The following is a 144,179-nucleotide window of genomic DNA, read 5'->3' as shown; positions in this document are numbered from 1 at the left end:
CCTGATACAAGGGATTGTTTACACCGCTAACAGCCAGTCATCCAAATTATATCAGAGTATTCCCTGCCCCAAAAAATGTATTAAATGCCAAATTACCAAACAATCTGTTTTTGGAAGGAACTAGAAACACTTTATAAAATGTCATTCTACTTTCCTCTTTCCTGGACAACCACTCATACAACTAGGCCAATGTGCTTTAGAATGCATTATTTACAGGGCCTCTGTAATTATGTGTACATGGAGAGAAATTATGTGGCACGGAAAACTAAATTATGTGTCAAGAAAAGACAAATTGTGTGACACATTCAGTGACATAATTTTTCCATATTGCATCACTTTAGCTCACATTGATACAAAAAGCTATGCAAAATGGAAACCTTTTAAAGACAAAGGGGTGTATTCACTTTTTTTGACACACAGCGGCGCAGCGTGGTGCTCCATATTTACAAGGACATGTAAAGCCACCCTGTGTGGCTTTTCGTGTCCTTGTAATGCGGCCTCTTAACACCCATGGATTCTACCACATTCCCAGATTTGCAACAATTCGTTAACCTAGGAATGCTTCAGAACTGTATGTCTCCCCAGGGTGGCGTAAGGAGGTGCAATGAGAAGAAATACTTTTATTTCTCCTCGTTTTTCTTCCGACAGCTGTGAGAGAATAGCTCCTAGACCCACATTAGATGCATTAGTTTGTAAGATGAAGGGTTTGTTGAAATTCGGGGAAACTAATATGGGACTGCTGGTTATTGCTCTCTTTAATTCAGTGAGCACCCTTTTGGCGTCAGGGGGGGGGGTCTTTCCAGGTCTTTGCTCTTTACCTTTTTTTTTAGAAGGTTAGTCCGGGGACCTGCTATATCAGAACATCTGGGAATGAACCTACAATAGTAGCCTAGGAGGCCTAGAAATGCTCTAATTTCCAGTTTAGTGGTAGGAAAGGGGGGGGGGGGGTGTACAATGGCTTGACTTTCTCTGCTTGAGATTCCATGACACCCTTTCCTAGGAGATAACCAAGATATTTTACTTTTTGAAAGGCCATTCGGGACTGTTCGGCATTAATGTGAAGTCCAGCCATTTCAAGAGCTTTGAGGACCTGGTGGCAGTGTAGAAGATGCTCTTCCCAAGAGGGGCTGAAAATCCCTGTGTTATCTAAGTAGAATGAGTTGTATTTTTGATGTTCATGAAGGATGGTGTTCATGAGTCTCTGGAAAGTAGTAGGAGCTCCAGCAAATCCAAACGGAAGTACTGTGAACTCATACAAACCATTAAGGGTGGCGAAGGCAGTTTTCTTCTGGTCCTCTGCCCTAAGGGGAACCTGCCAGTACCCTTTTGTTAGATCTATAGTGGCGATATACTGGGCTTCCCCTAACTTCTCGATTAGCTCATTGACTCGGGGAAGCAGGTACCAGTTGAATTTGGAAATAGAATTGACAGCCCTGAAGTCAATACAAAACCGTATCGATCCATCCGGGTTTGGGACTACGACTATTGGGGAGGACGAGTTGCTTTGGGAAGGGAGTACGACACCCATTTCCAACATTTTGTCTATCTCAAGGTAGATGGCCTTTCTTCTGGCGGCAGGTATACGGTAAGGCCGTTGTATGACGACTTTTCCCGGGTGAGTGGTTATTGTATGTTCTACAAGAGATGTTCTCCCTGGGAGCTTGGAGAATATGAGGGAGTATGCATGTAACCCCTCCTGTAGTTGGGATACCTCCTTGGCTGTCAAGTCTCCATTGATAACTAAGTGCTCCAGTGTAGAATGGTCGCTTGGGTTAGTGGGTTGAACAGGATTGGCTGTCTTCGGAAGGGGGCCTATCCATTTTTTTAAATATGTTTGTATGATATCTTTGGGTTTTTTTGGGGTGTAGTTGTACCAGATATGATGTCCGCCCTATTTTCCCTACTACTTTATAGGGAGCCTTCCACTCGGTTTTTTCTTTGTCAGGAAGGGGGAAGGTGTGTAAGAACCCAATTGCCAACTTGGAGGTGTCTCCACTTCTTCCCCTAGTTATAAAAAGCCTTTTGTCTCTAATTTAGAATAGGTCAGGTCTCAACTTTCCCAGCCTTGATCTTAGACTCTAGTGTAGTATAGAGGGTCTTGTGGCTCCTCTGGCCGTTCCCAGGTTTCTTTTGTCATCTCAAGAAGTGTTCCAGGCTGACGCTCATAGAGCAACTCAAAAGAGGAACACCCCAAGCTACTCTGTATCCGTCCTTGAATGACAAAAAGAGCGAGAGGTAGGAATAGGTCCCGCTCTTTCCCGTCGCTGGCTAGCATTTTTTTTAGTGTGTTAGAGAGTTACGTTATACCTCTGACATAGGCCATCAGTTTGTGGGTGGTAAACCAAGGTTTTAATGTGGGATATGTTTAGTGTCTAGCATACCTGTCGCATAAGGCATGACACAAAGGGGGTCCCTGGATCAGTTAGTATTTCTTTGGGAAAACCCACTCTAGAAAAGAACTCCACCAGTTATTATGCTATGTTTGTGGTAGTAGGAGCTTTTAAGTGAAACGCATTGGAAAACCTGGTGGCGTAGTCCATGACATCCAATGCATATTGATTCCCTCTCTTTGACCGAGGCAGGGGGTCTATAAGATCCATACCCACCCTCTCGTAAGCTTGCCTATTATAGTAAGGGGTTGCAAAGGGACAGCAGGTGGTTTCTAGGTGCTTTTCCTTTGACACACTTCACATTCCTGGCAATACCTAACTATGTGGGCAATGATGCCTGGCCAGTAAAAATATTTCAGGATATTCTGTCGTGTTTTCTTAGTCCCACTATGACCTACAAGTAGATGTGAGTGTGCAAAAAAAAGAACCTGGTCCTGAAAGTTCTTTGGAACCACAAACTGTGGAGTTGCGTCCTTTTTCCCTATGCGATAAAGAAGGTCATTCTGTATCTGGAAACAGGGATACAATTGGAGAGAGTTCTATTTTTTTGCCTGTTGCCATGCAAACTGGAGAGTGGGGTAATTGGTTTGAGCAAAGCTGAAGTTACAGTTGGAGGACCATGGGATTTGGGTTAGTAGGTTTGAGGAAGACGGTCCAGCAGTAAGCCGGGGAGTGAAAGGTGAAATACTTGGGTCCTTGTTCCAGTGATAATTTTTCTACACAAGACACTTTGCACATTACTGTTTTCTGTGACTATTCGCTACATAGCCGCAAACATTTTTTAGTACCTATCCTAAAGGGTAAAGGTTTTATGCAGGTAAGGCTTGCGTTAGTATATCAATTTTGGAAAGAAGGGGACCCCTACTTCTAATGCCTTCACTACTAGTAGGGAATAGATTGAACTATTTTTTGGAAGAACGAACAGTAGTGAACTTAATATTTAAGCCAAAAAGCCCAAGAGAACCAATGAACTAAATAGATGAATGTTGTGACATGAAACCAAATTAATAGAACCAAAGCATACTATATATAAAAATAATTTTTGTGGTTTATTTAAATTTTTTCTTCATTTTTCTTGAAAATTTTCATTTATAAAAATACATATGATCACTTAAAAATTCAATAACATACATATTGTGATTCCAGAGAAGTATCTACATATAATCAAAAACACGAAAAAGAAGGGGAAAACAGAAAACAGTACAAATGACTATGATGATAGGTTGGGCTAGTGGAGTAAGCAAAGCTATTGTAAGCCTTCAGTTCGACGACGCAAGACATCTCTGCCTCGGTCTGCTATTGTCCCGAGGCCTTTCATCATTAAGGAAGGACACACTTCAACTACAGAATTCCAACTATACGTGGGCGCCTCATATGTATTTTTATAAATGAAAATTTTCAAGAAAAATGAAGAAAATATTTAAATAAACCACAAAAATTATTTTTATATATAGTATGCTTTGGTTCTATTAATTTGGTTTCATGTCACAACATTCATCTATTTAGTTCATTGGTTCTCTTGGGCTTTTTGGCTTAAATATTAAGTTCACTACTGTTTGTTCTTCCAAATAATTGCGTTAGTATATCTACAAATGTTGAATAATACATGGCAACGTTTTAACATTGCTAGTTTTTTAGTTGCGGAGGTCAAGGAAAGATGATATATCTTAGCTCTTTTATAAATGTAATGAAATGATTGTTTATCGGGATGCTTTTTGTGCATAAGTTTAATTTTTAGAGGATTTGGCACAAGGTTCATTTCTCATATTATAAAGATGTGGATAATTCTCTTTTGATATGTTATGGTGTATAAGAATATCCTGAATGGATTTTGTATAAGTTTTATTGTTGTTTTTAAAAGATTTTTGTAGTATGCTTTTATGGTTTTAATTAACGGAATAAAGTGATTATGACTTACTGACTGACTATATGAAGCCAATCCCATATACCTTTCACAGCAAAATAATTTGTGAAAAACATACAAAGTTGCATACAGGGTAAAATGTGCACACTCAATGTTATAAAAGGTGTGAGTTTTTTTTCCAGTATATCCATGATATCTTTCAGATCTGGTCTTCAGTTGTGTGCAACGGTATCAAAATAGAGGGCTCTAGAAGAGTCTTTTTCCAGTAAGAAACAGCACACAGAGCATGTTCTACGTTATGTACATTAAAACATTTTCATTTCATTCAGCTAGAGGTTTCTGAAGCAGAAAGCAAGCATCCATTGTAAAGTAGCAAATTAATTTTATGTTAGGAAATGGCAACAGGCCCAGAGTGCTTTAAAATGCCACATTCATCGGTTAGCCCCTGGATGCAGAGGCGGCAAGGTTCTGGTGTTTCTTGGGACCCGGGACGGACATGGTCTGAAGCGACAGGCGCGGAGGGGTTCGGTCAGAGTCACTGGCTGCTCTCTCTTTCTGCATGTAATACCAGAGTGGCGCTGCCCCTCCCTCAATTGACTGCTTGTGCTGCCCTGGAGATCTGCATTGGGTTGTAGGGGGTCACACACATCAAAGTAGTTTCTCTCACCCCTTCGCATCGCAGTGGACTGCAGATCAAATTATGTCAAGAGATAAACAACAGGAGTCAGCTACCCAACAAAGCACTACAGGCCAATTCACAAATACTAACCCTAAACAGATGGGGCCCCTTGGACAAGACTTAACAATGTGCCGTTGCTTGCAGCTATCACTCAGTCCCGGGATGCTCTGGATGCCAAGATTGAGGCAGTTGGCTTTGATGTCGCATTATTCCGCCAATACCTCCAGAAGGCAGTGGATTGTATCACAGATACAGAGACCAGAGTCTCAGATGTTGAGGACTCAGTGACAGCCTTCCAACAAAGTGTCACTACCCTAATGGCAAGAACAAAGGAACTCACAATGCAAGGGGAAGACTTGAAGGGTTGTGCCCACCGCAACAATTTGCGGTTTGTGGGCTTCCCAGAGGGATGCGAGGGCTTCTCCAAGGACACATTTCTGGCACAATGGCTTCAATCAGTGGTACCAGGAAGCAAACTGGCTCTGTATACCCAGTTGGGTATCATGCTTCACCATAGCGCTTGCTCGTCATCAGGCCAGTGCTGCAATGCCTATGAGGGGCTCTTTGCCAGAGATCTTTTGCCTAAGCCGTTAGGTGATATGCGGGGCCTCGTAGTGTAGATGTGAACAAAGTGTGTGGTAAGATGCCTCCTCTCCCCTCCTCAACAGGAACTGCATACCTCATCCTCTCATTTCATGTACTTTGGGGCTTGTATGCTAGACCTACAAACGCCCCTTATCCCTCTTTTGTTATAGTATTCTAGTGCAGTGCACAACCGTGGGATTCTCGCTCCCAAGGAGGTCTCTTGACTCTCCTACTTCTCGGGACTAACTTGACCTTGAGCATCTTGACTCTCCCTTTTCCCTATTTTTCCCATTAGAGGGACGGGCGGAAACAGAAGCAAGGAGGCAGTCTGGATGTAATAATGGGTTCGTGGATATCACAGCGTTCGGAGGGATCCTCTACCTGGCAACTTAACAATCTCATACAAATATATCTTATGGTCAACAGTCAGACATATTAGAATCCAAATAAAAATGATGATCCATATTGAGTTGGACGCCATCATTTTAAATATTTCGGGACTATGATGTCATGGAAATAATCATTTCCATATGGAGATGGATTGTTTAAGTTTATCCTCATTCTAGGCCAGACGCAGTGACAGCTTCATAGCCCATGTTGGTTAAAGATAAAATCCGATCAGACAAACAAGAAATGTAAGAATTCAACTTTGATCCATTGTGGCTTAATTTCCTGACGAAGGCACGGCCTGGTGCCAAAACGCTCGTAGAACAAACACAACAGTTTATTATCGTTATGCCACATTGTCTTTCATTAACTGTGATTATGAACAATAGCCATTGATTATCATTGTCCTTGTTGAAAAATATTGTTAATTTTATTGTGTTGTTTGTACACTGTATGAATGAAGATATAAATGAAGACATGAATGAATCAGTATAAATGAGGATTTGTTTTAGTATTAAATGAAAATTTCAGTATCTACAGGACTATCAATAAAATATATTTTTTTACATTATATAACAATCAGATATTATGGTTCTCCGTTTGTGTATATTGTGGAAATTGTGTTTTGTTGGTATCAATTGTTGACTTACGTATTTACATTAGATAATGGGTTTTTATTACAGTCGGTTTATTCTCTGGTTATTACAAATGACATTTCCTGGTCTTTTGTTTGCAAAGTTCTTCAAAACTGTATCTGCGGGTTCCTGTTCTTTCGTTTGGGAGGATGGCAGACTGTACAGAGGGTTACTCACTTCTTCATTCGTCCAGTTACCTTCTAGGGGTTATGGAGTCCTGGTGGAAGTCCGGAGGGTCGCCTCACCAAAAAGGGGAAAGAAGGAGAGCAAAAGGGAGCTGTAAGTAAATGCGCTTAGCGTAGCACCATTTGCTTCCACCAAACTACCGTGAAGGAATTGCTAGATGGACCGTGAAGGGGAGGTAAACAAAAATAGAATAATAAAACAAATAACCAAACGCATTATATTTGGGTTTCTGCACACAGGGGTCTCAGGGGATTTTAACAGCGACCCGCCACCCGCCTTGTCCAGCCTTCCCCTCTTCCAAGTCGCGTATCACTTACTGCCACAACTCTCCAGAGTTGTGGCGGCTCTTGCACGTCCTCTGGGGTCCACCAGTCCTCCCAACACACCTCTGGGGCATCCTTGTCCCTGGCGTTGTCTTCACTGGTGTTCCCCTCCACGACGTCTTCTCTGGCGTTCACCACCACCACGTCTTCTCCGGAACACCTTCAAGACTCTTCCTCAAATCTGCTTCCGATGTCGACCTCTTCAGACTCTGTGTCTCCTGTTTATATTGTCCTTTCCTCGATTTCTCCTCTGGGCTCTGATTGGGTCGTTAGAAACTCGGCTCTGCCTCTCCCTGGGCTGATAGGTTCCTTGGCTGTATTTTCATTCTCTGCAGAGGAACGAAAGTCCTTTTTTACTGTCTGTGTCCCTTTCCAGTTCTCAATGTCGTCATCTGGACCCCGGAAGTAAGGAACACCAGGCCGAGGTACGGGGAGCAGATCGAGGCTGCAGGTAGGATTTTGGGGCACTTCTTTACATCCCCCCCCTTCCAACACGGAAGACAATCAAGGACTAAGCTTCGAAGAAGATATGTTGGCAGAGATCCTTAGGACTCCGTCACTACTAGGAGCCGATAGCAGGACTTTAACAGGCATGCAGGCAGGCGATTGATTATGACTAAGAAGAAAGAATGGGTATAGGTCACTCTCCACGGAGCAATCATGACCGAATATCTAAGGGCTAAACATTGCACAGAACAGTCTTATAGTGTCCAACTTCCCAAGACTGTTTCCAGAGAATGCTACGTTCAAAAAGAAATGGTCCCTGATAGTATGGAAATGCACAAGGGACTGGCTGATCCTGATAATAAATACCGCCAAACGCTTGGCAGACGCTCCATTAGTTAAGATCCAGATTGCTGAGGGAGCCCTAAAAAGAGGTATTTTGATTACGGCCTATAAAAACAAACTGTCCGAAATCAATAGTGACTAATCTAAGCACAAGGAATATCTGATGAAACAGAAAATTACAAAATTGCAAAAAGACAAAGAAGTTTGATAAAGAGAAGGTTTACCCCTACCTTAAGGATGACTACATACCTGCAGGGTGTGATATTTCATCAGATGTGAGCCAAACATCTCGGAGGAGGAACTTCTCCAACAACAACTCCAGTACTGATAGCTGGGGTAGCGGCGGAAGTAGGCCCGGTCAACATCCCTAGTTCTTTGGTTATGAAGGACCCCAACTCCAAGGCCACCCATTTTAGCATTCCCCATGTTCCCACATGGACCCCAACAATTCTACCCCCATTCCTCAACACCCCCTCCTTTTTTAGACAGAGCATAGGGCAGAGGAAGACGACGCAGCAGAGGAAGGAAGCGGGTGCAGTGGCAGGTCCCACCACAACAACCAGTACAGACCCAGAGTCAGACGGGCAAGAACAACTAATAGTAAACCTGTCCCACAGACCCCTTACTGACAGGGAGACAAAGGTTCTCAAAAAGGGCCTAAGGTTTGTCCCCACTCCCAGGCAGGACAACTGTTGGGAATCTCGTAAACTACACAACTTCTTCAGGAAAATCTGCCTGAAGGCATTTTTCCAAGATAAACCTGAAATACCACATAACGACTGAGGCCAACATACCCATCAATATTCACCCCCCATGCTGGCCAAGTACCTAATGAGATTCTCAAATTTGAACAGGCTGTCCTTCAGGAGGTAACCAAGGTTGACACCAGACGGCACTTCCATAACCATCAAACCAGCGGACAAAGGGGTGCCATCCTATTTTTGTCTACCGATGATTATGACAAAGAATGCCACAGCAACTGGTGAATCGCCAATATTACACTCTGATTGACCAGGACCCCACAGGTGTTTTGACAACCCGCATCACTTCCATTGTGCTTACTGCTGAAACGGAGGGTTGGATAAGCCAAAAGGAGGCTGACTTTTTTGGTCAAGAAGGAACCAAGGACTCCTTACTTTTATATCCTTCCCAAGAGCCACAAAAACCAGACCCCCCACCCAGACGCCCCATTGTCTACGGGATAGATGCACTACTTGAACCATGATCACGTTTCTGCGACTACTTCCTCCAACCAACTGTCCAGAAGACACCCTCCTTCCTACAGGACACCAGGGACGTACTTCGCCTGATCAATATTCTTGACACTGCCCCTGGAATGGATTGTTAGAGATACTTGATGTGGAAGCCCTCTACACTTACATCCCAAAAGCACCCACCTTAGAGGCAGCACTCCAGTCAGACGACTGGGCTTCTTTTACACCAATCAACTTCATTATGGAATGTGCTACTCTGGCCCTAACTGAGAACTTTTTCCAGTTTAAGAAGAAACTCTACCACCAGACCCAGGGTACATCTATGTGGAGCACTTTCACCCGAGCCTGGCATGCCTCTATATGCCAGTGTTCAAGGCCAGGTGCATTTTTGACACTTCTAACCCCTACTCTAGGAACATACTCCTGTGGCGCAGGAACATTGATGATATCCTGGGACAACATGTGAGGAGGTTTGTAGGTGGGTCAACACTCTCAACCCATACTTGCGTTTTACACACACCATTTCTGACACACACATCCCCTTACTAGACCTAAAGATAAGTTTGACAGAGGGGAGACTTTACAACAAGTATTCACAAAAAAGCTACAGACTATAACAGTTTGCTACTTTAAAGCAGCCATCACCCCAAAGCTTTGAGGGACAATCTTCCCTTTGGGCAGTTCCTACAACTGAGACGGAGCGGCAGCACTGTCCAGGACTTCAATGAGATGCCGGAACAACTAGCACACAACCTCAGGCAACGCGACTACCCCACTAACAGTCATAACACAACCAAGAAACTGGCTCGCAATAATTACAGGGAAGCCCTACTCAAACAGAACCCAAAGCACGACAATGACGTCCTGACTTGTGTGACCACATTTTCCCCACATTCAAACAGAATCAAGAAGATAATCAAAAAACACTGGGACATCCTACAGACAGGGGGTCTTACATGGCCACCTCCCAGATTTGCATTTAAACGCACTAGCAATCTCAAGGACCTCCTCATCCCCACTAGACCATCACCTGACATTCACAAAAACCATCCTTCCTTGCGGGGCCTCCCTCCAGTCACAGGCCATTCCCTTGTGGGTCATGCTTGGTGTGGCCATTAACTAGAACAACAAAGGAGATCCAACTACCACCCACCTTCAAATGAGTTCAGAGGAGGCACACCAACTGCATCACAGGGATCTTTATTTACACCATTACCTGCCCTTGCAACTTGCTTTATGTAGGCATGACCACAAGAGTAGCTAAGACTAGGATTATGGAACACTGCAGTAACATCCACTGCCACAAACTCCAGACCAAACTCTGTCAACACTTTGCGGAAAAAGGTCACTCTCCAGAGAGTCTAAGATGGACCATCAAAGAGGCACACCCACACCTGAATAAGCAGGTACTGTTTAGGAAGGAACAACGTTGGATTTTTCGCCTGTCATGTGACAGGAACGGACTCCACGAAGACATCACATTGAGTGAAGCCAACAGATGACTTAGACTTCACCCTCACTCAGCCCTATTGACATCCTTATGGCCAAGCCACAGATTACTGGGAACTCCCCATGATATGGAGCACCTCAGGTCAGGCGCAGTACCTTTGGTCAGCTACTCCCCCTCTGGACACCCACTGTGATACATGGTCATGCTGGCCAGATCACTCCAGCCTACTCATTGGTTCCAAGTAACTTGTCCAGTGATTTGCCACACACCGTGAGGGCGTAGGTTTGATTTGTTTTTGTCAATGACCCCCATGCTATGGATGTCGAAATATGTGATTTTTGTCTTTACATGCCTGCATTATCCGCCCACCGCCCAGCCCACTACTACGATGGACGGCCACTAGGACACGCATTCAAATATTCCTTAGTGTCTACCCAGTTCTTTACATCAATAAGGTGGCCATAGGTGGGGGGTGTGGTCTCTCCGAGCTGCAAGATGGCCTATTGCTGAAGGGGCTCTGCCGGAGGAGCCCAATTATACTAAACAATCTGCATCCTGCGGAGGTAATCGTACAAAACGGGATAGCTGTCTTGCACCAGAGAAAACGGAAGAAGCCTGCATACAGAAACAGCGATGATGGGCCTTGCGCACTGTGAATGATAGGCCGCAGCGGCACTATGACCTGCCCTGTGCAAATCGCAACCTGCTACGAGATCCCACACGACACCGGAGGCTGAGTAACGGCGCACACTGCACAGCCCCAGAGAAGTGGTTCAGGCATTATAGAGCCGCTACTGACACACAACTGAGCCCTGTATCAGCACATATACCAGAGTCCCTGCCTGGGCTGGAGTAGGCCCGGGCTTGCTTGGGCGAACTATGTCTGGCAGAGAAAGAACGCCATCAGCGCTGAGCAGAACCTGTTCATGCGGCTGGAACCTGAAGAAAGCGTGGAGGTGTCCGGACTGCCCTACCCCTGATGTGAAGCGGTGGATCCCAAACGTGGACCGCGTGAGTACACTGGTGTGTCCGAGGGGCTATCAGCGCCGGTGGAGCTGCAGCGTGGTCGCTTGGCCCCCTGGGGTGCTGGCATTGCAAGCGCTTCCATGGGTTGCTGGGTGATCAGGCTGTATGTCCTGTGCGGGCTGCCTGGTACTCTGTCACATCCCACTAAAGTGAGTAACGTGTGAAGGGGCCAAGGAGGCGCTCGGATCCACGCTTAAAATCGCAAAGATTGCCTGCGCACAGTTAGACCTTATACAGGGAGACGCCTCTTTCCCCCCCACTGTGCACCAGATAAGTAGTTCCAATTGACTTTGGGTACTCCAGACAGTTGTTACCTCCCACGCACTGTTCAGCAAGAGGCACCTGACCATACTGGTCCCAAAGACACTTCACCTCAATCTAACATTGGGAAAAACAACCCCAAGCAGTCAAAATTACTGTTTGAAAACAAACGCTTAACTCGCACCACAGATGCCTGCTCTGAAACTGAAACAGAGTTGAATTCCAGAGACTGTGGGGAAAAACAGGATGAGGACCTACGCACCGTAATGCTGGAAGTCCACTCCAGCATAAAAACTATAGACAATAAAATTGATGTACTCACCTCAAGACTTGACAAGGTTAAAAAGCAGGTCAATTCCCATGAGACTCGCCTGGACACTCTGGAACCCTACATTGGGACACTTCTTCGTTACCTGTTTGGGTCTGTCTTATCCCCCGTGCTGATTGGTGAGCATGCGCATCACTCACTGGGGCCTAGACCACCTGTGGGAGCAGCGCCGAGGCCCATAATAGCAAGGTTAATAAATTACCGGTACCGGGACGCAGTGCTAAAGGCGGCCAGAGACCAAGGCCCCATTAACCACCAGGGAAACAATCTCTCCTTCTTTCTGGACTATACACCGCTGGTAAATGGCAGTCTGCAAAGAGTTCCAGCCGACCAATCGCATCCTACAGAGGGCTGTAATACAGTGCGCCATGCTTTACCCAGCAAAGTTAAAAATAACGCACAACGGGCTATCTCAGTTTTTTACTGGCACCAAAGCGGCATTAAAATTCGCCAAACACATAAGCGTGAAGAAACAGTGCCCTCGCTCTTCTCAGCAAGCCGGTTCTGAACATGGTCTCAGCGATAACGATTAAAGACACTAAACAGGAAAAATGATAGCTTCTTCCAGAGTCACTAAGTACTACAAGTAGCTATACCTAGTCAGTGGACTTCATGAACATATGCATGATAATCGATAGGGGGAGAAAATATTACATATACAGCTAAACCACATAAATGGTCACATGTTTAGAGACTCCTCAAACTAATACTACTACCCGGCCACCCTGACACATGGTAGGGCTGTATGCTGGTGACACAGGCCCTCACTGGGAGAACTCCCATGGTTCAAGATGTTTGTTTGTTTGGGGTAAATAAAGGGCGGGGGTAGGGTAGGGTATTACAACCTAGTTGGTGTGGGAGGTGGGTGAGAATGGGGAGTTATTACGTTTGGGGGGGGAAGGAGACAACTTCGCCACAATTTGATGTGATAGACAGCAAATTTGAGAGCATAGGCAATATACACAGTTTGAACCATAGTTTGCATTGTAGTGTAGTTCCTATTTTCCCAATAGGCTCTGCGCATTGGAATAACATAAACAGCAGTGTAGACCTAGGACTGAGTTCATCTAGGTCTCTACTGACTATGTTAGACTTAATTTAGGTTTGCGCCAGCTAGCTCAGAGGTCACTAGAAACTTTCTTGAATGAATAGGGAGGGATGAACTTCCCTGATTCAGACGAGAAGGGATTCAGTTTCTGACAACCGCATACACATGACAACTTTGCTCCCTCAGAATAAGAGTGTATCTCTAGAGTCGTGTGAAAACAATAGGCAGCTATTTCACTCAGTCAACCGTGCATACTTAGTTTGACCAGAGTGCAGAGAAATAGAGAGACGGGCGTTTTCAATAAAAGGTGTTATTTATTGAGCAGTCTTCTTTCTCATGCAAGAGAAATGAATTGCCACAATTGCAATACTTATCATAAAGTAAAGTGCGTACAGTCAAAGTAGTATTATGAAATAATACTGTAAAAGCATTGATATGGTTTCTTAGCCATATGATACTTTAAAATGGATAAAATATATACATACATAAAAACATTGACTAACGTACTCAACTGGTGCTTCTAACTACGCCTACCCCAGTGTACCTGACCTAAGCCTAATACTTGGGAAGGAGTAAGTAAGTAGCAGTTTAAGTTAAGTTGGTTAAGATTGTTTTGCCAAGAATCTCCATCAAGAATTCTCTCAAGGGTTTTAGTCAGCTCCGTACCTAGGTAATAGAATGTGGGAGGTCTGGTATCTCTTTCTTCAGGACTCGATCTCCCAGCAACCCGCAAGGGTAGGCTGGAAACACCGGAGCTGGATTTTCTCGGCTGGAGAAAAAGACAGCGTTTCAGTGCGTCAAACGGGAGGGGCGGCTTCCATGGGCTCTCGCATCAGCTGGGCTCTCGGGCAAGTAGATAGCCGCTCTGCTCCAAACCACCGTGTGTTTGCTTAAGGCAACTGTTGGTATATTTATACCTGAAAGGTGCCGAGTTTGACGTAAGGTTGGACATAAGACGTCACTAAGAACTAACAGTTCTTTCTGGACTCCAGGAGTTCTTGTTCAAATCAAAACAAAAGCAGGGGGATTTCCCGGGCTGCTGGAGGCTTGGTTTGTTTAAAGAACGCGTTGTGCTTTCTAGGAGCCGATGGGAGTAGCCGTGCTGTGCTTTGGACTGCATGGGCTATTACTGAATATGGATATGATTCTTATGCCTTTATAAGGATATTATTAATTATAACCACATAAGGGCATGAATCGGGAATATCGTATTCGGGTCCTAGATAGAAATACAACACCCACTCCACGGATTAATGTCCATCATTACTAAAAAACTAAGCAATAGTAAACATATAACGATGCATGTGTGTTTTCCAACCCACCCCAAAATACATATTTTGCTTTTGAAATGGTATATGGTAAATACACGAAAATGAGTGTTGGTACTGTACGCTTTTCAAGCAGTGTCATCATTCAGTTAAATGCATATATATATCAGCTGAATGAATTGTGAAAATTACACATGAAATGGATCTGAATACAGAAAAGAAGGTCGAGACCATTTCATCACATATTTATACAAAATGCTGTATATGTGCTAGAGGCTGAGGTAAAATATTGTCTCTAGTATCCTAAAAATAGAAGCTCTGTTCTCTAAGAATAGTTCTACTTTAAGCAGAGTACCATGTGCCAAAAAAAGGTAAATATTTTGGAAAATGTAAAAAAATAATTTCGCTTTCAGGGGAAAAAATAGTTCCAAATATTTTCGGTAGCTTTGTTTATCAAAACTGAAGGCTGAATTCAGAGTTCAGGGAACGCTGTGTGCTTGTTAAAATATTTTCATTCTCGTTGCTCAGTTCTCTGCGTGATTGCTATCATTGATGTTAGGATCAGCAATGCTCACAGAAGGTTGTACCTGTTTGGTGCTGCTTTCCTCTCGTACCTCACCACCACCTACTCGTAGTGGTGAAGTCTCAACGAATGCCCTCATCAGAATCGGTAGCCGCTTCTGTAGCCACAGAATCGGTAGCCGCTGGGGACAACACGATGCATGAGTCGTTACAGGACCTAGCAAAGTATCGATATCCATTGGTACTGCTGATGGTAGTGTAAGACAGACGTCCAACACGCATTCTTCTCTGCATAGCAGACATCGAAGCACGGGTAAGATGCAATCTTGCCAGATCGGTCTAAATGAAAGAAACCAGGTTGTATTCAGATCTCTTAGCCGGGCCACTCCAAGGACCTTAGTGATACGGTCTCGGTATCGTATTGCTAGTATCGTTTCTTCCATCATTGCTGGAGTCTTGTCTGTGGATTGGCTTGCCATATCGAAGCAGAAGGAACAAAAATAAAATTCCTGCCACGAGTCCCAAGATTAAGGGTAGGCTGCCAAAGACAGAATGGACAAAATTCGGGAAGATGCCCAGAACTGTTTCAAAGGGTGCTAACAGTCCCGAAAAAACTGTCTTAAATACATGTGCGATGCCACTGGTATCAGACATGTTTAAGATTTGGGTCAATATTTCTACGAAATGCACGGGACAATTTGTCGATAAAAGGGAATGTATCTCTGCCGATGTCCCTGCCACTTGCAGATCATACATTTCTTTGGATGACGTTAAAGGCACAGTTGTCTGTAAAAGAATAGACTTCATTCTGCTTAAAGTATCAATTCGAATAGAAGAGATATTCAAGGAAGGCCATAACGCAGCCCCCATATCTGGATTGTTGTGTGGATACAATACTTGCATACAGCAAACGGCCCTGGAAGTTACGGTTGTCAGATAGGCTTTTCCTGGCAGCATGCCACAACAGCTGTGGTCACTTATTAAAACGTAACTGCTGTTAGAAAGCTGTTTAAAAAATGGCTCTATCTGTTTTGCAGGCGTGCCCTGCAGGTGACATGAAAGGTTATTTGAAGACCCTTCGCAGGCTCCATGCAAATTAATACCTTGACACAGAAGTGTACCGCTTAGTGATTTTTTACAATTGTTACCACTAAGGAATACCTCCTTTTTCCCTTCACTATAACATCTGTGTGTATAAGGTAAATCCCAGGTTGATTTGATGTATTCTTTACCCAACCTTTCATACTGGCCCGCATGTATATACTTTTGGCAGTATTTAAACTGGAAACTTGTTATTTGAATTGTAATTGTTCCGTGTATTATCCATTCAATGACAGGTCTCTCTGACATTGTCAATGGTAATCTCTCGAGTTTTTCAATGCTCAGAATCGTATAGTCTGCTCCTCTTTGTGCCAAACTGATTTGTTTATCAGTAAGGTTAAAGATACCAAATAATGACGTTGTGTTGATTAAACGCCATGGTACGTAGCGTGAACGCAGATTTTGCAACGTCAAACCAAGCTGTACAGTAGAACGTAATTAAGACTGACCATGTTGTAACATTAGTAAGTCCTGCTCTATTATATCAAAAGCAGATGATACAATGCTGTCCAGCGAATATATTCTGGAGGACAGAGTCGTTAACCCATTGTCCACTACAGAAAGTGATTTTTCCAAATTTATACGATCAATTTCTCGTATTTTTTCTGTTTCAATTTGCATTCCTTATAAGCTTCATTGTACGCAGCGTATATACTGGCCGCTATGAAACGTTTTTGACGCTGTTTGCGTGGTCCTAGTATGAAATCACGCAAGTCAGCACCGTCTTTAAGTAAGGTCAAGTGTTGCTTAATTTCAGCCAGTGTGGATTTCTCTAGCCATTCAAGGCATAGTTTCCCTACACTGTATGTTGTAACTATCCCTGGATGTTGTCTCTGGGAGTATCTTGGGTCTGGCCTTGTCATTTTGAACCCCTGTGTTTTGTTCAGGAATCTATCTTGACAGTTATTTGTGTCTGTTGGCCAGATCAACCACTTTTTCCAATCAGGATGTGTTCTGTTTTGGTGTAAAATATGGGATACGTCTATCCCCACATCTGTAGTGCTGTCACTATCAGTTATGGGTTTCGGAATAGACGGTGTATGTAAGTCTTTCATCTTAGCTAGGCCAAGACAAGTAGTTTGTTGAATTGTGTCATTCAAGAATATCATTTGTTCCGGGATCATGCAGGCCCTAAATAATGCTTCTAGGCCTTGTACTTGCCAATCTTTGGTACCCCAGATCGTTTTTGTTTCAATTGTGTTTTTCCTAAATTCGAAACCAAATGTAGACATTTTGTCACAAAATTTTTCAGAAGAAATCAATTTAGTATTTGTCAACATTGTTTTCATTCCTGTCCTAGTTAACATTTTAAAATAAAACGTTTCTGGATCACTGTTAAACCCAGAGAAGTACTGGAATTTCTCATAAAATGTTTTCGAGCTGCCTTTTGGCGGAGTTGGACAGTGTTCACATTGGTTATACGATAAAACATTTCTAGGTTGAGCAGTTTTATGCAAATAGTGATCCCTAAAATAATTATTACAGTAAAACTCTTCATAATTCGATGAACTCTGTAAGTAATCATGGTCTGTAAATTTGGCTGACATTACTAAATCTGACATCATATTATTAATGTTTTCAAAGTCCCAATCATCAGAGAAGGTACTTGGTGTCACAAAGTCACTTAATGAAACCTTGAACTGGTGTGGATATTTCAAGACCTCAACCGGGTCGAAAATGTCATAATCAGTTCTGTCCCATGCTACCCCACCGGGTATTGGATTGGCTGAGATGTTTACTAATGACAGTTCTCTTTTCTCGATGTGGGAGGATGTGTGAGGCTTTAGGACCAAGTTGATGTTCTGACTTGCTGTGTCCATTGTACTATATTTTCCATCTATGAATTTTCCCAAACATAGAATCATGATGAGCCAAAGCAGGAGACTAAGTACACCTAACACAATCCAAAATTCAATCCATGGTGAAATCAGATATGTTTCTTTTAGTAGGTGAAAAAGTTCAATTACTTTGTCTTTGAAAGTTTTTGTTGCAGGCGTTTCTTCATGCTCGCTTTGATCTTCAGAAAAGTTGTTGAAGTAGCCAGATGCAGTTCCGTCAATTGTTGGAATTATTTCTGGATTTTCATTTGCTTTTCCATTCTTCTTTGTTTCACTAGCATAGTCAGAGGCTACATCATTGTAGACTGGTGTTTTTTGACGAACTGTTGCAATTTGGGTTTCAAGAGGCACAAGTTGTAGGAAGGTGGATATCTGACTATGGTTACCCCCAAACTGTTTGCCTGGTGCTTAGATGGTTTTTGACTTAGTTGGCCTGGGATCCTGCTATTCAGGGCCCCAGGCTAATTGCTCTCTCCTTAAAATGGACTCCATGTACCTTAGGTGCATACACAATTGGAACTGGTTCACCTTACAGGCCTCTGTAACAGTGTACCCCAGGTACCCAGGGCATAGGTGTATCCAAGGCCTACCAGGGGCTGCAGCATGTATTATGCCACCCCTGGCCTGGCCTCCATATTTGACACAACTGGCTGATCAATCAGCTGGGGTAAGTTGGTGTAATCACCTCTTACTTAGATATAGTATACCTATATCTAACATATCTGGACACATGTTAACCTATAAGCCACTCCTATGGAAGGCCTCGACAATCCTGGAGGCAGAGTGCTTGGTTTCATGTGAGATGGTGCTCTGGCACGAGCTGAGCCCATCTGAAGCTGTCGGGAACAACTCCCTTAGCTGTTCCGGGATATTGCCATACCAAATACTCTTAAGTGCATTATAATCCTTGCGGTTACTTGCTAACTTTGGTTTGGCTTTATCAAAACATGTCGAGTAAGGTGTCATACGAATTGGGATACTACCGCCTCGCCAATTCTAGCGACGGGGGTAGCATTCCACCCTTCTAGAGGGACACGACATGTACCTAACCTGAACCCCGGTTAAAGTTAACTCGAGCCTCAGCATCACAAAATGGATGCTGCCACCACAGACACAAGTCTGACCTCCTGCTGCTGGGAGTCTTTCCAGTGAGGGAGGCTTGGACAAAGGGTTTCCTGCCTGGGGAGGTGCGAGCACCACCCCAGACAGGATTTTGTGTATTGGGTAGGACAGGGCTGAATAGAATGAGACATGCCTGGGGCACACAAGGTGTCCCCGTGCATAAGCCAGTCCAAACCGGTGCCTGGGCTTTCCAGCCCCAGTCCTGGCGCGGAGCTGGACAAAGGAAAGGGGGTGTAACCACCCCCCTTCCTGATCCCACCCAGAGGAGGGACCTAGCAGGTGATCCGGCCCCTAGATTTGGAATAAGAGTAGGAGCTGTGTCCCAAGACTTCAGATCATCCTGAACTCGACTTGAAACTAAGAAGAAAACTGGACTTCGACATTCTGCTGCACAGAAGACTGAAGAGCATCTCCCTTGTGGCAAAGGAGTGACCACCCTGTGAATACAGGCACCATCCAGCAACTCGACGTCTGCTTTGCCGCCGCCTCTCGCCGGAGCCCGAGCCCGGAGCCCGACAAGACCCAGATTCCAGACATCTCAGAGCCCGATCCACAGTCCCTGAAAAGAAGAGACCCGTGGAGGCACCGAGAGACGTGGGACTGGCCATCTTGGAAGATTCACAAGAAGCTGACTGCGCAGCACCCGAGGCACCCTCGACGCTGTGCTTTGGGGTTTGAGAAGCCCCACAACCGAGCAACATCTGCACTGAAGATCAGCCCCCCAGCATCTCCACAATCTGCGTGGGGCCCTTTTGCATTTTGCCACTCGACGCGTCATCCCGGTTACTGGCCCGTTGGCTAGTGGCCATCTTGGCGACGAAATCCGAAATCAACACCACTGGTCTGGTTGTTCCAGACTGGCCCTCGCTCCTGTAAAAAGGAGCGGCCCCTCATCGTTTCCTGCGTGGCTTGCATTAGCCAAGGCCTGTTTGCTCCAATCAAGAACTGACACCGCCATCAGCTAGAGCCTTCGTGAGACAGCTCGTGATCGACGCCTGGACGTCCTCGACCTCTTCGTGTCCACGTGGCTGCAGAGACAGTCTTCACTTCTTCGCCTGTTTGCACCCGACATCGCCTGGTTCCATCATGGTTCCACGGTAGTCACTGGCTAGTGACTTTGAACATTGTCCCCTCTGCTTTCAGGTCTTCACCTCTTCAGATCCATCCTTGGATCCACCGGAACTCTCCTCGACGACCCGCCTGCAGCATCTTCATCTACAGGCTCCATAGACCAGCGCGACGAAACCCGACACACTTTGAGACATATGCACCCGCTTCCTGTGGGTGAGGTAACCCTGGCACTCCGGTGCTCCTGTGTAGCAATACACCTCTAGTGTCTATGTTCCAAGTTGCTAGGTCATCGGAAGGTTCCCTTTTCAGTAACTTTGTAACTTTTACGCACCATTGACTTTGCATTGGTGCATGCGTTTGCTTTAAGCGCTGCACCCGAGTCCCGCGGGCCTTTCCCGACTTAGTCACTGCTAGTCCCGAACAGCTCCAGCGATTCCCAAGGCACTAGGCCTACTTCCTTTTCGATTGGTGGTACTTATACCACTATTTTAGTATGTGGTTTAGGTGGCCCCTAGGGCTCATCCATATTGTGCAGCTTTTGTATATTTAAACAGTGTTTTGTTTTAACGCATTTGCTTCTGTGCTCATAAAGAGAATAGGGGATATTTGTAGTAAATAAATATATATATATATTTTCAATATATATCTGTGTGGTGTACTTTCATTTGGTATTCAAGGGGAATGTGTATGGTAAAACAGCTTGCTTCACATGGTGCCTTTACAGAGTTTAGCCTAAGACTGCTTTGTCCACGCTACCTCTAGGATAGCTGGTCTATAAGGTTGACTTACAACCACTCATCATAAGGGTTGCTTGGCATAGTACAAGGTGATCACTAAAACTAGTGAGCATCATATACTAGGCCAACTTCTCACACAAGTTCCATGGCATTATTGCATAGTCCTTTTTTATTCATTGCAGGTTTATCAAATGCGATTAGTCTCTCAGTATGAGCCTCTTTGATTGTAGCAAATTTCGGTATTCTGCTATTTCTTGGGAGTCCACTGGGCCTACTACTTATTATTGGCCACATGATTGTGGTTTTACCAGGTCGATGGATACAACTCTGTTCTCCTTTTTACCAGCAAGAGGCGGTAGTACAACTGATCTTGTTCCGCTGACTGCTAAGACAGGTACTGCTTTTCTGTAAGAAGGCCCAAATTCCTTCTTCACGCGATCTTCTCTCTGACCAGATCCCCAATCTTTGGAATCCAGACAGGTCTTGCTGGGACAGGTGGCTGTCGGCTGTTGTTTCAACTTTATGTTACTCAGGTTTTTTCTTGTTTCATTTAAATCCTGTAAAACAGCTAAACGGTCTTTGATATCAAAGGATTTTTCTTCTACCACTGAAGTGTGACAATCAAGATCCTGAATGTGCATTCTAGTGCCGAACGATAGTTCGTATGGAGTGAGACCTTTTAGAGAATTTCTTGGCAGATTATTAAGACTACATTGGATACTTGTTAAGTGTTTGACCCACCCATCACCCGAACCTAATACCCTCGCCGTTATAGATTGCTTTATGTCCCGGTTTTTTCTTTCCACTACCGCATTTCCCTCAGGATGGAAGGGAGAAGAGTACCGCAATTCAATGCCCATGCTGTTCATGGCCTCTTTGTAAGCTCGAGAGCCAAACGCAGGACCCTGATCAGAATGTAGCATGCCAATTGCGTATGTGCCGATAAAGACTCGCAAATCTTTTATAACAGTTCTGGCGTCAGCCGAGCGCTGCTGGTCTATATTTTTAAGTGAATTCAATCTTAATAATTATGGGGACGCATGTCTCCGGCTGAATTTCTGCGCTGTAGAAAGCCTGATGCTCTCTAATAGTGGAATCTGGGCTGTTGTCTTGTCCGGTTCACATCTGCGATCTCTGTTGCAGTCTTCACAATTTCTTGCAAAATAGTAGATATCTACGCTCATTCCCGGCCACCAGTACTTTGATTGTAATTCTGTCAAAGATTTTAAGGTCTCTTGGTGCCTCAGACCCAATCCCCTGTGTGCGTCTTCAATCAAGAAAACTCTCCGGTTCATGTTTGGAATTACTCTGTCCCCCACTCCAGGGATTTGAGCAAAAAGAACAGAGTTTGCATCAATTATGTATGTATTACTGAGTGGATAGTTGAGAGGTAATGCGGCATAACCCCCTTTTAATGAGGCTTTTACCGCCAGCATGGTTTCCCTATCCATTTGTTTTTCTGAACGCTTTTTTGTGGCTACGGAAGCCGGTTGAACCGCTGCCGCTGTGGCTGTGTTAGCCGATGAATTCCCTGCAACGTGAACACCATCACTTTGATGACTCACTGTGTGTCTATCACGTGAGTCTATTGTAGTTCTTTCTTTAAAAGAACTACTTGTTCCCAAAGCGTTTTATGCTTTATTGTGGCACCTGTGTCATCTTTATAACCGTTTTTACTCCATGTCTGCATGTCACTGTTGTATGACTTGACGCAGAAATATGAATCACACACTAATTCTCGATCCGCATTTTCAAGCGCCATCTTTAAAGATCGTATTTCAGCTCACTGAGCTGAACAGTTTCTGAGTGATTCAGTTTTGGTGAACATCGGTTTGAATTTACCAGAGCGCCAGCGACCTTTAACAATCGCGCACGCTGCATTGTAGGATTTTTTATCTACATCGTAGTGTTGTGCGAATCTGTCCATATAGAATACGCAGGTATATTGTTTCAGAGGCAGAATTTCGATTGGCAGAGGATATTCTTGTTCATATTCTAGATCTTCTAGTTTCTTTAGTTTTGGGTCAAAATAGTATTTCACTTCTTCTGTAGCAAGAGAATTTTCCCATTGTATCCATTTTGGATCTAATGCCACTGTATTCAGATTTCCTGGACTTGTTAGTGCCTCAAGGGCTGATTCTCCTGAAAAAACAGCTATCTTTTTCAGCTAACAGGATGTCATAGCCTTTAAAAAGTTTTTCCAAAAAATTACCTTTTATTTACCTAGTTCTATCTCCCTCTATACGTAATGTTATTTCATATAGTTTATTAGGCACACTAACTCATGTGTCTGCAGTTTCCACCTGAATGTATTCATTCGTGTCCACTGTCTCCAGAAGATTCATCAGGATCTTGCGAGCTATGGTCACTTCTGCTGCGCTGTCTAGCATTGTCTGTGCCCACTCTCCGTTTTTCAGTTGTGTCCTCAGAATTCTCGGCATGTTTAATCTTAATACTTGCTACCTTCTTTCTGGGATATTGTAATTTTTTACTTTGATGAGCACGTTCCTTGTCTTTGGACTTGACGTGCTCTTCTCTGTGTTCTGACCGTCCTCTTCTTTCCGATTTCTGTGAGGAAGTCTGAAAAGATCAAGAGGGACGTGTATCAACATCTTGATATCTATCAGGTTTTTTCAAATTATCCCTATTTCTAAGGTTGTATCTTTTCTCAGAGGGCTCCCTTTGGGGAGACTTGTTTCCTCGTTCTGGAGATTTTTCTCTCCGTTGAGGAGACCTTCCTCTGGACTGGAATCGTTTTTCCCTGTGAGTGGACTGTTTATTACCATCCCAACTCCTTTTTGGAGTATTTAAATTATTTTGAATAAATGTTTTTTCAGGATTTTCAGTTAGTTGGGGTTTTACCGGTTTCCCACCCAAACTATCTCTTCCTAGTTCTTCATAGGATTTTTCTATGATTCTGGCAAGTTCAAATGGTTGGTCTGCTATGTCTGTTGCCTTCAATTTCTGGAGGTACTTTATAGCGTCCCTTGCCAATTGAACTAATTCTCTATATGCCTTTGTTAATTATTTTAGTTTTACTAGGAGTTCTTCGCTTGACATTGTTTCAATGTCTGGGTGTGTTGCGTAGCTGGCTAGAACCGGCCCGTTGCTCCAGGTCTACCTAGTGGACCGTGCCTGGTGATGTGATTTTGATGTTTAAGGGCGCCTTTAAACCAGAGCTGGTGCTCTTGGTAATTTAGTGGGATTTCAACGTCCTCGAAAGAAGTGTATTCATCCGGAGGTTCCTCTATTTTGTAATAGTGGAAGTCTTTTGTCACAGCGTGTGCTGCTGGAAAATGTATCCATGAATAGAATACCTCTGTCTGCCGATATTCATGTGCCTCTACCACGAATATGACCGTACCACCTCTTGGTGATAGTCCATTTTCTATAAGTTTAAGAGTTATAGTTCTTCTTATATTGACCGGAATGAGTATAGCATTCGGATCATTTTCTTGGATGGTTGTGTCATCCGCTATGAGCTGTGCTGTTATTCTAGCTTGCTCCCTTTCGTCTTCACTTTCTCCCATTCTACTGACAGAAAGTTTTGTTGCAGATCAAGTTTTTAAGGAAACAAAGATTAGGTGCACAATATTTTGGAACACTGTATCCTTCAACGTTGACTAAACCAAAAACTAATACATAGGATTCTCATCCTACTAAGTTCTGGCGTATATTAACCTTTCACCCATTCCAGACGTCTTTTGGAGTTTTTACGGGAAAAAGAGTTCTGTGTGAAAAAGCACGACTGAGTTACTCTAGTGTCTTGCGTTAGATTATCGCCTTACCAAACGTTGGGTGCCATTTAGTGTAGTTCCTATTTTCCCAAAAGGCTCTGCGCATTGGAATAACATAAACAGCAGTGTAGACGTAGGACTGAGGTCATCTAGGTCTCTACTGACTATGTTAGACTTAATTTAGGTTTGCGCCAGCTAGCTTAGAGGTAACTAGAAACTTTCTTGAATGAATAGGGATGGATGAACTTCCCTGATTCAGACGAGAAGGGATTCAGTTTCTGACAACCGCATAAACATGACAACTTTGCTCCCTCAGAATAAGAGTGTATCTCTAGAGTCGTGTGAAAACAATAGGCAGCTATTTCGCACAGTCAACCGTGCATACTTAGTTTCACCAGAGTGCAGAGAAATAGAGAGACGGGCGTTTTCAATAAAAGGTGTTATTTATTGAGCAGTCTTCTTTCTCATGCAAGAGAAATGAATTGCCACAATTGCAATACTTATCATAAAGTTAAGTGCGTACAGTAAAAGTAGTATTATGAAATAATACTGTAAAAGCATTGATATGGTTTCTTAGCCATATGATACTTTAAAATGGATAAAATATATACATACATAAAAACATTGACTAACGTACTCAACTGGTGCTTCTAACTACGCCTACCCCAGTGTACCTGACCTAAGCCTAATACTTGGGAAGGAGTAAGTAAGTAGCAGTTTAAGTTAAGTTGGTTAAGATTGTTTTGCCAAGAATCTGCATCAAGAATTCTCTCAAGGGTTTTAGTCAGCTCCGTACCTTGGTAATAGAATGTGGGAGGTCTGGTATCTCTTTCTTCAGGACTCGATCTCCCAGGCGGGTTGCAAGTGTAGGCTGGAAACAGCGGAGCTGGATTTTCTCGGCTGGAGAAAAAGACAGCGTCTCTCTCAGTGCGTCAAACGGGAGGGGCGGCTTCCGTGGGCTCTCGCAAAAGCTGGGCTCTCGGGCAAGTAGATAGCCACTCTGCTCCAAACCACCGTGTGTTTGCTTAAGGCAACTGTTGGTATATTTATACCTGAAAGGTGCCGAGTTTGACGTAAGGTTGGACATAATATGTCACTAAGAACTAACAGTTCTTTCTGGACTCCAGGAGTTCTTTTTCAAATCAAAACAAAAGCAGGGGGGATTTCCCGGGCTGCTGGAGGCTTGGTTTGTTTAAAGAACGCGTTGTGCTTTCTAGGAGCCGATGGAAGTAGCCGTGCTGTGCTTTGGACTGCATGGGCTATTACTGAATATGGATATGATTCTTATGCCTTTATAAGGATATTATTAATTATAACCACATAAGGGCATGAATCGTGAATATCGAATTAGGGTCCTAGATAGAAATACAACAGCATTATTGTGATTGTGCATTTTAGGAGATCAACCACCCAACTCATTGTGTAAGGCAATACACAGCGCATATATCCACATAACACGGCAATAGACACATGGTGGAGGTAAAGTTCTTCACTTGGAACGTAAGAGGTCTGAATGATTACAGAAAGGCTAGACTAGTTCATTCATATCTAATCAGGCAAAAATTGATATTTGCTTCTTGCAGGAAACACACCTGAGGATTGGGGCGGACCCAAAACTGCACAACAGATACTGGGATGAGGTACACTCAGCCTCATATTCCAACTATGCTAAAGGGGCGACAATATTGATGAGGCGGGGTTCCGGTTGGACAACCTCTATAGATCCAGAGGGGTGTTGTGTCATTCTAAGAGGTACGCTGATAACAACCCAGGTGACGGTCGCAATCTATGGCCCTAACATAGACGACCCAAACTTTTTCGCCACTGTGTGATCTAAAATCGTTTTTCTTGGCTGCGACACAGTGCTATGGGTGGGTGATTTTAATACCATAATGTACGACACCCTGGACAGAGTGGGCTGCGCCCACCAACTGCATCCTTGAGCCAACCAAAAAATTCTCTCCATTACGCAAGATAATGGACATATGGCGCCGTTGGCATCCGGACATTAGAGAGGGCACCTGTATCTCATCGCACCATAACGCCTGGTCCAGACTAGATTATTGGCTGGTTTCTGGCGATATTGCGGCCTGGACTACTGACACTTGACAAAAGCTGTGCACGCGCTCCAATCATGCCCCAACACTGCTAAGTTGGAGTGTACCACATACTTTGCCCCGTGCATTCAGCTGGCGTCTCCCACAGCATGCCCTGCTGTGGTATGGCCTAAGGCCTGCTTTGTGTGCATGTTATGTTACCATGGCTTATTAGAAGTTTAAACGCTATTTTACCTTTTGCAGCTTTTGCACACAACACTGCATACCTGTTTTTGTAAGTTAGCCTTCACAAAGGTCTACACATGAGAAAAGGTTTGTTTTTGACATCTCTAGACTTACATCGTGCCACTAGTCTGCACAGTGAGTGCTAAAGCCTCCAAGGTTATCAAAACATGTTAGTTGTTTTTCGACATGTTCGGGTAACGTTTTCTAGACACAACATTTTGGCAGCTGTGAGCCAAGTAAGTTTCTGGCGTCCTTATTATCACACACTAGCCATGATTTCAGACACTTGGAAGATTTTCCATTTCCAGGGATGCAGAGTCTCTATGCTGATCCAGATGTAATTTACTCTTACTGAGCAGAAAGGTAATAGGGTCCCCAAAACAAGCCTACAAGACCTTCTATAGTTTATAATACATATTTCCAATATAGGTAGGGTGTTAAAACTAGGCGCTATAGGACCTGTTTTCACCATCATTGTAATATGATTCTTCCTTTTGTATTTTATGGAATTGTAACCATGCTGACCATATTATTTTTAATCATATGTCTGCTTATGTTGGCTAAAATACTGCACAAGAGAACACGTCGTTAAAATAAATATTTTAACCTTACTGTGCCTCTTCTTTACTCCTGTTGTGGACTGGTATGGGAGTATAACAAAAGAGTGTTCTCACTTCCCACCATTCCTGAGATGGTTTTAAGTCGCATGTTCTAGGTTGTCTAATCATTGGTTACTTTGCTATAGGACAAAGAGCTAATGTGACACTGATGCTAGCTGGTAGGGGTTTTTCTAGGTACGGAGGTGAGTTTCTGGTACACCACAATTCACTGAAGTCCTGGGTCTCTGTGCACAGTTCTGTGTATGAGCAGGATCCTTGCAACACTGCAAGACACAGCCTTCAGAGAGGACATATTTAGGGAACTTGTTCAATTTGTTTCCATAAACGAAGGTTCGGTGGACTCCCCATCAATGCTGTGGGAAGCCTCTAAGACAGTAATAAGGGGAGCGTGCATAGCAAGCAATACGGGGTCCTAAAATCAATCAGACAGACACTAGTAGGTTTGGAGAAGAACATACGAGATACTGAATTCCTATATTACCAAACAGGTGAGCCTGCACATCTTGCAACCCTGAGAGGGAAAATCTCGGAGCTTGGAGAAGAGGCAGGGAGGGAAATGCATTTCCTGGGTAAAGACGTTAGGGTCCGGTGCTACGGGGATGGGGAAAGACCAGGTAGGGCTTTGGCAAATACACTTAGGCAACCATCAACCTCAGCTTACGTAACGTAACTTCTAGATAGTGATTCCATGCTACACAGAGGACAGACAGCCACGCTTATCCACCTAGTCAACTTTTATTCCTCCCTTTACAGAGCCACAGAGGACAGAGCTCACCCTGAGCTACAAAACTACCTGGATTCCATTGAGCTAGTTTGGCTTAGTGATGCCCACCGGGCCTATCTAGATGAACCCTTTTCTACAGAGGATATCATCCAGGCCATAAATAGTATGCCTGGAGTAAAGGCCCCGGGACTCGATAGAATGACGACTTCCTTTTGTAAGTCCTATGCGGTCCAGCTTGCTTCCCACCTCCTACCAGTCTATCAGGAATCTTTAGACCGAGGATCCTTGCTACCAACAAGGAGGGAAGCCGTGATAATCTCACGCCTGAAGCCAGACAAGCCAGACCATTTATGCGACTCATATCGCCCTCTCTTGCTTATCAATATTGACGCCGAAATTCTTGCTAAATTTTTCTGTTCTGCACCAAATAGATCCAGAATTACCGACCCTTCCAGCCTTTCTAGACACAACAAAAGCGTTCAATTCACTGGAATGGCCATACCTGTTCACTATATTACCCAGGATGGGATTCAGTCCTACCTTTATCAATTTGATCCGACTGCTCTATACTGAGCCCACTGCGAGACTAAAAGCAAATGGGCTGCGGTCTAACCCCTTCCCAATAACACGTGGAACCAGGCAGGGATGCCCTCTCTCGCCGCTGCTGTTTGCGGTGGCCATGGAGCCACTAGCGGCCAGAGTGCGACAGCACCATACAGCAAGGGAGTTAGGGTTTACGGATAGAGGCTTAATAATATCAATGCACGCTAATGGCATTACTCTATATATCTGTGCGCCAGATGAGAATTTAAACCCGGTTTTGATAACCCCCGCACTCTGCCCCATTCCCACATGTATACCACCTTCGCCCATACTGTATTCCTTACACGGACAAGAAAAGCCAACGTACACATTTGTCACATAGTGGTCATTTGTTGGCCGCAGTTTATTAGGAATACAAAGAAACATGTATATACTTTGCATATTTTGCATGTTATGTCTTGACAAAACTTCCTTGTTATTGTCTCTTGGCCCTTCTGGGTCGTTCTCCTTGATAGGTTGTTTTTTTCGCTCACTTTGCGCGGGGAGTGGGTAGCTTCTGTCCCGGAGTTAGGCCCCCTCGCTACCTTGTCCGACTCTTGTTGTGCCCTGCCTTCAGGCAGGGGCTGGGCTGCGAGCGCCGTCTCCGTTTGCTACCCCCCCATCGTTGGTAGGCCAACTTCCTTCCCAGCCGTGAGGCATCCCAGAGTGAGTGGTCCTACACACCTGTCCTTAGGCCAACTCACCCAGCCGTGAGGCATCTGAAGGTGAGTGGACCTATTCTGGCACACCGCCCTCCGGTGTGCCTCCGTACCAACCGATATCAGCGTAGTTCTTCGCCACGCTTTGCCTGTTCCTCAGCCCTGCGACATAGCTGTTCCTTAGGTGTGGGTGGGTGGGACAAGAATCTGTGCTCCGCCGCCGGTGCTGCTCCCCCGCTCCGATAAGATAGGAGCTTGCCTGGGGAAGCAGCGTTTATATTCCTCCCCCATTCGCCTTCCAGGCCAGGTAGGCCCCATGCCCATTGGCAAGTTCGTAGCCCGCCTGGGCCTCCATTGGCCGGGGGTGTCGGCGCCTCTTCGGTGGCCGTCGCTGGGGGAGGGGCCGGCATTTCCTTAGCTCCTGGTCACTTTGCGCGCCAAGAACCGGCCCCCACTAGTTTGTTTGTGTCCAGGGGCGCAGCGCTGGTTATGGCGCCGGCTCTCGAGCCCCCTTCGGGAGCAGCCTCTGCGATAACCCCCGCACTCTGCCCCATTCCCACATGTATACCACCTTCGCCCATACTGTATTCCTTACACGGACAAGAAAAGCCAACGTACACATTTGTCACATAGTGGTCATTTGTTGGCCGCAGTTTATTAGGAATACAAAGAAACATGTATATACTTTGCATATTTTGCATGTTATGTCTTGACAAAACTTCCTTGTTATTGTCTCTTGGCCCTTCTGGGTCGTTCTCCTTGATAGGTTGGTTTTTTCGCTCACTTTGCGCGGGGAGTGGGTAGCTTCTGTCCCGGAGTTAGGCCCCCTCGCTACCTTGTCCGACTCTTGTTGTGCCCTGCCTTCAGGCAGGGGCTGGGCTGCGAGCGCCGTCTCCGTTTGCTACCCCCCCATCGTTGGTAGGCCAACTTCCTTCCCAGCCGTGAGGCATCCCAGAGTGAGTGGTCCTACACACCTGTCCTTAGGCCAACTCACCCAGCCGTGAGGCATCTGAAGGTGAGTGGACCTATTCTGGCACACCGCCCTCCGGTGTGCCTCCGTACCAACCGATATCAGCGTAGTTCTTCGCCACGCCGTCTGGGAGGCTTCCGTCTCCCCGCGGCTCCCCCCAACTACGTCCTGATTTTCCTTGTTTGCACCCTGCCAAGACAATCGCCCCCCACAGGTTGGCCCGACTTGAGCATCCACCCTGTCTATTCCTCACGAGGCTGCCTTTTTCCGTTTTTTCCCTCTGTGCCCCTTGTGAGGCTTCCCGGGGGGCCTGCAGGAGCATTGCCTCTACTTTTTCCAAGGTGGTAGGCCGCCCTTGTCTTTTCTCCTTCCCGTCTGAGCCTGTATAGTGGGCGTAATTACATCTAATGTTGAGACCACCCCAGCTCGCATTCTTACCCTTGTCCCCGGGGACCAGGACACTACCAGCAGGCTGTCTGGGCCGGTTCTATTGAGGTGCAGCGATCACTCCAATTCGGTCAACGCTGCGTTGGTAAACATTTGCTCAATTTTGTAGCCGCCTACTCCATTGTAATCTTGTCCAAAGATTTATTTTGTTATTTAACGCTTTTGAATTGCCTTTGCTTATTCTAGTATCCAGTATACGCCCTCGATCGCGCCTTTCCTTGTGGAATTTCCATATGGGACCTTGTTTCATACCTGCCACCCCGCTCATCCACTGTACCCATGTTTCACTGGAGAGATGGAAGCATGGGTTGGCCCCCCCTCGGGTGGCAGAAAACCTACTATCTGTAAAGCTCATGATGCCACAGGATATATTTGCGCCGGATAACAGATGTTATAATGTTACCCCACCACTCACTGGTACTGATGTTATTGACCTTGAATACATGTCAAGGCACTTGGCTTTGTGCCACTTGTTGCCGTCTTGCGTTTCCTCGGTGGGAGTGGGAGTTACTAACCCTCTTTCGGACTTCGGCACCCCTCCGCCCCAGCTGACATTTAATTAAAAACTGGGCACACTTCAGGCCCCAGCCTACATCCATCTTATCCTCTAGTACACATACTGCCTGCCATTTCCACGGTTGGTTTAGCCAAAGGAGATAGCTGTGATGGGGGCAGTTGGCGCTAGGGGGGGGGCCTGTTGTGCCTCCTCTGCTTCCCCTTCCACCCATACTGCAGAGCTGCTGTATGTTTTTGACACAAACTTATTTTCTTTTATATATATATATATATATATATATATATATATTTTTTTTTTTTTTTTTTTTTTAAGCTCTACGCCAGCTCCTAGCTAACTGTATACTGTTACCCCCAAAAAGGCCTCCCCTTTGTGATCTGCGTTGTTCAAGTTCCTTGCAGCAGGGGGGGGGGGGGGAGTCGGCAGCCTGGCTCTTAATCAGAATTAAACTAGCATCCGCGCTGTACTGCTATCTACTGCCCAGACAGCGGGTCTGCCGTACCCTGAGGCCACAAAGCCTTAACATAAATCAAACCCTGTTAACTGGCCATGCTTTTCATCTGATGAGGCTCCCCCAGGTACCTGCTGCAGGATAGCAGGCCGGCGACCTACCTTGGGCCAGCTGGTTTTTGCCCTGCTTGCTCAACTGTGTCTCGCATCGTCCTCCTACCACAGGTTTTTGTGTCTGGCTGTTCCGTTCGGGCCGCATGCTTCAACCCCTTTGGCCCTCTTGGTGGACAGTAGAAATCCGGACTCCTACCAGACCTGTGGAGCTCCCTACCAATTGCACGCCAATATGGTCATTCTGTGTATTACCGTGCCCCCTGGCGACCATTTATGGCTTTGCCCTACTAAAGGATCGTGGCTATCGGGAAGCAACTTTTGACTGAAACTTATACTCAGCATAGTGCAAACGATTACACTTCTGCCGATTCTGAGTGCTCTAACAGCGAACACTGTGGCCACCCTAGTTATGGTCCTGGGCACACTGATTTGTGGATGTCCTATTCTGACTTCTGACCCCCCGGCGTATTCCTTGTCAGTGGGTGACTGAGGTCACTGAGGCGTGGTCCCATCATTCCTTGAATTGCTTTTCGCTGAGGGACTCTTTTTTTTTTTTTTTTTTTTTTTTTGGGTTTAGGCACTGCCACTATTTAACTTTCTTGATAGCAAACGACAAGAGGCGGGGTAAGTAGAATATCAGAATCACTTTAGCTTTCTCTAAATTCCCGTCCCTAGAAATTGTCTTCCGTGCGTACTTGCAGACAATAATATTTTTCCACATATTGATTCTTAGTGATAGGAACCGAAGGCCCTGATTATACATTGAAGACAAAGCTCTACATTAAAAACAAAGCTTTGGACTCCAACCTTTCCAACTGCGAGGCAATAATTCTCCCCAAGTGCTCCCATGCCTGGCGTGTCATGCAGCTTGGTGTTTACTTCATGTTAGAGAACAGTGAATGTTTCCGCACCTAGGCTACTGTGTTGCATAGTTAAATATGTACACGGTCCCAAAGGTGAGACCAATTGCCTTAGAATTGCTTGCTTTTCTCGTCATTGCAAGTCACTGAGAATAAAGGATGGGGATTTTGACATCAACGCCTTACTATAGATCAATTGAATGCTTCGCCTAACGATTCTCGCTCCAGGGATAGAAACGTCTGCACTGTAGTATTTCTTTGCAGTTTCAGCAAGTAGCCCCTTTTAAGAGTGCCGAAAATCTGCCGAAGCCTGTTTTATTTCAAACTGAACGCATCGCAGCTTAGAGACAACACACATTTGTTCCTCCATACATGGCACGGATCGCAAAGTTGCACCGATGCAGAGACTGCTCAGCGTATGCGCCATGAGCACGCCATATTTTGAAAAACATCACTCCGAATCAAAAAACGCTGCTTAGACGCGCGCGAATGTTTTTGCCGTTTTAAACAGTCACTGACCTGAAGGTATTGGAGTGCTTTACCCGGGCACCTTGTGTATGTTACGCGTTCTGGCGCCGTGGGATTAAGAGGTTTGTTTGTGGGCGAAACCAGGTACCAAAAGGCTTGGTGATGGTGTAGCTGCCCCCCCGGCGAGGGGGGACTTTGCCGTCATCGGTCAGCGGTAACCCTTTACCGGGCAGCGAATTAGAAGCGGGTGCCTGGAATGTACTTGTGCTGATCACGTATCCTAGCAGTAGTAGTTATAAGCCTATCCGACATTCGTAACCCTGAATTTACAAAGGAAATGTAACCCTTGACTTAGAGCAACGGGAGATCTTACATATTATACCATTCTTTCCCAATATGTAACAAGGTGTTTTCTATTCCTGTGTCATATGTATCCTCGATTCGATGTACTTTAATGTTTCCTAGCATGTTGATGGTACACTGTGTATGAAAACGAAAACATTTCAATTTACAATGCAGCTGCTTACTTTCATCTCTCCGTACTTGCTCTCCCTTTTTTTTTTTTTTTGCTAGGTGTACACCTTCAGAGTCATGGCCCGAAAGAAACCCACAACGTAACGGACGCATTCCTCTCTCTGCTTAGCTGTCGAACTTTTAAGGCTGGCCCAGAAACTGTAAACATTTGCGCTGTACAGTGTGGATACCTTTGCAGCTATTGGGACCGCGGTTTGTGTGGGAGGGGGCCTTCGGGCCGAGAGTGTTCGAAGGGAGACTAATACCTCCCCAGCCGGGCCCCACCAGAAAGCGATCCATCCTCGCATTTATTTATCTATTTATTATTATTATTATTTTTTTATTTTTTATTTATTTATTTATTTATTTTACTCTCTTTGAGCCTTATTGATTCTTAAGCATTTTGCGCACTGTTGATTCTTGAGCATTTCTCGCACTATTGATTCTTGGGCATTTCACGCACTATTGACTCTTGAGCATTTCGCGCACTATTGATTCTTGGGCATTTCCCGAACTATTGACTCTTGAGCATTCCGCGCACTATTGATTCTTGAGCATTTCGCACCTTTCTATACAGCGGCAAATTTGCTCCCTTTCTTTTCAATCGTGTGTGTCCTCTACTACGAGGGCCCCGTATGGAGACAAATGTATTTCCTCCCTTTCCGCTTGTGTGTGTCCTCTACTACGAGGGCCCCATGACTTATTTTAAACCTGGCAACGCTCTCCCTGCCATTCTACCCTCGGGCCGATTTGCTAGGGTTTCCGCCGTGTCCATCATTCCGCCTTCTATGGCGCCATTCCTACTATGCGATAAGGTGAGTCTATCTTGCCTCAAACTCGGACGCTATTGGTGCGTTTTTGGATCACTGCAGACCATGGCAGCTTTTCGTCGCGGCTATGTTGCGCCCGCTCTGCTGAGCTCGCTTCCGTGACGATGCTGCCCACACGGCCTGGTAAGAGTCCAATTGCCCTTTCTCGTGCGTTCTCATCCTCCTAACGACGGGGCTGGCAAGTGACTACCCTAATCCTCCATTACTCTATTGCAGGTTCCCTTTATACGGAGCCCCTTCCTGCCTAACGAGAGAGCTAGCCTGTTGCTTTGCCCCGAACGCAATCTAGTATGCAGTGGCCGTTTTAAGCTATGCTGCCCCCCCCCCGATCTGCTGAGCTTACCTCTATTACCACGCTTCGGGGGCACCGCCGCCCGCACCGACCTGCCTCCTTTCCTGCGCACTGCCGTTCAGGCTGTCGGTGCTGGAAGTTGTGACTTCCTGGGCCTTTCTCAACTCCTGCCCCAAGACGTCCTCACTGACGATCTTCACCGCAGATGTCTCACTTTCGTCCCCCCTCTGCGGCTTGCTGGGAAGGCGGGAGGCATGGCAGGCAGCCGGGGCCATCAAGGTGGGTCTCTTAAGTGCTTCAGGCTCCCCGACCATTGCCGCCCCTCACGCTGCTTTGATCCCGCTGTTTCCTGTGTTTCCTTTGCTCCAGTCTGTGCTTGTTCCTTGCCATGGGAGAGGGTGAAGGGGTTCCCAGCCCTGCCCCCGTTCTTCCGCTCCTGCCACGAGGAAAAAGGCAATATGATACCTGGGTCAGCTCTGTGGCGGAGGATCCAATCATGCTGTCCGCGCCATTCGGACTTTGCCCCTCGTGCTTATGTTATGTTCTAGCCCGTGTTCAGGGCCGAAGATCGGCTGCGGGGCTCGGGTCCAACCTGCTTGCTGCAGTCTACCGTAATTCCGCCCGTGCCCCAACGCCCCTGATACTTGCAGCAGGGTTCGCCTGGCGGCGTGCGATAACCAGTAAGTTCACTGGCGCCGCTGGCCTCGGGTCTCCGGTTCTCAGTTTGCTCTGCCCCTGGCGGACCCTGCTCTGCTCCGGGCGGGGTGAATGTTCTCAGCGACGGCGGTTGCTCCTGCTGGCCCTTTCGTGCAGGGGTTCATCTTGACTCGACAAGAATCTGTGCTCCGCCGCCGGTGCTGCTCCCCCGCTCCGATAAGATAGGAGCTTGCCTGGGGAAGCAGCGTTTATATTCCTCCCCCATTCGCCTTCCAGGCCAGGTAGGCCCCATGCCCATTGGCAAGTTCGTAGCCCGCCTGGGCCTCCATTGGCCGGGGGTGTCGGCGCCTCTTCGGTGGCCGTCGCTGGGGGAGGGGCCGGCATTTCCTTAGCTCCTGGTCACTTTGCGCGCCAAGAACCGGCCCCCACTAGTTTGTTTGTGTCCAGGGGCGCAGCGCTGGTTATGGCGCCGGCTCTCGAGCCCCCTTCGGGAGCAGCCTCTGCGAGGAAGGTTCTCCAGTTTGGAGGCATGTCTGGAGTAAATGTGAAGTGGGCCAAATCTACGCTATTACCCCTGACTGATGCCCCACTTAGACAGAACTAGACTTCCACTGAACTGGGCAAATCGATCAGTGAAATATCTGGGTATATGGCTCAGTAAAGACTTACAGGAGATATGGCATATGAACTATGGTCAACTGATGGAGTGACTGGAGAGCAAGAAAGCCACCTGGTCTGCGCTACCATTGTCTCTGGCAGGTAGAATAGCCAGGGGTCCCCCAGGACCCCTAGCCTATTTTTCCCTACAATTGGTTAAACTACTAGCCCTGTTTGTGTACACGTGCAATAACTTACTACTCCTAGGAGATTTCAAAATCCATAGTGAATGTCTCTCCAACCTAGATGAACAGACTCTTTTGGCTGATCTATCCCAGTTAGGCCTATCCCAGCTCAATGAAGGGCCGACCCATATAGCTGGTCAGACTCTAGATATTATTTTTTCAAACTCTTCTATGATTCAGTGCGAACCCCCATAACAACTCACTTGGTCTGACCATTCAGTAATTGAATTTTTTATTCAGGACCCTATAGATCTAAAAATACCTAAATTAGCTACATTTCATACTCGCAGGCAGTGGCAGAAAGTCTCTGCGGAAAACTTAAAAACTTTTTTTGAGAAGCCTCAAAATCTTGCAGCAGACAATATTGAGGAAGCACTGTCAAAATATAACTCGGCGGTCTCAATGGCCATTGATCATATTGCGCCTCTGAAATCTTTCCGGAGTCATCCTAACCGACCACAGGCAGTCCGGTTCTCGACTCAACTGCGAGTTCAAAAACAACTTTGCAGGAAGTTGAAGAGAATCTGGCGACTCTCTCATAATGAGATGGACAGAGATCAGTTTCATTCCATGCTGTCCAGCTATCCTAAAAATATAAAAATAGCACGGAAAACCTACATAACATCTCAGTTAGCCCAGGCCGGCAATTCCTCTAAAACCCTTCACCAAATTCTCCAATCCTCACCAAGGCGTGCAAAAGCTTAGAGGCCCACTTCCAACTATGTAATGATATTGCTCTCTATTTTGCACAAAAGATAGAGCTTATCTATGAAAAAATTATCGCAGCTGGAAGCCTGCAGCAGACCCCTATGGCTTTGGACCAGTTACATGCAACAGATCCTCAGTGCTAGAGAACTTCCCGCAATTACATTAGCAGAGGTTGAATCACTGATCTATACGATAAAATCTGGTTCCCTCGCTGACCATATTCCAACTAAAATCATTCCGTCTTTAGCTAAAAGTTTGTCCCCCTCTATGCAATTTCTCATTGATCTCTCCCTAACGGATGGCCATGTACCGCTGGAGTGGGAAGTTGCTCAGGTTAGACCAATTTGCAAGAGCACTAAAATCCCATGGACGGGTCTCTCCAACCTCCGTCCTATTTCACTCCTTCCGTTCCTGAGCAAACGAATGGAAAAACATGTAAATACCCACCTCTCCAACTTTGTCGAACGGATAGGATGTTTAGATCCCTTCCAGTCCGGTTTTAGGCCCAAATACAGCACCGAATCAGCATTACTAGCGGTCATAAATAACATCAGGATGACCCTAGATAAGGTCCACTCTATGATTCTGGTGCTGTTGCACCTATCCATAGCGTTCAACAAGGTCTCCCACAATATCCTGATTAAAAGACTGGAAGCGGTCGGGCTAAGAATAGCAGCCTTGCAATGGATGAGGAGCTTTCTATCTGATCGTTACCAGATTGTCAACCTAGGCCCGTAACGTCGGCCGCCATAGAACTGTCCAAGGGACTACCTCAATTCTCATGTCTGAGCCCTAAATTATTTAACATCTATATTGCTCCCTTGGCCAATCTCCTGAGGACACATGAGTTCATCCCCATATCAGAAGCCGATGATACTCAGTTACTGTTTCCATTCAATAAATTCACCTCGGCGGTACGGCTGGCCTTCTCCAATGGGATGAGAGCCATATCACACTGGATAAAGAATAATTTCCTCCAGTGTATTGTGGGAAAAACAGAGATCATGCTCTTTGGAGAGGCCCCCCCCCCTCCTATGGACAGCAGACTGGTGGCCGACCGACCTAGGTCCCCATCCTGCTTCCAAGTTGACAGTCAAAAACCTGGGTACCCGTCTGGATCAAACACTCATTCAGATGGAGCATGCTGCTCAGACAGTTGGTTCAAGTTTCCATGTAATAGGCCTGCTCCTCCGAGTTTTCCCTCTGCTCCCTGATTCTTCCTGGAAAACTCTAGTCCAGGCGCTGGTATTAAGTCGTCTGGATTACTGTAACGGCCTTTTGGTCTCTGCCAATGATGCCTCACTCAGCAGACTGCAAGTAGTTCAGAACACGGCGGCACGGTTGGTCCTGAATGCTCCCCCTAGGACTCCCTCTTCTTATGAAGTTGCACTGGCTCCCCAACCCACAATGGATCAAGTTTAAAATCTGTTGTACTATTCATAAGGCATTGCTTAACTTGGGTCCTTCTTATCTCTCCGAGAGATTCATGCCCTATGTTCCATCAAGATCCCTCCGCTCGAGTGCCAAACACCTGTTGGTGGTGCCTCGAGTAAGAAAAGCAAGACTAGGAGGAAGAGCTCTTTCCCATCTCTGCCCCCGCTACTGGAACGAGCTTCCCCTGTCCTTAAGACAGTGTTTAGATCACCTGCAATTTAGAAAGCTGCTTAAAACCACTCTTTTATGCGCCTGTTAACCTTGCTGGAGCTGCCTCACACCCTCACGATCTGTTTTAAGCGCAGAGATACTCCTTCAGGGGTCGATTCAAGCGCTATATAAACAAATCCATAAATAGATAACCAAAATGATAATTCTATCCAAACTCCTATACTTATTCACAAACATACCGATCCTTCTCACACAAGCATTCTTCAAGAAGCTTCGCTCCATGATGGCTACCCTCGTTTAGGCCGGTCAACAGCCGCGCGCAAATTGGGAACTCTTGACACTGCCACTTTCGCAGGGAGGGTTGGGTGCGCCAGACTTTGAACTATATGCACTGTGCGCACAAGCTCAGTATCTCCACTATTGGGTGCACACAATCCAGTTTCAGCATCATGTAGCAGTGGAGAAGGACCTGGCCGAACCCACCCCTCGGCAGGTAGCCCTATATCAATCACATCAAAGAACAAATGGTGAGGTGAACACCGTAGTGACATTGAGATGGGCGTGGGAGGGACTAAGGAAGCGCACATGGATCCTGTCACTCTATGCGCCCTCCATCCCACCAGCATACCATCCACTCATTCCCCCTTTAAAGGACAAAGGAGCTATAAAGCATGCCCGCAACATGAGCCTAAACATTTATAGCCAAATGGTTAATTTTTTTAAGGTCGGCCCAGCAGTACAGTAGATGCCTCAACACCCACTCTGGAGCTACTCTAATACTACCAACTCAGGGCTGTATGCAAAAAATGACATGGTTCGTTCCCAGAGGAGCCTGCCACCCTGTCAACATTAGAAAATGTATTAACATTTTCATCATCTGGGAAGCTAATCACAAGGCGCTATAATTCTACACAAACTACTGCACTGCTCACCACAGCTTGAGCGCTCGAGCACTGGTGCACAGAACTAGGCCCGCCCCCCACAGACGTCATATGGAGCTATTGCTGCTCCCAGCTCAAACACCTCTCACCAAACTGCAAGCTGAGACGGATTCATTTTAAATGTCTTCACAGACTGAACCGTACACCTTTGCAGTTGCACAAAATGGGGTTGAGACCCAACGCAGACAGTTGGAGATGTGAACAAGAACAAACAACATTTCTAAATCTAGCATGGTCCTGCCCACCCATATCCCGGTACTGGAAGAGAATATATGAAACCATACACGAAGTTACAGAGTTCAGACTGGCAATGCACACCACTAGTTGCTATATTGGGTCACGTCTGGGAGGTCCCCCCTGGAATATGCTGGCTCACAGCTATTATGATACTGCTCGCCAAACGTAGAATAGCAATGCACTGGGGAGTCGATACGGTCCGTCAAATAGACACCAGGATCTATCACATCAACTACCGTGAAGAAAAGCCGGCAGCCTTCTGGGACCTAATGCCATTAGCATCTCGGCCGAAAAACATTTGGGCGCCATTCATGGCATGGGCCAGGGGAAGTAATATGACATCGACAGACATCCCCCAAGGCGCAACAAGAACATAGCCACCTGCGCTTATGCGCTGGATACCTAAACCATACAAAAAATAGAAGCCTTTTGCAAGTTGATAAATTTACACTTGTCTGCAACCCACCTAAGCACAACACTGAATTAGCACATGCTCAATGCACTGACTGGCAATACTGTTAGTTGACTAAATGCAATCTGGATATACTGTTTGCAGTTATTATAGATATACACACTAAGGCGATATCTTTGGGTTATATGCCAATTCCCCTATACTGGGTATGTTGTGTACACATGCTCGGGCTGTTTCCGGCACTGGCACGGAATTCAGTTGCTTCCTGGATACTTAAACCGGACCTGCACATGCCCCACTCACTCTTCCAAGCAGGCGGAGTGAGGGGTAGGTTCCCGGCACCGGTTCCCAGCAGAAGTGTAAGTACGACCACTCACTTTGGGGCACTACTCTATGCCCACACAGTGTACGCCCATTTTGTTGACAATAGCTATTGCTCTCCTTAACCGTGGCAATATTTTAATTTGATTTTGACAGGCAGGACGTTAACTTTGGTAACGTACATCCTCTACCTGCCACTTGGTGGAGCCTGACCGTACCCTGATTTGGGTGAGTCTTTGCCTGCAATCATTTAACGGTGGTTGGTTACTACCACCTTCACCTTAGCATCATGATGTTTCACATTTGTCACATTTTGCCTCTTTTAATGCTATCCGGCTACACACCTTTGAGTTGCTCTAAGCACCCTTACATGTGATTTAGCATGCTTTTTACTTTGGAGGCTGCTTTGTAAATTCTTTTATTATGATTTCTGGTATTGTGTTATCTTGTTTTTATTTGTATAGGTCGGTCCATTCTAGACATATTAAAAGGGACCTCATTGTTAGGTTGCAGATTGCTTTGTTCATCTGGAGTAACCAACTACTGTGTAGATAGTATAGTATTTTTGGTCCTGAAGAATTGCCACGTGATTTCCTACACATTAAGCGAGAAACATGTTTAGCCACCTCTGACCATTATATCAGCGGTGACACCATCCATTGATGTTTTTAATTGAGACCAGTGGGCTTGCCAATTAAATTTGTTTTGGAGCACCACTGTGCCTCATTTTATCCCTCAACACATCATCTCACCACACACTTAGTTCAGATCTCACTACGAGGCCCCATACCCACACTTCACCTAACGACTTTGGGAAAAAGATCTCCAACAAAGAGCCCCTCAGGCATTGCTGCGCCAGCCTGACGAGGAGCAATCCCTATGATGAAGCATCACACCCAACCAGGTGTGTGAGGACTCCACTTCCAAATTGGGAGACACCACGTCTCCACCTTAGGGTGGGGGTGTTGACCGACCAAACCTCCTTACCCCTCTTCAACAGGAACTGCATACCTCATCCTCTCATTTCTGTATATACTATGCCAAAGTAAGGTATAGTGTGCACAGAGCCCAGTGGATCCCCAGAGGTATTGCAGAGGCTAAATTAGATCATCACTAACAGCTCTGTGTATGGTAATGTGGTCGAGCAGTTACCCTTATCAGAGGATGTGTTAAGCATTTATTGTATTCACTCCGACAAGAACGGATGGATACACTCAGACTGAATGCAGACCAATTAGGTAAATATAACAAAGGTACACTCAAGCTTTATTTCTAGAACCAAGCAGAACTTGGCACAGGTAGGTAAAATATACTTTTAAATGCAAGGCTGCTGTACACTGAAATGCAATTATAGATGAAATTGGTATTGTTACAGGGCTTTAAAAACAGTTCAGAGTACTTTGAAATTACTTTGAATCACTTGTGAGTTACTTTTTAGTTACATCGACTCGGGTGATATGTCTAGAAATCACATGGTGGATCCTACCATATAAAGGTAAGTAAGACAATTTAGTTTTTAAAGCACAGTTACTTTTGTTCCATAGAAAAAGCAGATTGACACTTCAAACATTTTCAGAGGAAAAACCCCCCAAGGATTCATACTGGGAAAAAGAATGTTATCGGTTTGCGGGTAAGTAAGTGACTTACACAGCTGAGTGTTTGGGGATAGAATCAAGGTTCAAGGAGGCATTCGAGTTGCACCACCAGCGGCACTAGGGCGGCTGGGTGCAAAGTGCAGAGGCCCAATGTTAGCCTAGGGGGCCTTTGGTCAGGGTTTGCTCATGAGCAGGCCACTGAGGTTGACATCAGCACTGCAAGGGAGAACAATCAGCAAACGAGCTGTACCACCAGCCTTGTGGTTTCCAATGGAGATCTCAGGTTCGGACGAAATAATGCAGGCTCAGTCAAGGAGGTTACCTGAGGGCGACCACCGGCAAGAGAGGCAAGTAGGATTGGTGAGGTATGCCTGGACACCATCGATTGGGCCACCCAAAGCCTTACTGTGTCGGTTTTTGGCAGTTGAGTTTTTATACCAGCTCCGGTTGCATTCGGGGCACCCCTCAGGTTGAGGCTTCAGGTGCCCTGTAGAAGATCGAGGTAGGTTGGGGATCACTAAGGAGAACTTCTCATGGTGTTGTGCTACTCAAACTAGGGCAGTGGGCATCGGGTGTAAAACCGCAGAGCTGGTTGGCCCTGGGGTCTCTGTTGGAGAACTTGGTTGAGCAAATCGGGTGCTCTTGGGAGATGGAGTCTTTTTGGTGAAGGCAGGACAGGTCCTCCGGGTTCTGGATGGCTGCTGGATATGCCAGGGTTTTGCTAGGTGCAGGTCGAAGCTGGGACAGGCTGGTAGGGCTGGGGCCAAAGTAGTTGTCCTCCTCATCTTCTTCATACAGCACAGCTTATCGGTCCTTCTTCTCGAATATGAGGACGCTGGGTTCAGTGTTGCCCTAAATACTAGATTTAGGGGTGTGCAGATTAGGACCAATATGTCCCTTCCTTAGGGTGAGTACCCCTCCTATTATGCCACCCTCCAGTGGGAGGGGGCATGAGCCTCTCTCTGATTGGCTGGCTCCCCTCATTCTCAAGATGGAGGGGACTGAGGTGTGTGCTTCACCTCGCCTCACCCACCTGAGGGCTGGGGTTGGCAAAGGTAAGCACACTACTCTAAGTGGGGGTCAGAACCGGTGGGAGACAGTTGCTGGGGGCAGCAAAAGGAAGGGTCAGCTAACAAAGGTGGCAGGTCTTTGAAGATTCCTCTTTGTAGACCCAGCCCATCCTAGGAGAGGAGGCATGACACCTCTGCCTAGGATGGGCTATGTTTCTGGACCCAGAGAGCAGAGGCCTTCTATCCAGGGGTCCAGAAACCTGTGAGGTGGTGGCAAATAGCAGGTAGCCATTCAGGAACCACAGCAGGGCTGGTTATTTTTTTGGGGGGCATCACTAAGATGCCCTCTGATTGCATTTTACATTCAATCCCACACTGCCATCAGTGTGGGTTTAATGTGATGAAACTTTTGTTACCAAACTAACCAGGTTTCAGTAAAGCCATTATGGAGCTGTGGAGTTTGTAATGACCAACTCCCAGACCATATACTCTTGTATGGCTTTACTGCACTTACAATGTCTACGAATGGACCTAGACACTGTGGGGGTACAGCGCTCATGCAACTGTACCCTCACTTGTGTTATAGTGCACCCTGTAGAGGGGTGATTTACCTAGGCCACTTGCAGGGGGTTGCAGGCATGGCACATAGATATGTGTAAACACAAGGAAATGACTTTTCAGACACTCAACCCCAGTCACAGATCTGGGTTGAATCCATCTTCATAGGGATGTGCGCCATATAGACTCTGCACCAAAACATGCAGCCTGCAATGCAGTGTGTGGGTGTTAGAGTGCAGGGTCTCTAAGGGTGGCACAATGGGTTCTGCAGCCCTTAGAGGCCTTCCCTTGTCACAGTGCCCTTGGTATTCATGGGACCTTTAACAAGAGGCATACCTGTGGATCATCAACATCTCCTTCAAACAGCGACATTCCCGGAAAGCTGGAAGCACGCCGAAATCAACGCCCTCCTCAAAAAGCCCAAGGAGGACTCCAAGGACCTCAAGAACTTCAGGCCCATCTCCCTGCTCCCGTTCCCGGCGAAGGTCATCGAGAAAATCGTCAACATGCAACTGACCCGCCACCTCGAAGACAACAACATCCCGTCCCAATCCGGTTTCAGACGAAATCACAGCACCGAGACAGCCCTCATCGCCGCCACAGACGACATCAGGCGCCAATTAGACAACGGCGAAACATCTGCCCTCATCCTCCTGGACCTCTCGGCCGCCTTCGACACGGTCTGCCATCGCACTCTAAAAACACACCTCCAAGAAGCCGGTATCCAAGAGAAGGGCCTCGACTGGACCACATCCTTCCTCTCCGACAGATCCCAGAGCGTCCGCCTCCCACCTTTTCCGATCCGAAGCCACCGACATCATCTGCGGCGCCCCCCAGGGCTCCTCCCTCAGCCCGACGCTGTTCAACATCTACATGGCCCCCCTCGCACAAGTGGCCCGCCACCACAACCTCAACATCATCTCCTACGCTGACGACAATCAGCTCATCCTCTCCCTCACCAAGGACCCACGATCCGCCAAAACCAACATCCACGACGGAATGAAGGCCATCGCCGACTGGATGAGGAGCAGCCGTCTGAAACTGAACTCGGACAAGATGGAGGTCCTCATCCTCGGACCCAACCCCTCAGCCTGGGACGATTCCTGCTGGCCAACCACTCTGGGGACAGCACCGACACCCACCGACCACGCACGCAATCTTGGATTCATCATCGACTCCTCCCTCTCCATGTCCAAACAGGTCGACGCCGTCTCCTCCTCCTGCTACAACACCCTCCACATGCTCTGCAGGATCTACAAGTGGATCCCGACAGAAACAAGAAGAACAGTGACACAGGCCCGCGTCAGCAGCAGGCTGGACTATGGCAATGCACTCTACGCCGGAATCCCAGCCAAACACCTACGACGACTACAGCGCATCCAAAATGCCTCCGCCCAACTGATCATCAACGTCCCCCGCCGCAGCCACATCACCCCCCACCTGAGAAACCTACACTGGCTCCCCGTCGACAAGAGGATCACCTTCAAATTCCACACCCACGCACACAAAGCACTCCACAACGCCGGACCAGCCTACCTGAACAGCAGACTCAGCTTCCACACCCCTCACCGCCAGCTCCATTCTACCCACCTACGGCAGACCGAAGACCTACTCGCCTTCAGAAGACTCCTCAAGACCTGGCTCTTCGAACAGTAGCGAAGCTTTCACCCCCCCTCAGTGCCTTGAGACCCTCACGGGTAAATACCGTGCTCTACAAATAGATTGATTGATTGATTTGATTGATTGCCAATTTTTTGGGGAAAGAACACAGATGCTGGGGCCTAGTTGGCAGGAACCCAGCACACACTCAGTCAAGCTGGCATCAGGTATCTTGCAAAATGTTAGGGGATAACCATGCAAAAAGGGGCACTTTCCTACATACCAGCAGAGAGCCTATTGTCTTGCCTTGTAGTGGAGAGGGCTCACAGAGCCTTGGTGAAGAAACCCTCACCGGGAGCAAGGTCTCAGCCCGTCATTGTGAAAATTCTTAATTATTCAGGGAGTGCCGTATCCGGCACGCCCGGAGTCAGGACAAACTCATGTTTGAATTGGCTTCCATTATGATATTCCCAGACTATACAAAGATGGTTCAGTAGCACTGTCAATTCTTTCTGGCAGCAAAATAAAAACTACGCGACCTTAAGATTCACTTCATGTTACTGTATCCCGCACTGTTGCAAATTGTTTACAACTCTGGCACATTATTCTTTGATACCCCAGAGAAAGTATTGCAGTGGACAGGAGACTTTGTTTCGGTCAAGCCACCTACAACCCCACAAATGGACTTAGATTTGTCCCTAAGTGACAGATGCAATCTCCCTAAGACGTCCACTTCCAAACTCTGAAATAGGTCTCATTCTTCTTGGAGGAAACCACACAACAAAGAAGAACATTGAAATTGGTTTCACAATTTCACTTGCATTCAGATATATTGTGGGGTATTGTTATTGCATTCTCTTTCCTTCTTTTGCAGGCTCCTGTATATTAGACACTGGATACTATCTCAACTGATACTGCGTCCACCTGGGTGTTTTATAACTGTGCTACTTTCACGTGTTACACTGGCTTCAATATTGTAGTATAGGCTCCTGTAATATGTGTGCCAAGATGTCGACTGCATCTCTGGAGAGATGTGGTTGAGAGTCTCCCTAGAGTTTATGATTTATGGTATACGGGATCCATTGGCAATGTCCTCTCCCGACTACCCCATTGGGGGCAGCGATGACACCTTCCGGGACAGGTACTTCTTGTTTACTGAAGTATGGGGGAGGAGGGTTGCAGAGCTTGCCAGACTAAGATGGCCGCGAGCTAAGGGTGACAGCAGAGCTGTCAAGGCTCTTGTGGCCTGTAACTGACCTATGTGCATGGAGGAGGAGTGTGCATGGTGCGCGGCATTAGCGGAGGCCGCAGATCCGGAGCGGGTTTGGCTGCGTCGCTGCCCGGATTTGGGGCACTGGACCCGAGGGCCTTTCAGGTGGACTAGTGACAGCTGAGTTGCGGAGAGAGCCTGGTGCTGAAGTGTGTCTTTGAGGCGCTGCACTTGTGGGCTCAATCTTATCCGCACGGTTGCAACTGGGAGTCTGCACAGAGGGCTCGTGATCATCCGCTCTGGGGGAAGAGTCCCAGTGAAGTCGGTCCCGTGCCTAAGCTTGGCCTAAGGGATGGTCCCTCTTTCCACTCTGGATATTGCCTGCTTGAAGCTACTGCAGAGGCTGGCAGCCTGAACTGGAGAGCCAATATTGACAACGGCTGCAACATAGACATATGTAGATGTTGGTGGATACCTTCCTAATCAGAAGGGTAGTGCAGATATTGCCTGTAGTGGTGCGACTAGAGCAGTCCGTTTACCCCAGATGCAGTATTGCCTACAATCTGAGAAAACTTAGATCCGCAGCTCAGGGCGGTTGCTGTTTTGCTTGACTCTGTAGAGTGGGAATTCATGTTGGTGGTTCCTGAGCTACATTGGAGTGGGAGAGGTGTTCCTGAGACTGATCCAAGTGCTATGCACTGGACTCACTGCCCGGATCCCGGTGGGTGGGGGTGTGACGACTCCAACTGAAATCACTAGGGGCACCCAATAGGGCTGCCCTGTATCACCCCCGCTATGTGCACTGGTGGCATAACACCTGGCGTGCGCACTACGTGAATATCACGGACATAGAGAGTTGAGATTTCCTGGTTACAACATCATTATCTCAGCATCTGCTTGAGACACACTGCGCTATATTCACAGACCTGAGTGCAATCTTGCACCCATTGTTCGCGAAGTGGTCAATTTGGTGGATTTTCAAGATTACGTATCAATTGGGATAAGTCACTTGAATTCCCGCTTACCCCAGCGATGATACCAACAGCAATGGATTACCTGTTGCAGTACACAATTGAATCCGTATGCTATATGGGTATCCAAGTACATACTGATCCAGCGGTGGTGCTAGCTGACAAGCTACAGGAGAGCAATACAAAAGCTCACATATGATGGAGAGCACTGACTGAAATTACCTCTTTAATTGATAGGGCGAATAGTTAGTATGAATATGACAATACTCCCTAGATTTCTTTACCTATTTCAACATTTTCCGATGCTTCTCCCACGCACTGTGTTTTATGGATTGCGTTCCTTTATGAAAAGATTGGCCTGGGCGGGGAAACAACCAAGAGTGAAGTGGGCGGATCTTAGCCTGCCGATTGATATGGGCGGCCTGGGGGCACTAGATTTCGAGAAGTACTATAGAGCGGCAAAAGGTATGTTCGCACACTACTGGATCCATGGGACGCATGATTTGCCACATCCACATATTGAGAGATATGCTGCAGACCCATGCTCACTCCCACAGATACTATTTTAGAACCCATCCCGTCACCACAGTGTTTTTGACTCCCTTAGTGTAACAGTGCAGCCTGGAGAAGTGTGTAGCTGGGATGTGGTCCAGGAGAGAGTGGACAAGACGGAGGCTCTTACTTAATTTTACTACTATAGAGCCACTTTGAAAGGTTTACTAAACTTTGAACCAGCAGCACACCACCCCGGTCTCTTTAATGACATTTTGCATCTTCCCTCAATTTCCAATCTTGGCTATCAGAGACAACACTCTTATGGGAAAGAAATGTGCTTACCCATGAAGGTTCTAACAAAGTATCAGGTTGTCTCCCACGAAATCGAAAAAATAGAGATTTACCTGTATTGGTGTGAACAGAAAATTGATATGCCTCATTTTATTTTTAAAGTTCTTCTTTCCAGTTAAGACCATTGTTCTTGGCTAACGATATGGTCTCCTCAGGACATGATTAAATCTCTCTACAGTACCATTGTTCTCTGGAAGATAAAGGGCACATTTATGGGGAACAATACTACACCCCAAGAGAAATTCCTCCATCTCATTGGAGATGAGTTGTACTCCATTATCAGTCAGAAGAGTCTCCGGCAGTCCTTCCCTGCTAAATAAAACCTTTAGAACATTGAGAACAGCTTTGGTGTCAACAAATTTCAGAGAAACTGATCTCTGGCCACCTTGAGAAAAGATCCATTGCGACAATGACATAGGTATCTACTCCATCACTCTGTACAGGGTTCAATATATCCAATGCAATGTCCTTCCAAGGACCACTTGGACGAGTGCAAACAATCATGGGTTGTGTCCTTGTTTTCATACTTTTTGCACTAAGGGAACATTGTACAGCATCTCTGACCTTGCGCTCAACCTAAAGATCCATTCCAGGCCACCAATAAGAAGATCGTAAATTTTCTTTATTTTTTTAAATGCCCAAATGAGTTTTATGAGCTAGATCAATTAACTCTTTCCGTAAAATTTCAGGCTGCCAGAAGTCTATGACCTCCCAACAACAAATGATCCTTCACACACCAGAAGTCTTTGCAGGAAACACCCAGTTGTTCCTTATATTGCCAACCTGAGCAAATAAGTTTCATAACTCTCTGAAGAACTTATCCTCTCGACACACCTCATGCCAACGCTCATGTGAAATACTTTCATATCCAAACTCACAAACAAAATCAGTGTACTTGTTAAACGTTAAATCATCTTTCTCATCATTGAAGCCAGAATCACCATTAGTTGTAGGAACCAACCTAGATAGAGTATCAGCCACCACATTGTCAGAACCCGGAATGCATTTCACATTAAAATCATAAGCCTGGAGGCCTATAACCCATTTAGAAATCCTATGTGAAATACAATCATAACTCTCTGAAGCACTTCATCCTCTCAACACGCCTCATGCCAATGCTCATGTGAAATACTTTCATATCCAATCTCACAAACAAAATCAGCGTACTTGTTAGACGTTAAATCATCTTTCTCATCATTCAAGCCGGAATCACCATTAGTTGTAGGAACCAACCTAGATAGAGTATCAGCCACCACATTGTCAGAAACCGGAATGCATTTCACATTAAAATCATAAGCCTGCAGACCTATCACCCATTTAGAAATCCTAGGTGAAATACTACCAATGCCCTTGCTGGTAAGAACTTCACACAAAAGCTTATGATCATTTTTGATTAGAAATATAGTCCCCCACAAAAACTTGCTCAATTTATTGATGGCTCAATGAACAACAAGAGCCTCCTTCTCAATGACAGAGTACCTAGTTTTGGCTCCCCTAAGACTCCTGGAAATAAACATAATGGTGGCTCCCCTAAGACTCCTGGAAATAAACATAATGGTGTGTTCTGGACTAAAACCACCCTGATATAATACAGCACCCAAACCTTTGAGGCTGGCATCAGTGGCAATGATAGAAAATTTAGTTGGATCAAAATTACGAAATTTTGGTGCCTGCAAAAGCTTTACCTTTACTTCTTTGAATTCACTTTCACACACATCATTCCATTCAAATTTAGCCCCCTTCTTTAATAAGCTTCTCATGTTGTAGGTGACCTGAGCAAAATCCTTTAAAAACTTATTGTAGAACTCAGCCATCCCCAAGAAACGTAAGAGTTCTTTTTTGGATGATGGTGAAGATAAATTCATAATGGTATCAACCAGCTCAGATATGGGAACAACACCATCCATAGTTAATGAATGACCTAAGTAGTCTATCTTATCACATCCAAACTTGCATTTTTCTAATTTAATGGTAAGGTTGTGAGAACCCAATCTTTCCAGTACTTTTCTGACTCTTCCACCATGTTCAACTGCATCACACCCATACACTAAAATATCGTCTTGATAAACACAGACTCCAGAGAGACCATGCAAAATCTTCTCCATGGCTCTCTAAAAAACTGAGGCTGCTGACACAAGACTAAAAGGGATTCTCACAAATCTATAAGTGCCAAAAGGTGTAACAAAAGCTGTAAGGTCTTTGGAGGATTCATCCAATGAAATTTGATGGTAGGCTGAAGTTAAATCTATGGTGCTGAAAACATTCGCACCACCAACCATCGTCAACAGCTCGGAAATGTTAGGTAGAGGATATTTGTCTACCAACCCTCACTTATTGAGCTGTCTGAGATCCACACACAATCGGAGTGAGCCATCGGCTTTCCTTGCAGCAACAACAAGGGCCAACCATGAGGTTCCTTCAAATTCCTCTAGGATACCTTGGGATTTACGTTTCTTCAATTAGTTGCACATTTCTTCTCTAACAGAAAAAGGAACATTGCGGACCTTACATGAAACAGGTACTGATCCAGGTGCAAGCTTGATCTTGTGACAGTAACCCTTTAAACAACCTAATTTACCACTAAAAACTTGAGGAAATTCTACTTTTAACTTCTCTTGTAAAGAGGAATAACGCTCTACAAGCTTAAGTGGTTGTACATTTTTAAGAATGATGGGAGGATCATTTTTGGGATCTAACATGACCCCAGGTCTTTTTGATGCCACCAACTTAAAATACTATCACCTTTCTTCAAAACATAAACTTTACCAGAAGCAAAACGACCCTCATATTTCACCAAACCCACAAAATACCCTCGTAGTTCAGTGTACTTACCTCCACAGGCATATGCTTTGATATCAGGTTTAAAAAGTTTGACCTTTCCTTGTAACTTGTGTTCATAAAACATGTTGGCAATAATTGATATTTTCGCACCAGTCAAACAAAACTTTGGTTTTCTCACCTTCAACCATAATAAAACCTAAGGGTCCATCTCCACCAACTTGTAATAAAGTTTGTCCACACTAAAAATCATGCAAGTCTTCACTCAAGTCACAATCAACTTCCCTCACTTTTTTTTATTTAACTCCTCTCATTCTGCAAACAACCGCAAAGTGACCCTATTTTTGTACAGACAGACTTGATGGCTGGACATGACTTAACATTTGCCAGATGACCTATCCTGTCACACCTATAACATTTTCTATCTTTTCAATTCTGAATATTGGAAGCTTCTTTTTTAAATGAGGCTGCTTTCGAATTAGATTCAGTACCTTTTGAAGAAACTCAATCCTTGGTAGTAGGATTCACATTTACAATAGATACCTCTTTGTTAAGGTCTTTCTTTATAACCTCTACACACTTCAAAGAATGTTCAATACGTTTGGCAACCACCAGAACTTCATCCAAACTAGGCTCATCCTTGAGCCATAGTTATTCACGTATATTCTCCATTTTACAGTCTAACATAAATTGGTCTCTGATCTTTTCATCAATTAAAGTACCAAATTTACAGGAAGAGGTCAAACGTCTCAGATCTGTAACATAATTTTCAATGGATTCACCTTCCCTTTGTAGTCTTTTTCCAAAATGATATCGTTCTAAGATCGTGATTACTTTTGGTAAATAATGCACATCAAGTTTATGCATACATATCTCGTATTCATTAAGATCAACAGCAATGCTGTCGGGAACATCAGGACGATGATCAAAAACGTCTTGACCCTAAGAAGCAAGACAATGTAGAAGTAAAGCTGTTCTCCTCTCCACACTAAGTGATGTACCACAAACACAAGGATACCTTTCAAAAACCTTTTTCCATTTAGACCACTTAATGGGTGCATCACCAGAAGATTGAAGAAAAAATGGTGGCAGTAACATTCTGCATAGTTAATAAAATTCACAGAGTGGGCAGAGATGAGTCGTACAGCAAAGAGATGTAATGACACACCCACTAACTTGTTGAAAAGCTGTGTGTGTTAGCGAGGGAAGGTTAGAGTTGAAAAATATTTTTTTGAAACTCTGGGTAGCTGTGTGTGTCAGCGAAAATGAACTTGTGCAGTACAGTTGACACACTTGGAGTGACTGTGTGTGTCAGTGAAGAACCATTAGAAATAATTCACTGTATTACAGCTGTGCATGTCAGCGAAAAATCGTGATAACATGCTTGGCACACACTGGGAAAAGGAAAAAATTAGTGTAGAAGAGAGAAAAAAATATCCATAAGAATGTAAGATGTGTGTGTCTGCTTGAGCTCATGAAAACATATTGACACACGAGGTTGCACAGTATTCACTTTAAAAATTCTTGTGTGCGCGATGAAATCCAAGATGAGTACATCAATTTTTGCTACAAAAATCTTGTGTAGCGGTGACGCCCTAGCACTGAAGGCATTTCCCAGTGCTAGGCAACACCTATTATGACGTGGGCCACACACAATATCTGTAGCTTGGCAATGATCAGCAGTGACGTAATCGCACTGCGTGTTGCGTTTCAGTGATGATTTGTAGACGGCGCGCAAGAAAATGAAATGGAGGATTCAAACCATCTACGCTCGCACTGAAATAACGGGTAAGCGCTTGAGCAAGATTTTCCTTAGCATTATATACATTCCAAATTAGTAATTTGTATATATAAAGTCAAAATCGCTCACCAAAGAGAAGTGTACAGAAGTACAAGTGTCACAAGTTCTTTTACATGATGACATGTCACGGCAGGCTTTTATCCGATCATTAATTTTGCACAGCAAACTTCTTTAACTTCTTTCTTGGAGTCGTTAAGCAGCAAAACACTCTGATATGTAGCATAGTGGGGTTGTAGCCAAGTTTTATTTTAGAAGAATAGCAATTGAGCAAATGGAGTTGAGCTGATCCTCCTTCCCAGTCATCGCCATTGGTAAAAGGACACTTTATATCCTGAAGAAATCAAGCATAGATTAAATGAAGTTCAATTAAGGGATTATTCATGTAGTGAATCAGAGAAACAGCTAAGCCACCTAAACAGTTCTGCCTCAAGCATTGTTTCAAACTCCACATTCCATCACCACCTCAAGCAGGAACACATTCTAGAGTCAGTACAAATGACATCATGAGAAGACCAGAAGAATGTGGATTACCACATAGTGACATCCTGCAACAAGGCAAAAGGCTGGGTGCAGACATATTACTTCTGCAGGAAACTCACCTTTTGGGTTCTAAGGTCCCTGTCTCTTCACTCTATGCAGATGATATTATTCTCTATGTTCGAAATCCCCAGAGAATCTTACTCCGCTAGTCATAGAAATTATTTGATTTGGAGGATTCTCCAGACTTGTCATAAACTGGAGCAAATTAGAAGTGTTTCCTTTAACGCCTTGCACGGCCAAACTGGATTGCGGTTTCCCTCTGACATGGTGCGACACGTCAGTTAAATATTTGGGAATACACGTCCACAGGGAGGTTGAGCAGATTATTTTACTTAGTTATGGCCCTGCGTTAAATATACTGGAGGCACAGGTGGAGCGGTGGCTGAAGCTTCCCCTCTCGCTGGCTGGTCGCGTCACGATTATTAAGATGGTGATTCTTCCCAAGTTTTTATATTAGTTTCACAATATCCCCATTCCACTAACTAATAGATTCTTTCATACTCTGAGGCAGACCTAGTACTTCCCGCCCCACTTGAGATGATAATGCCAAAGGGCTTCCCTAGAGACCCCAGAGATATCCAAAATGTGTCCACCACTAGCTGGGCCTGGAAGAAATTGGCACTTGTGATGGGTGCACTCACTCTCTATTCTCCAGCATTCCCCATTGCAAATAACCCATGGCTGCCTATTACCCAGGAGAAGCTAGTATAGGGCATTCTCGCTAAATATTCTCTAAAGGCAATTGGAGACCTCTTTCTGGGAGGGCACGTGTTTTCAGGTGCAGAGGAGGTGCGTTTTAACGAGGCTCCTTTCATGGACCAATTTGTTCTTAGCAGGCTCTGAAGGACACTGTGAGCGCAAATTACTGAATTCCCTTTGGAGACTGAGCACTTCCCGCTGCTAACAATACTGATATTGAATAAAGGGGATGGGGTCATCTTATATCTAAGCTATATAGTGCCAGCATGGCCCTGATCCCTAGCAGAGACACTAGGATGTGTGAAGCATGGGAGCGAGACCTGGGATGCCCCATACAGGATTCCCATTGGGAATATTGCTGTAATCAGACTAAAGAAATATCCCTTAATAATAGGCATAAGTTGATGCATTTTAAATTCCTATGGAGGGCATACATGTCTCCTGAGAAAATTCACAGCATTTACCCCAGTCAGCCACACACATTCCCATAGTGCGGGGCACATTATGCAGATTTTGCTCACATGTCCTGGAATTGTGGAAAGATAAGGGGCTATTGGAGGGCCATCTACACCATCTTATCGAGTATGATACTTTTCACTATATACCCTGCACGTGGGATGGCGCTGATGGTTAACGTCGAAGAGATTCCTAAGCAGATGCACAGATTCACAGCAAGTGCCCTGTTGCTGGCAAAAAGAGAGATAGCATACATTGGGGAAGCAGAACCACTCCAACAACAAAAGCATGGCTTAATAGCCACACAAATTGTGAGCTGTACGCTACAACTCAGCTCATAGCATCCAGACCATGAGGGAGTCCGCTCAACCAGTACCTCCTGGACATTGGTTCTGCCTCTGATTCGCAACAGCCAACAGGAATAGTGCCTTCTGGGGTGGGTTAGACCTTCTCGGCTGAGAATGACACAAGAAAACAACTCCAGGGTGAGGGAGGGGGGCGGCGGCCGTTGGGCTGGAACATCGTTTCCCATGTTGACTAATCGATGTTCATGCAGTAATAATGTGTTACCTCTGACTATCTTGTGCGTTACAAATTAGATCATTTCTTAAACCAAACAGTAATTTATGCAATGGTGCAATGAGTAATTAACATGGCATTCTGTTGTGTGTTAATGTGAAAATGGTAACTTTTTTTTAAAAAAGGTTCCTTGTCTCACTCGCTATGGATATACACAGGTGTTTTGCTCTGGGTTCACACAGGGATTAGGGTGTACGGCTTATGGTTTTTTACATAACTGTGATAGGCACACTATAGGGAGAACAGCTTACATTGGGCAGCACAAACTTCACAGAGTGTATTAACCGCCAATGGGGGGGGGGGGGGGGGGGGATTGACCTGATGGGCTCTGTTTAATAGGTGGTGAGTGTAAAGACGTCCTCAACCTTTAGAGAGATAGATGGTGCACAAGGGGGTGGTGAGCAGAACTGCAGGAATCCAGATTCGCCTACCTAGTGTACTCACTGGGCTGGACCGACGCTTGGAGGGCATATCACTCAACCAACAAGGGTTAAACATATTCATCAGTTCATGGATCCTTCTCCAGACTAGATTACTTATTGCTCCCAACTACATATTTCCATAGCGTATTGGGTCTTAATATTCTTCTGCGAGGGCTTTCAGAACCATCCCCGGTGTCCCAGTGAGCTCCACGTTTACCAGTAGCACCCTCGTTTCATTGCTGTATGTCGCTGTGGCATCTCCAAAACCCATCATACAGATCACTCGTGCATCACTCTATGAGAAATATTTTTCAGTTAACACTGCTACAACGCCCTCCAAGGTGATATTGTGGGAAGCACTTAAACTCTTAGAGGGATAGATATAAGCTTTTGTGCAGGAGAACATAGACGTAAAAACAAGAATCAGTAGAATTAGAAGCGCAGATAGCTACATTGAAAACGGGTAGTCGGGATCAGAAGGGTGAAGCGGCAAGATGTCAATTAAACTAAACCCAGCAGCTTACCATTGAAGCAAAAAAGGCATGGCAAGCCACGCAATGTCATATCTATCAATGGGGCGATAAGTCCAGTAGGAGGTTACACAGGTTATGCCAGGCCACAAATGTGATTCCTCTGGTACCAATAGTGCGGGACAACTGCAGTGGGCTGCTTTACGGATCCTGTGAGGTTGCCCAGAGTTTTGCAGCTTACTATATGCTATACTATACTATATGCTAAAAATTACAGGGTCATTGCCGACCAGCTTCTAGAATAATTTTGCGCTCTCCCACAACGGTCCTTGTCAGATGTCGAGCACAACTCGACAAGAAGATTACTTTGGAGGAGCTGGCGTCAGCCCTCGCTGAGATAGATACTGGGTGGTCTCCTGGGCCTAATGGCTTCCCCAGTGAGTTCCTCAAAGTCTATATGTCACAACTGGGGAGTTCTCTAATAAATGCCATTCAGACAGTTTCAGAAGACGCTCTGATACCAAAGTGGAGCTCCCACAAGTAACTGTAACCTGAGCATTGTTGGTCCTCTTACCCCCAAAGTTCTGGATCCAACAACATTTCTTGCATCAACCATCAAAAAGCATGTTGACGAGAAAGTTAAATGTTATAAGAGAAATTAGATGCAGGATGATAAGACAATAAACAAGCCCCAGCTTTTAGTGATAGAAGAGTCATGCCACTGTTTACAACTCCCTCTACCCAATGATCCTTGATACTCTGGACAGACCTTTAAAAATTGCAAGGGGAAAAGACAGCCTCTGTACATGGGAAAGGGACATGATCACCTCATCTTCAAAGAAAACAGCAATGTGCTCCTTAATATTTCCTACTGCACTCACCAAAAGAAATGAGTGAAACCGTTCCAAGCTATTGTAAATGAAAGTTTGAATTTTAGTAGAGAGGCAGAGGCCAAGGATTGTGCTCAACTGTCCTTGCTTAATAGGCTCAGTACTACATTTAAACATGTCACATTAAAACTACACTTCTCAAACATGAGCAAATTAGTGAAAAGCAGCATGTCACCAAAGTAACCAGAACGCAAGGTACACAACAAAATTCACATGACGTAATTTTTCTTTGAGCTGAACCCAATCATTTCTAGCAAAAGGATCTTCCTCTCTGAATTCAATCTTGTTTCTGCTCCGATCCTACAGATAAGCACCACTGAAACCCATTAGTCTTCTTAACATATTCTCAAAGAATTAACAATGAGCATCCTATTATTTTAAAAACAGTATATCTGCAGCCTACTTCAGCTTAGTATTACCCAGATATTCCAGCACAGTAATACAACAAATGATCAACATATTGGTCTGTGAAAGGGAAAATCTTTACGTCTGTGTCTTTCAAATAACTTACATTTCCCTTTATGATCGCTAGAAAATTCTTCATCCTATGTCAGAGCTGGTAATCACATTTCTTTAAGGGCAAACTCTGTCAACCAATCAGCTAGCCTCTTGAAGTCCTCTAGCCTCCCTTCAATGCATTAGTCTGTAGATACTATGGCATCCTTTGGTCGGTGTTCTAAAAAGCATTACCCATTTGACCCATCTTGCTCCACTATTGAGACATAACTCTATTTCCAATCCCACTTTGGTAGCTAAGTTATTACAGAAATCTTTTGAGATGATCTTACACCATTTTAATCTGTGGCCCTGGTATTTGTTCTTAATGTCTGCTGTGGGTGCCCATTTATCGTTTTCGCGATTGAACCCAATACCCCCTCCCAACATCAGGAATATGGGATTGTGATCACGAAATTGTGACCACACCGCAGTATAGTGTTTAACATATGTTTCCAGGGCAGTATTTATAAAAATATAGTCAATTGGCGAATGCATTCCCCTACCTTTAACCCCTTGCATGCGCTGCGAATTTTCGTGCTGTGCAGGCGATTTAAAAAGTGGGGGGGATTCGGACAGCTCCCGGCAGTCGTCAGCAGACGCCCACCGTGACGCATGACGGCTCCTGTACACAAGTCCCTTTTCGGACAATTTCAACAAAAAAATTGAGAATGGGGATGAGACCACGACAAATCATTTTGTGATTGAAATAAAAAATTGCCAAGACCTCAAAGGGCCCTGCCCCTTCATTGTGTCCTCACATTATTTAAGGCTATTTGCCACACAAAATTTCGAATTATCTGGCAAAACTGGGAAAAAATGTTGATCTGGCTTTGAATTTTGCCATTTTGGCAACAATAAAAGTTACTTCGTCCAGACTAAACATCCTGCTTTACAAACGCAACATCAGCCCAACAGATACCTTCTACAGGACACTACACAAAATAACAGAGTCAGTCAGTTAAATTTAATGTATTCCGTTTTTGAAAACCATAAAAGCATACTACATTAAAAATAAAAAAAGAATTCCTTAAAAATATTACAAAAACACAATCATCACAAAATACAGATAGATCAAAATCTGAATCATCAAAATACACTGGAATAATTAATTAAATTTAAAATATACTAATTAATAGCGGTCCTTCTTTTTTCCCGTATTCTGACTGCTGCGTTCAAAAACCTAGCTATGTTAAAGATTTCCAAACATTGGTCGACATTTGCAAATATATAAAAGCAGGTCTAGCCTGTATAAAACCTTTGCCATTTAAAATGGGTAAAATAAACCGATTTAGGATGTGCAAAAATGCTCACAAAATAAGACAAAATGCATTGAGTCCTGAGTGGAAAAGTTATCACATGTGCAAACAGTCATATCCTCCGGCTTTTGTCATCCTGTTGGTTCTGTAAGAAGTTAATGTAATTGATTCGATCTAAATCTCACCAGCAGAAAACGATGATGGTGGTTAGTAACTATATTTAGGTACGGTTCAATTGTTTGTGAGGTGCATAACAGCTGGTGTGCCTGCACAAGGGGCTTGGTTAATTCTATAGCATCTTATCCATTTTTGATAACTGCTGGTACGTGCTTTTAGCACAGTGCCAGCCCACCTTTCAGAGTTTCTCTGGGGCGCTAAATAGCTCTGGTATCCCCAAATAATATGCAGTCCTCTTCACGTAGCTTAGCCAAGGGATACTATTTGCTCAGTCAAGAGCTAAACAATAACAAATGGATAAGTATTTGGACTTATCCGGAGCTTGGGATGAACTGAGATATCATTTAAGTAAAGGTGCCATACCTATAATATCTGATATGAAGCCTGATCCTGATTCTTGATGGATGATATAGGTAGATGTTGATTGTGGTACGTATAAAAGACTTATTAAAAATGCATTTTCCACTATTTGGATATCACCCGCTTCTCTGTATCCCCAGAGATTGGAACCATAGTTTGCTATAGCCAGGCATTTAGCCCTATGGATGTTTAACATGCATGCACTGGCTTCGATCCCAATCTGCTTGCAAAGTCTAGGACAGCAAAGGTAGATCTGGCCATTGCATTTATGTTGGCTTTCATTTGTGGGACCCATGTACCCTTTTCATCGAATAACACTCTTAAATATAAAAATGACGCCACCCATGTTATTACATTCCCTTCACAATAGTGGGTTTTATATTTCTTGGGCTTTACCCCATAACCATAGTGTGGGACTTTGAAAAGTGAACATCCGAATCCAAAGACTTCCTAAAAACTGCAAATGAAGTTAAAAGATGCTGTAGGCCAATCGCTGTTCTAGCTAAAAGAGCAGCATTGTCCTCGTATAGGAGAGCCAGGATTAACCGCTCACCTACACGGGGAATGTCCAAGCTTGCACCCATTAAAACCGTATCAAGATTATTAATATATAAAGTAAATAAAAGTGGGGCTAGGATGCAACCCTGTCTCACTCCCTTAATAAAGAGGATTCTTCATGTAAAATTACCTTTTTTTTCAAATTTCACCATGGCTGTAAGATCCTGATGTAGATCCGCCAAGAAATTTACTATATTTTCATCTAGGCCGAATTTTAGTAACAGGTGCCAGAATTTGAATTTATTAACATGATCAAAGGCCGAAGAAAGATACATAAATGCCAAATGAAGTGAACCTTTCTTCGCAATTGTGTATTTTCCAGATAATAGAAGCAAGTTTAGGCACTGGTCCATAGTTCCTCTCCCTTTCCTAAATTTGTACTGTGAGTTTGAGAGGATATTAGCGTGATTTAGCCACTCAGTGAGTTTGCTTAAAACCACTCTGCCTAAAACCTTCACGGCTGAATCTATCAATGAGATTGGCCTATAGCATCACGGGTCACCTCTGTTCCCCCTTTAAAAAACCGGAACTATAACTGATTGTGGCCAGGATTGGGGTAAACCCAATTCACAGGCTGTATTAACAACATTAGCTAGTAATTTAGACCATAAGAGTATATCAGCTTTATATAGATCAGCTGGGGCGCTATCCGGACCAGGGGATTTATTCCTTGACATTTGATCAATAGCCATTGCTATTTCCTTCTCCGTAAAAACTAAGGAATGTTTCCTGCCTACACATGGGGCACTCCGAGGTTCCAATTCACCCTGGTCCCCATATATATTTTTTTAATGGTTGAAACAATCCTCTTCAGGGATATTACACTCCAGCAAACTGCCTTTGTTATCCGAGAAGAATGGTCTATTCACAACATTCCAGAACTTGGCAGTATTTTTTTTTACATCTATTGACATTAGTTTATTCAGGGCATCATTTTTAATATCTGACTTACATGTGTAAATAGCTGACTTATAATCTTTTCTAAGGGGAACTATTAAACTTTTATCTTGTGGTTTGTTTTTTAAAGCGGCCATCAGCTTCTGATGTGCCACTGAACACCTATGGTCAAACCACCTCTCTCCTCTATTGCAGTCATAAGTAAGGTCTTTTGCCACCTGCAAACAAATTTTACCAGAGGCTGTTAAAATCCCATTTTCTATTGCTCCACTATTGAGACATAGCTCTATTTCCAATCCCACTTTGGTAGCTAAGTTATTACAGAAATCTTTTGAGATGATCTTACACCATTTTAATCTGCAGCCCTGGTCTTTGTTCTTAATGGCTGCTGTGGGTGCCCATTTATCGTTTTTCCGATTGAACCCAATACCCCCTCCCAACATCAGGAATATGGGATTGTGGTCACGAAATTGTGACCACACCGCAGTATAGTGTTTAACATATGTTTCCAGGGCTGTATTTATAAAAATATAGTCAATTGGCGTATGCATTCCCCTACCTTTAACCCCTTGCATGTGTGCGAATTTTCGTGCTGTGCGGGCGATTTTAAAAGTGGGCGGGATTCGGACGGCTCCCGACAGTGGTCAGCAGATGCCCACCGTGACGCATGACGGCTCCTGTACACAAGTCCCTTTTCGGACAATTTCAACAAATAAATTGAGAATGTGGACTGAGTCTGACCCCACAGGTTAGAGACCTCTTTGCAATCACTAACAGTTCCATCCCAAGCCTGGCCAAACTGGCTCTTAAACTGGAAGTTTTCAGAAATCCTCCAAGTCATCAATTACAAGGACCCATCCAGGAAGTTGAAGATATACCAGAGATCTTTCATATTCATTGCAAAATGGGTAGATAGGCTGGAGAATCCCAACCACTCTCCAGAACAACTGAAAACCATAATTCCAACCCCAATAGTGTTACCGTAATCAAGTTTGCTGATGGTCTCCTAAAGCATGGTTGCCTTTTGTCTCTAGAATTCTGCGTAAATGAGTCCACTGCACCCAGGTTGGGTCACCACCTGTATAATACTGGAATTTTTGTGTTCAACCTTGATGTGAACGCATCCACCTCACAGAAACTTATCTTAAATTCCAGTCCCCCACTAATTTTATTTCAGTGAGTGGCATGCTGCAAAGACCAAAATCTCTCTGTCTAGGCATTAGTGCCTAAAGTTCTTGGCCATGTTTGCCAGTAATTTTGACCTTCTATTGTGTCAGGGATTGATGTATCCAATTGTTAACAAACTATCCAACTTTAGGAGCTCCCACTGTACCACCTTGCCTTCGTCAGGTCCCACAAAAAGAGCCTTCTAGGATTTCCACGAAAAGGATGTGAAGGTTCAGTTCCTTTTATGATTACTTTCTGTGTCTAATTACAACCCCAAAGCAATCTTGGGACCTGGCTGCTGGCTTGCAACTCTATGACCAAAACCTGGGTCATATGGAAGATCAGCCTGTCATTCCATTCCTCCTTGTGATGCAGCCAACATTAGCTCTCCATTCTGGCTCCTGCAGTGAGACTTACTTTTTCTATCTAGTAAAGTCTCTTCCTCAAATGGGTCACCTTTAGTCTCTAAAGGTCATTGTAGAGAAGAAAGTCTTGAAAGATTGTCTGGATCGATGAAGGTCCAACAGTCTTCCTAAATTGCAGAGTGTCCCATGACAACACTCTCATTTTCTAATTCCAGATATTTGCCAGTTTTCTCCACGTGAGACTTAAGGTAGCTGAGCTAGTCTATAGTAAACGCCAAAATAATTATGGATTGTTTGGCCATTAAATCCTACTTGACACCGTTTTATGATGAAGCAAGAACCTGAATGACAGGAACTGCGAAAATAAACTGATCCATTAGGACCTACTGGTCCAGGGATATTAACAGTAAGTTATCCAGGTAGACTATTATTGTCATTCCCATGGTACGCAAGATCTTCACAACAAGCTTAACAGCTTGGTGAAGCATCAGTGAGCAGAAAACTGCCCAAAGGCTGGGGCAAAACCTCTAATGCTTGCCCTCGCCAAAGAAACTGAAGGAAACTACAAATCAGGGAAAAGTTAGGAATCATCAGAGATGTATCCATCAGGCCCAGTCAGACTATCAGATGCCTTCCCAAAGGACATCCTTTGGAAAATGGGTGTCCCTCATCTTCAAATATCTGTAAACCAACTATCTTCTACAATCATCCAGACTGATCTCTGAACTGTGGCTCTTGACCTTCTCCTCCATCAGGAAATGGTTGCTTAAGTAGCCCCTGGGGAGTAAATGTGTCCTAATGCCACTTTGGGCATCTACAGCTTTGCCTTCTGCATATCTATAAGAGCAAGCTGTTTTTCAGGAAACAAAACCAAGGGATAAAGTCTGACCAAGTCTTGGTGTCCCACAGTATTATATGCAGAACCCTGCCACCCTCTGTTTAACCCCAGCACCCTCTATCATTAGACACAAGTTTTGGATTAAAAGGGCTAACCTTGCCCCAATTCTTACTTAAGATAAAAAGATAATCCCTGCCTTCAAATTGTCTGGATTTGCTGTCTAAGAATCGATGGCAGCTGCCACAATGGCCTCCTCTGGCTAGGGAGGAAACAATTATTTGAAGGAACACTTCTCTTACAAACAGAAAACCCTTAAAGTTTTACTGAGACCATATTTAGGGAGGGGGCTGGCCCAACACCCACAGCCACAACAGTCTCCTCCGAAACTTCTGGGGGTAAATCTTTCATAATGGAAACTTTAGCCATTGCTAAGACTGTGAAAGCATTCACAAATGTGGCCATCACTTTTATAAATTGGTTTGGCAAAGAGGCCTTTCTGAGAAACTAGGCCCACTTTGGATAACTCCAGTTCCCCCTACCTGGGGGGAAGGGGGACACCTTAATCAAGCGTGAGCAGCATATCTTTGTTGATAAGGCACAGTTAGCATTACCCATGAAACAGATAGACTGGTATTTCTAACCAGAGTGACTGTCTTGGGAGATAGCACTGCCCGACTCTCCGATCTCCTCAGCTATGTCTAGGTCATAGTAAGGAGTCCTGCGACGTCTAATAGTTTATCCTGACTGTCTTAGCAGATAGCACTGCCCGACTCGCCGATCTCCTCAGCTATGTCTGGATCATAGTTAGGAGTCCTGCGACGTCTAATAGTTTATCCTGACAGTCAGTCAAAGAGAAAATCAAAGCCTGTTCCAAAGATCACCATCAAATGTAACCATAAAGGTGGACACTCTCACATCTAAGTTCAGAGTTTGTGCCATCTTATCCTCAAGACAGGGATGTGGACACACTGCTTCTAAACAGACAATGACATCCTTATCCACTGATTAGCGCAGACAAGCATGCACATATTGACCTGGTGGTTAACAATCCGAGAAACAAGAGTGAAATATGTAACATGGGTTAAATATCACTTCCACTAGTTCACCCTCTGTCTCTTCCTGATCCCCTGGGAATTCTTGTTCTTCATTTCCACTGTGCTACTGTTGGGGGAAAACTGGAATAAAAAAGAGACAACACTTCTCTTGGCAAGGCAAAAGCAGGTTTACTTATTACGGCTGTGCGATCAGTCACCTCTGTGGAGCTGAAAAAGCTGATCTCAATTTGATGCTTGCTGGCAGTTCTTTATATAGCGGGAAAAGTAATGACCTATGTACAATTGTCTAAAAAAGTAAATCACAGGTCAAGACTGGTTCAGAAGTTGATAATATACTTTTGCAAAAACATCACATCACCTGAGTCCTTTAAACTCACAACCGTTTCTCTACATTCTCTTTATCATAGTTCTAACAAATCTTTAATGAAACAATAACCTTCTTTCCCCAAGTGTGTTCATTTTTATTGCTCTTTTCCCAAGACTTCTTATTAGGGGTGGGCGGAAGTCGCGTAAGGGACTTTCACTGAGAGGCACAGAGATTGAACCAATCTCCATGCCTCTCCGCATATTTGTTTCGCGACCCCTGCCCACCCGCCTTATTAAATTATATTTAAAAGCCTAAAATTAAACTTAAATAAAACTTACCTTATTGCGGCCGCATCCTTGTCCATTGCGGCTTCATCTGGAAACTGTGCATGCGCGGGAGCCTACGCATGCGCATTCTTCACCAGGACTGCGCATGCGCAGGCTCCAGTGCATGCGCAGTTTCCAGATGAAGCAGCAATGGGCAAGAATGCGGCCGCAATAAGGTAAGTTTTATTTAAGTTTAATTTTAGGCTTTTAAATATAATTTAATAAGGCAGGCGGCTAACTCCCGTTCCGCCCCCGAATGTGCGGAGATTTGCCTCAAATCTCCGCCTTCTTTGCGCAAGGGCGGAAGGGCAAATCTCTGCACATTCCGTGGGCAGAACGAAGATGTACCCCCACCCCTACTTCTTATCTGACTCTGTCTGCTTTAGACTAAAGTCACCTTTTTTTTTTTTTTTTAATTTTTGAAAACCTTTATTGTGCATCAAATAAAGAACAAATACGGGCCCACAACCATCCGGTCAGCCACAAATACTCATGAAGCACCAGTGCATGCAATACGGCGACACAGTAATACGTCATTACCATCAGCAAGTATTTAAGAATCAAACTGTAAAACGCCGTGATACCATGTCACAGGATCAATGAAGGTTAATTTTAAATTTTCTGTGCAGCTATTGAATTCAATTTGTACGGTTTCTCAATCATGAAAGAAAAATAGTATGATAAAAGGGCAAAGTCCGTGTAGGTGGAACATGACATTAGCTACAGTTAACCACGTAATCCAACAACCCAACAATCAAGTCCCCACCAGGCGGTATGGCAGCTAGATTAACACGCAACAAAGGTATCAGTCCTAACATCCCATCCAATGCTCGCCGCCACCCATCCCCTAGTATGCCTAAACACGGGCCAAGACGAAAGAAAAGGAAAAACAAAAGTGAAGAGCAAAAATAAGGCACCATAGAAACTAAAACTAGAAACTAAAATTCTAACCCCCCACCCTACACGCATGCAGAGGCTATGGCCTACCCCCCCCCCCCCAGCAGTGTGTCTGTCGCCCCATAAACCCGAAATATAGCAAGAAGAGAGAAGGAAAAAAAAAAAAAAGCAAGGAAGAAAGAAAGAAAAAGAAAAGGAATAAATATAAACCTGTGATATAGGGAGTAAGAAAAGAGTATTCTATTCTATAACTCCCACGAAAAGAAGAGGCCGGGAGGAGGGCCAAGTACACATACTCTCGGTCACCGCCGGCCCAAGAAACATCCTCCACCCGAATAACATCAGCAAATAGATTTGGCAAAGTTTTGGCAATTAGGGAGAGTCACTTCGAGATATGCAAACGAAACAGACCGAAATCAAGCCCTACCCGGTCTCCACCCGCCAGCGTGTCAATTCACCAAAGAAATCGCCTAGCCCTGGCCCGATCTAGGAAGTATCCCCTTGCCCTCCCTCCATGAAAGTCCAGCACAGTCAAGTCAAGTCAAGTCAAAGCATTTATATAGCGCGCTACATACCCAGAGGGTCTCAAGGCGCTTGAGGAGGGGTGGGGAATTCTTTGTCAAATATCCACGTTTTAAGTTGCTTTCTGAATGCTAAGTGGTTCTGGGTAAGGCGAAGGTAAGTGGGAAGTGAATTCCAGGTTTTAGCTGCCAGGTAGGAGAAGGATCTACCTCCCATGGTGGTTTTGTTGATGCGGGGTACAGTGGCAAGGGCCTGGTTGGTTGATCGTAGTTGGCGGGAGGGGGTGTAGAAGGACAGTCGTGTGTTGAGGCATTCTGGTCCGATTTCGTAGAGTGCTTTGTGTGCGTGGGTTAGTAGCCGGAAAGTGATTCTCTTATTGACGGGCAGCCAGTGAAGGTTTTTCATGTGATCAGAGATATGTTCTTTACGCGGGATGTCTAATATGAGCCTGGCTGAGGCGTTTTGGATTCGTTGGAGTTTTTTCTGGAGTTTAGCTGTAGTACCGGCGTAGAGGGTGTTTCCATAGTCCAGTCGACTCGTGACCAGAGCGTGGGTGACCGTTTTCCTAGTTTCGGTGGGGATCCAGCGAAATGTTTTTTTGAGCATGCGAAGAATGTTGAAGCAAGATGAAGAGACGGCGTTGACTTGTCTGTTCATCGAAAGTGAGGAATCCAGGATGACGCCCAGGTTCCGTGCGTGGTCTGTCGGGATGGGTGCTTTTCCAAGGGCTTGTGGCCACCAAGAGTCGTCCCATGCAGAGGGGGAGGTGCCTAGGATAAGGACTTCTGTTTTATCTGAATTCAGTTTTAGACGGCTGTGTTTCCTCCATTCGGCAACTTCTTTCATCCCTTCGTGTAAGTTGGTTTTGGCGGTGTTAGGGTCTTTGGTGAGTGAGAGGATCAGTTGAGTGTCATCCGCGTAGGAGATGGAGATGATGTTGAGGTTGTGTTGGCGTGCGATGGCTGCGAGGGGGCTCATGTATACGTTGAAGAGGGTGGGGCTAAGTGATGATCCTTGTGGTACGCCGCAGATGACTTCAGTGGCCTCTGACTTGAATGGTGGAAGGCGGACTCTCTGGGTTCTTCCAGTGAGGAACGAGGTGATCCATTCCAGGCTTTTCCTTGGATTCCGATGTTTCTGAGGCGCTGTAGAAGGGTGCTATGGCAGACTGTGTCGAAGGCTGCGGAGAGGTCGAGGAGGATGAGGGCGACTGTGTCTCCATTGTCCAGTAGAGTTCGAATGTCGTCTGTTGCTGCGATGAGGGCGGTCTCAGTGCTGTGTTTTGCTCGCAAGCCGGACTGTGAGGAGTCGAGGGATTTGTTGGCTTCGAGGAAGGGGGCGAGCTGGTTGTTGACTGCTTTCTCGATGACTTTGGCCGGGAATGGAAGGAGCGAGATGGGGCGGTAATTTTTGAGTTCGGTGGGGTCAGCTGTGGGTTTTTTCAGAAGGGCGCTGAGTTCTGCGTGTTTCCAGCTTTCTGGGAAGGTGGCGGATTTGAAGGAGCAGTTGATGACGTCTCGGAGGTGCGGTGCTATGATGGAGTCTGCTTTGTTGAAGATGTGGTGAGGACAAGGGTCTGTGGGGGATCCTGAGTGGATGGAATTCATCAGGCGGATGGTGTCCTCAGTGGAGATAGGGTTCCAGTCATTAAGGGTGTTCGAGGGGGGTGCGGGTCCGGTAGATGATTGGGAGGGTTGGTCTCCGGGTTGGTTGTCGAAGCTGTTGTGGATGTCTGCAATTTTGTTGTGGAAGAATGAGGCTAGTGAGTCGCAGAGTGCTTGAGAGGGGGTGATGTCGTTAGAGTTGGCCGAGGGATTGGTAAATTCTTTGACGATGTTGAAAAGTTCCTTGCTGTTGTGTGCGTTGTTATCTAGTCGTTCCTTGAAGGCGGTTTTCTTGGCCTTTCGGATCAGTTGGTGGTGTACGCGGGTGGCGTTTTTGAAGGTGTCCTTGGTGCTGGTGGTTGGGTCTTTTTTCCAGGTCTTCTCAAGGGAGCGGCAGAGTTTCTTGGATTTCTTAAGATCTTCATTGAACCATGAGGCCTTCTTGCTGCCAAGTTTGCTTTGACGTTTTTTCAGTGGTGCTAGGAAGTCGGCGCTGTTGGATAGCCAAAGGGAGAGGTTGGAGGCGGCTTGGTCGGGGTTTGAGGAGTGGGCTGGGGGGTTTAGAAGAAGCGATGAGGAGATCTGGTCGATGGTGATTTTGTTCCAGTTTCTTTGCAGAGTTGGTTGGTGGTGGTTGTTGGGTTTGGGCTTGTTGTAGGTAAAGTGGACGCAGCTGTGGTCAGTCCAAAGGAGATTTGTGGTGTGGGTGAAGGAGACATGATTGCTGGAGGTGAAGATAGGGTCGAGAGTGTGACCTGCGATGTGGGTGGGGGAAGTGACCAGTTGTCTAAGTCCGAGGTTGGCGAGGTTGTCTAGAAGGGTGGAGGAGTTGCGGTCGTTGTTCTTTTCAAGGTGAAAGTTGAGGTCTCCCAGGAGGATGTAATCTTTGGAGGGGAGCGCGTGTGGAGTGATGAAGTCCGTGATGTCCTCACTAAATTGTGCGCGGGGTCCTGGTGGTCTGTAAAGGAGGGTGCCTCTGAGTGTGGTCTTGGGGTCGATGTGGATCTGGAAGTGAAGGTGTTCAGAGTTGGCGAGGTTGACGTCAGAGCTGGTTGAGATGTGGATAGATTTCTTATGGACAATAGCTATTCCTCCTCCTGTGTGGCCGGTACGGTCTTTGCGTATGATCTTATAATCTTCTGGGATGGCAATGGTGATGTCAGGGGCGGAGGAGGCGTTCATCCAAGTTTCTGTAAGGAAGGCGATGTCCGGAGAGATGGTGTCTAGTAGATTCCATAGGTCAATGGCGTGTCTGTGGACTGATCGGGTGTTGAGCAAGATGCATTGTAGGAGTTTGGGGTCGGGAATCTGAGGAGTGATCGTAGCGGGGTTGTTGACGGTGCCGATGAATTTGCAGGAGTAGCATGAGAAAGGTTCATGGGTGTGTCCGGGAGCGGCTAGGACGCAGTTGGGGGAGCGGCCGGGGTTAAGGGCTAGGAGGGTGGTGGCATCGTAGGTAATGCGGGATGGTTGGGCAGAGCGAGGGCCAGGGGGTATGGCGCTGGGCGCCGTCCAGGCGTGGACGAGCATCGAACGCTGCTCGTAAACGCTGCGCGCGGGAACAACTGTCATATATGGATGGTGGAGGGGGAGGGGCGAGGGCGGCTCAGCTGGGAGGCGGGGCGGGCAACGTAGGAGGACAACAACAACAAAATGGAGGCGGAGGGGTCAGCAAGGCAAGAGCGCCTGGGGGAAAACGCGAATGCAGCAAGGAATAAACGCTACCAATTTTAATATGCTAGTAAGCAGAGCGCCAGACAAAAGCAAACAGCAGGCAATGTATTATAATCAGTTTCCGTGAAAATGCGCTGCACAACGATACCAGATACAGCAATAGAGTTGCGCTGGCAGATTAAAAATGCAAATAAGTAAATAAGCAAAGCGGCAGTCAAAAGCACACAGCAGTTTTCACAAGCAGTTTCCAATGCGCTGCACAACGATACCAGGGCCACAGGGGAGCGACCACTCAGCACAGAAGCGAAGAGCGAGTCCAAGACAAAGAGAGAAAATGGCCGCCCTGAGGAAGGGGGAGGTGCGTGAGCACAGAATGAGCGTCGCCTGCCCTCGAGAAATATGTGTCCCTCGGTCAGAAGCCCTTCCGATACTTCCAGGTGGCAAAAGTTCCATAGCAGGGAAATCGAAGTCCCCAAGGGAGGAGCAGGCGAGGGGGCGAGAGAACATGCTTCTAGCGTCCAAAGCAGCGGAGATATTGAATGAGGCAGATAGTCAGTCTCGGAACAAAGGGGAAACAATGTTGCATTAACAGACCTGATGGGTGGCCGCGAGTCGCTACAAGTGTCGGCAATAGCTGCGTTAATCTCGCCATGAGCACTCGGAGACATTGGTTCACAGATAGACTGTAGCGAGGGCAAATCCAAATTTTGTCGGGGACAGACCCCCTGCTCCCGACCCAGAGCAGGGGCACAGGCATCAACCTTCTCACCCAATTTGCGGTAGTTGCGTGCCATCTCCGATCGTAGTTCCCCCAATGCAGTTAAAACTTCCTTGTAAGTCCATTCAGGCTGCGGTCTCCTTAGCTCAGAATCCCAGGAGGATGAGTGAGATCCGGCCCCCTGCATGAAAGTGAGCTCGCAGTTCCAGGGTGAGGGTGTGCAGTCATCCCCACGTAGCAAGCCAGCAGGCATCGCCATCTTGCCCACGATCCACTGTAAAAGCTGGGGGGGGGGAGGGAGGTCGCAGGGCACGACCGATCAGCAATAGTCTTCCCCGGAATCTCCAGGGTCACCCTCGGTCAGCGGTATATGCAGGGAACCGCGGCAGCCTGGTAAAGTAGGCAGAGAGGAGGGGGGGCTCACCGATGTCAGGCAGGGCAACGATGGGAGCCAAACAACACTATGGCGGCTCCGGACAAAGGAACCGCAGAGAAAACACGTCTCCAGCTTGCCCTCGCGCTACACTGTGGATGCGCGATAAAACCCTGGCGGCATACGTCGGCCGGTCTGTATCCCGGTGTGGGCGGCACTTCCCAGATGTCGTCTCCCAAGTGGGCAGCGCGGCCGCCTCGGAGCCCGCGAGGTCCGGCAGGGCGCTGTGATATGAGCGGGGTCCAGGGCTGCGGGGCAATTCGCCCGATATCTTCCGTCACCGGGCGGGTGGAGAACTCGGAAGAATGCTGGCAAAGTCAGCTCAGCTTCCCGCACGTTTCGTTGTAGTAAACCTCAGGATGGCGAGCAGGATGTCGGTGCGGGGCTCAAGGGCCGGCGGAGCCGAGAGACTACACGTCCGCTCCGATCGCCATCTTGGCTCCTCCCCCCACTAAAGTCACCTTTGACCAATATTTTCTGAACCCTGTTTCAATTAACAACGATAACGGACTCTGCTTGTGTGCTGTGATTATAATTTCTTCTAGGCTTGTAAACATGTTTTTCTATTTAACTGCAAACCTGCTGTACTCATGTTTCTGCTTTCTGGTGAACTTCAACCTACATTGCATCTTTATGAAACCAAGGCATATATTGCTGTTTAATCAGACATCACTCTGCATTGCGCTCTGCTAATATTTGCAGTAGCATGATTTCCTCACATTTCATTTTCTCCTCAACACTAATGACTATGTGGACGGCAGCCAAGGTAGGTTCAGTGTACATAAGCCATTTGAACTGTGCAAGAGTCTGCCTTTTCTGGTGTTTAGTAAACCTTGTTGGATTTAGCTTCACTGGTAGGTGGATGAGAGGGACTTTTTTAAATACTAATGAGATGCCACCAAGAAATCTGGACACAAGAGCCACCCACCTTTACATGGAAAGCGCCTTAGAAACAAAAGACTCATAAAAAAAATGTTCAAGGTCATGAAGGTGCCTGTGTAGGTCCTTCTTCTTGGACATGCACTACAGTGTGGATTAAACAGGCATTTGCTCTTGAGAAAGTCCAAGGCTCCCATGAATTTCTTTCCCTCAATAGGAGTAGTTCTTGTGAGAAGTTGGCTTGGTATATGATGTCCACTAATTAAAGTGGGAACCTGGCACTAGTCCAAATGACCCTTATGATGTATGAGGTCAAAGATAACCTTTAGAAAGCTATCCTAGTGGTAGCTGTGGAGAGCAGCCTTCAGGCTTAACCTTGAAGGAATGTAAAGCAGCTTGTTTTACCAGAATATAACCTCCTGAATTAATCAAATGAAAGGAGAACCACACAGTAGTTATATAAAAATATGTATTTATTAATATAACAATCTCTACTATCCTCTACATAAGGAAAGAACACAAAGCACACAATACAAGATCAATAGAACAGTTGTAAGTAGCACAATACCCAGTGGGCTCCAGGGGGAGACCAAACCATATACTAAAATAGTGGTATAAATCACGACTGGGATCAAGAGTAGGTCTGGAGCACGTAGAATTGCTGGGAGCCCAAGGAAACACCAAAGGTTAGTATATAGGGACCCCACGGAGGACGGGTGCAGTGTGCTAACACGACGGCGGGCTCCGTACAATTCTATGGGTTAGTCGCGGTTGCAATTTTAAAGTTTACGGACCCTTCTAGGAGGACTTCGAGCAATCCCGTTGGAGCTTAAGAGGTTGGAGAGCCACCCCACCCGTGGATACCGTAGTACCCGAATTACCTATCCCAGAGGAGCCGGGTGCATAGGTCTGGAATAGTGTCGGAAACCGCCGTCATTCTCAGTGGTAGGCTGTGCAGAAGGACTGCTGCCGTGAAGGTGAAAAGGGTCTGGTGGAATCCAAGCCTGGATTCTGGTAGGAGGGACCTGAAAGCAGACGGGACAGAGTTTGGGTCACTTCAGAGTGACCAGGGGCTCGGTAGACGAATGCCCACCGATGTCGGTGCTTCAGGTGCGAAGAAGGGATGCTTGACTCTGCAGCCACAAGGACCAGGAGACGACGACCAGGAGTCAGATGCGAGCTGCCCCACAAAGGATGTCGAGTGCTGAGGGGTCGGTTTCCGGCTGGTGCAAACAAGCCTTGGCAAAAGCAACCCACGCAGTAAGGTCAAGCAAGTTACGGTGTGGACCAGCAAGGTCCAGGGGACCCACCAAGCAATGGGGAGTCAGGGCACATCTGGAGCAACCAGGAAAGCCCAACACAAATCAAGCAGACCCCTAGGAGGACCCACAGGCCGAATGACCAGGAGTTGTGAGGGGACCTCGAGCAAGATTGCAAAGTACCAGCCCAAGGAGCACTCAGTGCGATGAGGCCAGAGTTCTTTGATTCAAAAAGGGGGGTGGGGTCGCACACCACTCACTCACCAGCGGGATCGCCCCTAAGGACTATGGTCAGTGTAGTCTTGTATTCCGCAATGTATCTTGACACGTGTTTCGGGGTATTACCCCTCATCAGCAGGGATAGGCAGTGTTCTGGGGTTGCCGATGGCTGCCAATATCTGCCAGGTATAGTACCACTCTGGCGCGTAGGTGCGGGATCCCAGGCTCGTCAGCCCGCTGCTCAAGGGAGCTTTAAAGTTACAAATGGGGGTGGGGTCGCACACTACTCACACACCGGCGGTGTCGCCCCTAAGGACTCTGGTCAATGTAGGAAAGTGTTCGCGATGCATCATCTTTCGATCATCTGCTATCTTCGCTGTCTTCGCCATCTTTGATTCAAATACTGCTCAGGGTCAGGACTACATGGAGTCCAATGCACAAGCTCGGAAATCGCCAACAAGCATATGCAACTGCATAGGGACGAAGTGCACAGGGGTTGGGTTATGCATTTCCCACAAGGGATACTGGCCTCAAACTTGCTGAGAGGGCAGATCAACCTCAGGGACCTTCGTAACCCACCGCCTGTGTTGCTGAAATCTTCGGAGTTCGCAGGAGCTCAGGAGCAGCAAACCGGTCAGTTGCGTTGAGGTGCCTGCAAATGCAGGGGAGTGACTCCTTCACTCCAAGGGAGATTCTTCAATTGTCCTTAGAGCACCACAAGTTCTGCATGGAGCCTGAGTGGAGCAAGGGCGCAGACAAAGCTTTGGACGGAAAGGGGGACGAAGTCAAGCCCAGTCGAAGTCCAGAGTTTTGAGACGGTGGAAGGTCAGTGGTTTCTTCTTGTAGAATCTTGTCCACGTAAAATCTAAAGTCTTACAGCCAGGTAAGCCCTTTTGTACCCACTGGAGAGGTTTGGACAGATTCAGGGGACCCTCCTAGGGGAGGGGCAGGACAGAGGGGAGGTAGCTCCCATGTCCTTTGTCCAGTTTCATGCCAGAGCAGGAGCCAATGGCTCCCAGAACTGGTTTGAGCTGGACTATGCACACGGACACCAAATGTGCCCCAGGTGCAGACTTTCAGGCACTCTCAGAGTGCACCCACCCAGCCCCAATACACTAAATCCTGTCTGGGAGGCGGACACAACTCCCTGTGACAGGATGCCTATTGTGCTGCCTTTCTATGCTCAAGCTTGGATCAGCAGCAGGAAGGCAGAAATGTGTCTCTGGTCGGCATCATCCATTTTGCGCTGTCCGGGTTGAGAGGGCTGGCACCAGATGGACCAGTGACCCCACAAAGCTAACTTCAGAAGGGTGGAATCATTCCTCCCACAACAATTACCAGTGTGGAGGTATGATTCCAAGGTGTTTGATATCAAACACAATATGTTTCTTTGCAGCTGTTTTAGAGATAGCATTTACCGCAAGGTTATAATGCACCTCTACCTATATGTCTGCATGAGTCACAGACAACCCGGGAGAATGGTCTCCGAAGGCTGCAGAGATGCTCTGCTCATGCAGGGGCACCCTCTCACCCAAAACCCAGCACCCTGCCTTCAGGATTGATGAGGCCTGCTTTAGGGGTGACTTATATGTTTTAAGTGTAGTGACCAATATATATAGTGAACCTATATCTAAAGTAAGTGGGGCAAGCACCAGCTTACACAGGTTGCAGTAGCAGACCTGTAGTTCCATTTTGCATGGCCTCTCATGGGTGGCATAATACATGCTTCAGCCCATGGGAGGCCTCTGGGGTACCTATGCCCTGGGTACATGGGTACCATATACTAGGGACGTATAATGGTACCCCAGTAGCCAAACTGGAGTGTACCAAAGTACATGTATGTCAATTTAAAGGAGAAAGCAGATAGACTGGGGTCCTGATTGGCAGGATCCCAGTCAGTCTAGTCAAAAACAGTGCAACATCAAGCAAAAAGCGGGGTAACCATAAGAAGCAGATCCTACTTTCCTACAGTTCTGTAGTAAGACCTGCCAGCAACCTCAGATGTTTGCTAACGGGTTCTAAAGCATCCGAGATGGACCTTTGCACTGAGGAATCTAGGTTTTCCCTTAACCACACCCACTATTGTTGAATGTTTTACATTCTGCCATAAATTTCTATCTGGCTGTAGGGAGCCTCCTGTATCTGGGCCGCAATGTTGTTCTGAGCGGCCTAGTTCATACACGGAGTGCTACTCAGTACTTGAATAAAACTACCAAACTGTTTCTTCCTGCTATCACTAGACACTTCTGCGTGAGAATAATCTTTTGCCTTATGCCTCCTGAAGTACGCCCTCCTCCTTCCTGCAAGGAAATAATGCACTGGCTAAGTCCATGGAAAAAAGAAGCGCGATGACACCTACTGGTGCTGGCCATCAATCTGTAGGCATACTCATGCCTTATGATGCATGAATGCAAATGAACATAAGTTACTTACCTGTAAACTGTGGTTCTCCAGTATTGGTGTCTTTCATAGATTCACATGCTTGAATATTCCCCGTCGTCGAAGTGGGAGTCCCACGGTACATAAAATAGCAGTAATATATGTATGTATAAGTAAAATCATAATTATAATTATAAAAATACATATACGTATATAAAATACAGTAAAATATCCATAAAACTCAAAAGTACCATAGAACAGAATAGGCCCATAGAAAGCCTAAGGGAGAAATCAACTATGCAACATATCAGTGTCATTATGTTTTGGTCCAAATTCCGGCCAATCAGGCCGCAGCTCCCTCTAGAACCTTCTCCTCAGAAGCCCAAGACCTCAGATTTTCGTAGCACAGAGTAACCAAAAAGTGCCTGAGGAGAAGAGAGCCTCTGAGGGGAGGACGGGAGGGTCGCATGTGAATCTATGAAAGACACCAATACTGGAGAACCACAGTTCACAGGTAAGTAACTTATGTTCTTCTCCAGTATTAGGGGTGTCTTTCATAGATTCACATGCTTGAATAAGAGTAGAAAGAGGTAATCATCATATAAGTCATAAAGGTAACAGACAATTCAAGTATATAAGAAAATAACATCTTAAAAGAAAACCTTTATGACTGGAGGCGGGTAGCAGCAGAGGCTCACCTTTAATGGAAAAGATTCCGCAGCACCGCTTGTCCCACCGCTGCATCTGCGGCATCAGTTGACTGCAGACAGTAGTGCTTCGTAAAAGTATGGCTGCTCGACCATGTAGCAGCTCTGCAGATGTGTCGTAGAGGTACCCCCGCAAAGAGGGTAGTAGAAGCTGACACAGCTCTGGTTGAGTGGGCACGTACTGGAGCTGGAAGAGGCTTACCAGCCCGCTGGTGACAAAAGGTAATAGTGGAAGAAATCCACCTAGTAATACTTTGTTTGGTAACAGGCTGTCCTTTAGAGATCAGGGCATAGGCCACGAACAGTTGATCAGATTTCCTGAATGATGCAGTGCGCTGAATGTAAAACTTGAGGCAATGTTTTATATCCAGAGAATGTAATGAGTATTCCACAGGAGTTTGCGGATCAGGAAAGAAAGTTTTTTAAATGATCGGTTCATTGAGATGAAAATCACTGGGAACTTTCGGGATAAACTTGGGATTAGTACGTAATGTCACAGCGTCTTTTGAGAACTGGAGAAAAGGAGGCTGGATTGTGAATGCCTGAATGTCACTGATACGCCTGGATGACGTCAAGGCGAGTAACAGGGCAACTTTCCACGTGAGGAATTTCAAGCTTGCTGAATGGATGGGTTCAAATGGAGGTAGGAGGAGCTGAGAAAAGACTAGGTTTAAGCGCCAAGTAGGCGGAGGCATTCGAATGGGTGGAAACATTCGGAAGAGACCTTTGAAAAACTGTTGAATGATTCTAGATGAATACAGTGAAGTAGATACATCATGGCGGAAACGGGAGAGAGCCGCTAGAAATACCTTCAGAGTGGAGTGGAAAACTCCTGACTTCGCAAGGGATAAGAAGAAAGGCAGAATCTGCTCTGGTTTAGCCGTCAGTGGATCCAAGGCCTTGGAGTGACACCAGACACAGAAACGCTTCCACTTCAGCTGATAGGTTTTAATGGTGGAAGGAGCACGGGCGTGCGCTAACACCTTTCTACAGTCTGCGTCGATGGTCAGACGCGCAAATTCATGGTGCTCAGGTTCCAGGCATGGAGTTGAAGGTATGCTGGATCCGGATGGCAAATCTGCCCCTGTTGCATCGTGAGTAGGTGAGGCAACGGATGAAGTGGAATTGACTCGCTCTGGGAGAACAAGAGGAGGTCCGGGAACCATGGACGCCTCGGCCACTTGGGTGCGATCAAGATGATTTGGCAGGGTTGAAGCCTCATCCTGTGCAACAAGCGTAGAATCAGGGGAAGCGGAGGAAAAGCGTAGCTGAATGCGCTCGACCAGCTGATCGAAAATGCATATCCGCTCGACTCTCTGTGGGGATGAAGACTTGCAAAGCGTTGGCATTTCTTGTTGGTGACAGTCGCAAAAAGATCTATCTGCGGATGGCCCCACTGGCGGAAAATGAACTCCAGAGTTGGTTGATTGAGTTCCCACTCGTGGTTGTCCGTGAAAGACCTGCTGAGTGTGTCCGCCAGAACATTGGAAACACCTGGCACATGAATGGCAGTGAGGTGAATCTGGTGACGAATCGCCCAATTCCATATCTCCTGTGCTTGTTGGGAAAGCAAAAGGGACCTGGTGCCGCCCTGCTTGTTCAGGTAATGCATGCTGGTGGTGCTGTCTGTTCTCACCAGCAGAGATTGACCTTGAACGATCCGTTGGAAAGACTTCAAGGCCAGGAAGATCGCCAGGAGCTCTAGGCGATTTATATGCCAAGTGCGTTGGACCGCAATCCATTTTCCTTGCACTGAGAGGCCTTCGAGATGTGCTCTCCAGGGATGCATCGGTCGTAAGAGTTAGAGTTGGAGTAATGTCTCGAAAAGACCGACCCTTTGAAATGTTTGGAGGGTGAGCCCACCACTCCAGAGCCTTTTGGATACGGGGCATGAGAAGGATCCTGTCGTTGAACGATCCTGAAATCTGCTTCCACTGCTTGTCTAACTCCTCTTGGATGACCCTCATATGAAGTCTGCAGTGGGGAATCAACTGTATGGCAGAAGAAGCCATGCCGAGGAATGATTTCAACATCCTGACTGAAACGTACAGTTTTGACTGGAGTGATCGTACCATCTGGAGCATACGTCTTGTCGTTCTTGGGAGACAAAAGCCATTGCCAGACGAGAATCTAGTGAGGCTCCTAGAAAATCTCGCCATTGAGATGGGCGAAAGTGTGACTTTTGGCAATTGATGGAAAGTCCCAAGTCTCGGAACAGGGAGAGGCAAGTCTGTGTATGCTGGATTGCCAGTTGAAGATTTGGAGCCTTTATGAGACAGTCGTCCAGGTATGGATAAAATTGTATGCCTCGTAGGCGTAGAAAGGCAGCTACCGGGGCCATGATCTTGGTAAAGACCCTCGGTGCTGAACGGAGGCCGAATGGAAGGACCTTGAATTGGAAGTGCAGGTGTCCGACTGTGAAGCGCAGATACTTCCTGTGTTTGGAGTGGATTGGCACATAGAAGTATGCGTCCTGGAGGTCGATTGTTGAGAAGAATTCCCCTGGATTGAGGTAATTGAGGATTTGAAGCAGAGTTAACATCTGGAAGGTTTTTGCAATGATGAATTTGTTCAGGGCCCGTAAATCCAAAATTGGACGCCACTCTCCCGACTTTTTCTTTACTAAGAAAAACCGGGAATAGAATCCCTTGCCGCGTTGATCTAGCCGCACTACCTCGATGGCTCCTTTTTGGATCATTAGTTTTACCTGAGCCAAAAGTTCTTTGAGGTGGGGAGAGGGTGGTCCCGAGGGTGGATGAGTGGGAGGGAATTTTGTGAATTCCAAGCCATGGCCTTTGGAGATAACGTCCAGGACCCATCGGTCGGAGGTGATTTCGGACCATTTGCAAATGTACTTTGAGATGCGACCTCCAAGATGCACAGTCGGCAGACGAAAGGAACTGAGACTGTCACTGTTTTTTGTTGTTTGCACCACCTCTATAAGTCGTTTTCCATTGGTATGGTCTGGAGGAAGACTGGCGATTTTGGTTTTGGTATGCACCTCTCTGTCGGTTATCGCTGTAGGTATTGTATGAGCGATACTGGCCTGTGCCACGAAAAGTAGAGGAGCCACCGCCTCTACCTCGTGCCCCCCGAAAGGGTCACTTTTTGTATTGGAGAGTGGCTAAGGACTTAGCGGTGTCAGTGTCCTTTTTGATTGTTTCAAGAGCATCGTCCACATGCTTGCCAAATAAAGACTCTCCATCGTACGGTAAGTCAAGGACCTTTGCTTGTACTTCCGGGCAAAAGGTTGTAGATTTCAGCCAGCCCTGACGCCTCAAAACTGCTGCCCCAACTAGTTGACGAAAGCCCGTGGATGAGATGTCAAGCGCGCATTCAATAATCTCAGATGAGATTACCTCTCCCTCCTGGATAATGGCCTGCGCTTCTGCACGGATGGCCTCAGGTATCTGGGGAATCAGTGCTGCAATCTCGGACCACATCTGGCGGTCGTAGCGGCCCAGAATAGCTAAGGTATTTGCCGCTCTGACAGTAGTGGCCGCCATTGTAGTGAACTTTTTTCCTATAGAGTCCAACTTGCGGCCCTCCTGATCAGGAGGAGACGTGAGTGGTGTAGCCGGATTACGAGATCTTTTCTGTGCTGCTTGAGTAATAACGGACTCTGCTTTAAGTTGTGACACCAAACAGGCTGGAGCGGACGTTGGAGCCTTATATTTTTTGTCCAATCTGGGCAAGACAGCAGGCACTGAATTGGGATGTTCCATTAATTTAAGACCCTCAGTCCAAATAAAGTCTATAATTGGAATGGTGTGTGATTGTCTTTGTGAAACATCTTTAAAATCATACAAGAAACATTCACTCTCATGTTGCTGTTTCTCGACAGTGAGGTGAAAACGTTTCGCTGCACGGACCATTAAAGAATGGAAGTTTGCAATATCCACTGGAGGGGATGCAAGAGGTGAGGTGGGAGGAGTGGAAGGTGTTTGCGCCCTGTAATTGTCCCACTCATTCATATCGAAGTCATCGTCGTCATCAGTGTCCTGAGGTGCAGGGTCCTCATTATCCGTGTCAGGACGAGTTCCCTCCGCAATAGCGGATGGAGTCGGAGCAGGTGCTTGAGGTTGAGGTTGGGGAGGAGGTTGTGATGCTGGGGAGGCAGGTGTAGATAGAGGGAACCTGCGGTTATAGTCATCAAGCATGTGCTGTAGATTTTTGACTAATGATAAAGGTATTTGTGTAACTGGTTCTGAAGTTACTGTTTCTGCTTCGTCAACAGGAAATAAATCATTCCCACTTTCGACGTATTCCCCTTCGTCACCATCATTGCTGTACTCCTGGCACTTAATGTGCAAGTCTGATGGACTAGATGCCTGTCCAAACAGTTGTTCCACGTCAGATTCATGGTCGGATTCTTCACCTCCTGACTGAAACAATTGTTCCGGAAGACGGGCTCCACTCCGTATTGGACTTAGCTGAATGAGAGGCACCGTCCTCAATGTAGAAGCCGTAACCACTGTAAAAGTGGTAGCTGTGGTAGGAGGATGAAGAGAAGCTGACGAGCCTTTTGATGAAATTGGAGGTTTTTTCGTCGTCGACGAAGATTTCTTGTCCGTCGAGGGAGTCGTCGACGGAGCCGTCGACGATATTGGAGCTTTAGTCGTCGACGTTGCAGTAGCCGTCGACGAAGTCGTCGACGATGAAGTGATGGCCGTCGACGAAGGCGTCGTCGACGAGGCCGTCGTCGACGATGATGGACCCGTCGACGAGCTTCTTTTGGATGACTTAGTCTTCGTCGTCTGAATTTGCGTCGACGACTGATCCGTCGACGGTGTTGACGTCGACGATGACTTCTTCGTCGACTGTACTGATTTGAGAGTCGTCGACGAGATTTTAACAATCGACGTAATGGGTCTCATTGCTTGAGCTGTCGTCGACGAGGTGGTTGTCGTCGACGCAGTAGAAGAAGACATAGAACATGTCGTCGTCGACGTAGATGTGACAGACTTCGTCGTCGCTGAAGATGTCGACGGGCGCGTCGACGAGCCCGTCGACGAGCCAATGCCAGATTTCTGAGAGGAAGGCAAGGCTTTGGGCGCAGACGTCAGAGAACCAGGTCCCGTAGATGTGCCCTGAAGCAAATCCTGTGGGGACACATTCCTGGAGGACTCCAACAGTCTACTCTTCTTAAGAAAAGGAGATGGAACCTCTGTTTCTGACCCACGCTTCTGAGAGGTTCTGGAAACACCAGAGGTAAAACTTTCAGCATCAGAAACCACAGACTCTGAAGTCTTCAACTTCTGTAGCCACAGAAGGAGACGGGCCTCTCTATCCCTCAGAGTCTTAGGGGGAAAAGTGCGACAGTACTTACAGTTCTTCACCTCGTGGTCTGGGTAGAGACAGTAAATACATTTACTGTGAGGATCCTCATGAAAAAGGCGCAGTTTACCACAAGAAGGGCAAGCTTTAAACAAAGATTTCTTATTAGAAGACATTATGAAGAAATAACAGCTAGTGTTGAAGAAAAAACTGAGCAGAGCTCAGGGAGACTCCTTTCACACGACGTGCTGTAGAAAATCTGAGGTCTTGGGCTTCTGAGGAGAAGGTTCTAGAGGGAGCAGCGGCCTGATTGGCCGGAATTTGGACCAAAACATAATGACACTGATATGTTGCATAGTTGATTTCTCCCTTAGGCTTTCTATGGGCCTAATGGCCTATGTATGAGGAGGGATTAAACACTATACCACTTGGGATGTGTTTGATATGCTAACCATATCTGTGTGTATGGACGGGGGCAACACTAGTTGTTTTTAGTTACCCTCACACACCCTAGTGGTGTCATGCTTCATCATCGGGTCACCCCGACTCCTATAGGTCAGGGTGGGCTCAACCACAGTGTAAGGAAGCTCTTAAGATAATAAAGGAAAAAGGGGGTATATATAAAATACCTCAATCAGACCCCCGGTATCCCTTTATTCATGGGTCTGGTTGGGTTATTAAAAATAGAATAAAAGTAGGGTTGTTTAGGATTTTTATGGTCCTATGACCCTAGTGAAGTGCCAACATGTTTCAGTCCTTATGAGGCCATAAAGGTCCCGGACTTTCTTCAGGGCAAGATTCAGAGACCCCCTTATGTGTGGGGATGCTAAAGAAGGGGAATTCCCTACTCTATTGGCGTGGCGAGGGAAGAGTAGCTTCTCCTCGTGTTCATGTAGTAATGTTAATAAGAATTGCCAGGCTCCATCTGTAGAGAGATATAGCATATAGAATTTAAAAAAAACAGACATTATCTGTATATTCGCATAAAATCCTTGTGGTTGGCATGCTGAGTGAACATGCTCAATTGGTGGAGAACACGTATGGTCTCATTCTATGTTACTTCTATGTAGTATATAGTGGCATTCTCATTGTGTGACACCCAACATTCTGTGTCAATACATCACACTCCATTAAGCTCTAACGGTGTGAGGCTGTGAAGTGAGGTATAAAACAAGTGATCGAAGTCTCAATGGCAGTAAATAAATCACACATAGCACAAACACACATACATATTCCACATTAATGTATCACACACCGAGAACATCTGTTCACACACTACATGCACTGGTTGGTAAATGGTTTGTTCACTTACCCAAATTATGTTGGGCGCAGGCACCTCAGTGGGCGGGACATTAGGGCATACTCTCCTAGTTAGAGTATGGTAGAGAGTTAGGTATCGCCTTTGAATGCGAGTGGTTCTAACGCTAGACTAAAGACTCTAGCGGGACTATGTATAGCTCATATGAACCCCCATCATTCGAAGGAGAGTCTCTACTTACTTGTTTAGAGGATGTACCCTACCAAAAAGTGGTCAGACCCGCTCGCCGGCTTGTGGCTGCTTTGCGAGACGATGCGGGCGAAGGAACAGTTTATTTCCGCATTCGGTGTGATGCGTATGACGTCATCCCCGGAAGTGAACGCGTGTCCCTTCGCAAGGGGTCATGGGAATTGTAGTATTACAACGGGATTATCGTTCCGTAGCACCGGAAGTGCCGCAAGAGAATGGGATTGAAGAAAGTAACCCAAAACTAATTAGTGTGGGCTCCTCTGTGTATCTATGTTCCATTCCAATATTCGGGCACTATTTATTTTTGCACTCCTCTTGCAATTTATACTATTGGTGGATGAAATGTTTTTATTTAAAAAGAGTATTAATAGTTAAGTCCCTCGGTTTTTTAATATGTAAAGTGCACTGACTTAGTGGAAAACGAAACTGTGCATTAGTAGACACTATGTACAAGTATAAACTCAGCACATTGGTGGATTCATCGGTGTGTCCATTTAAACTAACAATGGTAGGCAACTAGTGTGTTGTCTTTTGCTCCAATCATTAGCAGGAATGGTCTGGTCTTATACATAGCGGAAAATGTATTGTAACGAGCTGGGTGTAGGTGATCACTTAGCTCTGGTCATGATCATTTTTAGGAATTCATAGGGTAGGTTATGCAAATGTCCATCGTTCCAGATATGTACAGATGACTCAAAGCATTGTGATATTATTTTTTTGATTCATCATATCTTAATATCACTTTCTCAATTGAGCCCATGGTATTGAGTCATTAAGGCCTGATATATGAGTCCTAAGACGGTAGACCCATCTCTGCTCTTTCTCTAGTAACACCTTTTGTAGGTTGTTGCCTGGCCTAACTTTCTCAATCACCGTCCATTTAATATCAGTGTCTTTATGGCTGTTTTCAACAAAATGTGCAGTGAGCTTGGTAGCAGTAACTGCTCTTCTTATTGTGCTGCGATGTTCGCTGATACGTATTCTGATCTTGCGTGAAGGCATGCCTACATAGGACAATTGGCAAGGGCACTTGATCAAATAAATGACTGCCTCAGAGTTACAATTTGTGTGGCATCTTTGTTCCCAAAGTGTATTAAGGCCCAGATCTAGATGTGTGGTGTGTTCAGTGAAATCACAAGCCACACATGTGCCACAAGGGTAGTGTCCCATCACTGGAGTGGTATTCCAGAGTGTGGTTTGTATGTTTATTGTTGGTTTGAAGCTGTTGGTATGTACAAGTGAGTCTTTTAGACTCTTGCTTTTCTTGAAAGAAAACATAGGTTTTTCAAAATCTAAGGTATTGGACGTCAAAATATTCCATTTTTTATTTATGATTTTTTGATCATGTGTGATGAAGAGTTAAATGTGGTTACACATATTATGTTGTGGTTCTGTTTTTTCATTTGTTTCGAGTAGAGATTCTCTTGGTGTGTTTCGTGCTCGTTTTTTGGCTTTCTCAATTATTCTCGGTGGATACTTTTGTTTCAATTTATTTGTCAAAACCTCAGCCTCCTTTTTGAAATCTTCGACATCAGAGCAGTTTCTGCGAATTCGCAGAAATTGGCCCACGGGTAGGTTCTCTCTCAAGCTTCTAGGATGGGCACTGTCGAACCTTAAGAGGCTATTCCTGTCAGTGGGTTTGGTGTAAAGAGAACTGGACAGGCTGCCATACCTAGCAAAGATATTTATGTCTAAGAATGGTACTGTTTCCTTGTTCTGGTTCATTGAGAAACGAAGGTAGGGGTTAAGACCATTTATCCATTGTTCAAAATTCTGTAAAGTTGTTTCATCCCCCTTCCATACCAACAAAATATCATCTATGTACCTGTACCACCTACAGATGTTATTTGTGTAGGGGTTGGGAGCCCAGATGTTGTGGTTTTCAAAGTGGCTCATGTACAGGCAGGCTATGCTTGGGGCATAAGTACTGCCCATAGAAGTTCCATGGGTTTGCAGGTACATCTGATCTTCAAACTTGAAGAAGTTCTCTGTCAGCGCGAGTCTTATAAGGTACACAATCCATTCGACGGGCGCTGACCATTCCCATTCTTCACTTTGGAGTAAATTCTGGACCACTTCTACACTTTCAATTTGTGGAATACTAGTATACAGTGCCTCCACGTCAAGACACACTAAAATGTGTTGATCCAGGTCGTACTCGATGTTCATAATCAGGTTTAGTAAATGCTTAGTGTCTTGTACATAAGACTTAATACATTTGACTAGAGGACGTAGAAACCAGTCAATGTATTGTGAGAGAGGCTCCAAAATTGATCCACACCCAGATACTATGGGTCTGCCCGGTGGTGGTACTTTCCCTTTATGGATTTTGGGAATTGTGTAGAACAAAGGAGTTCTGGGCTCTTGTTGGTTAAGGAATTTGTGTTCTTTCTTAGAGATCCAACCCCTCTCCAATGCATCCAATGTTGCTGCACTGATAGTCTTCCTCAGTCTTTCAGTAGGATCTCTGTTTATTTTTTGGTAGAACTTCTCATCTTGTAGTAGTGAGAGGCATGCAGTTCTGTATGCCTCTGTGTCCTGTATTACCGTAGCTCCACCCTTATCAGCAGGCTTGATAATTATAGCCGCATTTTTCCTCAAGTTTTCCAGTGCCATCCGTTCCTTATTACTCATGTTGTTGTATGTCGTTGTATTTTGTGGTAGTGATTCCATTTCCTTCACTACTGCTTCCTCAAAGGCTAAGACTTCAGGTGGCATAAGGTTCGTTGGTGGTATGAATGTAGATTTGTTCCTTAAGTCTGTGTATTTGCCTTCAGTATTAGCTTCTTCCTTATCCTTGAAGAAAGTTTTCAATCTTATTTTTCGGAAGAACTCTCCCAATTCGCATCTTACGTTGAATTTATCAAGAGATGTCGTGGGGACGAAACCTAGACCTTTCTCCAGTACTTTGACTTCGTCTTCTGTCAAGGCAATTTTCTACGTCCTCTAGTCAAATGTATTAAGTCTTATGTACAAGACACTAAGCATTTACTAAACCTGATTATGAACATCGAGTACGACCCGGATCAACACATTCTAGTGTGTCTTGACGTGGAGGCACTGTATACTAGTATTCCACAAATTGAAAGTGTAGAAGTGGTCCAGAATTTACTCGAAAGTGAAGAATGGAATGGTCAGCTCCCGTCGAATGGATTGTGTACCTTATAAGACTCGCGCTGACAGAGAACTTCTTCAAGTTTGAAGATCAGATGTACCTGCAAACCCATGGAACTTCTATGGGCAGTACTTTTGCCCCAAGCATAGCCTGCCTGTACATGAGCCACTTTGAAAACCACAACATCTGGGCTCCCAACCCCTACACAAATATCATCTGTAGGTGGTACAGGTACATAGATGATATTTTGTTGGTATGGAAGGGGGATGAAACAACTTTACAGAATTTTGAACAATGGATAAATGGTCTTAACCCCTACCTTCGTTTCTCAATGAACCAGAACAAGGTAACAATACCATTCTTAGACATAAATATCTTTGCTAGGGATGGCAGCTTGTCCAGTTCTCTTTACACCAAACCCACTGACAAGAATAGCCTCTTAAGGTTCGACAGTGCCCATCCTAGAAGCATGAGAGAGAACCTACCCGTGGGCCAATTTCTGCGAATTCGCAGAAACTGCTCTGATGTCGAAGATTTCAAAAAGGAGGCTGAGGTTTTGACAAATAAATTGAAACAAAAGAAGTATCCACCGAGAATAATTGAGAAAGCCAAAAAACGAGTAGGAAACACACCAAGAGAATCTCTACTCGAAACAAATGAAAAAACAGAACCACAACAACTAATATGTGTAACCACATTTAACTCTTCATCGAACATGATCAAAAAAATCATAAATAAAAAATGGAATATTTTGACGTCCAATACCTTAGATTTTGAAAAACCTATGTTTTCTTTCAAGAAAAGCAAGAGTCTAAAAAACTCACTTGTACATACCAACAGCTTCAAACCAACAATAAACATACAAACCACACTCTGGAATACCACTCCAGTGATGGGACACTACCCGTGTGGCACATGTGTGGCTTGTGAATTCACTGAACACACCACACATCTAGATCTGGGCCTTAATACACTTTGGGAACAAAGATGCCACACAAATTGTAACTCTGAGGCAGTAATTTATTTGATCAAGTGCCCTTGCCAATTGTCCTATGTAGGCATGACTTCACGCAAGATCAGAATACGTATCAGGGAACATCGCAGCACAATAAGAAGAGCAGTTACTGCTACCAAGCTCACTGCACATTTTGTTGAAAACAGCCATAAAGACACTGATATTAAATGGACGGTGATTGAGAAAGTTAGGCCAGGCAACAACCTACAAAAGGTGTTACTAGAGAAATAGCAGAGATGGGTCTACCGTCTTAGGACTCATATATCAGGCCTTAATGACTCAATACCATGGGCTCAATTGAGAAAGTGATATTAAGATATGATGAATCAAAAAAATAATATCACAATGCTTTGAGTCATCTGTACATATCTGGAACGATGGACATTTGCATAACCTACCCTATGAATTCCTAAAAATGATCATGACCAGAGCTGAGTGATCACCTACACCCAGCTCGTTACAATACATTCTCCGCTATGTATAAGACCAGTCCATTCCTGCTAATGATTGGAGCAAAAGACAACACACTAGTTGCCTACCATTGTTAGTTTAAATGGACACACCGATGAATCCACCAATGTGCTGAGTTTATACTTGTACATAGTGTCTACTAATGCACAGTTTTGTTTTCCACTAAGTCAGTGCACTTTACATATTAAAAAACCGAGGGACTCAACTATTAATACTCTTTTAAAATAAAAACATTTCATCCACCAATAGTATAAATTGCAAGAGGAGGGCAAAAATAAATAGTGCCCGAATATTGGAATCGAACATAGATACATAGAGGAGCCCGCAATAAATAGTTTTGGGTTACTTTCTTCAATCCCATTCTCTTGCCGCACTTCCGGTGCTACGGAACGATAATCCCGTTGTAATACTACAATTCCCATGACCCCTTGCGAAGGGACACACGTTCACTTCCGGGGATGACGTCATACGCATCACACCGAATGCGGAAATAAACTGTTCCTTCGCCCGCATTGCCTCGCAAAGCAGCCACAAGCCGGCGAGCGGGTCCGACCACTTTTTGGTAGGGTACATCCTCTAAACAAGTAAGTAGAGACTCTCCTTCGATTGATGGGGGTTCATATGAGCTATACATAGTCCCGCTAGAGTCTTTAGTCTAGCGTTAGACCCACTCGCATTCAAAGGCGATACCTAACTCTCTACCATACTCTAACTAGTAGAGTATGCCCTAATGTCCCGCCCACTGAGGTGCCTGCGCCCAACATAATTTGGTTAAGTGAACAAACCATTTACCAACCAGTGCATGTAGTGTGTGAACAGATGTTCTCTGTGTGTGATACATTAATGTGGAATATGTATGTGTGTTTGTGCTATGTGTGATTTATTTACTGCCATTGAGACTTCGATCACTTGTTTTATACCTCACTTCACAGCCTCACATCGTTAGAGCTTAATGGAGTGTGATGTATTGACACAGAATGTTGGGTGTCACACAATGAGAATACCACTATATACTACATAGAAGTGACATAGAATGAGACCATAGGTGTTCACCACCAATTGAGCATGTTCACTCAGCATGCCAAGCACAGGGATTTTATGCGAATATACAGATAATGTCTGTTTTTAATAAATTCCATATGCTATATCTCTCTACAGATGGAGCCTGGCAATTCTTATTAACATTACTACATGAACACGAGGAGAAGCTACTCTTCCCTCGCCACGCCAATAGAGTAGGGAATTCCCCTTCTTTAGCATCCCCACACATAAGGGGGTCTCTGAATCTTGCCCTGAAGAAAGTCCGGGACCTTTATGGCCTCATAAGGACTGAAACATGTTGGCACTTCACTAGGGTCATAGGACCATAAAAATCCTAAACAACCCTACTTTATTCTATTTTTAATAACCCAACCAGACCCATGAAAAGGGATACCGGGGGTCTGATTGAGGTATTTTATATATACCCCCCTTTTTTCTTCATTATCTTAAGAGCTTCCCAACACTGTGGTTGAGCCCACCCTGACCTATAGGAGTCAGGGTGACCCGATGATGAAGCATGACACCACTAGGGTGTGTGAGGGTAACTAAAAACAACTAGTGTTGCCCCCCGTCCATACACACAGATATGGTTAGCATATCAAACACATCCCAAGTGGTATAGTGTTTAATCCCTCCTCATACATAGGCCGTTCTTTGCCTATGAGCGCAACCTACCTTGAACTTTTCTGTAGTAGGGTGCTTTTGGAGTATTTTTTGTTACAGAGTATCCACTGGGAGGACGTACTCCATATACCCTCTCAAATCCCTCCGGGGCCTCTCAACTAAATTACAGAGGTCCTTTGTCTTGCAATTTCTATGGGCCTATTCTGTTCTATGGTACTATTGAGTTTTATGGATATTTTACTGTATTTTATATACATATATGTATTTTTATAATTATAATTATAATGATTTTACTTATACATACATATATTACTGCTATTTTATGTATCGTGGGACTCCCACTTCGACGAACGGGGAATATTCAAGCATGTGAATCAATGGAAGACACCCCTAATACTGGAGAAGTGTCACTACACATGCATGCACCAATGGAATGACATGTGCTATTTGTTTTGACTGACTGATCTAAGAGCTGAAAAGGGGGGAGAAATGAAGGTGCAGATGGGGAGCATATGGAGTGGGTGGACAGTGAAAACATAAGGGAGTGGGCGGGGGTGTACGGGCTTATTAAGGCCTGGCAGCAAATGCATCTGTTGGGCCCTAAAAAATTGTTAAATTACATTATTGCATTTAAAGTTCAGCGAGGGGCAAGGAGGTAACTAAGAAAAGGGTTAGGAGTAGGTGAAGGGGAAGCAAATGGGGCTGTTAAGTGGGGATAAGTAGCACGTAAGAGAACATATGCACTCACATGAAGTGCTTAACGAAATAGAAAAAAGTAATTCCCTAGATGTAAGTAGTGGAAGGACACAAGTCATCCAATAAAATAGTGAAGACTTTTTGATATAGTCCATAAGAGGCTTTCACCTATGCAGTGGTCCATCCCCAGCATATTGCTTGTGAGCAACATGCTGCCTACATTATCCTAAAGTGTTGCTTGTCAGATGACCGCACGGCATTGGTATTATACTGTGCAAGCATGTATTTTATTTTGATTGGGAGGATTATGATGCCTTCCTTATTTGTTTTCCCATATGTGGCTGCTATCTTGGTGCCTGTTCCCAACAGCATTGTCAGGCAGAAACACAAGCTTCCCAGGAGCACAGGATCTGAGGTACAAAAGATGTAAGGGTGTTGCAAACTGTGTTTTGACTTCCTCACCAAACTGTAGAGTTGTAAGAATCAAATGGATGCCTGGGGCATCAAGCGACTGCTAACATCTGGAGACGCAGCCCCATCGTGTTTGCTACGTCTCAGGAGGTCAGAAGGAATAGCGGGGGACTCGAAGTCCCAGAAGGCCAGAGGCAGCTTCAGCAAATCACCCTCACCTGAGCCTGCAGGGAAAATAAAGGAACATCGCCGCTCCCGCTTCGCAGGAGCCGCAGCACCATCGTGTTTGCTACGTCTCAGGAGGTCAGAAGGAATAGCGGGGGACTCGAAGTCCCAAGAGGCCAAAGGCAGCTTCAGCAAATCGCCGTCACCTGAGCCTGCAGGGGGAATAAAGGAACCTTGCCGCTCCCGCTTTGCGGATCTCACACGCGTGCCGGGCGGGCCCGTTCGAAAACGGAAGAGGACGGGCCCGGACCCCCCTCTAACCTGCCACATCTGAAAAGGTTAGTTTTCGCTTTCTGCTTAGCTCACATAAGGTATTAGCCTAGGGCTCGTCCTCAGAAACTTCCCTGGCTTATTATTACGGTAGTGAGGATATAAAGATGGCTCTTGCCGGTGGAAAGGGGAAGAACCCGTCATTGAACGGCTCTGTCGCCGGCACTCTAGACCAGTTTATAATAAGGGCAACCTCCATACTGGCTCATGAAATAGCAATGACTGAGCAGAGACTTTCTTTGGAGACAGTACAGCCCAAACGTTCGTCTTTGGGAGGGCTGATGCATGCAAGGTCCCCGGAGAGACTCGTGGATGGGTCTACTGAAATTCCAGCACGAGGGAGAGCCACCAATCAGTCCCCGTATGTTACAACAATTACACCCGGGACTATCCCCACTCAGGAACCCCCAGCTAATCCTAAACCTGTGGCCCCAGCACAAACAGTCTCTGACCCTATTTCACGTCCACGAGTATCAACAAGGTCGTTATGCAGCTCTAAATCCCAACCTACGGCCCGTGTGTCTGAAATTGCTGCAAAGAGAAAACGGGGTGGGGCCCACAGAGGAAGAAAAGTGCGAAAACTCATAAACCTAATCCGACTGGTGATCCCAGACTCCCACTTTGCCGGCCTCTCCTGAAAGGAGGTCACTTCCCACATCCTTGGGCTCACCACCGATTGACTTAGTTGGGGCCTTACCATCCCAAGTTGATGAGGCCTTTTGAAATAAATTGGGCGTGTTACTTACCTCCTCATTGACTCCTATCATCGAGAGACTATTGCTTATTGAGGACAATTGTTTCACCTTGACTCACTTTTTTTATCAAATCATCCTAATAGGGATAAATCTCTGGGTTCCCAATGGGGACCCTCAGACTCATTTGAGAGTGCCTCTTGTAACCCCCGGAGTACCATTCAGCAGCCAAGTGTGCCCCCTAGTTTGCCTTCTATTTCTGTTACCGGGTCTGTTGTAGGCGGTACCACCGCGAATACTGGCAATACACAATTTGGGGGGCCTCACTGAATACGCCTTTGTGTCCGGGGCTTTGTCCTCCAGGGGGAGATAGTGTACCCAATCCCTCGCACAATGCCAAAGGTTTTGATGAACGTTCGTCCCACTTTACTCAATGTGTAGCGACCCCTTGTTTACCATGTATTGATTTACCCCGAGTCTAGACCCCATTCGTGGTTGTCTTGGTAAAAGTACCGGTGTTGGAACAAAGCGTTGTGGAGACATATACAGAGTTAAAAAATAAATGTAATCACTGGTTAATCACAAACAAACCAGTACCACCACAGGTGTACAGTGAAATACTATTCGCTCGAAGAGTTAGCTGGGTGGGTCAAGGTAGGAAATGTTTTGAGGGAGATTGTATTGTGATCAATTTCAGGGACAGGAGGGTGGTTGATTATATAGGTAACTGGCACTCGGGAGGGGGGCTACTGGATTTCAGTCATTACCCCTAACCTTTTTTTATCCTCACCAACTAACTCACCCTCAACTAGAGAGAAGAGCTATATCATGGGAAAGATGGATCACCCCTGTCCAGGAGGCTAGTATTCCGGGATCCACACCTTTAACAGTTTACCATCATTCCCTCTCCCTGTTAGCAATAGGTTTAGTGTTTTGGACCAGTTGGATTGACTGACCTTCGCTTATAACCTCGGTGTAAGGTCCCACCTACCAGGACCTTGGATCGGTATGAGGATCCCCACCCTTGTGGTGGCACAGGGACTGAGGAAGAGGGGCGTGGGGAACCCTCCAGGGTGGTTGCCGGGGATGCACAGGATGCTAGCACCTTCATGTTAGGTTGGGAGGGGGCTAGAACTTTTATTTCCACCCAGGGATCTATTGCTAGTTCTCGACAGGTTAACAAGTCGCAGAGCCTACAGGGCGGTGAAGTTTGTGATCAGCAATCGATGATGTGTGTTGCCCCCCAAGATATAGTAAATGCTGTAGGGAATGCAGTTTACAATTCCATTGATATTGAAGAAGTTATTCGTGTGGACAAGGCAGCGAATCCATCTGAGGATACCTACTTAGGTTCCCCTAGTATAGCTATCCAGAGCCACAAGCTAGCAGTGCACCAGGTTCTAAAAATCTTGTCCTGGAATGTAGCTGGTCTTAACGCTAAGATGGACCAACTGGATTGGGGTAAATGTATCGATACCCAGGAGATTTGTCTATTCCAGGAGACATGGTCCATGAACCCCACATACAGAGAAGGGTTCGCAACATTTTGTAAACCAGCCACACAGGGGCCCAGGGGAAGACCCTCAGGAGGTTTGTGTATATGGGTTGCTACACACCTTGAATGTGAAGTAAAATTGATAGAAACCCATTCCCTGGATATTTTATGCATTATGGTCTCCCCTAATAATTCTCCACAGATTATCATCATCAATGTATACTCCCACCCTGTTAGGCACGGGCAGACTTCACAGACGCTAGATTTTTTGGCAGCCTTCCTCACTACGTTGCCTGAGCAAGTTTTCCTTATCATGGGGGGATTTCAATTGCCATTTTGAACCTCTTATTGGCTTACCCGACCCCATTACGAGTGAAGAGGACACATCCTGGGGAATCCCAATTTGTAATCATTACCCAATTAAGGCTTGGACTACCCTAGTTTTGCAGATGATTACTTTCACTCTTAACCATTCTTTAAGGGCCTGCAATGGTCGCCTATCTGGCAACAATCCAGGCAAGTTTACATTTGGGAGGATGGGTCAGAATTCAACCATAGATTATGCCCTGGTAAATGTGGATTTTTGGCATAGGGTTTTAGATTTTCAGGTGCACCCCCGTACAGAAAATGACCATAACCCTTTGGTTATAACCCTGGACTGGCCTAAACTGGAATCAGTTCATGCCGAAAATGGTTTACCTCCCCCTGACTTGTTGTTAACAGATGGGGGTAGAAGGATACGTTGGGCATCCTTCACACAAACCCCGGAGGATATGGCATCCTTGTATGAATCTATTATTCCCTTCCTTGAAATGGCATGCTTTATTATTAAAAGTGCAGATGTTAGTGACTATCTTAAGGAGTTGGGGAATAATCATTTGGATTTGATAGGCAATCTGGCAGGGTTCTTTTTTAATGAGTCAACCCTAAAAGGAAAATGGCTAGATCGAACAACCCTTGGTATAATAGGGCTTGTAAAGAGGCAAAAAGCTCCCTTTTGGCAAACCTTCGTAGGGGGTGCAACACAAGCATCAAGGCAGCTAGGGCACATATTAAAAACAATATTCTAACTGCAAAGCGTGATTGGGAAACTGATAGGTGGCAGGCAATAAAGACTGCCCTAATTGATAAAGACTCAAGAGGGTTTTGGAACCTGGTGAAAACAGGTAAATCCGAGTGTAGGTCTGCCATTGAACCGAACCTCGGGGAAGATGTCTGGCGATCCCATTTAAAATTTTTATACTCAAAGAATCGATCGGGAAACTCAGAGACGGCCTCCCCACTTATAGACACAATGGAGCTCAACCCTGTCGATATACCACCTTGTACGCTGGCGGAGGTTTCAGCAGCTTTGGCCAAAGTCCTGCCGAATAAGTCTCCAGGTTTGGATCAGGTCCCAGGAGACTTGTTTAGATCAGAACCGACCATCTGGACCCAGTTATCTGCAGTAGATCTTTGATGCTGTCCTGCGTGGTATGAATCATCCCCCAACTTGGACGGGGGCGGAGATTATCCCCATCTTTAAAAAGGGATCTCCACTGGAACCGGGTAACTATAGGCCTATTAGCCTAATAGACGTAACCCAAAAGATGTTTGCCCGCGTTCTACTGGGAAGACTGCAGACTTGGATGGATGACCACAATATTTTAACTCTGTTATAAGCAAGTTTCAGGTCAAAAATCTCAACAATTGATCAGCTGTTTAGACTTCAGCTGATCCATTGGAAAACCATAATATTGGAAGGCGGTTTCCTCTACCTTACGTTCGTGGACCTCAAATCCGCGTTCGATATGGTAGATCGAGCTCAGTTATGGACCCTACTGCTTGAGATGGGAATACTAATTTATCTCTGCCAACAGCTTAAACGACTCCATGATGGCACCTTTGCCAGGGTAAGATATGGAAAAGGCGGTAAACTTACAGCGCCCTACCCAGTTTTGAAGGGGATGAGACAAGGCTGTGTACTTGCACCTACACTTTTCTCCCTCTTTCTCAACGGTCTAATCGAGGATTTGTTAGCTGTAAGGGACATAGACTCCCCAAAACGTGTTAACCGCAAAATCCCTGCACTGATGTTTGCGAATGACACGCTGCTCCTCTCTAAAACACCCATGGGGATGCAGCGTGTCCTAGCAGCATTTAGCTTGTTTTGCAAGAAAAGAAATATGGAGGTTAATATAAATAAAACAAAATACATGGTCTTCCATGCTGACTCTATTAATTGTCCCCACCCTAACTTGGATTCTAAGCCCCTAGAGAGGGTCCCAGTATTTGACTACCTGGGGCTCGCTATAAATGACAAAATGGAATGGAGGCCACAAACCACTAAGGTAAACCTAAAACTAACCCAAGCTAGTGTGGCATTCTAAAAGTCCATAGAAGTTGCGCTGTGAAAGTCATTGGCCCTCCGGTAGAAATGTACAATGTCCAAGCAAAGTGTACGGAGCGGAACTCTGGGGTCATTGCTCTAGTAGATCCTTGACAGTGACGGAAAACAACTTCCTTAGGCAACTTTTGGGTCTCACCCAAAGCACCCCATTAACCCCATTGAGGCTAAACCTGGGAGTCGTCCCGATAGCTGATTTGATTGCTCTTCGACCACTCCAGTACTGGTGACGGCTCTGGTGTACGCCAGAGCTGGAAAACTTTAAAGAAGAGTTGAAATCAGTCACGTCAATTAGGGGGGCGGGGAAGATCCCCTGGCTGATTTTCATCTGGGACTCACTTCGCAACATAGGGAGAAATGATCTATGGTTGGAACCCGAACAGGCCTGCCTAGCAACTTCCAAACAATCCTTAACTCTGGCCTGGACTGGATATAGAATGGAGCGCCTAATCTAGTCTATAGATTCCTCCTGTCTAACCTCTAGGTTCCTGGATGTTAAACAGTGCTATAGCTTAGAAACTGGTCTTGACATCATTCAGCCCTTGGCAGCCAAGAAATTATTTATTCAATTTAGGCACGGGACGCTCCCGCTCCATGTGTTCACAAATAGGTGGGCGGAGGAAAAAAAGTTATGTCCCGGTTGCAAAACTATAGAAGAAACTGAGATCCATGTGATCTTTTTTTGCCCTGCATATAGGATGTGTTACATATAACCGCCACGCCCGTGATTGATGCACAGGAAGGTTTACCCCAAAAATCTACTATCTGAGGACTCTCTTCAGCTCCAACCCGGGAGGGCTTTTAATAAGAAAACCCCCAGGTTGTTGCTCGCTCTGTTGACTGGAGCCTTTGGGCCATTTTGACTTTCAATCTACACAATGCCACATCATTTACAGTGGCATCTCTGGTGCCCTACCTTGGTCCCTCCACTCCACATGCTCACCACCACCCCAGCACTGAAGAAGACCCCATTGTAAGGTGCAAGTGAACCTACACCATCAGGGGTCGAAACGTCGACTTACTCTCTTTGACATGTCCTACCCAAGCCCAACAGAACATTTTTGACTGTGTGTTAACTTTTGGGATATGATTATATATGTACTGATATGTATTATGGAGATAACAACATACCCATGTGCTGTCAACTTGCTAAATGTACTGCTGTGACCACATGTGACCTGAGTTTAACTCTTTCCACACTACCTTGAACCTCACCAAGCACTTACCTCCCCCCTTCCTCTCCATTCACCCACACCTCTATTTGGGCATTATAATGTTGCATAAATTGTGAATAAATGTATGCATAATCAATTTATGATGAGGATGTGAATAAACAACATCTCTCACCAATAGTTCTACATTGCTTTAATTTTATAAATCTTCTTTTGTTGTAATTAACTTGTGTCTGGGACCCCTTTATATGTAAAACTGAACTACCCAGGTCCCAGTACCAATGGGTTAACCCTATCTCTGTAACTGCATATAGGATGGCTAGGGCCAAATGGATCCTCCAACTTTGTAGAAATCTGGGCATAAGAAGCCATATTGAGGCCTATAGGATATTTAAATATCATACCTGCCCAGTTTTCGTTGTCACAATCACCAAGTTTTTATTTGCAATGTGGTGCAAATGTAGGCCGCATGTGTTAGGCTGAGTGGAGAACTTTGACGCTCTTTAACTTTGACAAGTTAATTCATTCAGATTTCCAATGTCCTTCGTACCTTTCGATTCTTCTTAGGTTTCTTAGTCTAATTTATATATTTATTTTTTTAACACAGGTTATTTTAAAAGAAACTGTTGATTAAAATGCTGCTAATGATGCCCAAAAGTGCAATGTTAACGTATGTCTCTATGCACCATCTTTGCCTGGGTGTTTGCTGCTGTTCCATCGTTTGGAGTGGGGAAAGCATATGATAATTGAAATCTCATAATCTCTCAGTATTTACCCATGTTTGCTTAATTTTTTTAACCTTGCACTTTCTTAACAGTCATTTTTACGATGAAGTTGATATATTCATTTTATAGTGTATTTTGTACTTTTATGGCTGTAACCTGCCGAAATAAAGTGTTATTGACTGACTGACTGGCTAACATCTGGGGCTGGCATGAGACAGGGAATTGAAACAGAATATTTTTTATGCTCCAGTTTACTTGCTCTTGTATCTGCAACGCTACCCCTGTTCTGTCAGTGCTAATGCCTTCTCTTTTCAAGGCAGCCAGGCAGTGAAATCACAATCTGACCTCTGCAAAGTTTGTTTAATCCTGAGTGCAACTGGAAAATAATGTGCACTGTTAGCACTGACGAGGCTGGTAAAGTGAACTAACTGGAGAATCAAGGATCAGCAAAGTGATGCTTTGAACTTTTGACAAATAGCAAAGCGTGCTCTTTGGGCTCTAGAGAAAACTGCAACATGTGAGACCAGGAAATAATTAAAACATATTAAAGCCTCTCTGTTGCTTCTGGAATTGTGAAGTTGAATATTTAGCTCTATATATTGTCTCCAACGTAAAGTGCTCTCACAATTTATCAAGTCCCAGGTTATTACCAGCCTAATTTGCAATGAAATGCATCAAATGTAACAGAACCCCCTAAAACATACATGAAGATAATCCAGACACTCCTTCAAAATCCCCTTTTGTAGCCTATTTCATTATGAGAAATACTACTGAAATAAGGTAGGTACCCTTCACCATATTCACTATTTTTATTGGTACTTCCTTGAAGAAAATATCTAACCCTCTTCATGTAAACAGATCTCTTAATCCAACCAGGTTTTCAATAATGTTGCTGGCTTAATGACCATTAAATATATTTTGTACTGGCCAAAATTCAGGAATGGATCACAGATAGTGACATCCTTTCACCCCTTCAAGAAGGCCTCAGTGAGTGAGTCAGTACCATCGATTAAGTCTTTCGCTTTTTGCTTCTCTATTGGTGAACAGTAGTTATCAGCCTTTGTCGACCTGAAGTCAGCCTTTGACTTGGTCTCTCGCAAGAAGCTCTGGCTGATTTTGTGCAAACTAGGCATGCCCCCATAACTAATATCTTTGATAATTTGACTGCACTAAGATAACTTCGCCCAGGTGTGATGGGGACCCCGGGGGGAACTCACTGATTGCTTTCTAATTGGACAAGGGGTACGCCAATGGTGTGTTTTGGCCCCCACGCTATTCCAATTGTTTCTTAACCCCTTGTGTGTTTCAGATGGCCCCCCCGGCCGGCCGACGTCATGGGGGGCGTGCGATATGGACGGCCGGGGGCTGTCCGAATCTTGCCCACTTAATAAAACCCCCGCACAGCGCGAAAATTCACACAGCGCGGAAGGGGTTAATGGTATTGTTCAGTTTCTTTCCTGCCTCCCCACTGATGATCCATCACTGCTGGTTCGAAAACCCCTATATCAATATTTGCCGACAACGCCCTACTAGTAAAATAAAACAAGCACTGGCGTTGCCAATAGGTTTCGCATTTGGAAAGTTGGAGCTATTGGTTTTGTAAATGACATTTTATATTTATATATCGTTATTGGCATTGTCAATAACAATATATAAATATAAAATGTAATTTACAAAACCAATAGCTCCAACTTTCCAAATGCGAAACCTACTGGCAACGCCAGTGCTTATTTTATTAATCAATGTAGTGAGACTGTATGAGGGCCGCTTCTCCATTCTGCGAGAGCAAAGCCATTGGTAACACCGGCCACTGAGGAGGGTGGGGCATATTCTTTTGTGCTGGAAACCGAGCCTCTCACGTCACTCTTCGAGAAGCAAAATGCTGTGTGCTCTGCTGCAACCCCCACCCACCTAAATTCAATCAGCTCTGCGGTATTAAATGCAGATGTGTTCTGAGCACACCGAGATAATCTGCATTATCCGTGAATTACTGAGCCAGTAACAGCTCTAAGTGGCTGCATTCCATGAAATGAATTTCACAATATCCCCCCGCATCTCATTTAAGGCTGTCTGCGGCTCCTGGGGCCAGGCCGGGTGACAAAAAAGGCGGGAGGAGGACAGGAATGGGAGTGAAAAGGTGAGCGGAAGCTGGAGAGAGCAGAACAGATGGGGAGAAAAATGGAATAGTGAGGATGCACAGATAGTGACCAGGACAGAAACTTGATCGGAATAGGCAATGGCTAGAACACGGTGAACAAACAACAGTAGGGGAGAAAGGTCCCTGCTCACAGTTGCATAACTAGCATAAACAAGGATTGGGGGAAGCCGGATGGGGGCGGGAGAGCCTGGTGGGGGGGCGGGAATGCGAGCGAGGGGAGGAGAAGTGTGGCAGGCAGATGCGAGGAGGCAAGCCGGCTTGGGGCGGGGGTTTCTGTGTTTTTGAATGAATGCGGTTTGCGGATTAGGGAGATGCGCGTGCTTGTGTGGTCACGTGACCCGCTTTTGTGGTCACGTGACTCACATGCACTGTGAAGAAATCGCAGTGGTTTCACGAGTCGATCGAGCCCTTGAATTTTCGCCTATTACATTCGCAAGCGAATGAAAATAGGTGAAACCTAAAAACCAATAGCTGATAACTTGGTGGACTGATGCTGTCGTCATGGCAATCTAGTAAATTTTCAGACCCGCTCTCGCTCTTAACCCCGGAGCCCCCATACTTTGCGACATAAACCAGAGGCCATCCTCCGCTCTTAACTACCCGTCACTGAAATGTATATATATATATTACTTTGTATGTACAGAGGGTGACCTGCGGGCCTTCCTTCAAACAGGTCAGCCATGGTGTACTTGGACTTTCATCCCAAGCCCTGCACCATAGCCTGCTGCCTTGTGCAGGTCGGTCAGCGTACATAGACGTCCATTGGCAGGTGGCTAGGATGCGACCTGCAACAGTGTACACACATCACAGCTTGAGGCGGGGGCAAAGGGCTTGGAAGTTACCGTGTGCAGTAGAGCTACGGTCTGTAGAAGCCTTTGGTCTACAGGGCAGTGGGGCAGCAGGCATTTGATGGCAATCATGTACAAAAGCCTGCTGGTGGGCCCCAGGGTACACCGCCTGCCTTTAAGGGTGCAAGTCTGGGATCAGGTGCGAACGAATGCAGATGTGGGAGGGGTAAAGGGCACCCGTGTGATAAATCTGCGTTATTTGTAGGTAGGTTAAGGCGTAGAGAGCGCCTTGTGCATACACGAGTGTGTTTTATGTGAAAGGTCACCTCAAAGTAAAAAAAAAAGCACATTTTGGATTAATCTCACATGGCCAACTGGGCAGGCATGTAGAAGGTGCAGATTTTACTGTTTTTCAGAAGTTTAAGGATTTAAGAATGAAACATAAATAAATACCATGGCTTTCTGATCTGCAATGTTAGTGCTCTCACCTTCTTCGAATTAATTTTCTGTGGTATGCCCTCCAGCTCTCTTCCTGCCTTGACGGACTGATGATGAGGGGTTGAACCCTTACGGCCAGATATCGGTGTCTTACGTAAACAAGCAGACCTAATAAGTCCAGTGTCTTTCTTTGAACTTGTTTTCCTGATGGGGATGCGCACAAACCTCCAGGGCATTCATTAGCTGAGCAATTTGCTACGCATTCTTTGTGCCCAAATCAATCTCCGTTTACTGGAACCAAGCTGAGGGAACGGTTGTCTCAAGGATCTGCTGAGAAACACCGTGGTGTGAAGGAGTTCACAGAAACGAGGGCGTGGGGCGCTGGTACGTCCTCACATTTTATCGTGTAGGATGAGGGAATAGGTCCGAGGGGGTCTGTGCATCCGTCCTAATGTTAGAAGCTAGGTTTTGATTAAGCTGTTCCTCTTGCTCGAGAGGTGAGGCAGGCATGGATGTCATACATATTGTTTATAGGCTGCTGTAAGAGGCTCAATAAGTGAGTGATTATTTAGGGGTGCGCATAACTTGCGTACTTTGTTGTAGCGAAATTTCACGGAGTTTCAGCAAAATTATGCAAAATTACATATAAAGACATTTAGGGTGTAACACCGCATCTAGCACTATATTCTCGCAGAATGCACCTTCGAGCCAAAATGGACAGAGGATCCGAGTGTGCTGAGAAGGTGGTGCTAAATGCAACAGAGCAGGAACAGCAGGAACAGCCGTTGCGGCGCGCGCTGTTTGTGTGCTCGCGCTTGGCATTTTTGCCCTACATTATTCAAAATTACGCTAACTGGCATAATCACGTAACTTTCAGTAATTAGTCGGATTACTCTGTCATAATTAAAATGTTGCCCAGGCCTTGTTATTAAGCAAATGGAATTGTCTCCAGGAGAAGCTTATCGAGAGAAACGCTGCCCTGCGGTGATCCTGCCCTGTCAGACCCCAGGCCTACCCGGCATCTCATGCACCGCCCCCTCTCTTGCACAGCTCCTCACTGCCAGCCCCAGGCTGCATCATCACTATTGTTCACCCGACCGTCAGCCCTCTAAGCTGCCCATTATGGTGATGAAGATAAAGGGTAGCTAAAGTTCGACCCCTTTATGTGTAGGATAAGAGCAGGGCTTTAGGTGGGACGGGTCCTGCCGGTGCTCAGCGCCGTTAGTTCTAAAAAGCAGATGTTGAGACGGGCCCTGTCTGGCTCTCCATTTTTTGTCGTCGTCGCCCCCCCCTCCCCCTTTAGGGTGGCAAAGAAAATCTTAACACTGCAGCAGTTCACGGCTTTTGATGTAACTTTTTGGGGCAGTGCTTTATATGAGCACCAGTTACATCACACAAGGGCATAGTTAGGAGATTAAGTGATCTCGCTCAGACTCGAACCTGCGTTAGGAGCTCTCACCATTACGGGCACCCTCCCGCAAGAACGAAACCATGTTCGGTATTGTATACAACGAAGCACCAGTTGTTGCTTATTAAGTAAGTCCTGGCTAGTTGTACATGTAATCAGGGTGCAATGATACGAGCAGCAAAATACAGTCGGGCGGCACCCTATGCTAAGCACGCCCTATTAAGAGCCCCCACCTACCCACAATTTTTCATTCTACTAAAGTCCTGGGTACGAGTGGATGTGACGGGGTTGATATCTCACGCTTTTTTTGGGTTTGCGTCCAGGTATGTTTTAATTAATTACTTTTTTAGTTATTTTGGACTTTGTGGGCGGCCGATAGCTGAAAGTTCTCGAAGTTTCCAAAGTTCTTTTACCACCGTAGGAGTGCAGCGCGTGTGTGCTGCAGTGCCTGCGCTGGGCGGCCTCCAGGGAGCGGCGTGGGCTGCGCACGGGCCAGCTCAGACAGCGCCGCACGCTCTGCAATGCCTGGACCATGTGCTCTGGAGTGGCTGCGTGGGATAAGAGCTTTCAGATGTCAGCCGCAGATATTTTTTGCTTGATCTTTAGCCAGCTCACGTTTCGGTGCATTCCACAGAGACTTCATTTCCTGAGCGCCATCCGAAATGAGAACATTGTGCTGACCTTAAACCTGCATGAAACTTTCAGAAATCGCTCCACCTGGTTTAATAATTCTACCACCCCAGCGCCCTCGAGACTACATTTTTGTTTATGCAGACCTGCAAAAAATGAACTAAGCATCGGTCTATTGCAAAATCCAGCCTTTCCAATGTCAACTGCACTTCCGGTTATTTTAACAAAAGTTAACAAGAACGCTAACAAGTCGGGTCCCGGGCCGGCAGCCAATCACAGCGCGGCCCGGGGAATGACGTCACAGGGGTGTCCCGGGCCGGCAGCCAATCACAGCGCGGCCCGGGAATGACGTCACGGGGGTGTCCCGGGCCGGCAGCCAATCGTAGCGCGGCCCGGGACAAAGGGGCGGGGCTTAAAAAAAGCACCAGAAACGCCCCCGAATCGCGTTTTCAAGAGAAAGCGCGATTGACAGCCTCTGTCTCCCAATGGCTAGCCTCCATTTATGGAGCTAGCCAATTGGAAACAGAGGCGGTCTGAAGATCCCTACTGAAAACAAAAGTTTTCAAACTGGGAGGGGCACTGCCCCTCGCCAGGTCGAAACCTAAATACAGTGAGTGTGCTGCTCCATTTTGAGGAGTTCTGCAGGGTGGGAGGTCTTGTGATAAACACCGCAAAGACGAAATTCATGCCGTTCAAAACAGCACAAATACTTCAAGGGCAGCGTAATGTTGGGGGACAAGCCTTTTGAGAGAAACAAGGTCTTCAGTTATTTGGGAGTCACATGAGCCATGAATATGTCATGGAAACCCCAAGTGAAATTCTTGGCTTTTAAACAAATATCAACAAATCACTGGTGGAATAGTCAAAGAGCTTAGTAGTTCCCTCTCCAAGCCTATCAGCCCAGTCCAGCAAATCTATGATGCCAAGGCCTTGGGTTCAATCCTTTCTGGCTTGGAATTATGGTTCTTCTCGAACATATCTCCTCTAATTAGTTTGGAGAATACGTTTCAGAGAAATGTGGTACGTCTCCCAAAAATCACACCACTAAAACCTTTGATGAAGGATTTTGGCAGGAAAGTGATAGTCAAAGCACAACTTTGCTTAACATTATATTGGCGAAGGTTGGGGTCTACACCGGAGTTGGTCCCTTATGCCATAGCTCTAAGTGAAGTTATAGACACCAATCGCTCCCATAAAATTGACTGGCTCCGACATGTCAAAAAGACATTGACTGACAAAGGAATGAGGGAACTACAGTATAATGCAACCAATGCTCCTATACCTTCAGCAGAACAACTGAAAAATCACAACTGGCTAGAGATCTCGGTGGAGAGCACGTCTCTGACGGGTAGGTTCCTAGAATTTAAATCCTGCTGTTACTTTGAAGTGATTTGGGACATCATATCTGTCCCACTTGATAGAAAACTCCACTTCCAATTTAGGGTAGGCGAAATTGCCATTATAATCCTATACAAGCAAATGGACCCCTGGATCGGGTGTTACGTGCCCCGCCTGCATAGACTCTAGGCAAACGATTGCCCAGTCCTGTTTGTTTGCCCAGCTTATGTAGGCCCACACAAGAAATGAAATAAAACCATAAGCAAGTCACTTGGGACAAGAAGTAGTTCCACAGCAGGGGGCATCCTAATGTCGGATCCCCGGTCACTTTTTGCATGCTCGGTTGCCAAGTTCTTGGGCTGGATGTGGACACTAAGATCTAGAAAGATAGCCCTGTGCCTGGTAAGAGAACCTATTGAAACGTAATCCACCTTAGTCAGTGTACTGCTGGTTATATCTCTTTTCATCTATCATTATGTATTCATTAACATGAATCACATTATGTAAATTGCTCTTATTGATGTTTGGCACTTACCTCCGGCAAAGTCAAATAGATGACGGTATATTTTGCCAACCAACCATGTATACTGCAAAGCTTAGGCTCTCATAACGTGGAAGATATTATGATTACTGTGTAATTTAATTATTTATATGTTTCATGGATGTGTTTTGTAAATGCTTTTATGACTAGTATTGCCTGCCAAAATCATCGAGGCACATGTCAACAACATCCTGTCCGACTTCCTCCTCACCAACAACATCTTGGATGACTCCCAGCACGGGTTTAGAGCTGGTCATAGCACCGAGACCGCCTTGCTCAGTGTTTCAGAGGATCTCCGTACCATCCTTGACACCGGCGGTACGGCAGCACTGGTCCTGTTGGACCTCAGTGCTGCCTTCGATACGGTGTCACAAGAGGTCCTCTTGACGAGATTGGAGGAAATTGGAATCACAGGGACAGCCCTGGGATGGTTTAGAGACTTCCTCTCCAACAGGTCTTTCAGAGTCTCTACCCCCCCTTACATCTCTGAGGAACATAACATTGGACAGGGAGTGCCGCAAGGCTCTTCCCTGAGCCCCACCCTGTTCAATGTATATGTCCGCCCTCTGGCGGAGGTGGCTAGAAGAAACGGACTTGCACTGGTATCCTATGCAGATGATACCCAGTTGGTGGTGGCACTTAATGACAACAGTGGTCTGGAGGCTCATCACTTTAAACAGACACTCACTGACATCACCAACTGGATGACGGCGAATTTTCTTCAATTAAACGCCGGGAAAACGGAGATACTGCTCTTGGGGAAAAACACTTCGTCCTGGGGTGACAACTGGTGGCCTGATGTCTTAGGCCCACCCCCTATGCCAAAGGAATGCGTCAAAAATCTGGGAGTCTGGGTGGACTCTGCTCTAAAGTTCACTCACCACACTAAAAAAGTAGCTGCCAAATGCTTTGGCATCCTGCGTAACATCAGGCCCATTCTGAAGTTCTTTGACTGCCGCACTCGCCAATTAATTGTCCAGGCAACCATCCTTTCCAGACTGGACTATGCCAGCTCTCTTTTATTGGGGGCAAATCTAGCTGAAATCACTAGATTGCAGAGAGTTCAGAATGCGGCAGCAAGGGCTCTGGTAGGTCTCCCGCGCTATTCTTCGGTATCTGGAGCCTTGAAAAAACTGCACTGGCTCCCGGTGGGCAAAAGGGTCCAGTTCAAGGCATTGTGCCTAGCTTTTAAAATCCTTAAAACCTCCTCCCCCCCAATGCTTCGCCCGCTTTTGTCAGAGTACATCCCTAGAAGATCGCTCCGTTCAGAGGGGCAACATCTTGCGATCATCCCCCGCACCAGACTGGCCAGAGTGGGCGGCCGATCCTTCAGCTTCCTGGCTGCCAAGTTATGGAATAGTCTGCCCGAAGCTATCCGTGGGATACAGGATCTCTTAGCCTTCAGAAAGGCTGTCAAAACTCATCTCTTTCAATAACTGTTCCATTTTCTGCACCTTTATTTCTCTGTAAACTGTCTGTTCGCAGCGCCGGGACGCCCCTTGGCAGGGGCAGCCGTGCGCTATACAAATCACCATAACATTAACATTAACATTAAAGCTTATCGAAATGAAAAAATACATAATGGTCCACTAAATTTCTTTAATGTTCTTTGGGTTAGAACTCCCAAGCTTCTTTGTAGATTTACAATTCAATCCAAACATGTTTGCATCAATGCTATTGTGCTTCATTGCTCCATTTGACAACAGATTTTCTAAACATGTATAGGAGAGCTGGCAGCTCCTTCATAATGAACTTTTTAATTTCTTGCAATTTAAGACAGATTTTGTGTCCAAGTATCTTTTAAAATTCACCATTCAACTATATTGAAATAATCCTTGACAGGAACCCATGCCCACTGGAAATATGTAATTAAATCAAATTTTGATCACTGATAACGGACTTCATTGTACTTTAATACTGAGTTGGCCATTAAATTGTCCGACAAAGTATGGGTAATTGCTGTTAATATTCTTAATTTTTGGTTAGTGTGTTAATTAAAATACTAAATCATGCATTAATGATTTATGTAACCAATGCCACTATATTCCATTATGGTTTGGATGTTGCTTGTCATTGCGATTGTTGACCCTTGCTTGCAAAACATTGGGAACCTCTCTCCTACAGGCAGAAAAAACCTTACCTGATAGGCAAGACATAAAAAGGCTGTGAATGTGGTAAAAATGGCAGAGGTGCAGCTATCCCAGCTCAGGCATGGAGGCCACTGAGACTGTAAGCAGAAAAAAAAGCAGCGCACAAAACTCAAATCAAAGCCGATTAAACGTTTCAATCAACAAGCAATACTGTGAGGAATCTACCTTTTTTGCATGGTCACCACGGATTTTAATGCCTTTTGCTAGACCCTATATTGTTGCTGCCCACAGAACTATGTACACTTCCCACTGCTAACAAGTAATAAAGTGCTTTTACTCCCTCTTTAAATATGGTTGAATTGGCATACTCCTAATTGGTAAATGTAACATTCCTATAAGTCCATAGTATACACTACCAGGTGGACCAAGAACTTGTAAGTTAAATGCCACAAGTGGATTCCAGCACCTACTGTGCCATCAACTACAGTGGCAGTGCAAACTTGGCTTTCGGCCTACCATTGTAACCGGGCTGTAGCAGTGCAAAAAATGCAATTCGAACCTGTTAAAATGAACCCATTTGACAGGTCAAAACCTTCCTTATAAATAAATATTAATAAGTAACCCCTGTGTAGACCTTGTAGCCCATAAAGCAGGATGCGTGATATTTAAAAGCAGGACATGGAGAAATGTAATGCTAACATGTCCTTGTAGTGACTAGCACCCAACAAACATTTTTAATGTGGCAGGCCCAACTGACATGTGTAGAAACTCAAGAGTAAAGATTAAAATACTTATGCTGTATCTCGGGAAAAGGAACAGCTAGAAGAATAAGTAAACACCAATTTTTAATAATTATTAAAAACCTAATTCAAGGGGGCGTGGTCTTGCTGGCGATGCAGTGAGAAGTGTCTCTGGGGAGCTCCAGCGGTCCACCACCATTATAGGCCATTAAAGAACTCTCTGGCAGTGATTTCCCTGCGTGCTGTCCATCTCTCCGGGTCCCTGTGCGTCAGGGACGGCTGGCGCTACACCAACCTTTGGCTGACTGATGGGGGCTGCGGTGAACGGAACGGTGACACCCCGTCACCCGCGCAAGCGGGGCCCGTGTCGGGGACTGCAGAGGAGCGAATCGACGGGGCGGCCTGGCGGGGCCTGCCCTGTGGCACTCGCCTGAAGCTGTGGCTGCCCCCCTTGTGGAGGGTAGCGATCATGGTGCCCCGGGAGTTAGCTGAGGGATTGTGTGCCAACAAGCGGACATTGGAGTCAGTGAAAGCAGCGGGGGGCTGGCGGCCAGACGGAGCTGCCGGCTGTGTTGTGAAGCCTTTGATGGGGCCCTCCCGACGGACTGGTGACTCCCCGGACCCCCTGTGCCTGGGCTGGCAGATCCAGGCTGGTGGAGAGTGCCCGAACAACCTGGAAGCACGTACCCTACGGCCCGGGCCCGGAAATCGCTGGTGTTGCTGTTCCTGAAGGGGCTGGAGGCTCCTGCTGCCTACTGGGACTGGAGAAAAAAGCAACGGGTGCAGCGCGGTGAGTGACCCGGCAGGCCGCTCGCCTCCCCGCCATTTTGACACTCTCCCACCGGGCGGCCCTGAGATACGGGATCCCGCAGGCTGCTGCACCCGGGGAGCCGGTGTCCCGCGTGAACCCCCTACCCCGTGAGACTGCCGGGGGGGGGGGGGGGTTGCTGAGAGACACGGCAAGAGGCTCCTCAAAAGCAACAGGAGAACTGCGGGGCAGACGTCCGGCTCAAGGTGGTTGTCCCGCCATTTTGTGTCTGGGGAGAGGAGTGGCTTGGAGGCACTGGGCGGCCCTCCATAACGCTGAGGAGGCCTGAACTTCACACCACACTGCTCTAAGAGGCAGAGGAGGGGTCAGAGACACTGACATTGCAGCAGGTAAGAGGCTGGGGGCATAGCTGGCATATTTGACCCTGGGTGGCATTGGAGATGGGCGGCTTGGAAGCACTGGGCCGCCCGCCTCTAGGCCTTGAGACCTTGTGATTTACCCTGGGCTGGCTGGGAATTAACAGGAGACACAGTGCAGAGGGACAACGCACGGCCGGATGGGAGTCGCACGGGGGTAACCCAGGCATTTATGACCACCTTTATTGTAGAACTCAAGAGGGAGATTAGCTCCCTGCGTACAGAGGTCCACTCGTGTGTTCGAGAACTCAGAAAAGAGGTTACCAACTTGGGGGACCGGGTGGACGGTCTGGAAAAGACAGTTGATGCCCGCACGGAGGACCAGGAACAGCTGTGGCAATATCTGGCTACATTAGAGGAGCAACACATAGAGCTGCAAGTAAAGCAGGAGAATTTGGAGAACCGGAGCCGCCAAAATAAACTCCGCATCCGAGGAGTCCCTCTAGGCGTGGAAGGGAAGGACATCAGGACTTAAGTGGCGAACTCCTCCACGAGGTCTGGATGGAGGAGGACGCCTCTACACTGGCTTTGGATCGAGCCCACCGGCTGTCCGGGCCCTCGGAGAGGCCGGGTCTCCTCCCGGACATCTTGACCAGGGACAACTTCTTTACAGAGAAAGAAGCTATCCTCAGGGTGGTGCGTGCTAAACCAGATCTTAGCTACGACGGGCATAGAATCCAGATCTTCCAAGACTTGGCACCCAACACCCTACGACAATGCTGTGCCTTCAAGCTTGTGACCGAGAAGCTGCGGAGCATGGACATCTCCTACCAGTGGGGGCACACATTTGCCCTCATCTTTCAATGGGAATCCAAGCGAAGAATGGTCCAGTCCTACTCGGAGGCAGCACAGTTGCTTCGGCTGCAATCCTCGCCGCCAGCCAGCCCATCCCGCCCCCGGCGCCAGGAGCGGGTCCCTGCTAAACCAACTTGGACTACTGTCCCCCGTCGTCGCCGTTCGCCACCCAAGGATAAGCAGTCTGCCTCGCAGGCCAAGCAAGATATCATTGCGCACATCCGCTCCCTTGAAGGAGATAGAGAGGAATCCGCCTCACGCCCATCAACTTCATAATAGACTTACCATATGCCTGCAATGGATTGTGAAATATGCTCTTATTGAAATACCCCCCTCTCGCTGGATTTACGGATCACTACGCCATCTTGATTTGCACCCCAGTTCCTTGTTTATGGGGTGGGGGACGCTGGTGCTTTCCCACTAGACGAACTTGAGGAGGACTGCAAACCTACCCCCAATTGTTCCTGAAGGAGTGACATCCTGGGCCCATCCAAACCCTCGGGTGTAGGATGCCCTTTGAAGGGAACAGAATAATGTGGCCCCGTTGGCCATTGCTGGTTTACTATCTTTTGCTGTTGTGCTTTCCTACTTTTCTTCCTCTCTCCTTCCCCATTCTTCATCTTCCTGAGTGTGGCGGGCTGGAAACTGTGCGGCACTGGCGAGTGTCTCAAGGCAGGCTGGAAACGACCCTGCGCGCCCCTCCCCTTGAACTGCGCTGCTCCCTTCACTGGCTTAAAGGACTACCTTGGGATACGTATAGATCATGACCCTTCCTTGCCCTTTAAAGGTAGTCTCCCTTAATGTTAAGGGGCTTAATTCTCTGAACAAGCGGCAACAGGTATGGCACTACCTCCTTCAGCGCGAGCCTAACATCATATTCCTCCAAGAAACTCACCTTTTAAAAGAGAATGTTCAACGCATGAAGCATTCTAAATACCCGCTCCAATTCTGGGCCACGGTGACTGTAGGAGAGTAGGGTCTGCAATCCTATGATCACCCAGATTTTTTGCTTTTGTTTCACTGGTTTACGACTTTCTCTGGCTGTGGGCCTGCCAATCAGACCCACAGCCTAGCTGTTCTCTCACTAAATTGACATGTGTACCTTAGGGGCATTATCCAATTGGTACTGGGCCACCTTATCAGACCCTGTAACTCAGGGCATAGGTGTACCCCGGGCCTACCAGGGGCTGAAGCATGTATTATGCCACCCCTGGATGGCCATCTAAATCTGACACAACTGGCTGCACGACAGCTAGGGCAAGGTGGTGTAATCACCCTTTGCTATAAATATAGTATACCTATATCTAACCCTAAAATGGACACACAGATTCCTATCAGTCACTCCTATGGCAGGCCTTGACAATCCTGAAGGCAGAGTGCTTGGAATCGTGTGAAATGGTGCTCTGGCATGAGCTGAGCCCATTTGCAGCTTGCGGAACCAAGTCCTAATAGCTGTTCCATGATAACGCATACCATATACTCTTAAGTGCATTATAATCCTCGCGGTTAAATGCTATCTTTGGTATTGCTTTATCAAAACATGTCGAGTAAGGTGTCATACGAATTGGAATACTAACCCCTCGCCAATTCTGGCGACGGGGTTAGCATTCCACCCTTCTAGAGGGACACGACATGTAGGTAACTGTGAACCCCGGCTAAAGTTAACTGAAGCCTCAGCTCCACAAAATGGATGCTGCCACCACAGACACGAGTCTGACCTCCTGCTGCTGGGAGTCCTTCCAGCGAGGAGAGCTTGGACAAAGGGTTTCCTGTCAGGAGCGGTGCTAGCACCATCCCAGTCAGGGTTTTGTGTATCCTGGGTAGGCAGGGCTTTACAGGAAGGTGACTGCAAGTGGCACCCCGGTGCTCACTACGCATCTGCCGGCTAGAACCAGTTCCAGGGGCACACCAGCCCCTGGCCTGGGGAAAGTCCGGCATGGGAGAGGGGTGTAACCACCCCCTTCCTGGTCCCACCCCTAGGGCAGGACCTAGTCGCGTACCCACCCCTTTCTTTAGGATAGAGGCAGGAGCAGGGACCCTTCCAAATTAGATCATCTTTGAATCAAGAAACTACTTTCTACGAAAGGAACTCTCGACTTCTTCTCAAGATTTCTCCCTTGTGGCTAAGGAGTAGTCACCCTGCATCCGCAGGCAGCATCTAAGAACTCTGCGGTTTGCTGCACGTCCTTCCTCAGGAATCCGACCGACCAGCACGACGAGACCCGGCTTCCCTGGCACCTCTGACCTCTACCTACCTCTACAGCTAAGCTGAGAACCGTAGGTGCGACGAGACCTCGAGGGACCGGCCATCATCAGAACTGCACGACTCCTATCCAGCACGACCGCCGAGGGATCCTCTGGTGAGTGCTTTGGGGTCCGAGAAGCCCCGACCCTGAGCAGCTCCAGCACCGAAGTCCAGCCTCCCAGCATCTCCACGATCTGCGTGGGGCCCTTCTGCTTTTTGCTGCTCACCGCGTTGTTTGGCTACTAGCCCGCTGGCTTGTGGCCTTCTTAACGACGCCCGACGACATCACTGCTGCTGGTCTGGTTGCTCCAGACTGGCCCTTGCTCCCTTCCAAAAGAGGAGCACCCCGGACCCTCCTGGTCCACTCCAGACGCCATTTTAGGTCCACCGCGTGGGCTTGAATTTGCCAAGACTTGTTGCCCCAATCCTGGGTCCAGCGACGTCGACAGCATCATCCATCGTGGGACAGCTCGCACCTCCATCCTGGTCGCCGACAACGCCTCCTGGTCCGTGAGACTGCAGAGCCCAGCGTCGCCCACTCACCTAGTCGAGGTGACTACCATCCGGTGCCCTCCTGGTGCCACCTGACTACTGGCTAGTAGTCACGAACTTGGTCCCCTCTGCTTTCAGGTGTCATCCATCTTCGATCCAGGCTTGGATCACTCGAACAATCTTCACTGGTCGCCTGCCAGCAACTCCTTTTCTTCAGGCTACTGGTTCGTCTACGAGGATTCCCGACGTCTTTTGAGACCTATGCAGCTGCAGCCCCTGGGCTAGGTAACTTCGGCATTTCGGTGCTCCAGCATAGCCTCACTATCCAAGGGTCAGGATCCACTGTCGTTTTCGACCTACCTTATCGGGTTCGCCCGAGAACACTAACTTTGTCTTTACTAGCTCCCATAGACTTTGTCCCGCATCCCGCGTGAGAGTGCACACTCTGCACCCGAGTCCCCTAGGCCTCCTACTAGTAATCTGAAGGTTCAGTAACGTAGTCCTAGCGATTCCAAAGCCTATTAGTACAGTACTTACCTGCTAGTAATTTCGCATTCCACTTCCATAGTATATGGTTTTCCGTGCCCCTCGGGCATTTGTGTAAATTGTGCAACTTAAAGTATTTTCGTAACAGTTTTGTTGTGTGCTTAGTACCCTGTCCTCATAAAGAGTACAGGGCTGTTGTGATTTTAATAAATACACTGTTTATTTTCATAACACTTGTGTGGTGTCCTTTCACTTGGTGTTCAAGGGGTATATGTGATGGTATAACAGCTGGCTTAACACGCCCTCTAGAGTTTAGCCCTAAGACTGCTCGTATCCACACTACTAGGATAGCTGGTCTATAAGGTTGACTTACAACCAATCACCATAAGGGTTGTTTGGACTGATACAAAGTGCTCACTAGAATAGTGAACATTATATATCAGGCCAACTTCTCACAGTGACCACTTAAACGGCTGGGGTGGTGAATATGTGCAGGGCTGGTGTCAGGCAGGGGGAACTCAAGGCACTACGAAGCCCAGAAGGGCGTTTTGTTTAAGTGGGGGACAGAATCGGGAGGTGCTTATTTACGTTGTGTAATGTGTATGCACCAAACCAGATGCAGGACTCCTATCTTCGAGCACTCTTGAGGGACCACGTCCCACAGGGCGACCCCTGGCTGATCCTGGGGGGGGGGACTTTAACCTAGTATGGGACCCTGGGATGGACCGCAGTGGAACGTCTTCGACTGGGGTGGGAGCCATGTCTTTTACGCTACGTGCACAAATCACGAACTTGGGCTTGGTGGATGCATAGGGGTATCATTCGCCGGAGGCACAGGACTTTTCGTTTCTACTCGCATGTACACCGTTCGTATTCGCCTATTGATTACCTATTTATCTCCCATGCTATGGTGCGAGACATGCTGACGGCATCTATATCTGCTATAGCGCTCTCTGACCATGCTCATGTTGAGCTACTCCTACAGGACCCGGCAGCGGTGGCGCTCATCGCCGAGCATCCTGCCGGACCCGACGGTTGTGGACAGCATCCGAGTTGCCATTGACTCTTACTTCGAGAGCAAGGATATCCCGGAGACGCCCTTCGCAGTCGTGTGGGATGCTTTCAAAGCCACGATAAGAGGTCACATTACCTCGCTCTCGATCGCACTGGCATGCAAATCTCGGCTTTTGAGGGATAGCCATTCTGCGGACATCAAGGCGGGAGAAAAACAAGACCAGGCTCGTACCTCGCTACCATCCCAACAGCGACTTGCGAACCTCCAGGGGCAACAGCTCGTTTTACGCACCAATGAAGCGGAAAGGTTCCTTCTGTCCTTGAAGCAGCGGTACTGTGAAGGGGGGGAAAAGGTGGGCAAGCAATTGTCGAGGCGTCCGATGGCACGGGCAGCAAAAGCTCACATAGCTAATATTAAACTCCTGGATGGCACTCGAGTCACCTCAGAGCCGGCCAAATGTGAGGCCTTCAGGGATTACTATGCTGCATTCTATGCGGCGGAAACGCCACCCCCAGATGTCATTGAGAATGCTTTAAACCAGTGCGTTTGGAGCCCGTTGCACTCCCACCACGCCCAGGCACTGGAGGGCCCTCTAACTGCGGTAGAGATGGCGACGGCGTTAAAGGAACTCCAGCTTGGTAACACTCCGGGCCCGAACGGCCTACCGCAGGCTTTCTACTGTAGGTTTCAGACGCAACTCATGCCCTACCTTCTGCGATTGTACAATTCTTTCTCGGACACTGACGGTCCGACAGGAAGGACCCTGCGTTATGCGCCTCCTACCGTCCCATAGCGCTCCTGAATACTGACCCTAAAATTTCAAGGGGCGGATAATGTACGTAGGCGTGCGCATTTGGTGGGGAAGGCACATGCCTGGAACATACCAGCTTGCCTTCTATCGCTTGACGCAGAGAAGGCGTTTGTCCGGGTAGATTGGACCTTTCTTCGGGCGGTATTGCTGAGAGTCGGGCTTGGCCATAACATGATCTCCCGGATCATGGCGCCATACCTGTCGATACAAAAGGGGATGATGGACGGAGCGTTTGAGCAAATCAAACACTCACCCCCAGTCAATTGATCTGGGTTTAATCCATCACCATTCTTTAGCTCACTCAGCCACCCCAGTTCAGACATGGCCATATGAAAATCAGTCTGACCCTGTGCCTTATGGGAACAGTCCAGCCCGAACTGCCAAGCCATGTCTTCCCTGGACCGGAAACAAGCATCCTGGGACCGGTTTCGTATTCATAATCCTCATCAGCCAGGCTATCTTGAATCCAGTGGCCAAGTGAGCAAGGGACTCACGTCTGAGCATACCCTGCCACACTTCGGGCGAACAAAGCGATGCAAAAGGGGATGATGGACGGAGCGTTTAAGCAAATCAAACACTCACCCCCAGTCAACTGATCTGGTTTAATCCATCACCATTCTTTAGCTCACTCAGCCACCCCAGTTCAGACATGGCCATATGCATAGCCTGGCTGATGAGGATTATGAATCCAAAACCGGTCCCAGGATGCTTGTTTCCGTCCAGGGAAGACATGGCTTTGCAGTTCGGGCTGGACTGTTCCCATAAGGAACAGTGTCAGACTGATTGCCACTGGATTCAAGCAAGCCGGGCTGAAGACGGCTGAAATGTCAGAAACCGGTCCTCTGTAGCTTGTTTCCGGTCCAGGGAAGGCATGGCTTGACAGTTCGGGCTGGACTGTTCCCATGAGGCATAGGGTCAGACTGATTTGCATATGGCCATGTCTGAACTGGGGTGGCAGAGTGGGCTAAGGAACGGTGATGGATTAAACCCAGATCAGTTGACTGGGGGTGAGTGCTTGTATTGTCAACGCTCCGTCCATCATTTCCTTTGGTTTTTCTTTGTTCGCCATAAGTTGGCAGGGTATGCTCAGACGTGAGTCCCTTGCTCACTTTCAAAGTGCGGCCCTTCCCTCAGGAGTGTCGTCTCCGCGGCGCATACGATTTAACTTTGGTGGAACAATAAAGGTCTTAAATGGTATTTGTGGAAATTTCGATTTATTTTCTTAAATTCATTTTATTTCTTCATAAAATGTTTCAAAAGCATACGTTTTGCCCAATGCATTTCGGGCGTTAGCCCTTCATCAGGGGACTTAAGGTTCTGCAAAAAAATACAAAAGCATGTGGTTCCAGGTTTTCAATATAAACATACAACTGAATTTATCATGTCACAAGGTAATGACGGTCTGTTTTAGGTAACAACCAGTGCATTCAGGGAGTGATTTTCGAAAGACAGTGGGTTTAATGAAAAATGACTCGTGAATGAACGCAGTTCGTGTCAAGTGAGTTGGTGAGTTAATAAAATGCAGCTCGAAGTACAAACATATGTGTTTTTTTTTATTGTGACTACATGACTAAAGTGAATCGGTGTGCAGTGCTTTGGAGTGAGTTACCACTTCTCTAAAAAAGTGCAACATACGAGGGTAAAGTGGTAAATGACAGAGGTTTCTGACCTGAAAGTCGTAAGCACCATGTGTTTTCGGGTAAAACTGTACGAAGAAAAATATTGTTAAAAAATGACAGTCTGGCAAGTTCTACGTTCTGTGTAATCTAACACTTCTAGCAACGTCAAGCGGTCTGTTAGGGCTTACCGTAAATCGTGTAAACAATCGCTTCGGTTTCAAAACTCTCTCGAGGCCGGAAAAAGTGATGTTCGAATCTCGCGGTCGGTAAAAAGTGATTCCCGCGGGGCCTGTGTATATCTATTACGGATTGGTGCAAAGTTGATCACGTGTGTGCTAATGTGAGTGTCGTGACACCCGATTCGCGGGTTCGGCATTTCCAGGTATCAAGGGTGATAGGAGGTCGCTAAGCAACGTGGGCGGCAACAGTGAAATTACGCGTGTGTTCCGGGCAGAACGAGAGGGTGGTCAAATGTGAATAAAATGGAAATGAGACTACATATGAAGACGATAAACAATGTGTGTGAAAGATCAATCATTATCATAACAAAAACATGGCACAGTTAATAGACAAATTAAAAGGGTGTGGACAATGTGAATGGTGTGTGAGTTCAGTCATTTTCATAACAAAAATGTAGTAAAGTTAATGGACAACTTAAAAGAGTAAATGAATATGGCAATCATAATTATAGCACCAAAATGCAGATAATGTAAATACGAATATAGAATTTCTTTAAAGGTAACAACTAAATTCTAAGCGTTCATTGAGTCCCTTAGGTTGGACCGTACACAAACGGTCTATCCAATGTAATTCGCGCCTGAGCAGGTATTGGATATTGTCTCTACCTGATAATACAGAAATTGTCTCTAGGATACAAAATTTCAATTGGCTAGGATTGTGGTTCAGTTCATTAAAATGTGCGGCCACAGTTGATTTCATGGTTTTAGTGCGTATATTACTTTTGTGCTCTGTGAGTCTTGTTTTGATTTTTCTGGATGTTTGACCCACGTAGGACAAGCCACATGGACATTTTAACATGTAAATGAGGTTAGAACTGTCAGATGTCCCATTTCCTTGGAGTTTGATTTTGGTTCCTCTTGTTGGATGATTTATTTCATTCCCTTTAATAATAGCATTACAATTTCCGCAATTGTGGCACGGTAATGTTCCTTTGAATTCTTTATTGGGAGATGTTGTTCTCGGTTTCAATAGTTCTTTGATATTTTTAGATCTTTCATACGCAAAGATTGGTTGCTGTGTAAACAGTCCTTTGAAATCTTCTTCCAATTCTAATAATGGCCAATGTTTTAAGATCACTTTTTTGATTTGGTAACTTCTGGTGGAGTATTTAGAAATGAAAACTGTCTTTCTTTTGTCCTCCGTGACTGTGGGTTTCAACAATTCTTCTCTGTTTAGGACCTGTACTCTATTTGCCGCTTGTACCAATGTTTTCCCAGGATATCCTCGGTTTTTGAATTTGGTTAGGATAACAGATTCTTGTTCATGATAGGTATTTTCAGATGATGCAATTCTTTTAGTGTGGAGCAATTGTGAGAATGGTAAATGTTTTTTTAAAGAGGGTTGATGGAAACTGTGGTAGTGAAGGAGGTTGTTTCTGTCTGTGGGTTTCCGATATCCGGTTGTTTGAATGTTGCCACAATTGTTAGTTACCAGTACATCCAAAAATTATATTTGTGTTTCACTTTGATTATGAGTGAATTGAATCCGTTCGTTGACAGAATTGAGTTCTTGAATGGCTGTTTCCAATTCAATGTTTGATCTTCTCCATAAGAAAAAAATGTAATCTATGTACCGTTTGTATGTGATGAGGTTATTTTTCCATTTTTGTTGATTTAGAATGTGGTCTGTTTCAAACTGGTGCATGAAGATGTTGGCGTAAGCCGGTGCTGCACAATTACCCATGGAAGTTCCTGAGTTTTGGCCATAGTATTCATTGTCTCATTGAAAATAACTGTGGTACAGTGTAAAATGCATTAATTTGAGGAGTACCAATTTCAAGTTTTCTTCTTTGTCACTGTTTATTAGTATGGTTTCCAACGCTGACAGTCCAAGGTTGTGTGGGATGGAAGTGTAAAGAGCCTTTACATCAATTGTACACATGATCATATTGGGGGTAAATACTGTACTCAGCTCTTCCAAAATATTTAAAAAATGGGTTGTGTCCTTCACATAAGTTGGTATTTTTTGTACGAGTGGTTGTAATTGTTTGTCGATTAATTTTCCAACCGGTTCGTGAATGGAATTGACTGTGGAAACGATTGGACGAAATGGTGATTTTGTGGGGTGTTTGTGTATTTTTGGAATCATGTACAGATACGGTATCAATGGGTGTGACTTGATTAGAAATTCCTTGTCTTTGTTAGTGAAAACATCATTCTCAATTGCTTCATCCACGATCTTAGTTAGGATTCTGGTGAATTCTTTTGTGGGGTCCCCTCCCATTTTCATATAGATGTTTTTGTCATTCACGTGTTCATTTACATTTCTTGTGTAGAAATCTGTGTCCATGATTATGAGGGCTCCGCCCTTATCTGCCTGTTTTACACATTAAACGTTTAGGAATGCAGATTGACCCATAGAATCCCAGGTCACACCTTGTATTTACCAGGTAATAGACAGTCTATGTAGACAATATAATGAATGCTTGTTGATTGTTGTTGTACTAATTAGCCATTCCTTTTAGCGCCAGCTTCCACCAGAGAGGCAGATCCGTCCAAGAAGTCCAGTGTCTCTTCCCCTTTTTTCCTTGTTATGTTCCCTCCTTTCCCTCCGTATCACCATTGCGTTCTAGTGTTTGATAGACGCAATAGGTGTAGGGGGGACAGGTTGGGCTAGACTTCGGTTCCTGGCACTCCTGCGGAAACTGCTCTTGGATCCTTACAGTCCCTTGCTCACTTTGCCACTGGATTCAAGCAAGCCGGGCTGAAGACGGCTGAAATGCCAGTAAACGGTCCTCGGTAGCTTGTTTCCGGTCCAGGGAAGGCATGGCTTGGCAGTTCGGGCTGGACTGTTCCCATGAGGCACATGGTCAGACTGATTTGCATATGGCCATGTCTGAACTGGGGTGGCAGAGTGGGCTAAAGAACGGTGATGGATTAAACCCAGATCAGTTGACTGGGGGTGAGTGCTTGTATTATCAACGCTCCGGCCATCATTTCCTTTGGCTTTTCTTTGTTCGCCATACTTGTCCCCACAGGCCAGGGTCAGGGTGAATGGACAGCTCACTGAGCCCTTCCACATTCATAGTGGGCACCCCGCAGCGGTATCCACTATTGCCTCTGCTCTTTGCCCTGGTGGTGGAGCCCCTAGCAGAAATGATCAGGCAGAGGATGGACATACATGGCATTTCCATGGGGGGGGTCGGCGAAACATGGTGCCATTATTTGCAGACAACCTTATCCTCACACTCTCACGACCACATACATCTCTCCCGGCTCTGCACTCCCTTTTGCAGACTTTTGAACAGGCCTCAGGACTCAAAATCAATCATGGCAAATCCTGGGCCTTGAACCTCACAATTCCTAAAGAACAAGTTACTTACCTTCGGTAACGATATATTTGTAAGAAACAGTAGTTAGTATTAGATTCCTTACCTTAGAATATCCTCAGGCGTCAGACTGGATCCGGACATTTTTGGCGTAGCAGTACCCTTGCGCGTCGGTAGGCGTCGTCTGCGGCTCCGCGTCCGTCGTCTGCGTCGTTGGCGTGGTGATGACGTCATCGGAGTACTTAGACGCCGCCTCCGCGCCCTGAAGTCAGTTCTTAGACAGAGCTTTTCCGCGCAAGAAACGCAGAGCCATGTTAAAAACCAACACTGGTGCCATTGAAACTAGGGCCCTGAAAGGGGATGACCTTAACCCTAGATATCGGTTCGCAGAACAGGGAGGATGGGTGGGGCGGTAAGGAATCTAATACTAACTACTGTTTCTTACAAATATATCGTTACCGAAGGTAAGTAACTTGTTCATCTGAAAGGAACAGGTTAGTATAATATTCCTTACCTTAGAATAGATACCCACGCAATACCAACCCTGGTGGTGGGTCTGCGAACCAATAATCACACCAGAAAGTCCTGTAGGACGGAACGGCCAAAGAAGCCATCCCTCCGGACTTGGTTGTCCAGGCAGTAGTGTCTTGCAAACGTGTGCAGCGAGGCCCACGTAGCTGCCTGACAGATGTCCTGCAGGGGGACTCCCCGGCCCAGGGCATTGGTAGCCGCCGTGGCCCGAGTGGAATGGGCCATCAGCCCAACAGGAGGCTCCTTCTTCGCCAGGGAGTAACAAGCCTTGATACACAAGACGACCCACCGAGAGATGGTCTGTTTGTGCACCGCCCGTCCCTTCTTAGCGCCCACGTAACCAACAAAGAGTTGGTCATCCACCCGGAACTGGCGTGTGGGATCTATATAGAACGAAAGCGTACGTTTTGGGTCCAGACGGTGGAGCCGCTCTTCCTCTTTTGAGGGTTGCGGTGGCGCAAAGAAGGTGGGCAAGGTGATAGACTGCCCGATGTGGAAGGCAGTGACAACCTTGGGCAGGAGAGAGGGTCTAGTCCGCAACACAACCTTGTCCGGATGGACAGAAAGGAAAGGAGGTTTGGATGAAAGAGCCTGGAGCTCACTCACTCTCCTGGCAGAGGTGATGGCAACCAGGAAAACAGTCTTCAGAGTAAGAAGGCGGAGAGGACAGTTGTGAAGTGGCTCAAAGGGAGCGCACATCAGATAGGTAAGAACAAGGTTCAAGTTCCACTGAGGCATCACAAACGGAACAGGGGGAAACATGTGTGGGATGCCTTTCAGAAAACGAGTTACAATAGGGGATTTGAACAAAGATGGTTGATCAGGCAGCCTTATAAAGACTGAAAGGGCAGAAAGGTAGCCCTTGATAGTGCCCAGAGCAGAGCCCTGCTGGGCAAGAGAAATAAGGAAGAGAAGAACCTCAGAAAGTGGGGCAGATAGAGGATCCACAGCCTTTGATATGCACCATGCCACAAATCTGTTCCACCTGCAGGCGTATACCGAATTTGTGGAGGGACGCCTGGCTGCCAGAATGACATTACAGACTTCAGGAGGCAAGTCAAATGGCCTCAACTGTCGCCGCTCAATCTCCAAGCATGGAGGTGGAGACTGGACAGGTTCGGGGTGGAGGACCGTCTCCTGCTGCTGCGACAGAAGGTCCTCCTGAAGAGGCAGACGAACCAGGGGATCGACTGACATACTGAGTAGCTCGGGATACCAGTACCTTTGTGCCCAGTCCGGAGTCACAAGGATGACTTGGGCCCAGTCGCGTTTGATCTTCTTCAGCACTCTGGGCAGAAGTGGTATAGGCGGAAAGGCGTACAACAGACCGCAACTCCACTCGCGACGAAAAGCGTCTCCGAGCGAGTGCCGCCTTGGAAATTCCGATGCGCAGAACTGATGACATTGCGCGTTCTCTTCGGTATCGAATAGATCTAACCAAGGCTCTCCCCACTGCAGAAAGAGACCTTGCGCCACGTCAGAGTTCAGACGCCATTCGTGATCCATCATGCACCAGCGGCTGAGTTCGTCTGCCCTGGCGTTCAGAGAACCAGCCAGGTGTTGAACCACCAGGGTCACGCCCTGATGTTCCAGCCATTGCCAGAGGCGCAGAGTCTCCTGGCAGAGGGTCCACGACCCCACCCCGCCGCCATGTTTGTTGCAGTACCACATGGCGGTGGTGTTGTCCGTGAACACCTGCACTAAACTCCCCCGGACAGAGGGGAGGAATGCCTTCAGTGTCAGACGAATCGCCCGCAGCTCCAAAAGGTTGATATGGAGCAGGGATTCCGCCGGAGACCAAAGGCCTCTGATCTCCGCCTCTCCCATGTGGCCTCCCCAGCCCTGGAGAGACGCGTCCGTCACAACTACGTGCTCCGGTTGGGGAAGGTAGAGGGATCTGCCGCTGACCCAATCGCGGTCCGTGAGCCACCACTGCAGCTAGCTATCTCGCAGTGCCCTCCGAGATCAGGACATAGTCGGACAGGTTGCCCTGATGCTGGGCCTACTGAAACTAGGGTGACCAACTGGCATAGGTGCAAATTCAGGACGGTGAGTGTAAAAATTCAGGACAAAGGGACAAAATTCAGGACAAAAATTCAGGACAAAGGGTCAAAATTCAGGACAAAACTTCGGGACAAAAGTTAACTTTACCAGACACATCAGAGGTGGTCACGCAATAGTGTATAAGTAAGTAAATAGACAACCACCTAAGTAAAAGTCAAAATAAGTTTATATTAGGTTGTTGTTGTTGCACGTCACGGTTTTTCAGTATGGCCACAGCTTGCTACCTTAGACGATTCAAAATAAATTTGCATCTCGCTCCAGCAAGTACATTAGTCACCAGACAATGGTGAACCACACCTGAATATAAGTGAGGCCGCTTTTAGGGTTGATTGAAAACTACTAGATATACAAGGAGGTTTGCAATGCCAGCCCGCAGTAACAAAACTGCTCTCCCCCCCTTTCCAGCCTCCCAGGGAAACACCCAATGCCCGGTCCGGCCAGTCCGGCCTGGCTACAACCCTTCAATGGTGCCCCTGAGCTTCACTTAAACCGTCTCTCGTGTATTTAATTTCTTTTATAGTGTTACTCATCCCAAGTATGTAGGGCAGGGTGTCGGAGTACGTTACATCACACACACATTATATAGAGACAATGACTCCTATTAAAGTGAAAGTCATTGTATAGGAAATGTTACTTGAGATAATGGGTGCTACAAGGTGTAATCATTCTTTCATCAATCATTCAGTCTTTCACCATTCATTCTGTCCTTCCTTCTGTGTGCCCATCTATATCCAAACATATTCAAGCATTTGCAGACCAATCCACCTTATATCATTCCATCCATCATTTCATTCATCCATCCCTTCATACACCCTCTCACTCATCCATCCATTATTTATCTACCCACCCTTTCACCCCATCCATCCGTACACTAATCCATCCACTCTTCCACCTATCCATCTATTCACTCACCCATCCAGCCATTTACCCTTTCACCCATCCAGCCATCCATTCACTTACTCATCCATACATCCATTCACATGCCCATCATCTACCCTTCCACCCATACATCCATCTTTTTACCTTTTCTCTCATCCATACTTCCACTCATTCACTCATCCATCCATTCCTTATTTCATTATGTATCCATTCACCCTTTCATTCATCCATTCATCCTTTCAGTAAACCATCCAGCCATTCACACATTGCTTTACTTTTTTACTTTCCCACCTTTTCACATTATGAGCTGAGCCTTTGTCTACAGAGTTGCAGACAGAAGAGGCCCATCAAGAATTTCACCTTGCTGTAGTTCCTAAAGCAAGGGGAGGGGTGAGGTGGGGGAGAGTTCGCTATGCCCCTGTACATAGGCAATCTGAAAACGTAGAAGTCATGAGTCATGCATGATGCACAGTGCCAGGATGTGAGGTGACTGTGACATGGTGTGTTTCCACGCCTTTAAGTGGTGTAAAAAAACTTGGGGGTCTCTTCAAAGTGTGTGTTTCATGTAATTAAGGGCGTGGTTTAAAACACCTAGGTAAAAAATCTGCGCTTAGCATAGTCTTCCGCCCAACGGGTATTATGTTGTTTCTGTCATTGCATCCAGATGTATAATACAGCAAGTATCATTACACCAACAAGAAGCCAGGAACATTGGCTTTGTCAATGGGTGTTAGTTGCTTAAAATAAAAAAAAGCAGTAACAAGGGCTTTTTTAAAATATAATATTGAAAATACCTCACTCTAAAATGATGGGACAGTAAAAGAACGATAACCCCTTCTTTTTAACTTGTTCTTCAGACTTCTTTAAATAAACAGTTTTTGCACGTTGCAGCACGGGCGTTTTAGCTTTTTTCTAACAGATTGCCCTGCTGTACACTAAGGTAGGAGGAGGCCACCACATGCTTTAACACCCCCAGACTGCCCCATTGTCATTCTGTAAGGGACAATCAGCCGGAATACAGAATGACAATAGGCCAAAATTACGGACAAAGGCGTCCATAAAAGGGATCCTTATGGACAACGGACGTGAGGTCCCAATTACGGACGGTCCGTGAAATTTACGGACGGTTGGTCACCCTAACTGAAACTTCAGGTCCCACTGCAGAGCCCGCATCCGCCACCGGGCGTGATGCACCAGAAGGATGCAGGAGGCCATCAGCCCCAGAAGCCGCAGCGTCAACCTGACCGAGACTCTGGATAAAGGTTGAAAGATCGGAATCAGAGCCTGAATATCCCGAACCCGCTGTTCGGGAGGATGAACCCGAAACTGCGCCGAGTCGAGAACCGCTCCGATGAAGAGGAGCTTCTGAGAGGGGCAGAGGTGTGACTTCGGCACATTGCTGGAGAACCCCAGCTGGTGCAGGAGGTATGCCGTCGTCTGGAGGTGGCTGACGACTGACTGGGGTGAGCCCGCCTTCAACAACCAGTCGTCGAGGTAGGGGAAGACTGAAACCCCTAACCTGCGCAGATGAGCTGCGACCACCGCCATCACCTTCGTGAACACCCGTGGGGCGCTGGTAAGGCCGAAGTAGAGCACAGTAAACTGAAAGTGCTCGTGGCCTACTGTGAACCGCAGGTAGTGCTGGACCGGCAGGAAGGGGATGTGGAAATAAGCGTCCTGCAAGTCCAACGCTACCATCCAGTCTCCTGGGTCCAGGGCAACTAAGACCTGAGCCAGTGTCAGCATTTTGAACTTCTCCTTCCGGAGGAAGCCGTTAACGTTCCGTAGATCCAAGATAGAGCGTAGCCCCCCTTTGCCCTTCTTGGGTACCAGAAAGTAGTGGGAGTAGCAACCACACACTACTTCTGGCCCAGGAACGCGCTCGATGGCCCCCTTGGCCAAGAGGGCCATAACTTCCTTTTGCAGAAGTCGCAAGTGATCCCCCGACACGCGGTGGTATTGCGGTGGCATGGCTGGAGGGGTCGCCTCGAAGGGGAGGGAGTAGCCCATTCAGACGATTTGCAGCACCCACCTGTCCAATGGGACAGTGCACCAGTGGAGGAGGTGAAGGCGAACCCTGCCCCCCACTGGCGTCACATGGGTCTGAAAGCACGGACTAGGAGGGTTTTGAGGCGGATGCTGCAGGGGTAGGTGTGGACTGGCCTCGCCATTGTCCCCGAATGCCTCCACGGCGGTTTCCACGGCCACCACCGCGTTGGAAATTAGTCTGCGGTGCGTGGCTGGCAGCACGTGTGGGGGGCGCCCCTTCCTTGGCCACGAAAGGAGCGAAAGGTACCCGTTTGCTGGCGCGGGCCGAGAGGCCCAAGGACTTGGCCGTAGCCCTCTAGTCCTTAAAGCGCTCAAGCGCATGGTCTGCCTTGTCGCCAAAAAGGCGACGGCCATCAAACGGCATGTCCATAAGTGTATTCTGGACATCGGCCGAGAAGTTGCCGGACCTCAACCAGGCGTGGCGACGAATCGCCACTGTCGTTGCCATCGCCCTGCCCAGTGAGTCGGTGGTATCCAGCCCACACTGGATGGAATAACGTGCCGCATCTCGAACCTTCTCAAGGGTTTGGGCGAGTTTAGCCTTGACCTCCGCTGGGCATTCTGGCAGCACGTTCGTGACCGCGTCCCACAGAGAGTGGGTGTAGTGGCCCAAGAGGCACACGGTGTTGGAAGACCGCAGTCCCAAACTCAGGGAGGAGAATACTTTTTGCCGTATTGCTCATACCTCTTGGATTCCCGATTGGGCGGGCCGACGGGAATGCAGTTTGGGAGTTGGAGGCCTGGATGACCAGGCTCTCGGGGATAGGATGGGTGGACAGGAAACAAGGGTCGCCCAGGGCCGGGCAGTGGCGTCTGGCCACGTTCCTATCTACAGGCGGGCCTGGACCAAGTGCCCAAAAGAAGGTCAAGTAAGGCCTCAAGTCAAAGTCAAAAGCAAGCTTTATTCGATTACTTAAAATCATAAAAGCGACAAGACAATACAAATTTAGGATAAAAATACATGTTAAAAATATGGCAGATCATTCAATTCATATGATTAAAATCATTAATGAGTCAAACCCGGTAATAATGTCTAGTGCATTCAAATAGTTAAAAATTGGTACAAAAACAGTTACACTCACACTGTAATAAAAAGGAGGATAATTAACTTAAAAACATTAATAGAAACTGCAGTATAGGGAGGTCACCCCTCCTGGTACCTCGGGGATAGCTTCCTGGACTTCGTTCGCATGGCTGCGACCAGAAAGCTAGCAACCCCGAAGGCTATCCTAGAGCTCCCTAGGAGCTGTAAGTAAAATAGTGCTGGGCGCACTTGTGCAAAACCTGCTTCCCTTAAAATAGGGACCAAGAACTGCTTTCTGCTCTTCTTATAGTGATCACAAAACATTACAAAATGCATAAGGGACTGCTCTGAAAAGTTGTCACAGCTGCATGGGATTGACTCGTCTGGGACCACCCATACGGGGAAGTCACCTAAGGAGTATTGTATAATGTTGAACCTAAATCTAATAAACAAGTGTAGATGGTATGGTCGGTTTACAAATTTTAGATACGGTTCAATTGAGGGCGTAGTCAGGAGGAGGAAGTTTGCTCTCACTCTCGGTTTAGTCAGTTCTTCACTCTCCCGCGTTTGAGATGCCCTCCTCAAGAAATTTTCCTTGATCCATTTCACATCCCCCTTACAAATTGTGTTTGGGTGGCTAAAGAGGTTGGGCCTACCAAGGCTTCCCAATGCGCCTTTTACGTAAGTCAGCCACGGGATCTTTGAAGCATTATCCAGAGCCATGCAGTCCCTAAGAATAGTATGATTAAGTGTAATGTCGTTGTTCAGCCAGGTTTTGGCCCAACATACCAGTGGTGCCAGAAGAAGCAGGTCAGTAATATAACCTAAGCATAACTCAGAGTGTAATGAAAAAACAGGTGTAGATTGTGGGACACTTAATAAAGATCTGAGAAACTGGTTTTCCACGGTCTGCAAATCACCAGTTGAGGAGTAGCCCCACAGCGGTGCACCGTAAGTGGCTATGGATAGGCATTTAGTTTTATAAATTTTCAGTAATGCCTCCATTGGGCGTGAGCCAAGTCGCTTTGCGAAACTCAGCAAGGCTGAGGTTGATCTAGTTACAGCTAGTGACTTTGCCGACACCTGTGGTTTCCACGAGCCCTTCTCCTCAAAGATCACACCCAGGTAGGTAAAGACTTGCACCCTTGAAACACCCTCTCCACAGCAGGTAAAAGTTTTTAATTTTTTCGGCCTTAAGTGCCTCCCAGCCACCATCACATATGATTTTTATTATTAATTAAGAGATCTAACTTTGCCATAAAGTCGCCAAACGCGTCCAGAAGCCTTTGTAGCCCCACGGCCGTGCGGGCTAGGAGGACCGCGTCGTCCGCGTATAGCAGAACAGGCACTGCGGAACCCCCCACATACGGAATATCAGGTGTGCACCCCTCCAAGGCTTTATCCAGGGAGTTGATGTAAAGAGTAAACAGAAGCGGGGCTAAAATACAGCCCTGCCTCACACCTCTTCTGGAGTTAAAAGGTCTGGTGGTGTTTCCTTCTCGGGTGATTCTAATGGAGGCTGATAGATCTTCATGGAGTGCGGCCAAGAAGTCTACAAGAGGAGGATCGAAACCAATGCCTGCCAATATAGCCCATAACTTGGTCAAAGGCCGAAGAGAGGTCCATAAAGGCCAAATATAAGTGGCCCTCCTTCGCCATGGTGTACTTACTGACCAGCATGTGAAGATTCAAACACTGGTCAATTGTACCTCGTTTCTCACGGAAGCCATACTGGAGATCAGAGAGGACCCCCTTCTCTTTAGTAATGTTGCTCAATCTACGTAAAATGACTCTGCCAAGGATCTTGACGGCAGAGTCAATTAGCGAAATCGGTCTGTAGCAGGCCGGATCGCTTCTTGGGCCCTTTTTATATATTGGAACAATGGTTGAGGTGGACCAGGATTTAGGGAACCCCGCTGTGACCGTTGCATTAAAAACATTAGTGAGTATTTTAGCCCACAGGGGTAATCTTGAGCTGTATAGGTCTGCCGGGACACCATCGGGTCCCGGGGCCTTATGTTTGGTCATCTCGTCAATGGCCCTGCTGACCTCTAATTCGGTAAAAACAAGGGGGGATGCGTCTGTCATAGGTAGTTGGGATCTATCGGGTACTGAAATCATATCACTGTTATAAATTTTACTAAAGTGATCAACCCAGAGGTCTTCGGAAATCACACAGTCCATAACAGTGTTAGTTGATGCAGCGAAATAAGAATGGTTTATGACCATCCAGAATTTCAAGCTGTCCTTCAGAACATTGGCCGTTGTTAAGCTGTCCCAAGCCTCACTTTTTATTGACTTTTTACAAGTCTCAATAGCCTGTCTATATTCTTTCCTAAGCCCTGCCACCAAAGCCCTGTTTCTAGGCAGCTGTTTCAGGGCATGAAGTAAGTTATTGTGTGTCTTAGAGCACTCCCTGTCCAACCATCTTGGGGTGGAGGAGTCTACATGCTTCCTTGTACTTGTTAGATCCCTGTTGATCTTCGAGCATATGCTGTTGTAAGAACTGATAATGGCAATACCTTCAGATGTACTATATATGCAGATTGTCATATCGTCTTGTGAATTCAGTACGAGGTTATCCATAAAGGTATCCGGCACAACCTTTGCCCAGTTCAGTCTGCGACCCTGCTCCTTAGCAACAAGGGTATCACCACAGCCCCCCAGACGCTCAACCTGGGTGACGATGTTGCGACCCATGTTCACGGACAGGACCACTGGGTTATGATCGCTAAATGGGGAGGGACTAACTTCATAGGATACCACTGTGTTTATTATCCCCGGTGAAATAAAGATATAATCAATGACAGTGCTGGCATCTCTACCAACAAAAGTCGGCGTTCTCACATCCCCCCATGACCCTTGTGCCTCGTACAGATTTTGGTTAGCTAGTAGATTTTCCAGTTCCACCCCATGTGAGGTATGCTCAAAGTGAGTGCTGACAGCTCCTAAAGGTCCCAATTGCTCTTTGTCCTGGCATCCCCAACTACATGGGTGGACATTAAAATCACCCAATAACAGGGTTTCGAATAAAGCAGACTGCTGCGACTTATATGTTATTAAAAAAGAAGATAGGGAACTCAGGTGTGAACATTTTCTTTCCCTATCGGGAGCATTATAAAAATTGATTATCAAAATTAGCGGGGAATTTGGCCTAGCCCACTCTATACCTAGGATGTTTTCCGATGTATGAGCAATTTTCCGTGTGGTACCCGTCAATTTTATAGAGAAGAGTATGTACAGGCCTCCCTTATGCCTGCCACCCTCCCCAGGAGTAGCTTTTACTGAGAAGCTGCGGTACCCGTCTAAGAAGAAATCATCGCTGATGTCCCATGTTTCCTGGAAACCCAGGATATCATGTTGTGTTACAAGATTTATCCATCTAGCATCAGTGACTTTCTTCCTTAGCCCAGCGATATTCCAACTCACAGCTGTAACATAGCGATGGCTAGCCACAGTAGTGACATCCCGACTCGGTGCAGCAGTGGGTAGTAGTCAATCGTTTAGAATGGAGGTATTCAAGAGAGGATGAAACCTGTTGCTAAGTGCAATCCCTTGCCCCTGACTGTGGGTATGCTGTTCTTGGAGGACTGGTATTGCTATAGTATTTGGTCTTGCCCGCAGTAAAGCCTGCTGAGTTTGATAAGATACATGGCACTTCGTTCTTATGTCCTCTACTTTTCCTAAGGGCAATGGGATATACGGGCTATTTGTTTTAGGCTGAGGATAGGTGGGGGGGGGATAGAAAAACCCCAGTGGGAGTGGTCTAATACCTACACCACCTAGATCAGAACCATCCCAGAGTAGAGTATCTGCTATGTTAGGTGTGTTAAAGTTAACAATCACACAATCTCCAGTGATGCATTTAGACCTCCTCCCCACCCAGTCTACTCTTCGTGCAGCTATGATATGTTTACCCACATCCCGGCTACCACTACTGAACTGTGTGCATCAATTCCTAGTTCTGTTTAGTAGATCTAGCTCCGATTCTCTCTGATGTGGTTTAAGGCATGGAATCCCAGTTAAAATAACAACTAGACTTGCTGCGTCCGGTGGGAGATCCACTGGTCGGCTCTGCCTTTTTCTGGGCTCACTAGGGTGATGTTCCTGGGGTCTAGGAGTGGGTAGGACGTTAGGAAGCCCTATTCCCTCCACACCAGCTTTTTGTGTCCCTCGTAATGAAGTAATCTTATCATCAAGTGTTGTGAGCACGGGTAAATGATTAGTGCTAGGCACTTGCATTGGTGAACTAGGTGGTGCCTCAGTATGTGTGTTACCCCTCCCCTGTTGCTCCGATGCTATATTACTCCTACGTTGCATCTGGCAATGTGGGTTAAACTCCTTAAGGTATTTATCAATTTTTTCGCATTTTTTCATAATATTGTCTACACATAGTTTAAGAGTGTCCACAATGTCTTTGGCTATGTTGACCAATAACGGTTCCAACCGTGATTCGAAAAGTCCCTCCACCACATCAGCCAGGTTGGCATGTAGGCCCTCAAGTGACAGTTTGTCCGCTCTATCAATATGATCCTTACGGGATTTCTTGCCTCGTGTGTTTTTGGCCTTAGATGGCATATGCGAGGTGGAAACAGAATGTACAGTATCACTACCCGGATCGTATGATGGAATGATCGTCCTGGGCTCGGAAGAGGCGGTAGGAGCCGTAACAACTATTGTGGGTTCCAGTGGGATATATGAGGCGGACTCGGGAACAGCTACATCTATTAAGTTCCTCTGCTCTGTGGCCGGCTGATCAAGACCCAGTTCTTTTTCCGCATTAGCATTTTCATCATTTAGTGCCCCAACTGCGGATGTCAAATGCGCTTCCCCATTGCGAGGAACAGAGTCTCTGGCCCTGCCCTGCCTCCTCCTGCCAACGACTGCCAAAGACTGTCCCGCCCTTGACTCGCGGGGCGAGAGGGAGGTCAGCGTTTTCCAGGCGCGTCACGGGCGCGCTGCCCCTGAGGCTGCTGGGGGCTGTAGTCCGGGAAGTCTCCCGGCGTCTCCATGTGCCTCTCAAAGAACCGCCGTTCACCTCACGGCACCGCCTGTTGGCGTCCCAGGCAAGTTTGTCTGCTCCTGGTGTTGCCCCCTGGGCTCACGGGGGCTCAGCGTTTTTCTAGCACCTCTGGGCGCTCCAGGCGCGTCACGGGCGCGCTGCCCCTGAGGCTGCTGGGGGCTGTAGTCCGGGAAGTCTCCCGGCGTCTCCGTGTGCCTCTCAAAGAACCGCGGTTCACCTCACGGCACTGCCCGTTGGCGTCGCAGGCAAGTTTGTCTGCTCTTGGTGTTCCCCCCTGGGCTCACGGGGGGTCAGCGTTTTTCTAGCACCTCAGGGCGCTCCAGGCGCGTCACGGGCGCGCTGCCCCTGAGGCTGCTGGGGGCTGTAGTCCGGGAAGTCTCCCGGCGTCTCCGTGTGCCTCTCAAAGAACCGCCGTTCACCTCACGGCACCGCCCGTTGGCGTCCCAGGCAAGTTTGTCTGCTCCTGGTGTTCCCCCACCAAGGCCTAATTAAACGGCAGCAGAGGCTCAGCCGAGCTTGACTGCGGTTTAACCTCTTGGCTGCTAGGCGTTTTCCCCCTCCTGTGCTGGGAATTACCATTTTGCTGTTTGCATGACGAGCTCAGCTCGTCATCAGCACACAACACCCATGAGTGATGACGAGCTGAGCTCGTCATCAGCATCGAAAGGGTTAAGGACCTCAGTGTGGAGGTTAGTCCTCACGGCCGCGACGGGGAGATCAAGGCCTAAGGCCCTGGCCGCCCGCGTCAACACCACACTGTATGTTGCCCCCTCCTCCGTAGCCACGGTAGGGGGTGAGACAAAACCAGTGTCTGGCGAAGTGTCCAGACCACTGGCATCCCCAAGTTCACCTGTCCAGTCCTGCTGGGACTGACACTCACGTGTGAGAGGGTCCTCAGACCCCTCCCAATACTCCTCATCACCCATTTCCTGATAATCAGGGTAGTCAAAGGATGGGGCCGGTTCATTGAAGTAAAACTCTCCAAGTGGCGTCGAAAGCGGCGCCGTTCCGACGCCAGAACCGGATCGAGGGAGGTATCAGCGACGGCATCGCCCGAGGGCGGCGACGGGGTTAACACCCTAGGGACCGGCACCGGTGAGGTCGTTAGGTCAACCGGCAATGACCCGGATCCGGAAGCGGATCCAGCGGGCCCAAAGGCGTCGGCGGCGTCGGGCCGAAGCACCCGACGGTGTCGGGGACGAAGCACCCGACCCGCTAGGGCCCCCAGACGGGTCCGCTGGGCCCGAGGGCGCCGCGGAGCCCGTCAGAGGAGAGAGGGACCTCATGGCCATGAGGAAGCGCTCGATCTCCTCCGGTGTCACATGCTGCCCAGGGACCGGAGGGTATGGGGCAGGCCGCGACTCCGACGGAGCCGCGAGGGCGGTGTCACCCGAACCCCCGGCCGCGTCGCCCGAGCATCGGGGGGAGTCGGAAGAGCAATGACGTCTCTTTGACTTCTTGTGCTTACCTGACGACTTCGAGCCTGAAGAGTGATGGTGACTCCCGGAGCTATGATGGCTCTGACCCCACGACTGGTCCCACGACCTCCGTCCGGACCGGGACCTCTCGCAGCGCGGGGCCGACTGCCGGAGCTCGAGCCGCTTGCGGGACCGCTCCCGCCTAGCTTTCGATGTCAGGGCTCGGCAGTCGGAACAGGCCTGGTCGTCATGGTCGACGCCGAGACAGTAAAGGCATCGGCGGTGAGGGTCGATTACCGACATCAGTCGGTCGCAGTCGGAACAGGGTTTGAAACCTGGCATCCCTACCGGCACCGTTCGGAGTCGAAGACTCGAAAATGATCAAAGGGGATCGTAAAAAGTTTAGTCAAAAAATGACTAGGGTACAACTTTTTCCGGATCTGCGCTGCTGGCGCGGAAAAAAGAAGCACTGACGTCAGCGCGCGGAGGCGGCGTCTAAGTACTCCAACAACGTCATCACGGCGCCCACGATGCAGACGACGAACGCAGAGCCGCAGACGACGCCTACCGACGCACAAGGGTACTGCTACGCAAAATAATTCCGGATCCAGTCTGACACCTGGGGATATTCTAAAGTAAGGAATCTAATACTAACCTGTTTCTTTCAGATTAGGAGATACCTACCTTAGAGAGACTTGCGCCGTATCAGTGGGCCGCGGACCACATCCAATACCTAGGTCTTAAACTAACTCCCTCCTTAGAAACATGGACCCAAGTTAACTGGCAGGACTGTAGGAGGGCAGTGCAGGAGGACTTAGGAAGGTGGAAACCTCTAACGATAACATGGCTAGGTAGGCTCAATGCCATCAAAATGTCCGTCCTCCCTAAAATATTGTACTTATTCCAATGCCTACCCACACCGATCCCACGCCATCAGATCCAGGGTTTACAGCGCGAGCTTACCACGTTCATATGGGGCGTGTGCAGACCGCGGTTTTCCCACAAGATCCTCATGTTATTGCGGGATAGGGGAGGGTTAGCCTGTCCTAACCTTTTAGGATACTACTGGGCATCTCATCTCTGCGTCGAAGTGGACAACCACTGAAAGTGAGAAGGTCTGGTTCCATATGGACAGGATGGTCACTGGGCACACAATATGGGACCTTACGTGGCTCCACCGCGCAGCACGCTCTAGGAGTGCCTACATGGCGGTACCTACTAAAATGGTATTAGATATTTGGGACAGATTGGCGATACGCAGGGGTCTCACAACCTTTCCCTCTCCCCACACGCCCATAGTGGGCAACCCCTGTTCCCCCTGGCATACCGCTCCCAGGCCTTTGATAGATGGGTACAAGGGGGGTGCAGAGTGATCTGTGACCTCTACAAGGGGGGAGTGCTCAAAACCTTTGTGCAGTGTAGGGAAGAATTTAACCTTCCATCGGGAACTGAGTTACAGTATGCACAGTTACGACATTGGGGCACCTCGTGGAAATGCAAGAGACAGCTACCCGTCCATTCACTCCCTTCGAGCAGCTGGTCCGCTCATTTAACGAGTCGAAGGGCTTAATCTCCCGCACATATCAGATTTTGCAACACTCCCCCTTGACGCCTACCCACCCATACCAGCGCAAATGGCAGCTGACATCTGATACAGACATCTCACCCGCACAGTAGGGTCATTTATGGCATGACATACCTAGGGTCTTCCGCAGTACTCCACAACGGGAAAACGCATATAAAATCATGACGCAATGGTATTACACACCGGATCGTCTGCACAAAATGTTCCCTTCCTCTTCCCCCAAGTGCTGGAGGTGTTTAACTGCATCTGGTGTTTTCATACACATCTGATGGGCCTGCCCACTCCTGAGCCTGTTCTGGAAGGAAGTCCTTAGTCACATCAAACGGGTGCTTGTTTTCCCCCTGCCTGAAACTACAAACACAGTCCTGCTGGGCATCAAACCGACCACTCTTAAGGCTGACCCCTGGAGCGATTGGACTATAGCCCTACATATGCTTGGAGCAGCCAAGCAACTTATAGCGCAATATCGGAAGAAGACGGAGGCGCCCCCTATCGCCGCCTGGTACGTGCGCCTATGACATGTCATAACAATGGATCTCTTCACAGCGCGACTACAAGCGCGAGATACTCGCTTCACTGCTGTTTGGCAACCCCTAATTACTTATCTTTGTAAGCTTGAACATGCGCGTTATTATCCAGCAAAGCTTAGAGCGCTGCGCATTTTTGAAGATGCTATCCTCCCGCTTGACCCCAACAAGTTGCTCCCGTAGCCAACCCCACTAAGCGCATGACCTCCTTATGTAGGACATTGGCCCCGCGCTGGATTAGAACGCTGACCTCACCTCCCCCTCGCCTTCCCGCCCGCCCACTCACACACTCACTCTTTTCTTCTACTCCTCTCTGCCCACTGCCACTCATTGTTCCTCTATTTTCCTGCTTACCACTTCTCTCGTTTCCTTTTCTCTTGGGCCTCGGGCCCCTGTTATAGTATATTAATGTTTTTGAAGGGTACAATGAAATGCCACACCAAGCCAGTATTACTTTTTATTGTCTGTCACACAGTCACACAGGGGTTGTAGGCGACATGCTGTGTTTAAACTTCCACACAATTGCTCCATTCCAGTTATATGTTACGCGGTCTGCCCTGAATAGGGTTGTGGGTATAGCGCTGTGTGTATCTGACCCAGTGTTCTATTTTTTTCTTTTTTTTGTAGTACAATAAAAACAGATTTTAAACAAAAAATCTAATGCAATAGTGCAGTTGGAATTTTAATAAATATTCAGAAATAGTAACTTTTAGAAAGTTGACTTCTCCTTACATAAAGTTCCTGGAGGCTAATTTGCTTTCGCTCTCCAGCTTCTTCTAGCCTGTCATTCGCCTTGAACAGGTGTGGATAGGTGGGAAATGCCCCTCAGAAGTAAAAAGCCTGCCCTGAATGGGCAGAGATGACTTCAGTGAATATACAGGCTGGGGGCTACGGGCATCCTTTTTGACACTACAGTGTCGATTTCTGCTGGGTTCACATAGAACACTTGGGGCACAATTGAAAGTGGTGAGTACAGGAAGCCAAGACAATTCTTGTGGGTTCACTATCTTGTTGCTGAATTACTCAACGTTTGTCCTCCCAGACTTATGGCTCTGGATTTATTGTGGCTATGGTGGCTGCTTCAAACTAGATTTTAGTGTTCGATTTGGGGGGATACTAGGATTATCATAGTACAGTCCCCAACCCCATCCCCCAGCCCTCATAGTCCACGTTTAATGTGGACAGAGACTTTGCCATCTTGAAAATGACCTAAGTCTGAAAAGTTGGTCCCAGGAACCTTTATCCTATTGGTTAGGGCGTTGTCCCTAAGAGTCGTTTGAATCCACTAGGAGGGCCACTGGAATTATGCAGCAGGGAAAGACCAAATTATGCAGGGGGGTTGATTAATTTACGTGGCAAGAAAAGCTAGATTATGTGCTATTAATCAGCATCATTTATAATAGTATTATTACATGATTTTGTAATTTGTGCATGTTAACATTATCGTTGTAAAGGTTTCACCTCATTAGCACCAGTTTAAAACCCAAATACAGTAAGAAAGAACTGAGAGGTGATCAGTCAACTTTTGCGAAAGGGCCTTCCATTTTCCACATGGCAACTCATGTCGCCACATTTTTAGTAAATTTCATCCGTTTGAGATACAAAGTATTGCTTCTTTTTTTAATCTGCAGATTGTGCAGCAAATGATGGATAATGTAGCAAATTCGGGAAATGTATTATTATGCAGAAAACACTGCAACCGTAGTATTGCATAATTTTAGTGGCCCTGGCCACTGGCCACTGGCTAGTGCCAGGAATAAACAGGGCACCTTCAGGCATCCACTTCAGAACATTTCTCTTGGACCTGTGAAAAACCAGAGGAGAACTGGACCTGTTGTCTTTATTTTTATTTATTTGAAATGTTTTATATAGCGCAAACAAGACCTAATAGGGTATCAGAGCGCTGTACATTGTGGTTGAGAAGTTGCACTGATGTAGAGGAGGATACATTACATTCACCAATGCAGAAAACAATGGAGCTAAACGTAGTTATAACAAATGCACACGGCATGGTAGATAAGTGGGTCAATGATCTGAAACGAATATAGATGGCTTGCAGAGTTACAGGTCTTTTGTCACAGGTGGCTATTCAGGAGTAATGCGTTGACTTCACTTTTAAAAGCAGTGGTCGAAGAGTTCATACTGTTATGGGGAGGGAGAGCATTCCATATTCTAGGAGCAAGACCCGAAAATGTGCGGTTGTAGGTTCTCTTCTTTTTGAACGTTTATAGCTTTAACAGTAGAGTATTTGAACTTCTTAGGGCTCGATTCCCACAAGTTAGTTCAAGCTTATTAGCCAAGTAAGTAGGAGTGTTCTGATGCAGCGCTTTATGTGACCGGAGAGGAGTCCTGAAGGACTGGACCTGTTCCCTCCATCCCTCTTGCACCCTGGACAATGAAATGCACTCCTAGGGTTACAACGCTGACCTGTTAACATTTCTACGGCTACAAAAAGTTACAAGAGGCCTTTTCCTGGAAGTACCCAGCTGACCAGTGGTAACTAGACCTGACCTGGACTGGACGCTATTGTTGAAATCGGCCTGACACCCTGTGAGTCTCTAAGGGCCTTCCCTGAGGTCACAGGGTGCTTTAGAAGTGTTTGCCTGTGGTGGATTGGGACTAAGGACCTTATTACAAGTATGGCAGTCTGACCGCCACCACCCTGGTGGTCCAACAGCCGTATTACGATGTTGGCGGTGTGATCACCGCCTCCTCCGGGATCCAGGATCCCACAGTGGTGGCTGTGAGGAAAAGAGCTGTATATACTGGCGGTGCCAATGCCGGCACCACTGAGCCTATTACGAACTGCATTTCCACTGCGCATTTCATGGTGGGGACCCGGCCATGTAAAGGATGGTGGAAATGCTTAAGGTCCCCGGGCGATTCTGCCCATGGTGGTGCATGCGGGGAGCACATGTGACCCTTTAGAATAGCACCTACTTTTGTGCACTGTGTGGCATGCACGACATAGTGCATACCACACAGTTCACGAACATGCTGTAGGCACTTTCACTGTGGGGGTCTGTAGTTTAGGCTCTCCTATGGGCCTAACATACCTGCCGCAGTGCAGCCGTGCCACCGCTCGCCCGCCCTGGATTCAACCTGTAATCCAGTGGGCGGGTTTACAACAAGCTTGGCGGTCTTCCTGGGACCGCTGCAGTGGCGGTCCCAGAGAAACAGCACCAAACTTGTAATAAGGCTCTTAGTAAGAAGGTAAAATCTTAAACAAGGATGAACCTAGTTGGCGAGAGCGACCCACGCTGCATCACATAGGTTGCGGTCTACCTCAAGCAGTGACTATCATTGGCACTTAAAAAGTTAAAAACTCATATGTCTGGTTTCCCTTATTGGATTTTTCTCATTTTAGTGACATTTTGATTATTAGATTTTACATTATTTTTCTAATGGGGTTTGGGGTTTTACTTTTTGGATTTTTAATTTATTACTGATTTGGTACTACATAAATATCTTACACCTTGTCCTAAATTAGGCCTGTCTTGTGCCGTAGCTACCAGGGGGGTTGAACTCAGATTAATTTAGTGACATTAAGGGTTTGCCCTGACAAAGGATGTAATTATTTCTCAAAGTAGCTAATCACCCACCTCAAATAATAATCAATTTTCTTAGAAATAACAAATATAAGCACAATTATTAACTGGAATTAGTAATCAAGCACCGTTTCTAGCAGTTAATTCACAGTCAACCACAAAAGAAATAGCATATAGTTAGTTAGGCTACTGACCAGCGAAGAAAGAAGAGATTGTGAGCAAGGTACTTGGTTTGGTGTTAAGCTTGTATTCTAATGTTGATTGTTAAATTTTCTCATGTTTGGGAAACGTGTCTTTAATGTCACATCTTTGTATTGTCAACTGTGTTAAAGCAAAGCAAGTTGACATGGAATTTTCAACTCTCGAAAATTGTCTCTTCTAGTGCCCATCAAAGATAACAGTATACATGCCAAAAGACCCGATTCAGGCAGGAGACTCCCGAGTGTCAAAGCTAAAAAATGTATTTATTTTAGTTGTTACCCCACCTGAAATTGCCTAAGCTTCAATGGTAGTTAATAGAGGAAATACATTCACCAATTTACTTTATTTTAAATCTCCCACTTTCCTCTTCTAAAGTGTTGGCATGTAGGAAACAGTTTTTTCATTCTTATAATGCCTACAGCCTACTAGAAAACTGCACATATTTCAGAAGAGAAAGCAAGCATTACTTTAATTCTCTACTTCAATATAACCTTAAATCAGATAGTTATCTGTAAAATTATAATTGTCCTGGGCGGGAGGGTTGGAGACAAGGGGTAACAACACTTATTTCAGAGAAGAATTGTAATGAGTATTTCACATTTCACACGTTTCACCTATCTAACACATATTTAAATTATACAACATTACTTACTGCTTCTCTCCATTAAAAAAATGCCACACGCCCCGGTCAAAAAAACTCTCAAATATTAGTCTCTGTTTTTCATTCTTGAAGTGTGCAGGCGGTTGACTCCTTGATCCGCTAAATATTCTTTCATGCATGTTCCATACGTCCTATTTCCCAGGCCGAGCCCTCACAGTAGTGACCCTATAATGCCACTGTATGCGTCTCAACTACTGAGCTGCAATTTCGGGCGTCGTCGAATCCCAGGCATTGCTCTCTCCCACTTCGCGTCCCCATCCGCAATTTACCCATTAGCTTTCTCACTGTACTCGCGTCCTTAATTGCGCAGGAGAAAAAAAAAACAGTCGGCCGATAGCTCGCGCTGAGTTGACGCATCTGATTGGTCCTCACAGCTACAGTTTTTGGTGTTCGGTTGATGGTCATGCCCTGTGCCACGTTCCACGAAATTTGCGAGGCACCTGTGGAGGCTAATCAGAATTGACTCCGGTTTCCCTGGGGTGCTCCATGATCGTTTGTGATCGCGTTACCTAATTGTCTGGTCACGTGCGCGAGCAGATCGCGAGCCTCGGTCCAAGGCATATTCATACCTATATGAGGTTGTGGAATCTGTTTTTCCTAGAATATATAGCGTTTAACACAGTGCTAGAAAGTAGGGAGAGCCCAGTTCCAACAGCTATTGCTGGGCCGAATCGCGGGAGAGAAAATATTGGAGGGAGGTTTGTAGTTTTGTTAAACCCCATCCCGCCCATGTAAGAGATGTGCATGCGCCCGAAGAATGTGCACTTAAACAAAGAATGATTTAACTGGCAAAACAGAACTGCTATAACCACCAGAATGATCTTACTGCTATTATTATCCTCTCAAAATTGTGGGGCACACAAAGATCTCTGCAGCAGGTGTCTTAACATTGTAAAATATTTTAAAATGCAGTCTCTTTGTGACCAATGCAGTAATCTAGAACAAATTTAATGTCACATATACCCATGTTGCCAGGTTCTTTGCAGAAGATTTAGTTATTAAATAAATGTACAAAATGACTGTCAGACTCTGCTTTCCAACCTCTTTCCACTCATGACTCCACCCCCCTGTCTCTGCTACACCTTGACTAGCAATTTATGGGTTACCAGTGTACATTTTTCCTATAACAGCACTTGTTTATGATATGAGAAACCAAGTTTATCCTAATTGCGGATAACTTTGTGTTTTCTTCCATCTTGGATGTGGCATCAAAAGGATATCACCTAATACTATTACTATTATTTCTACTGTAATAAAGAATAGTAGGCTCTGCACTGTAAAGACCAAACAATTCCCAGTTACCCTGAAAGCAATGTAACCTAATCAAGGACAACCTGTCTTGGACCTAGACACATACTATTTAACACGCCATGTTACCTGAATAGACAAAGAATATCCAGGTCTAATGTAGCAGAATAGCAAAATAATCCTCAAATGTATTCTGTAGTAAAAATGTTTCTTCTTGCTTGTTCCCCATTAGTGCATACCCTATGAACCATTTATTTGTCTAATGAATATATGACATTTTTTTCTACAGTCCTATATAAGGACATGATTTCTCTGTGTTAGGAGCTCATCTTTTCCTTTTTATACAAGGCCAATCAATCTATGCTGGAACTTTACTAAGCTCTTCTCTGTAGTCCATATGATTTGTACTCTTATTGTACTTATTGATTGATGCACCAGCTTATGCATTTCTGTACTCATATTTCTTGAATAAACTATTGTGACTGGAGTTCAGAACTCCCTGCATCAGAGCCCCTTTGGGTCCCAAGGGACCCCAGGATACCCGGGCGGACGCATGGTGTGGCCCCAAGACTGGTAAGAGCAGGGGCCAGAGCACGCGTACCCCTACCTCCACCATAGCTGGACACACTTGTTGGTTTGCAGCGGCATCACAACCACCCCTCAGAGGGGCTCGATAACTTGAGCAGCTTGAGTGCCCATGGAAAGTGGCGAGGTCAGCATTTTTGTGCTACTTGGCAAAGCAATCCCTAGTGGACTGCCCTGTTCACTTGCGGCCCCTTTCACACCTCTCCCTCACTTACCTTGTTGGCTAATGGGACACTCACAGCGCCATAAGGATGAGGTCCCGCGGTGTCTCCCTTGAGGGGATCAAGCATGGTGCTGGGGACACCCCCACCATGGACTCTCTGCTGGATAAACACTTAGCAGTGATCTAAACCACTGGAGAGCGCCTGGTGGGCAAAATAGACTCCATTGCAGTTGACCTGGGCCTGCTACTGGAAGAGACAGCGGTGGAGACCCTGAAACCTGAGGTCCAAGCCAGACCACATTGCCTAACTGATCTCGAGAGACAAGCATGGCAGTTGGCAGCCCAACTGGATGATCAGGAGGGGAGGGCTTGGTACAACAACATCAAGGTTGTCAGACTGCCCAAGGGAGGAGAGAGCGATGCTATGGTTGATTACCTAAAGGACTGACGTCAGGTGGTAGTGACTCCAGAGGGCCTTTCTAAATACTTTGGAACAAGCACACAGGGTCCAAGCCTCCTCCCCTAAGCCTGGGGCTCCACCCAGACTGGTGGTGGCCAGCCGTCTTCATCTTCAGGACAGATATTTCCTCCTTCAGTAGGCCAGTGGAGAATGCTGGAGTATAACTCTAGCCTAACCCCACCCTCAAGGTACTGACGCAGCATGCTTTATTCCTATCTGTCAAGCGTCACCTTAGAGAACTGGGTCTTCCTTGCTTTCTGCTCTTCCAAGACCATTTGAGAATACAGGCAGATGACAAGACCCACTTCTTCATAGATCTTTCTGCAGAGTGTGACTAGCTGGAGCAGAATTATGACGCAGGGTCAACACACTTGTAGCAGTCAGTTCCTCATCAATTGTCTCGCTGAAGATATAGGCGGTCCAGACGTTGGGAACCAAATCAGCCTACTAAGCAACAAGTGACTGAGGAACGAACAAGAGAAGTGGAGATGGTGGCTTCTATGCACACAAGTGGGAACTCCCCACACCTGGATGCCCGGTCCCAGAGGGGTTCTCTCGACCTCAAGCTCAGGAGACTCTGTAATACCTGGGCTGGGCAACATCCTGAAAGGTGTCACTCATGGCTCAGTAGATTACATTGTTTGATTCCTGGGCGGGCAACAGCTCTTGTCTTCTTTGAACAATGATGTAGTTATGGGGGTTTCATTCCCAAAGTCTTTGGACAATATGCAGACTCTATATTCTACAATGATTCAGGGGTCCTGGGTGCGGGGTCTACTCATCATGCTGTCTTACAGTACTTTGTTCTATAATTTTACTGGGTTGACTGGTAGCTGGTCTCCTCTCAATTTCTCCAAAATGGACTGGGTTGGCCCAGGAATTTGGGTCTTGGTAGGCATGTTGCCTTTCTGTATGTGTTTGGACAGTATGTGCACATATCCCAGTCCATAGAGGGGGAAGGTTATGGGTGGGTCTTGGGGGTTGTTAGAGAGTTCTCTTCATTGATGTTATGTATGTTCTGTTTTTGGCAGGTGTAGTTGCTGTGTGCTATGGTTCCCAGAGATAAAGTGGGGTGGCAGCGTAAGGACGCAGTGTCCTTTGACTGCATGTCTGTTTCTAGGATTGCTGACCACCTTCGACTAATAACCTATGTTGTACGGGGTTTGGCATCACCCTCCAAGCGCTATAGTGTGCTAATATATTTGGGGAGGGGAGTGAATTGCTTCCTTGCCAACAGCCCACCTGCCGGCCGCAGAGGACAGAGCATTACATAAGAGGTTGAGGGGCCAACTATACTACACAGTTTCATCCGTATTTGCAGGGGGGCCTTATCTGGATTAGGCCTGGGGTGAAATTATTTCTACACAAGTCCATTGTTGAGGGTAGGTTTGTACGGGTGCTGGGACACTTGGACCGTAAGGAAAGGGCACTGCTCAATTTTTTTGTCCCCAACACTTGCCATGCCCCTTTCTTGGAATGCCTGATGACCCTCCTGCCATCCATGCCCCCTTATACCCAAATAGTGGGTGGCAATTTTGTGTGGCTGACATCAGCATAGATAGTGGGACCAAATGGATCCTACAACTGACCAGCTCGGATCTCAACAATTGGTATAACAAAACAGGGTTGCTGATCAGGATAATTTTCAAGAAAAAATCTTGACGCACGCAGCCCAACGACGGGCTGCGTGCGTCAAGATTTTTTCTTGAAAATTATCCTGATCAGCCACCCTGTTTTGTTATACCATCAGCATAGATAGATCATACCCCCTCTACACATGATGCATGTGACTAAACTGGTGGATGGCTTTTGCAGCTGGGTACGGCATTGTGCACTAACTGATTGTTGGAGGGTGAGAAACCTTGTGGCCACAGTCTACTACTACCGCTCTAGTGTGCATGACCTGGAGGTGAGACTGCACAAGGTGCTTGGCAGTCGTGAGGCATGCGAGAGCGTGATAGATGCCGAGTTATCTAATGCAGACGTACTCTGATCATTGTCCTTTGCTGTGTACCTTTCGATGGTCCACTCGTAGAACCAGTATCCCATCTTGGAGACTAGATCCAACATTGCTAGAGGACCAGGCATTCAGCTCCTCTCTACTTGAGAAAATCAGATTATTGGGCTAATAATCAGGGCTCATCAAGATCAGTAGATATGGAGTCAGAGGTGCTTAAGGATATTATACGCAATTACTACATTGCTAATAAGGCGGGGTGTGTGCTCAACTGCATTCCAACTAAATGCAAAAGGAGGCGGTCTTGGAGGGGCTCTGCAAAGGGGCTGAACAACACACCAGACGGGATTGAGTGACTGCTTATCAAGTGCAAACATTTGTTCTCCATGGTGGAGCTATTGTGCCAGTATGATTATAGGGCATAAATAGCAAGGGCCCATGCTAAGAAGGACAAATGAGGGAGCATGTTGGCCTGGCTCCTCAGAGAGGAGACAGGAGGCAATACCATCTTCCAGATTCAGCAATCTAGTAACCAGCTTGTGTTTGCACAGGAGGATATTAGTGTGGTGTTCCAGCGCTTCTGCCACATGTTTATATGCTGCAAGGATTGGTGAATGCTCGACTCTGTGGTGGCCAAACAACTGTGAGCGGAGATCACAGTGCATGGGGTCTTGGGAGCCATCAAGTAGATGACCAGGGGCAAAGCATCCAGGACAGAT

Source organism: Lissotriton vulgaris, chromosome 1_1 (genome assembly GCF_964263255.1).
Source record: "Lissotriton vulgaris chromosome 1_1, aLisVul1.2, whole genome shotgun sequence".
Lineage (NCBI taxonomy): Eukaryota > Metazoa > Chordata > Amphibia > Caudata > Salamandridae > Lissotriton > Lissotriton vulgaris.
The sequence above is the reverse complement of the archived record's forward strand: the minus strand, read 5'-3'. Positions refer to the sequence as shown.